The sequence below is a fragment of the Stenella coeruleoalba genome (assembly GCF_951394435.1).
Source record: "Stenella coeruleoalba genome assembly, chromosome: 3".
NCBI lineage: Eukaryota > Metazoa > Chordata > Mammalia > Artiodactyla > Delphinidae > Stenella > Stenella coeruleoalba.
This window is the reverse complement of record NC_137148.1, coordinates 115,997,125-116,141,303: the sequence shown is the minus strand read 5'-3', so window position 1 is coordinate 116,141,303 and position 144,179 is coordinate 115,997,125. Positions and strand designations below refer to the sequence as shown.

The 144,179-nt window shown below is 49.1% G+C and overlaps 2 protein-coding genes across 5 annotated transcripts; both read right to left on the bottom strand.

Annotated features, from left to right (window-relative positions):
- Positions 1–29,069: 29,069 nt before the first annotated feature.
- Positions 29,070–63,293, bottom strand: CXXC5 (CXXC finger protein 5). 3 transcript variants are annotated; one of them, XM_079918916.1, is made up of 3 exons: positions 62,792–63,293; positions 31,671–32,749; positions 29,070–30,121 (listed from the first exon to the last, which is right to left on the bottom strand). In XM_079918916.1, the coding sequence occupies exons 2-3, from the start codon at positions 32,586–32,588 to the stop codon at positions 30,077–30,079; spliced, it is 963 nt and encodes a 320-aa protein (XP_079775042.1). In that variant the 5' UTR covers positions 32,589–32,749; positions 62,792–63,293; the 3' UTR covers positions 29,070–30,076. The 3 variants fall into 3 exon arrangements, with proteins under 3 accessions (XP_079775042.1, XP_079775043.1, XP_079775044.1); XM_079918917.1 differs by having other exon boundaries at positions 63,061–63,293; XM_079918918.1 differs by lacking the exon at positions 62,792–63,293 and adding an exon at positions 62,628–62,683.
- A 19,672-nt stretch (positions 63,294–82,965) lies between these two features.
- UBE2D2 (ubiquitin conjugating enzyme E2 D2) lies at positions 82,966–142,659 on the bottom strand. 2 transcript variants are annotated; one of them, XM_079916669.1, is made up of 7 exons: positions 142,163–142,659; positions 100,217–100,280; positions 94,012–94,043; positions 93,855–93,932; positions 93,665–93,770; positions 86,299–86,392; positions 82,966–84,646 (listed from the first exon to the last, which is right to left on the bottom strand). In XM_079916669.1, exons 1-7 carry the CDS (start codon positions 142,184–142,186, stop codon positions 84,601–84,603), a joined length of 444 nt encoding a protein of 147 aa, XP_079772795.1. In that variant the 5' UTR covers positions 142,187–142,659; the 3' UTR covers positions 82,966–84,600. The 2 variants fall into 2 exon arrangements, with proteins under 2 accessions (XP_079772795.1, XP_079772794.1); XM_079916668.1 differs by lacking the exon at positions 142,163–142,659 and adding an exon at positions 99,082–99,166 and having other exon boundaries at positions 100,217–100,283.
- Positions 142,660–144,179: the final 1,520 nt, after the last annotated feature.

Here is a 144,179-nt window from a genome sequence, read left to right as displayed (position 1 = left end):
GGCACAGTGGTTAAGAATCCACCTGCCAATGCAGGGGACATGGGTTCGAGCCCTGGTCTGGGAAGATCCCACATGCCACGGAGCAACTAAGCCCGTGCGCTGCAACTACTGAGCCTGTGTTCTAGAGCCCACGAGCCACAACTACTGAAGCCTGCAGGCCTAGAGTGCATGCTCTGCAACAAGAGAAGCCACCGCAATGAGAAGCCTGCGCACCGCAACGAAGAGTAGCCCCCACTCGCCGCAACTAGAGAAAGCCCACACGCGGCAAGGAAGACCCGATGCAGCCAAAAATAAATAAATAAATTTATTTTAAAAAAAAAAGAGGCAATGATGGGACTTCCCTGGCAGTTCAGTGGTTAAGACTCAGAGCTTCCACTGCAGTGGGCACAGGTTCGATCCCTGGTTGGGGAACTAAGATCCTACACGCCCCATGGCGCAGCCAAATAAATAAGTAAATGAATAAGTTGTTTTAAAAAAAAATGGCAGTGATGATGGTAGCTGCCTCCCAGACATCTCAGAAGGATTAAATGGGATAACCGGGTAAAGAATGCACTTGAGGGCCAGTAAGTGCTCGGTAACTGTTGCCTGTCACCGTCACCATCACCACCATCATCATCATCCCCATAAATGCTATAGCTACTCGTGGGGTATGATGCCCATGTTAATCCTGGTCCTCCTCTACCACAATAACTTCCAGAACCTTCACAACAAACTAAACTGCCATCCCCACTTCCTGGATGGACAAAGTGAGGCTCAGAAAAGCTAGTACTTTTCAGACTGAAAACTCCCTGAAGGCAGAGGCCATGTCTCCAAAGTCTGGGCTCCCTATGGAATTGAGGTTGTGCCTCTCCCTTCAGACTTTGTCTCTCTCATTGGTCCCGGGGGCCAGGTCTCCTTTTTAGCCCCCCACCCTAGCCAAGCTCAGAGGAGCAGGAAGAGGAAGCCCCCCTGCCTCCTCGCAGCAAGAAGAGGTTCAGGCTGTGGACAAAGGTCAGCACGGGGCCTGCCTGGTCCTAGCTGCCCCAGCTCATGCAGGGAAACCTCGTGACTGCCCCCCTTCCCCCACACAGGCTGCAGCTTCCCGCCTGACTGGGCTGAGCGCTTCAAAGCCAGCAGCCTCTGAAATGAGGCTGCAGCATCTGAGATGGCAGCTAGTGGCGGGGGAGTCAGGCAGCGCCCCCGGTCCCCTGTGTGTATCTCCAGGCACTCCTGTCAATGGTGACTTGCCGTGCAGTGTTGGCCACGAGGGTCCTGGGAGATGGCTTTGGGTGTTCATATCATGGCCGAAGGAGCATTAAAGCTACCAACATGCCAGTGAGCCAGGGGTGTAAAAGGCCAACTCCTTCATGCAAGCAGGCACTGGACACCCAGGTGCTGATGGGAGAGAGGGAGCCATGGGGAGTGACCACCAGGACACACACATGTACACACACTCTGCACCACATAGTAGGATGATACTGTGGCCTCTAACATTCCAGACCCAGGATCAAATCCTGTTTCCCCTATTTCCTAGATGTGTGAACTTGGGTAGCACTATGGAATTATGTTCCACCCAAAATTCATATGTTGACTCCTTAACCCACAGTATCTGAGAATGCAATCTTATTTGGAGATAGGGCCTTTACAGAGATAATCAAGTTAAAATGAGGTCATTAGGGTGGGCCCTAAACCAATATGACTGGTGTCCTTACAAGAAGGGGGAATATGGATACAGACACACATAGAAGGAAGATGATGTAAAGAGACACAGAGAAGACTGTCACCTACAAGTCAAGGAGAGAGGGCTAGAACAGTTCCTTCCCTCACAGCCCTCAAAAGGAGGCTGCCGGTACCTTGATTTTAGACTTCTCGTCTCCAGAACTGTGAGACAATAAACTTCTGTTGTTTAATCCACCCAGTCTGTGGCACTTTGTTAGGGCAGCCCTAGGAAACTAATACAAGTAGTGACTGTTTCTCAGAGTCTCGGTTCTCACAGCCCTGAACAGGAGTTATAATAGTACTTGTGTCATAGGTTGCTACGAGGCTTAGATGAGATGCTACTTCTAAAGACAGCACTTAGCACCGGATTAGACACTCAGCATGTACTCAATAAATGGTGGTTGCTTTTACTATTATGGTTATTGTTCACTTATACATTCCTGTATACGCTTACACATTTACTCATCTATTCCACGTAATACTGTATTGTACACCTTCCAAATACCAGGCATGTGGGCCCTGAAGTCGAACAAATCTCTGTCCTCCGGGTACTTGGCAATGATCAAAGATAGAACTACCCTCAGGGAAAACAGAAAATCCACATACACACAAATTAGCTGATGGGAGAGCAAATGCTTAGGGGTTTGCCCATGTGTGCGTACATGAGTGTTAATGTGTACATATGTGTGTACACAGGTGTTAATGTGTGTGTGAGTGCATCAGGATACTGTGTGCACATGCATGTGCATCTGGGAGCACAAGCGTATACTAGTGTGAATTCATGCAGAAGTGTACATATGTGCTGCACGTGTGTTTTAGCATGTGTGTACACAAATGTTCATGGGTACATGAATGTACATGTGGGAGCATGAGAACATACGGGCCAGTGTGTGTCCGGGTGAGTGTGGCTGAGCAAGGGCAGATGTGTAGGCAAGTGTGTGTGAGAACAGTAGGGCCCAAAGCTGGTGCCCTCTACTGCCTACAGCCCAAGAAGGAGCTCTGAGAGGTCATCTCAGCCATCTGCCAGCCAGCCTCAAATAGACACATACCCCTTCCCCACGTCAGACTTGAATGCTCTCATGCCCAGGGACCATCCCAGAAGCCTCCCCAGTGCTTAGCCCTGGTTTTCAGGAAGTCCTTTCAGCATACTAACCACAATCCCTGAGTGACACTTCTGAAACCAGTAGTCCCAAAGCCACGGAATGAAACAGACATCATTCCAGGCACATGTTGGTCGTATGTCCTCATTCAGCTCCAACCTGCCTTACCAAAGAGGGAGGTGGGCTCCTCCATCCTCAAAGATCTCTCCAATTTGGGTATCCTAGTCCAATCCTATTTCTGCCCCCAGAATGCCCAAGGTCAATACTGCCTGTCCCACCACCATCCCCTGGCAGGGAAGAGGTGCTAAGTTACCTGGCCTCTTTCCCACTATCACAGGATCTGATGCTTGACAAAGAAGCATGGGTGGACATGGGTCTAGGGTGGGGCAAGCCCTCAAACACTAACCAGGCCAGTGCCCAATGGGCATCTGGAACTGTTGGAGCTGTGAGAGGGCGATATTTCCCAAGGTTGAAAAAGGACTAAAGCGCCAGGGCTTGTGGTGGGGAGACCCACAGATGAGGCCACCCCCAGGGGACTGACTCCCACCCCATACCCACTCTTCCCTGCCCAAGACTTGGTTAGGCCCTGAAGGACCAAACTTAGGGAGCCAACAACATTTGGGCCAGACTCTCTGCCCCCAAAACTAGTGTCTGAACCCCAGACCTGAGTTCCAGTTCTGGTTCTAATAGTGATAACAGCAATAATAAAGGTTCACATTTATCACGCACTAAGTACCTGGACCTGTGCTCACACTTTCCACACACTGTGCCATTGAGGCCACACATTGTTTCAGTGAGGTTAGAGACTATCAGCGTTACCCCATTTTACAGCTGAGGAAAGCAAGGTATAGTTTAGCTCACCCGCCCTATGCCAAGGCATGGTTTAGCTCAGCATGCAGCTGATTCGTAGCAGAGCCAAGAGAGCCCACACTCTTAACCACGAAACCCCTACCTCAGAGAGTGACCCTAGACAGCCCCTTCTCCTCTCTCCATCTCCCAGTCTGTACAGTGCGGGTGCTAACTGCCATGACCACCGAGCTCTGTGGGACTCCCAGCTCTGACTCCTGGGTGAGAGCCAGGGCGCTGACCCCTAGGGTCTTGTGAAGCATGCAGATGACAGGACCACCCTAGATCCACTGAATCAGACTCTCCGCATACCGCAACCCCTCCCTCCCCACATCTGCAAGCTCACAAGGTCGAATGATCTACAGTGAACCAAGGTTTGAGAACTCCTGGGGTGGTGGGATCCCTTGGCAGGAAGAAACGTAGGGGAAAGTGGAAAGCTCCCTTAACTCAAGCCCTGCTAGGGGAACCTCAGGGGCTGGGGACGCTCTGAGGTCTGGCTACCACTCCTTTCTCATCCAAAGCGCAACTCCTCCTCTGATGGGGAGAAGATTAGTAAATTCTAGAGGTGCTACCCATCACGGGGGTGGGGAGAAGGAAGAAGTGGATTCTGCCCCCTAATCATCTCTCCTTGCCATCCCTGAGCCAGACAGGTACAAGGGTCTGAATAGATGCCCCTGTAAAAAACTTGAGTGGGGTGGGAACAACTAGCATAGGCGAGGGAGGGGGAGCATGGGGGTGCTGGAGAGGCAGGCAGTTAAGGTGGGAACCGCACAGACAAAGGCTGACCCCAGCCAGGCCTACTGGCCAGCCAGCTCATCCCCACCCCCCTGCGGCAGGCAGCTTGGCAGAGCTGAGCACCAGCTTCTCGATCCAAACCGAGTTCCCACCAAGCGTGCTTAATGCAGCGGCGGTGACATTTCTGCCGTCAGAGGCAAAAACAGGAACTCGGCCATTTTGTTGAAGGGCGCCCAGAGTGCGGGGCGGGAGACGAAGGAGGGGGGGTTTCAACTCCTGCACCCACCGCCCTAACCACCCACTCCTGCCTCTGCCTGGTGCTCCAGCCAAAAGGTCACAAAACTAGGGTCACCAGCCAGACAAGGAAGCTGCTGCAGAACTCTCACCCTCTTGTACAGGTGGGGAAACTGAGGCCATAACGCTGACACTAGCCAGATCTGGAGATGGTAAAAGGAGGAATGGAGAGAAGCCCCGAGGAGGGTGCCTTAAGGAATGCTCAGGTGGGAGCGCCAGTCTGAGGAGCCAGAGAGCTGAACCCAGCGGGCCGCAATGACCAGTCTCAAAAGAGCCTACACACCTGGCCCCCCAACACTGGCGCGCCCTCAGGAGGGCGCTCGCGGCATCTCTAATCGTCCAAGCAGTGAGAGGGTTAAGCTTCCTCGCGGTACTTGCCGCAGTAAGTGGAAAGGAAAGAAGTGTCAACTCTGTTCTCACCACAGCGGGGCTGTCGGATGGCACCTCCCCCCCGCCCCGCGCACCCCGCCCCGCCGGCTCCCCCGCCCTCCCCTCGGAGCGCGCGCGCAAACACACCTCCCACCGCTTTGCCCAAATTATTTTCGATCCCGGGAGACTCCGGATGCCAGACGCGCTCCGCAGCGGCGGCGGCGGCGGCCGCGCCTGATTCATTGCGCCAAAGCTGCAGATGCGACCTCCCGCCTGCGCCCTGTGCCCCGGCCCGCGCCGGGCTGCGTGCGCGCCTGGAGAGATGGGGGGGAGCGGCAATTTGTAGGCGCTCCCCCCTCAAGAGGCGGGCCCCGGTCCCCCGGGGCCGGGTCCCCAGTCCCCAGCTCCCCGGGCTGCGCTAATTAGCTTCTTCCGGGGGCGCCACGCGGCGTGAGGGGCGGCAATTTCCCGGCTGGGCTGCGGGGGAAGCACTCCCACCGCCTGGGAAGGTGAAATGGGAAACTCGATTCAAAGAGAGCTTTCCTCCCCCCCCACCCCCCGCTCCCGCCTAGCGCGGTAGAAAACGGGTTTGAAATTCCTCCTCTCTCTTTTTTTTTTTTTATTTATAGTGCACCGTCTCCATGGAAACCGCGGAGGAGGTCACGGTAGCTGGGCCCCCGCGCGTCACCCCGCGCCTCGCCGGCTGCAGGCGCCAGGATTGCTGCCTCCCAGGCGCCGCGGCCCGCGTGGACTCTACTCCGAGTTCCCCGCCCCCGCTCCACTCCGCCCGCGGCTCAAGCCATATGACTCTGCCGGGTCCCAACCGGGAAGGGTGAACCTGGACACCAGTGCGCTAGGCTATACCTCTGTCCCCGGGCTCTGGCACGCGGGAATGCTCCAAGACACACGTGCCCAGCTCCAAGACGGGAACACGTGCGGCGAGACGCCGCCAAAGGGCTTCCTGCACTAGTGAATGCCCCGCAGGATCGACCTATATAGGCGCACAACTCCAGAGCTCTCTGCTAAAGCAAGACCACCTATAGTTAAGAACCCTGAAGTCCGCCTGGGTTATCTTACTAGCTATGTGACTTCGGGCAAGTCACAACCTCTCTGCGTCTCGGCTTGCTCATCAGCAAAATGTAATTGTCGTGTGGCTTGAGACAAAGTACGTGAAACGTTTAACACTGTTTGGCACGTGGTTCTGAAAAATGGTAGCTGTCATTGAGGTTATTTTTTTACGGACTGGGAAAGCCAAGGCCCAAAAGGCATTGCTCAAGGGCGCGGTCAGCCTGAAGGCTGAGAGTTGCACCTTGAGAGCTTCCCAGCACCTCAGCCTAGACTCTGGCAGGAGGTTGAGGGGACACGTGCCGGCTTTGCTGGGCCTGGGCCTGCCTGGGGCGCGACGGGCGGGACCTCCTGAGCTAGCCACATCCGCACCCGGAACCCTGGAAACGGGACTCCCCGCGGTGTGCGCCCCACCCCCCTCCTGCCCCAGCACCATTAGCAACGGGCCTGCCTGCCCTCCCTCCCAGGGCTGAGGCCGCACCTGCCCCACCGGATGGCCGCCCCGGGGCCAGGCCGTGCCCCCCACCGCGCACACTTCCTCCCGGACCTCCAGCGCCCCGTCGAGCGCGCAGGGGGAGGGGAGCCGGCCGCCCCGGCCCCGCCAGCTTCCCACAGCCTGAGCAGCCCGGAGCCGGGGAGGCAGGAAGTCTCAGAGCCGGGGCGTGGAGGCGGAGTAGGGGCAGGAAGTTGGGGGTGACTCTCCCAGAGACCCCAGACAGGGCCCCGGCGTGGGAGCGGGGTGGGCGGGCGCGTAGGGATTAAGGGCTCCCCACACACACACCCCTTTTAGCCTTAGGCCACGTGACCCGGCCGGAGCACCCTGCTGGGTGAGGGCGAAGGCCGCTACCTCTGCCGACCCCCAGCAGCGCGCACTAGGAGGGAGGGGCAGCCTTTGTCTACTTTGCCGCAGAGGCAGCCCCCCACAACCCCTCCCCCACGCGCCCCGCCGGGCCCTGCACAGCCCGGGTTTTCCATCCGGCCCGGCTCGGCTCGGCAGCTGTCAGGGGACCGAGCTGACCTTCGCGAGCAGGGAGTTTCAATTAGCCGCAGATCAGATAAGCGGGCGGGCCAGCCTCTCCGGGCACCGCGGGGGCGCAGCCCCGCCCCCGCCACGCCGCGCCAAACGCGCTCCAGATGGGAACAAAGATGAGGACGCAGCTCCACCTGCCTCCCCGGGGAGGGGGGAACTGGAGGCCCCACCGGGAGGAGCTTGCCACCGGAGGAAGGGGTTGCGCACCCTCCCCTGCCCGTCTAGGATCTCATTCCGGGGCAGTGGTCTAGTCAAAACGATCTTTGCAACTCGCCTTGCCTCCTGCACAGCGGAGAGGTGCCTGCCACGCTGACCTCATCTCCAGGCGGGCATCGTGCCCTCCCTCCCCTGGAGGGAGTCTTTTGCCATCGCTGATCTCATCCAGAGCACTCCCTGGGAGGCTGAGAGAAGGAGACAGAGCCCAACAGAGAAAGGAAACTGAGGTAGAGACGGACTGGACTGCTTGATTCAGGTCACACCAACCACAACATTCTTTCAGATGTTTATCGAGTGCCTACTAAGTACCAGGCGCTGTTTAGACTATGGGGACATCAGCCTCCTAGAGCTTACATTCTAATTCAGGGAGACAGACCATAATCAAGTAAACAAATAGGTGAACAAGATCGTTTCAGAGAGTCTGAAGAGCCATGAAGATATTAAAATAGGTCATGTGAGCCCGATTTCAGAGAGGGGACCATGTTAGCTATGGTAGTCAGGGAGGGCCTCTCTGAGGAGGTAACATCTGAACTGAAACCTGAAAGACCAGGAGGAACCAGTCAAGCAAAGGAGAGGGTGTGGAGCATGCCACTGTGGACATGACCTTAGGCCCAAAGAGGAAGCAGATAGAACAGGGCTTTGCAGACCAGGTGAGGGGTCAGGGTTTATGAAAAGTACAACGGGAGCCTTTGGTAGGTTCTAAACCGGGAGTGACATGGTCTGACTTAAATTTTTAAAGATCCCTCTGGCTATTGTATAGATCAGAGGAAGGCAAAGGTACAAGACAAAGACCAGGGAGGAGGGGAGAGGATGGGGGTGGAGGGGGGGCTTTCTGCAGTAGTCATATATTTGGGCTGATGAAGTGGATGTGGAGGTGAGGTGAAGCAACAGAAGCTTGGTGAGAGAGGCAGGACTTGAACCTAGGTCAGCCTTTGGGAGCATGGAGGGGCTGCTTAGAGGTGAAGGGTAAAGTTGTGGAGCAGGAATGCCAGGGTTCAAATGCTGGTACAGATATTTTCCAGCTGAGTGACCTTGGACAGGCATCTGTATCAATATTGTCGAGCATTGTAAAAGGAAAAGGAGATTGCCATTGTAAGGTTTGAATATGACATCTGAAAAGTGTTAATCACAGAGCCTGGTAACGAGTAGGTGCTCAATAAATTTGGGCTATTATTATGGGCACTGTGGTTACTACCCCGTCCCCTCGCCCCCACCCCCATCACCACCACCTGCCTCTTTGTGTCAGGACTATCCCCTGGCCTTCCTAACCCACCTCTGGCCTTGTTTTCATTTGCTGAGGGTAGAAACTCTTCCTCCTCTCCCCCCTGCCCCACACCTTTGTCTGGAGGGGAGTTGGGTGGGGATCATAGGGAAGGGACTAACCCAGTCCTTGTTCACTAAACTGACTGCTGGGATCACTCCTCATCCAGGACCCCAACTCACCATCCTGGGGTAACCCTCTGAGCCCCTCAGTGGTCTCCATAGGGGCCTGCCCTCCCTGCCCGCCAGAGGAGTTGAGAGCATTCAGTTATCATTCATTCAATCGATTGAGTGACCCTCCAGGCTAGGCTGAGATGGGGCAGAGAAAAGCACACCCAGGCCCTGCCCTCAGGCAGATACTTGGAAGAGTCCATTGTGGTTAGTTAGGGAACGTTGTGCTGTAGGAGCTTAGAGCAGGGCCAGAGAGGGTGGAGGGGCCCCTTTGGGGCAGCAGTTACTACAGTCACAACTCCCACCTATGGAGCCTCTACCCAGGGCCAGTCACCATGCCCTGGTACATACATGTCATTGAGTCCTTACAACCACTCAGTGAGGTCCGTACTATTACAATCCTTAATTTATGAGCAAATAAACAGAAACTTCCAGAGGTGAAGTGCCTTGCCCAAGATCACATGGCAATTAAGTGGTGGAACTGAGAATAAAACCCAGGTCTGGCTGAGGCCAGAACAGGAGAATTTAAACATTCTACTGCCTGGTCTCATGTTCTATTAAATGCAAGGATGTCTCTGAAAGGCCTTCAGCCGAATCCCTGTGGTGATGGATCTTGCCCTTACTTCACTCAACTTCCCTATGCCTGAGTCTATCTAAACTCTCAGGAGCCCAGCCTGATGCCAGGTATACAATAGATACTCAAGCACTGCTTGAATGTAGCTTCCTCTTGGCAAAGTCGTGTTGATGCCTACCCTCATCTCCACACCTCCCCTTGGGTTCTCGGGCCCCTATATCCCATTTCAGAGCCTGTCAGTGCTGATGACTAGAAAAAGAAAAGTTCTAGTTTGCATAATATTTGCATCTGCTTTGCATGCTGTTCACATAACATCAAAATACACAAAGGTCTGGTCCTGGTACCCTATTCCTCCTCTTGGCATTCCTCCCCAACCCCCTGCAACCTGCTGACCCAGAACAGGGGGTGAGGGTTTTGGGTAGTACTCATTTAGGGTCCACCTAACCTTATCTATTTCCAACATTATAGGAACAGAGATGGGAAGATTCCTGTCTACCCTCACCCCCCACCCTCCCCTCCATCCCTTCCTAGGGGAATTCTGGGTCAGGGCAGGGGCTGGGCTTCAAAGGTTGGGTAGAGAAAATGATAAGACATGTGACTGAAGGCACTGTGGGCAGGGACCACTTCAGGGTGTCAGGTACAGCAAGGGGAGAGGAGAAGAGGGAGGCAGACGAGGGCTGAATAATGTCAGGCCTAAAATGCCAGGCTGGGTAGCCAGCACCTTGACAGGCAGGAGAGGACATGAAAGGTGGAAGCACACTGGAGGAGGAGGTTGCCACCCTGGCTTATAGCTCACATCTTAGCCCTGCCCTGGGGTATGCAAAGTGCCAGGCCTGTGTGAAGGCCCCCAGTGCAGCATCAATTCCATGCACCCACCTCCCTGCACAGTATGTTAGGTTCTGCCTCTGTGATAGACTGAATGTTTGTGTCCCCCCAAAAATTCATATGTTGAAATCCTAACCCCCAATATGATAGTATAAGGAGGTGGGGGCTTTGGGAGGTGATTAAGTCCTGAGGGTGAAGCCTTCATCAATGGGATTTGGGCCTTTATGAAAGGGAGCCTAGAGAGATCCCTTGCCCTGTCCACCATGTGATGACACAGTGAGAAGATGGTGTCTATGAACTAGGAAGCAGGTCTTCACTGGACACTGAATTTGCCAGTGCCTCGATCTCGGACTTCCCAGTCTCCAGAACTATGAGAAATAGATGTTTGTTGTTTAAGCCACCCAGTCTATGGGATTTTTGTTACAGCAGCCCAAATGGAGTCAGCCCCCATACCCAGGAGAGGCTCCATAGGGTGCTCACAGCTGAGCTCCCAGAGGAAGCTTCCACCTGGTGTGGCCTCTCCCAACCCCTGGCCTCTTCCTGTGTGTGCCCCTGTCACTGGCCTATGCTCTGCTGAGACCTTCACGTTCATCCCCACATCCCTTACACTTCTGATGTCACACAGTCCTGGGCGTAATTCCAGCTACCGTAACTTACAGTCACACAATCTCCTTGAGCCTCAGTTTCCTCATCTCAAATGGAGATAATACCAACTGTCAAAGCTTCTTGTAAGAATTAAGTTGGGTGAAGTCCCTAACAGAATACCTGAATTTCATTTATTTAATCATTCTCTATTTGAGTGCCTTCCATGTGCCAGGCATTGTTTTAGATACTGGGGTTTCAGCAGTCAATCACAGAGATGAGGTCCCCAGTTCTCAGGGGTTTCCATTCTAGAGAGGGAGAATGAATATAAACCACAAATATATATTTCACATTGTGACAAATGCTGTGAAAGTATAAATAGGATAATGTAATAGGGTGACATAACAGCACGGCTGGAGGCAGCAGTGGGTGGGTGGTTTTCGATAAGGTGGTCAAGGACTTTATCTCTGAGGTATCATTTGAGCTGAGACCTGAATAACGAGGAGTCAGTCATGCTAAAAGGCAGAGGAAGGGTGTTCCAAGGAGCAGAAACAGCAAGTGCAAAGGCCCTGAGGCAGGAAGAGCTTGCCCTGTGGGGAGGCTGGTGTGGTGAGAGCAACGGGAGCAGGTAGGGCAGAGGTGTGGGTACTGGGGGCCCTCGAGGACCTTGGAAGGAGTCTGGCTTGAATTCCAAGGGCCTTAGAAAATCACTGGAGGTTTTCAGCAGGCATGTGCTAGGAAGTGATTTACACAGTAATTGCTCAATAAAGGCTGGCTGTTGCCATTATGAATAATAATAATAATATAAAGCCCAGAGAGGAATAGCAATATGCCCAAGGTCACAGAGTCCCCATCCCACAGCCCCTTCCTCCTTTGATTGGCCTTCCCCCTCCCCTAAGGAGCCCTGTGGATCAGCCCCAAGCCTGGTGGGAAGGAGGTGAGGGCAGCCTCCCTCCCCTCATTCCCGCTCCTTCCCTCCGGCCATTTCCCGTGCTCCCGGCGCCTGCGCCCCAATTAGCCAGCGAGGCTGACGGCCTCGGCTCCGAATGACAGACACCTCCTGTCACCCCCTGACGGGCGAGGAGATTAACTCTGAGCGGCACCGGCTCTAAGGGACGACGACGACAGGGAGGGGAGAGGAAGGGGGAGGGGATGACCAAGCCTCCCCCCACCAAGAGTCCCCAGTGCCTTGGAAGGAAGGGGGGCTAGAGGGGGCCCCTGATCGCAGAGAAGAGCGCTAGGAGGCTGGGGAGGACCACCCCACTCTGCTGATTGGCTGCTCCAGCTGGGGCCACTGCCCCAACCGCCAGCCTCAGCTGCTCTGAGGGCAGGGACCTTACCATGCCTGTGGGGCTTCACAACTGAACCCTCAGTTCTGGGCACAGAGTGGGTGCCCAGTAAACATTTATGGACTGACTGTACATTTTTTTCATGCAGACTCATTCAATCCTCACAACATCCCCATTTTAAAGAACAGGAAACTAAGGCTCAGAGGTGGAGGGACTGGATCACACAGATGGCCTAAAATTTGAACTGAGGCTGCCTGATGCCAAAGCTAGTGTCTAACCGCTGGAGAATATCACTCCTCTCCCTAGGAGAAGACAGCTCTTGCCATTTAGGAATTTACAATCCACTATGGGGCAATGAGACACAAGCCCTGAAAAAGGGAATTAACACAGCAGTTCTGGGCATAGATGCTGAGTGCCAGGCTGGGGGTCAGAAGTTCCAGGTAACATTCCCAGGGGAGTAGAGCCAGGAGACATGGGTACAGAATGGAAGTGAATTTCCTAGAGGAGAAAAGGTGAGCTGGACCTCTTAACACAGGTATGACTAGTCAGAAAAGGACAAGAGGACGGTATTCCAGGCAGAGCATTGCACAGGCAAAGGCCTGAAGGCAGAACTGGGCAAGGCATGCATTAACTGGTCAGGACTTCAGGTTGCAAGTGACAGAAACCCAACACACACTGGCTTAAGCAAAATTAGAACCTATTGGTTCATTCTGAGGCTCTTGATCCTTCAAGAGCAAGGATCAGTTTCCCTTTCTGAGCTTCATTCATGGATAGCTGTCCCCAAGTGGTAGCAGCCTCAAATTCCCACAACATATTAGACAACTGCCACCCCATAATTCCAACCAAAGCCCTGGGGTTCAACCTGATTGGCCAGGCTCATCCCTGAACTAATCACTGTGGTCAGGGAAGAGGAGTCTGCTGATTGGCCAGGTCCTCCAGCACCAGGGGTGGGTGGAGTCCCTCTAGAGCCCTAAGGGTGGTGGGGGGAGGATAAAGGTGGTCCCTGGAGTGGGGAGGCACCTGGGGCCAGTCAGCACCAGGGCTCCCCATTTCCAGGGCTAGATTCTGGGTCCTGGATGACTCCTCCATGGGCAGCCTGAGGACCTCCACTCTCCCCAGTTCTGAGAGTTCCTACCTGTATAGACGACATCTACCAGCCCAGCTCTGGCCAGGTGAGAGGGGGCTCCAGGAAGCCTCTTGATGTAGGACTGGAGGAGCCTGAGGGTTCCCCCTGCCCAAGCTTGCTCCGATGGCTTGGATGTCTCCATGGGCCTGCCTGATCTCTCCACTCATCCTTCACCCTTAGTCCAGCTGTTTCCCCTAGAGTTTGTTTCATTATCAGGGTCTTCAGTTGCCTTTTACAAAGTCACCAGCTCTGACTGCCAAGAAGAGCAGCCTTGCAACAGGAAAGGCTATGGCCAAGTTCCAGGAAGGACTTCTAGGGAGAGAGTGTTCCACCCTGTAGCAAGGGATGGGCATGACTGTCAGAGTTAGGAAGGAAGAGAACAGGCAACAGCTGGGCCAGCCCCCCAGGTTAGAGTGATAGCTGTAATAGCTCATCCTAGAGCTAATGACTCTGGAGGTAATGAGCTCCTTTCACCAGGAGGAGTGGGGGAGGCACTGTACTTTTGGCAGTCATGCTCAGTGTTTGGAGCATGGACTTGGAAGTCATTTTGACAGAGATTTGAATTCTGGGTCAGCTGAGTGACTTTGGGCTGGCGCTCTCCAGTCTTGGTTTTCTCATCTGTAAAATGGGGATAATGCAAGGCCTACCCTCAAGAGGTAGCTAAGTTCAAATGAGATATTGCATCCAGGTGCTGCCACCACTCCTCGCACAGAGACTCTTCCATAAAGGGGCAGCTGTTACTACTAATATTCTAGCTCTGTCCAAGACTGGCCCTTAGCCTAGAGCCACCGGCAACTCTTTCTGGACCTCAGTTTCTCCATTTGTACTTCCAGCCCTCTCACTCCTCGGGTGGGTGACTTGGATGATCTCACTGAGGAGAGGACCCCTCCCACATCAGTCAATCCCTGTGTGTTAGGGTGGGGGGGTGGAGGAGGGAAGGCGGCAGGCAATGCCCAACCAACGATTTCACCAGGCTGGGCAGGCAGCGCCAGGCAGGCGGGAGCTGGTCAGGTTTTTAATTGAACGCGATGCAAATGAAATGTAAATACCATGCAAATAAGCTCTTGCCAGGAGGCGCTGGGCTGGGAGCAGAGGGAGCAGGGAGGGGACTGCTGAGCAGGGGCCCTCCCCTGTCCCCCTTTCTCTCTCTCTCTGTGGATACCCACGCCCCTGCCCACCCTCTGGTGCCGCCCACCCAACCAGGCCATTACATTCTGGGAACAGTGGGCACTGCATTCCCCCCAGAGCCCCCTTCCAGATCTACTTCCCTAACCCTGTGGCTCCTGGTGGTGGTGAAAGGGTGCTCAAGGAGGAGCCAGGGAACCTGTGGATGGGGCTAGGCTGACACAGACACTCACAGTCACACAGAAAGATCCATGAAGACATAGATGGGACACACAGATATAGACATGCAGGAACCCACCTTTCCCTCCCAAGCTCCCCGCAACACTGAGACCCACACAAACAGCCAATCACACATAAATATACAAAATTGCACATTCAGTCACAAATACAGTGACACAAACAGCCCCGGTCATAGGGGCACACGCGCGTGCACACACACACACACACACACACACACACACAGAGTAGTCTGCCTTGCCATGAATACTGCAGACTGAAGTCCCTGTGCTGGCCTGAGGTCAGGGCTGGGAGTGGGGGGACAGGCACCCTGTGTGGTCAGAGCCTGGTGGTCTGAATGAGACCAGATGGGCTGTACGGAGTGAGGGAATCCTTCCCGGTGGCCTGGGCCCTTTGCCCACCCCCTATCCCAAAACACATCACCATACCCCAGGACTCATAACCACTAGACAACCCCAGGTGTTGGTCTATCCCCAAGTCCTGAGGACCTGAGCCCCATCCTGGGATTTGGAATCCTCCTGTGATTCCATAGCCCCCCTCCCCTTGAGGCAGCCAGCCATTTGGGGGAGGTTGGCCCAGGTGACAGGGCTTGATCTGCTAGGGCAGAAATCCATCCCCACCTTGCCAAGGGGTAGGGGATGAAGCACAGAGGACTGGGGGAAAGGCTGAGCCGTCTGTACAAACCTCCATTCCACCCAGGATCCACATCTGGAGGTGGTTCCAGCTCCCCCCCTGAAGTGACTCACGCCCCACATTTAACTCTCATTAGCGCCTCTGAGCCCAGCTGGGAGGGACAACCGCCAGCTTCCCCCAGCAGACAGGGAGCTCCGGGTGGGCCGCCCTCGCAGCCTCAGTTTCCCCCCAGGGGTCTGGCCCAGCGACAGGGGCTGCGTGGGAGAGCAGTGGTTCATAGTCCCCTTAGTCTGAGCTGGGCCTGTCCTCCACCCCACGGAATGGGGGACTGGGTGTGGCCTCTTCCAGGAACCCCAGCCCCAGTCCCCTGCCCAAGCCCCACCCCAACCAGGGCCCGAGGGTCCGGAAGGAGCAGGAAGGAGGGGAGGGGGCAGATGGCTCTGGATCTGAGGCCACAGAAGTTGCGATGATCCTGCCGCCAGTCCGGCCCAGGCGCTCCAAAAAACAAAAACAAAAACAAAAAACAAAGCTCCTCCTCCGTCAGTTCCTTACACAGGGCGGGGGTGGATGAATGGGGCCAGAGAAGCAGAGGGACGCGGCCAAGGACCCATGGCCCTTTAGGGCCTCCTTCCTTCCTTCCTCCGCTTCACAGGCTGGACCTTGCTCTTTAACACTGCTGCGTTACTCCGTCAAGGTGCACTGGGCGCCGTGGGCGCGGGCCTCCGGGAAGCCATGCCTAAGACCCCCACCCCGCCCCGGGAGGGGCCGTTCCGCGTGCCTCCACCACACTCCCTCCCTCTCTTCCCCTCTCCGTGGGAAGGAGGCAGCTGGGGCGGGGGTGGCCGCTGGAGCGTCTTGCCCGTGTGATCGTGCCGAGCCGGGAATTCGGGGCCATGTGGGAAAGACATTAGTGCCGGCCGCCCTGCCAGCCAGGAATGCGCCCCCCGCTCCGCAGCCGCCGCCTGCCTGGCCCAGAAATGGTGACTCACCCGCTCCGTGTTCGTGTTCCCACCCCCTCATCGCGCACCCTCCACAGCCCTCCACAGCCCACCGCAGGCCTGGCCGCGGGCTTTCCAGCCTCCCTGCCTTTGCTCCAACTGGTCCTGCTACCTGCCTAGCGTGTGGCTCCAGTCTCTACCAATCTCATAATACTGAACCAGATCGCACCTCCTGGGGAAACCTAAGACCCCCTCCCCAGGCCTGTCTATTCTCTAGAGTCTTGCTCTGGTTAAACACTTTTTTGAGACTTAGCCCCTCAGGCTGTCTCCCTCGCTCCAGAATGACTCACCTCTGGGCCCCCACACCCATCACAGAGCCTGAAGCACACAGCAGGTGCAGAAAAAAGAAGGGAGTCAATGTAACCTGTTAAGTTTGGGAAGCAGAGCACTGAGAGGGGAGTGGTGTTCGTCCAGCTTCCCCTCTGTGACCTTGGAATAGTAAACAGTGCCACCTACCTCATAGGATATGTGACCCTGGATCCCTTATTCCCCTTGTCTGAGCCTTGCTTTCCTCCATCTAATACAATAAGGATAATAATACCCATCCTGCTTGCTAGCAGGGGTGGCCTGTGCAGAAGCTTTTGTCTGTAATGTCCTCAGCTCAGGGTCTGCTGCTGGGAGGGACCCAATCACGATGGTGGTAGTGACATTACTAGTAATCACAGTTATTTAATGAACACCTACTATGTGCCAGCCCTAGGCTAGGTACTTTCTAGAAATTATCTCACATCACCCCTGCCTCAGTCATGTGAGGGTAGGTCCTGTTATTCTTCTTTTACAAATAAGGAAACGTTGAGGTTTGGTGAGGGGAAGGCACTGACTCAGGAATCCCACACCCAGGGCTCTGGTTCCAGCACCCTCAGAGCTCTTGAGAGCCCATGCAGGAGCAACCCCTCGGTCCGACTCTTCCGAACACCAAACTGGGCTCCAGTAGGTAATCCCTTGCAGCTCCCACCCCCGTTGGAACCTGATAACCAGCCTCCCACCTCCCCCAGATCCACCTCTCATAACTTTTTTTTTTTTTTTGCGGTACGCGGGCCTCTCACTGTTGTGGCCTCTCCCATTGCGGAGCACAGGCTCCGGACGCGCAGGCTCAGCGGCCATGGCTCACGGGCCCAGCCGCTCCGCGGCATGTGGGATCTTCCCGGACCGGGGTGCGAACCCGTGTCCCCTGCCTCAGCAGGCAGACTCTCAACCACTGCGCCACCAGAGAAGCCCTCTCATAATTTTTAATAAGAAGTAATAGCACCAAGCAGCAGGCATCAGCTTCATTTCTTTTTAATTAATTAATTTTTTTTAAAGTTTTTTTTTGGCTGCGTTGGGTCTTCGTTGCTGCACACGGGCTTTCTCTAGTTGCAGCAAGCAGTCACTTCTCTTGTTGCAGAGCACAGGCTCTAGGTGCACTGGCTTCAGTAGTTGTGGTGCATGGGCTCAGTAGTTGTGGCACACGGGCTCTAGAGCATAGGCTTAGTAGTTGTGGCTCTTGGCCTTAGTTGCTCCACAGCATGTGGGATCTTCCCGGACCAGGGCTCAAACCTGTGTCCCCTGCATTGGCAGGCGGATTCTTAACCACGGCGCCACCAGGGAAGTCCCATCAGCTTCATTTTTAATTATCTAATTTACATTTAATTTTCCCCACCAACGTGATGCAGTTTATGATGTTTTACCTAAGAGCATCTATTTATGGGCTAAAAAATATGTTCACAAAACTAATGGGCAACGCTTCCCTTTTGGAGGCCCCTAGTTCAGAGTCAGGGACCCCAGCTAGGGCCTTAGGTCCTATGACCCAGCAACCAACATTGTTCTTGACACTGGAATAATTAATAAACGGATGTCCCAGAAGCCTTTCAGAGCGTGCCCCTTCCCTTCCAGCCTCCAGAAAAAATGATTATTGAGTGCTTACTCTGCCAGGCACTTTATGGGAATCTTGCACCAACCCTTGCAGACTGGTGCCATTAAACACCTGTTCTACAGATGGACAAACCCAGGAAGATGAAGTATCCTACCCCAGGTCACACAGGAAGAGCCAGCATTGCAAACTTACGGTCTATGACTTGAAGCCTACTCTCTGCACTGCAGGATTGGGTGGCCCACTCAGAAAATCCATGCCCTGGTCCTATAGACACCAGCTCCAACATTTGAGACCTTAGGTCCATGGTGAAGTGTGCCCTATGGTTCTCAGGCTGTCAATGGAATTGGGTGACAGGATGAGTGGGGAGGAGTGGGACTCAATGACATAGGTCTCACAGCAGTGGACCCCCAGGGATCCCTGAGATCTGGGGATGGTTTTCCAGGCCTCTCGGTGCCCAATGGCTGTGACTTCCACGGAGGGTCCTGGAAATAGCAGGGGCGCCCATCTTTCTTTTCCCCTTTGCTCTATATGAAACTGGGCCTCCTCTAAAGCATAGTGGATGAGCAAAAATTTTGGTTTCCAGGAGAGAAGAGAGAGTATGAAACCCAAAATGAAGGCCGAGTCCAAGGCTGGTGGAAAAAAGACATAGGCCCAGGGCAAAAGGGCAGGGTGGATACTCACTTTTTTAAAATTAATTTATTTTATTTTATTTATTTATTTATTTAGGCTGTGTTGGGTCTTCGTTGCCGCGCAGGCTTTCTCTAGTTGCGGCAAGTGGGGGCTACCCTTAATTGTGGTGCTCGGGCTTCTCATTGTGGTGGCTTCTCTTGTTGCGGAGCGGACTTCAGTAGTTGTGGCTTGAGGGCTCTAGAGCACATGCTCAGTAGTTGTGGCACACAGGCTTAGTTGCTCCGCAGCATATGGGATCTTCCCAGACCAGGGCTCAAGCCCATGATCCCTTGCATTGGCAGGCAGATTCTTAACCACTGCACCACAAGGGAAGTCCCATGGATACTCACTTTGACTTCATCTCGTTGTGGGCAGTGTGGACCCTCGACTTGGCTCAGCCAGGACTGCAGACAGGCAGCATGGACGCTCACTCCATCCTTGGACTGGCCTAAGTGGGTGAGCAGGGGGGACAGTGAGCCCATGTCTTGGCCAGGCCTTGGGCAAACGGGTAGCATGGACCCTCACCTGAACTTCAGCCACACCTTGGGTGGGGAGTAAGGACCTTCACCTCAAGCCTTAGCCAGACCCTGGGTGGAGAGCAGTGTGGACTCCTCCTCAGTCCCAGTCATGCTCACAGGACCAGGAATTCCTCTGAGATTTGAGGGAGCTAACCGCTCCCCTACTATTACAGGTGCAGACCTATTTTTCAACAAATGCCTGAGCCAGAAGCTCCACTTACCACTGCAGGACAAGAGGGGGCCGCCCTGGAACCCAAAGCCCTGATTAGCACCCTTGAGCCACACTTACCTTCCAGCCTCAGTGTGCTTATCCAGAAAATGGACCCAGTGTAAGATCACACAGCAAGTTGGGAAGTGGAACCCAGATTTGAGTCTCACACAGGGGTGGGACTTTAGGAACCTCCAAGGATCATAGTGAGTTAAGCTGCACCTTGGTGCCTGGTCCAGGCTGGGTGTGTGTGTGTGTGTGTGTGTGTTGCTGGTGGGGGAGTGCGGCGGACAGGGTGTCAGGGGAGCTGCCGCTGCCGCCTCCCTGGTATTTTTAGCCTCGAGAATGAGCTGAGCTCAGGGCTCTGAGCAACCATCGGCAGTGAGGGAAACGGGAAGGTCCTGGCCACCCCTCCCTACCACCGCCAGAGTGGAGCTGGGTTTGGGTAGGGGGGCCAGCCTGGGAAAGGGCACAGACTCCAGGGACTGGGAGCAGTCAGGTCCTGAAACCCTGCACCCCAGACCACCCCCATCTGGGTCATTTTTCCAATGCCCCCTTCCTGTGGGGTGCATCAGCACTCAGCCAAGCTGGCAGAGATAGGCACCCCCATCTCACCCCCTGCTACCCTCGGCTTCCCCTGCTAGGAGCTCTGGGCAAGCTCTTGCCTGTGCGGCCAGGTCAGAACTGTGAGGTTCCCATGACAACGGATGACAGCAGCAGAGGCTGCTGGCCACAGGGTCAGGGGTGAGGGGGCTGTGGGTGTCGGAGCAGGAGAAGGGAGGAAGCCCAGCACAGAGGTGGGGGAGGGGGCTGGAGTGAAGGACCCCCAACTTACAGCTCCTTCTTGAGGTCTGAACCCCTAGGGAAGGCCTAGAACTTTGGCTGACTGGTGCTGGAAGGGACTCCTTTGCAGTCTAGATTGGGAAGGCTTGACAGGAAGGGCTGGCTATACCTTTGGTCATGTGATCACAAAGCCAGCTACCAGGTTACAGCTTGGATGGAAATCCTAGTCTCTTGCCTCTTAGCCCAGGACTCTGCTGCCTCTAGGCTAAGGTCTTAGGGGATAAGAGGTGGGACCCAGATGTCCCCTTATCCCCATCTCCAGGAGGTGAACAGGTCCTGAAGCTCTCCAGCCTGGCCATTCTGTAACTTGGGTTCCCCATCCTGTAATGAGTGGTCAAGGCCCCAGAACTGATAGGTCACTTCTGGCCAAGGCTAGCCACCTCCTTCCTAATAAAGGGTATGTTTTGTTTCCCTTGGAAGGGGACATTGAAGGGAGCATGATCATGGTCTCCTGCTGACTCCCCAGCTCAGCCCCAGGGGCCCAGAGTGGAGTTAGGAATTTGCCCCACAAACCCCAGTTGACTGAACGCTTCACTCCAGACTTAAGTCCCTCCAAAGGCTGCCCAGGTTCCAGAACCATCATTGGCTCCCACTGTGCCCAAGACAAAATACATTCACTCATCCTGGAGCTTGAGGTTGACACCACAGTCTCCTGGGCTCCCTCCAGGATGGTGTCCTCACTGCTCCAATCTCTAAGTCTCCTAGGTAAGCAGCACGGTCCTTCGAGGCTCAGCTCTACTCACACCTCCTCCAAGAAGGCTTCTTGGCTCTTCCCATCCACATAGATCTCTTGTTCACCAAGGGGTACGAGGTTTGAGAGTTGACAAGGACCTTGCACACAGGACTTCTCATTCCACCCTCATAGTACCTCTGAGAAGCAAAGCCCAGAGAGGAAAGCTTCTAGTAGAAGGTCATGCAGCCTGTGAGTGTCAACCTGGCACCCAGCTGCAAGTCCCCTTTTCTCTTGGGGCCCCTTCTTGGCAGTCACCAGCCTGTGACCCTGCAGTTGGGATCCTCGAGCTCAGATCCAAGTTTCTTTCTCCAGCTCCTTATATACAGAGGGCCACCCCATGCCCTCCACCTCCAATGCATCCATTTATCCAACATTACTGAGTACCTAACATGTGCCAGTAGACAACCCCCTCCCCCTTGGAGCTCACTTTCTAGCTGGGGAGGCCAGCAAGTGAATGGAGAGTTCACCCCGTCTGATGCCAGCAGGGCTGTGATGGGTGCACCGGGGGCAGTGGGTGCACAACAGAGTCAAGGTAGACTCCAACCACAGCTCAGCCTCCCTTAGGTCCTGCCTGCCTAGGGAACTTTACTCCCATATCTAACCTCAGTCCCACTAGCTGCAACCCCTAAAGAACAACTGGCTGAGAAAGGCCAAAACCCAGGTCCCTGACCCCAGTGCTTGATCAATCAGCAATCCAACTCTGTTTCTGCCTGGGATCCTCTCCCTCCGCTGTCTCCACAGACCCACCGAGATGGTTAGAGGGGCTGGCTGGACAGCAGGAGCATCCGGCCTCGAGCCCATAAATCCACTGCACCCCTCTTCCAGCCCCCACCGCCCCAGCTCTGCTTTGGGGGACTAGCAGGCCAGTGGGGTCTGTGGGGCTGGCAGGTGGTAGGTAGACAGGCAAGGGTCAGAGCCTATCCCTCCCTGGGTGGCTGAGCCACACTGGGAACAGGGGAGGGAAAGAGGCCCCAGGATTGCTGCTTGGTCCTCAGGGTCCCCGAAGGCCACCCGGAAGGGAAGAGAAAATGAGAAAGGAACTCAGCCTTGGCTTCCAAAATCCTCCCACTCATTGGAGCCAAGGGGGCTGCAGGAGGCAGGGCAGGCTCCTGACACAGGACCCAATGCCCCTCCTGGGGGTGGGGGTTAGAGCACCCTCGTGATGAGGCCGGCTGCAGGGCGATTAATCTTGTGAGGCCTGTGCGTCAGCCCCCCGCTCCTCAGCCGCCCATGGTCAACCCCGCCCGCGCTGCCCCGGGAGTTAATCTCCGCCGCTCGGGGGACTTCTCAGCCGCTGTCACGGCTGCATTAATTCTGAAGCAGAGGGAGGCAGGCAAGGACTGGGGGGCAGTGCGTAGACTCCTTGGGAAGGTTTTGTGGTCAGCAGCTGGTGAGGAGGGGCTCCAAATGATGGGGCCTGGGTCCCCTTCAAGGCCCAGCCCTAGTTGAGAGGTGGGGGGCGTCTATATTATCCCCCCTCAGACCATCAGAGCCCTTGCACCCCCCAGCCTCTAGCCCTCAGCCGCCAGCTGCACCCCAAATGCAGTTTGCAGTTTTGACAGCAGATGTCTCTCCTATTATGATTTATCAAAATGCTTAAGGTAAATAATGCACACATATTTATAGGGAAGGAGGGGCGCGGTGGAAGGTGGGAGGGACTGAAGGGGTCAGGGGGGTTTGAAGCACCCTTGCCCCTGTCCCCAGCCCTCCCCACTCAGGCCCAAGGCTTGACCCCAGCCAGGCCCTGGGGAAAGTGGGCTGGGGTGACATCAAGCCTACCCAGCCGCCCACCCAAGCCTGGCCCCCAGGTCAGGGAGTGGGTGGACCTGCCTCGCTGGGCCCCCGCCAGGCCTGGGAGGCGGCCACCTGGGGGAAGTGGCTGAGCCAGCCTCACACCTCGGACTTGTTTCCATGGCTTCGCTGCTGTCTGGACTCCTGAGGGCTCCGTCGCCTTATCAACGGCGGCGGGCACTGCCCTGGCCCTCACCCTCGCAGTCACTCCCCCCGGACCCCAGCAGCTGCCTGTGGATCCCTCTGGGGCAGAGCCAACTCAGCCACAGGCGGTGCCCCTTCCTGGGCTGGCCTCAGAGCTGGGTGAGCAGCTGGGAGGGTGGTGGGAAGATGCCAGTGAGGTGCCGGTGAGGTGGAGGGGTGGAGGCCTTTGTAGATTCAGGCTGCTCCCACTTTGGACCCCCCAAATCCTGTCATTTTAGGGGAGGGGGCAGTGATCCTGGGCTACCTTCTCATCCCCCACCCTCACTCCACACTATGCTCTTTGTTTCGAAACCTTCTTGGGCTTAAGAACATTTGGTTAAAGAACTTTCCTGGGTTTTCTGATTTGAAAAGCAATATGTATTTACTGCAAAAATAAAAGTAAAGAAAAACAATAGTCAAAAACTGCAGAAAAGTTTAAGTAAGTAATGCTTGACCCTAATCCTGCATTCGGGCAGGATCACAGGCAGCATGTAGGGTGGGGGGTTTGGTTTCTTCCAGCCAAAGCCTGAAGCATGACCAGGTGTTTAAGGGCCAGCTTCTGAAACCAGAGGAACTTGGTTTTGTGACCTTATGTACGTTTCTCTACCTCTACCTCTCTGAACCTCAACTTTCTGATCTAGAAAATGGGATAACTGATCATCGCCCTCCTCACGGGGTTGTGGTGAGGATTAAGTGAGCTAGTGAGCGCAATGGACTAGCCCAATGCCTGGCATACAGGTAACAAGCTCTACCTCTTGTGAGGCGGTGATATCATCAACGCCTCTAACCAAGGGCAGAGATGCAGAAAATGCAGCTTCCAGGGGGCTGGGGAAAGGGGGCTCTTTCTAGTAAGTTTACCCTTACCTGTGGACAGCACTCCAGTTAGAGTTGGAAACACACGAGAGGAAAAAAATTGCCCAGAAGGAGATAATGTGTTTATTCAGCCCACAGAGGTTTTCTGGTGCCAGTGCTGTCCTCACTGAGCTGCAGACCGCAGCCCTGAAGTCAGGCGATGTCAGCCAGGGTGATCAGCAGTGATGGGGGTGGCACGGGGACACTAGACCTGTCCTGCAGGGGTTAAGAAAGCTCCTGAGGAGGTAGCACCTGAAAGGGGAGGAAGGCATCAGTCAGGAGGGAGAAGGCTGCAGGAAACAGACCTGCATCTGGACGGCGGCTGGGGTAGCTGGCCACCAGAGCCCCCAGCCCAAGCTCCACCCCCAGCCCAGGCCTGAAGGCCTGGAGGACCTGGCTCTCCTCCCCTGGGCCCACCCCATCTTCACGCCCTGCTGCCTGGAATCTGAGGCAGCCCTTGTTCTCTGGCAGGAGGGGAATTTAATGCCGCTGAGGGATGGCAGGTCGACAGGCGAAGAGAGATGAAAGTGTCCACTCTGGCAGCCGGGTCGGTGGCCTCGGGGGACCCTCCCATACCCCCTCTATCTTCCCCAGCCATTCTCCACTCAGTGTGGCAGGAACAGCCCTCAAGGGGCCCTCAGGAGAGATGTGGACCTCTCGGGACAGGACTCCCTGCGGGGCTGTGTGAGCTTGGGGGGCAGCTGGGCCTCTCTGTGCTAATTACCTGCCTGCAGGGCGCCTAGGCCAAGGTCTGTATTGTTAACATGCTGGTGGCTGCCTGTCCTTCCCCCACCTTGGCTGTCGTCAGCAGTGCCTGTCAGCACAGGGTCACGGGTGGGCAGTGGGGAGCCAGGGCTGGGTGCACAATGACCTCCATCCATCCATCTCCAGTACCTGGGAGGGCGTGGGAGCTGGCGCTGCAATCAGGTCAGGCCTAAGCGGCCTTGAATGCAGCAGAGCCATGTGGCCATCACCACCTCCTTCTTTGTGACAGCACAGAGCTGGGCTGAGTCTGGGAATAGAGGCTGGGGCCCCAAGCCAGAATCTGCCCCCTGGGCCAGCAGCCCCATGTCCTTATTGGAGGTGCCGTGGGTTTTGGCACTGTGAGGTGACTTTGTTGCTCTGCAAAGCACCATGCCAAGTGCCCCACCCTACGGTCCCTGGTTATGTTGCCCTTTTTTCCTGGGAACAGAGGCAAGGGCATTTGGCCAAGGTCATCCACAAGGGCGCACACACACACACACACACACACACAAACACACATGCAGAACGTGGCTTTGACACATGGTGACCAAGAAGAGGGGAGGACTAATGTGTCTAGACTCAGACTCCCAGGCTCTGCCCTCTTTCCTGTCCATGGAGGCAACTGGTCCTCCCAAAGCAGCCTGGTGCAGGGGGGTCTGACAGCCAGGAGCCCGAGTTCTAATCAGTTCCCCTTACCATCTTGCTCTGTGACTTGGGCATGTCCCCTACTCTCTCTGGGCTTCAGTTTCTCATCTGTAAAATAGATAATAATCCCTAAACTGATGACTTCCTGGAATCAAAGAAGCAAATTTATTTAACAAATTGAAACCATGCCAGGCTGAAGACAGCCTCCAACTAGCCTTGGGCCAAGGAGAAGTACCCATACAGAGAGCCTAGTTCCTGGCCCACAATCACCCAGTACACTACAGGAGCTGTCCTTCTTCCTTCTTCCTGCACAACACGATGACAGTAAGCTCATAGCATAGGGCCAGAGGCCCAGTCTGGTGTGCTGAGTCAGGTTCAGGGCATGAAACAGGGGCCCCAGTTTGAGTGGGGGATAAGGGCAGCAAGGGACTAGGTCAGGCCAAACCCTGCTGCTTTGGGGGGGAGGGGGCGCCTGGCAGGCGCTGGGCAGGCCGGGGTGGGGAGAGGCCTTTGGCGGCCACAGAGAACAAAGAAGCTGGGGTTGCCAGGATATTCTGCGGAGCTGAAGCCGGCGGTGGTGGGGCTGAGAGAGGGGCCGTGGTGGCCGTGGGAACCGTGCCTGCTGCCCCCATGCCAGCTCCCCCACCCAGACTGGGCCTCAGGGCCAGGCTGGGGGTAAGAGGGGCTGCCAGGGCCCTCATTCTGTCCCCAGAGTTGCATGGCTGTCAGGGCAGAGACCCAGGAAATGCTGTAGACAAAGACCACGGTGCATAATGTCAGCATCACTGAGGGGATCACAGGTGCACATTGACACACAATGTCATAAGCACACACCCAGGCAGTGTCAGAAGGTCACAGCATGATCACAAGCCAGCATCACACACTCACATAGAACCCCTGATATCAGTCCCAGGGCCACACCCATGATGGTCACACAGGCACAACATCATGAACCACAGAGGACCACCAGTGTCTTGTCACGGGGTCATGCACGCCATACAGCATCAGTGTTACACATCCAGGGTCACACATTCAGCTGTACAACCTGGTATCATACTGGGTCTGTTACAGGATTGAACAATGTCACAGGATTATACATGCAATGTCACAGAACACCCCAAAGCGTGGGGCTGCTGACATCACATACTAACCCATGGCCACACGAGGTCTCACATCAGTCTACCCCACACTGTCACCGACCCATTTTCAAAATGTCAGTCAGTGTCACACATAGACATGCTGCCGCACAAGGCCTCACGTGGTTGTCAGGGCCACGAAGCCCCCCACACAGAGGCACACAAAGCTACATGGAGGCTGGGTTTGTCTCCAGCTCCACAGCCCCAGGTGCACTCACTCCCAGCCTCTCCAGCCACCCACTGCCACCCAAGCCGGGTTATGGGGTGCTTGAGGTGAAGACACCCAGGTCACCAGGAGGTCAGGCTCCCAACTGTAGCATAGGGGAGCTGTGCTACAGCTTCCCAGGGAGGGGAATTGGACATTCAGCTCCACAGGGGAGCCTGCCTCTAAGTACTTCTCTGTCAGACGGGAGAGCAGCAGGGGTGAGCCCGACACAGAAAGACACAGAGGTGAGAGATACAGGGAGATAGTGAGGTAGAGACACAAGAGACACACAGAGACTGAGATGCATGGAAAGGTGACGAAACACAGAAGAGAGAGTCGTCGAGGACCAGCAGGGACGGTCAAGACAGAGCACCAGATAGAAACAGGCAGAGACAGGGAATTCCCTGGCGCTCCAGTGGTTAGGACTCGGCGCTTTCACTGCTGAGGCCTGGGATTGATCCCTGGTCGGGGAACTAAGATCCCCACAAGCTGCGCAGTGCAGCCAAAAATAAATTAATTAATTAAAAAGAAGAAGAAGAAGAAGAAGAAAGAAACAATAAGAGACAGACATGCCAGAGCAGGGCCCGGCCCAGGGCTAGGGCAGCAGCTAGGCCACTCTGTGGCGAGATGGGGTGGCTGGGGCTTCAGGGAGGATGCACACCCTGGGCGGAAGGTGGGAGACATCTTGGTGAGACTTTGGTGAATAATAGTTTTAAAATAGCAGTGCCAGCTGCCATTGACTGAGTGCTTCCAGTGAACCAGGCCCTTCCCTAGAGTGATCTCATTTCATCATCAGGCAACTTTATAGGGGAGAGAATATCACTGTCCCCATTTCCCAGATGAGGTAACTGAGGTCTCATCATGTGTTCAACCTCAGTTATCACCACCCCTACCTGGGCCTTCTCCAGACAGAGGGGCTGGCCTACCCTTTGCACAAAGCACAGCACAAGAGGCCAAAGCTGGAAGAGATGAGGGGCCTCAAGCTCAGGGCTTCTCTGTGTTGGGGGGGTGAGCCCAGGAGCCATGGCCGGGCTGTGGGTTGGCACACTAAAGGGTACAGGCTGACTTGAGTCACAGCATCCCCCCCTCGGGGCTGGCACCGGAGCCGTCCACCCCACACCTGTAGGCATGCCAATGAGGGCTGGCCCAGGCCATCTGCGGCCTGTGTGCTGCCAGCAGCCAGGTGGGGGCAGGCAGGGGCCTCCTGCCCAGGTGCCCCCTGCTGGCCAGGCTTCCCACCCCCAACTCCTCCAAGGAGGACCCTCCCTGCCCCTAAGAGGTTCTGGAGTTTGCCTTGTGCTGGCGGGGGCGAGGGTGCCCCAGGCTGCAACACCTCCCCCTACTCCCCGCTGGACCGCCCCCCCCCCACCTTTGGCAGAGCTGCCCAGAGAGATCACAGGCAGCCACATGAAAGGGAATTTTTCCCAGGCAGAGATGAAGTTGAAAGCTGCCTCCCACCACCCCCGCCTGCCCCTGCTGTGCCAGGCCAGGCTGCTGAGCTCCTGGTGCTCAAAGGAAGCTTGTGACACCTGGGAAGGGGTTGGGGGTCAGAACCCTCACCCAACATGGCTGCTTTCTTTCCTCCCAGGAACAATGGCAGAGACATTTCCCCCACCTGACCGCCCACTCAGCTTTAGAAGTTGCCCCTTCGTCATCCCGAAAGCCCTCACCCACCTGAAACCAGGCCCCAACATGGTCAGGAAGTCCTTCCTCAAGTCTAGCTTCATCTCAGCCAGGCTCAGAGCAGCTGGGTGGGGAGAACGCCTCCTGCTCAAGTGGATGAGAGGCCGCATCCTGCATACATCCAGCCTCTGTGATGTCCAGGGCTGGGGCGTGCAGCTACCACCCCTTCCTGCTCAGGTTGCCCTGGCCTAGACCACGCGGCTGTGTGGTGACTTCCCCAGACATGTTGTCTTGGAGGTCCCAGACGACCTTGTGCCAACAATCTTTCGGCGGAGGTGGGGTGTGTGTGTGGATGCCAAGAGCCAAAGCCAGGGACACGTCCAGGCCTGAAGGGGGGTACGTGGGGATGACTGTGTGTGTGCGTGTGCCAGGCGTAGCCAAGTCCCCAAGAACTTGGGCTAAAACTGATCCCTGGGGATTCACCTTACTAGATCCCTGCAAGGAAGAACAAATAACCTGAACAGGCAGCTCAGTGCCCACCCCCAGCCAGTCCTGCTGGCTACTTTGTACTGATCGGACCTGATGCATTGAGGTGAACAGAGAAGGTGGTCCCAGGTAAGTGAAGGTCCCTGGAGGTCCAGATCCCGAGGTAGGGTGTACAATCAGGCAGGTGAGGTGCTCCAGTACCGGCCACTTCCAGATGAAGAGCATTTCCATCCCGTCAGCCAGGGCTGCCCCCCTTCTGGATCCAGACGGCCTCACTTCCCAAGAGATCCCCCCTCTAAATGTCCCTGGGCCATCCGTCCTCCTTCCTAAGGTAGTCCCAGACAACCCCTGCCCAGCAACAGCCCCCAAGCCAGGCCCCAAAACCGGACAGCAAGAAGCCAGTGGTGCTTCGTGACACAAACATGCATTCGTTTTATTCACAAAACAGCCTGGTTTCCTAAAACAATACAAACAGCATGTTCATCAGCAGGAAGCTGGCCATGGGCAAGGGGGCCCAGGCCACCGGGGGCCCCTGGGCACCCACCCCCACCGGCAGGGCCCACGCAAAGAAGCCCTTTCTTCTGTTGCCATCAGTGAGGCCAGAAAAAAAGGGCTCATTTTCTCTAAGGGAAGTAGCCAGGATCAGAAATATCGAGACATGAGCTTCCCAGATCTCAATGGATAAACGAACAGAACTTTTGTTTTTGCAAAATCATCACTGTTAGGGTTGGGGGGGGTCCCATTCTGGGGACCGTGGGTACAGCGAGGCTGGCCTGGGCCCGGGGGGTGGGTGGGCTGCTCCCTCCCGCTCTGTGAGCTCCTCGCGGCAGCTCCGCACGCGTGGATGGATACAGAGGGGCTTCGACACGGCGCCATCAACATTCTCTTTATAAACGTGAGTGGATTCTCCAGGCAAACTATGCACTATTTCATGGTCGGAAAGAATCAAAGGAAGTTTAAATGAGGGTGGAGTTAAACTGTGCTAAATTACAGTAGTGCTTATTAGTAACTAGATTTCAAAAGGTTACAGAAAATTTACATTCTCTACACAAAAACTGCATCTCCTGCACAGACAACATCGACATCGACACAGGAAGGAAACTGATTGTCCATTCTTTGCCCAGGAAGTCTCGGTACTTTACAGATTCGTCTTTACCTCTTTTTGTTGTTGTTGTTGTTGTTCTTCCGAAAAAGCAGTTAATTTTTTTTCTTTTCTTTTTCTTTTTATACTAGGGACGTGGAGATGTTAAAACGACAACAAAAAATATATATATAAAAACAGGAATGAAATCTGTGAGAGAATATTTTTGGTTCTAAAGACGGGTGCATCCGTTTGTCTTCGCCCGAATCCCTTGCCGGAGACCACACGAGCAGTGACATTGCACGGAGAGGGCAGCTTTGGGTTCCCGCCGCCGTCACTGAAACCACCGGAAGGCGGCTCCCGTCGGAAGCATCACCTTCTGGCGGGGGCGGGAGACAAAAACAAGGAGAGAGTTCAGTCAGGGTCCGGCGGGGCCTGGTGCAAAGACGTTCCCCTGTCTTTCCTCATGGCGGAGGAATGGGCATGGAGTAAAAGCAGCCACCCCTTGGAGTTCCTGCCATCCTGGCCAGGCCAGAGAAGCCTGACCCGCTGGACCACCGGAGAACCTGGAGCACCGTGAGGCCTCCTGAGCCGCTGTGCCCAGGAACCCTCCTTCCAGACAGCAAGCCCCCTTTCCCTGGTCCAAAGGCTACAAGCGGCAGGCGGCCATGATGCATCTGGGAGCTGTGTTCACGTTTCTGTCGAATGAGTGTGTATGCGTGTGCACTGGATGCATACAAGGATGTGTGCCTTGAGCTATGCTACAGTGTGTAGTGTGTTTGGAGCTGTGCTGAGAAGGATGGATGCTTGCTGTGTTTATTAAAAGGCTGCATCTATAATAAGACTGTGTACAGGGCAGGGTGTGTGTGTGTGTGTGTGTGTGTGTGTGTATCTGTCTGTCTCTACATGAGAGGAGAGCGGGTGCTTTTGTGTGCATACAGGTGTGTTTTCTGGGCAGGAGAACAGATATGAGGTTTGGGGCTAGGGTGAGTTGGGGGGGATAGCCATGGCTGGGATGCCATTATTGTTTTCCAACCATTCTGGACATTTGCGTCAAGCCCACTCGTGGAGGGGCGGGGACAGGGCAGGGACAGCAGGCTGAAAAGATGCTTTTGTACCCAGGCCTGGCACCACAGCTAGGCTCTCATGGCTGGGGGCATGGGGACAGGCCCTGCCATGAGGGTGGAGAGAAAGCAGCATGGGAACCCTTCTGCTTTCTCAAAGCCAATCCCATAGTGGACAGGCTTTACCCACATCCCAGGCTCAAGCCACCCTGTAACCCCAAGCCCATAGGAACCCTGGCCATCAACTATGCAGCCAGACTGAACTTGGGGCCGCCGGGCACCCCAAATAGGTCAGCTAGGTACCTAGCGCTAGGGTCTTCCAGGCCTCAGAGCACAGCAGTCAGCACTGGAGCTGCTGTATCCTTGGGTGGCCTTGGGGGAAAGGCTGGGCTCTGAAGGGGCAAATGAAGGACTTATCCCTCAAAGCCAGAGGGTCTACAGGACAGAACCCCTCACATGGAGCAGGGGAGAGTCCCAGAATCTTAGGTCACAGACTGGAAGCTTTACGACATGTCTGAAAGTCAGAGACTTAAGACCTGTGTGGGAATCTCAATACCTGACCCAGAACTCCAGGAGGGGTTCAGAATCCCGGGGCCTGGAGGGATTCTGCTAGGTCCCTGACTGGAATTACATGCTTGCCTGGGTTGCAGACTACAACCTAAGGGCATCTCGGGATGTGGCTCTGACTCTTGGGGCAGTGAACTGCCGTCTCGGAGCCTGGCCTAGGACCCCAGAGCCCATGGACAGGCCGGGCATCCCCCAGACACTTGCCCAGGCAGGAAAGGTGGGGATGGGGGGCGGGGGTGGGTTTGGACTGCCAGACAGACCCAAGAGCCCACACACCTCCCTCTAAGGCGCCGTTACCTCCAGAGCAGCGGAAGGCTTCTTTTTGAGTTCCTCACATTTTCTGAATTTGCAAATCTGATGGCCAGTCTTTCGGTTCCTACAACTGCTGCACTGCTCGCAGTTGATGCGCCGCCGGCAGGGCGCACACATGCCGCAGCGTTTCCGCTTCTTCTTGCCCGAGCTGATGGCGGAGGCCAGCTCTCCCTGCATGGGGTACTCGGCCAGGCCGGCCATGTGCAGCGCGCTCTCAGCCAGGAACACGCCCGCCGGGGTCATGATGAAGAGGCCCGGGTTGATGGGAAAGGCGCCCAGGTAGGGGAAGTCGGACTGGCCATTGAGGGCTTCGGCGCCCGCCACGGCCTCCATGTCGGGCAGGCCAGCGCCCGCCTCGCTCATCAGCGGTAGGTGCTCCTGCACCACGCGCTTCAGCATCTCCGTGGACTGCGCGAACTGCTGCAGCGTCAGCTGTCCCTCGGCTGCCAGCTCCGTGGCCCGCTCTGCCTTGCTCAGCAGGCTGGCCACAGCACCACTTTTGTGCTTTGAGGTAGGGTTGCTTTTGTCCACAGCCATGGCCGCCGCCAGGTCGTGCCCATTGGCCAACAGGGAGGCAGCAGCTGCGGCCGCGGCAGCCTTTTCGGCAGACTCCCCGCCCATCATGCTGCCACCACCACTGCCACCGCTGCCCCCAAAGGAAGAGTAGTGGGAGAGAGGGCGGGAGCGGCGCAGGCTCTTGTTGAGGGGTTCACTGATGATGCCGCTCTTGTTCCGGCGCTCAGGGGGTGGTGCGTCATCCGCCACCGAGGCTGGCGCAGCAGCCGCCGCCGCTGCACTCTTGTCTGCCACTCCCGCCTTTGGGCCGCTGCCACTGCTGCCATTGGCGTTGCTGCTGCTGCTGCTACCGCCGGTGTCCTGGGGGCCGCTGCCGAGGCTCGACATGGTGGGGCCGAGGCCCAGACCCCACTGGTGGGGGAACCTGCCAACTGCGGGGAGTCCACAGATGAGCACCGGAGTCCTGCTGCCCACGACAGAGATGCCTGGTGGGCTCTGCTGCTCAGCGCAGGCACATGGTCAGGCGTCCACGTGCAAGTGTCTTCACTCTGTCGGCACAAGAGGATACAGGGTCAGGGCCTCCTCCACCACCAGCTGTATCGCCACTGTAACCACCACAGCCGGGCTAGGCATTCATTAAGTGCCAGCCACAGTTAGGAATTTCTAATTTGTACTACCTCAGTTAAGACTCACGAGAAACCCACAAGTAGTGGCTAGTAATACCATGTTTCACAGGTGAGGAAGACGAGGTTTGGGAGAAGAACTGACTAGCCCATGGATAGATACACAGCCACCAAGTGGCACGGTGGAGGCTCAGCTGGGTACCCTCTGCCCTGCCAGGGTCTGGGAAGACACGATGGAGGCAGGCAGTCCTTCCTGTGCTGGGGGTAGGAGGGAGTGGGAGAACTTTATTAACCTCAGAGGTTACCCTCTGCTTCCTCATCTTTCACTGACCCAACTATGGAGAAGAGGGGTGGGCACAATCTCTGAACAGCTTGGAGACGCAGACCAAAAGGTATGGGAAGCCGCCCATGGACGCTCATTAGAGATTCCTAATACACATTAATTATCTCAAGGCCCTGGCAAGTTCTGCAGGTAAAGAAAACTGACTTTGTTTAACAGAGTTTGCCAAAGAGAGCGCAGAACCCTTATTTCAAGGAGCATGTACCCTCCTGCTAGAGGGCAGGCAGCAGTGTACCAGAGGACAAGCCTTCTCCCGCAAGAGCAGGGGGGTGGGGGGTGGGGGGCTTGTGCACACATCAACACACACTTCCCCCTCTTTCTCTAACCTTGGGACCCTTGTCTCTACTCAGGCCTCACTGCTATGTGCCAGCCTGGCTCCCAGATGGGTCTGGATGGAGGTCCCAGTGAGAGCAGAGAGGACTGTGGGCCCGAGGGACCTCTGGCTGCTGCCAAGCTGGGACAGAGAGTAGGTGTGACCCTCTAGGGAATGGAGCCTGTTCTTCAGCCACGTCCACGTGTCTGAGGTGCCCCTTCCCAGGACAGAGCCTGTTCTGCTCAGGCCCCAAGACTAAGGCATGTGAGCAGCCAGGCTCCTTGGCCAGGAGCTCTAGAAGGAACTGTTCCAGATGGAGCCGAGTGGTAGTTTCCTCATCAGCCCTGGCTCTCTAGCGTCTGCCTGCCACGGCCCAGCAACCCCCAGGAGAGGGGTGGGAGGACGGGGCCCAGCCCCGAGCAGCTGGCTACTCAAGGGGGAGGCGCACATCTGGCTGGGCCTGTCCGGCCCTGGGCTTAGGGGCGGCACACACTGCATCTTTGTCCCCAGGCAACCCCACCATCCCCCAGTCACAGGACTCAGCCTGGCCCGGGAGGTCATCTAGTCCAACACTGTACACTTACAGAAGGGGAAATCGAGGCCCCGAGCAGGCAGGGCCCCTGGCCCAGGACTGCTAAGGAGTGGCCACGAGGAGGAGTGAGTGCAGGCGAGGGAAAAGCTCTGTCTCCAGGGTGAGGTGAACGGCAGGCATCAGCAGCCAGCCAGCCACTCCCTGCCTCTCCCCAGCAGGCACGGGCCCACCTAAGCTCCTTCCTAGTGAAGGCGGATGGGTGGTGAGGAAGAGCTGGGCCAGCTGGCAGATTCCACCAGGACAAACCCAGGAGGGTCAGGCAGGGTGTCCAGGCTGGGCTGGGGGTGTCACAGAGGTCAGATCGTAGTAAGAAGAAGGGGGTCACACATGCCCTAGGATTGCTGTGCTCCCTTCTACCTCCTAAGGCCCAAGCCCAGGTTGGCTGTTGGGCCCCTGTCCTCAGAGATCAGTACTCCTCCAGGCATCAGTGACCCTGGCTAGGTGTTGGGGACAAGGGCCAGTGAGATCAGGGCCAGAGACTGTCATGCCAAGTCACCTAGCCCTTGCCCATCGAGCTCAGCTGCTCTGCCCTGGACCATAGCCCCAGGAGCCCCAGACACAGGCTGAGGGGAGAAGACAGAAGAAGGCAGACGCCCGCGGGCTGGAGATGTGGGGAGGGAAGCAGTCTGCGCCCTAGCCCCTCTGTGTGTCCCCCGCCTCTGCGGCCTGCTGGCTGGTGGCAGAAATCGATAGCTGCATTAACGTTGCTCTTGCTCTACTCCCTCCCTCCTCCCAGCTCCAGGATCTGGCTTTGCGTGTGGGGCGGGCAGGTCAATTAGAAGTCAGCTCCCTCTGACACAGACTGCTTTCAGGGCTGGCACTCTGGCTAAGTCTCTCTGCTTCTGTCTCCATCCCGAGTCTCTCTTGGTGGGGACCTAATCTCATGTTCTGTTCATCTCTGGCCTCCTCTTTGAATCTCTCTGATCTTTCATTTTTCTGTCCTTCCTCAGGGACAATTCCCCCAAGCCCCCCCCCACTCCCCCACCCCCACCCAGGTCCTGGGACATGCTGACTTCGGGCCCAGAGGATGTGATATGTCATTGAACAGGTGCTGCAGGCAGAACACTGGTTTGTCAGCCTCAGAAAGTGAAGGTGGGGGGTACACGAGGGGGCTGGCACACAGGGCAACTCAAACCCCAGAGTGGACATATACCAACGTCTAGTCCCCAAAGCCTGGTCCCCAACCAAGCCTGTTCCAGATCTGTCCCTGTACCCGGCTCATCTCCTTCAGACCCTGGGAAAAGCTGATGCCCTGGTCCCAGTGGACCACTGACCACAGGGCTCACGTGCCCTACTCATGGAAGGGGAGGACATAAGAGAAGACCTTCTCCCAGGCCCCGGCCTCTACTGCAGGGCACACAGCAACCCCCTCCCAGGCCAGGAAGGGCCTGGCAGTGCCCAGGCGGCAGGGGAGGAGCTGGGGCTGCGTTGAAGCGGAGCGGGAATGAGCGGGAGGGAAAGCTGGCGGGCAGGCGGGCGGCGGCGGGCGCATCCATCATCGGCCCTGCCAGGAACGCATCCAGCCCCCAAAAAGAAATACTGCGCCTGAGGAGGGACAACAAAGGGCTCCGTTTCATCAGTAATGCGGAGCCAGCGCCCCGCCGCCCCGCCAGCCGCGGTCAGCCCACAAAGGACCCCTTTGTCCATGCAGGAGCCGGGCCGGCCGGGAGCTGGGACCAGGGGCTGACGGGCGGGGACAGAGCCCAGGGGGCGGGGGTGAGGGGGGGAACCCAGGCATAGAGCGCTGGGGGGCAGAGGGGGACATGGGGCCAGAAGAATAGAGACAGGTGGTGGGGACAGAGGATCACGAGACAAGAGAACTCGAGGGGTGGGTCAGACAAAGGGACTGAGAGAGGACAGGGCAAAGGGTCAAGGTTAAAGGACAGAGCATCATAGGGAACACAGACTGAGTTAACTGGGCTCAGAGACGCAGGGTGCCTGGCCCAGCTCAGAGACTAGAGGATCTAAGAGACATGGGAACAGAGCCCTGAGGAGACAGTCCCAGATGCAAGGACCTGGGGACCAAGAGAAGGCAGGTGGACATGCCTACAGGAGAGGCAGGCAGAGGCAGAGGTCAGGGGAGGCCAGATGAGACCCAGCTTGTCTCGAGCCCCAGCCCACTCTGGCCCAAAACCTGGGAGGAGAAAGGAAGGAGGGCTGGGGGTCAGTGGGTTCCTGGTCTCAGGGCCAGGCTGTGGGCCCCACCTCCTATGGGCTGGAGCTCACCTGGCTGAGCTGGGAAGTGAGGGACAGTCAAAGCTGGGCCCCCTCTCCTGACAGTGGAGCCACCTCTGCTTCTACCCCCAGGCCCTGGCCAGCCCCAAAAGACACGGGACACCGTCCCTCCCTAACCAGCTCTCAACCAAGCGACTCTCAGGCTCCCTTAACTAACCGACCCTATCCGTTAGCATTTATTGAGCACCTACTGTGTCCCAGGCCCCACACTCTCATGCTTTACATGTCTTCTCTCCCTCCTTGACTCCTCCCCAGTACTCAGGGAAAAAGGAACTATTAACCAATTTCAGAGATGAGGAAACTGAGGCTCAGGGAGGTTCAAGCTGTCAGGCCAAGGTCAAACAGCCGGTGCCCAGTAGGGCTAGAACTTGAACCCAGAGCCCAAGTGTTAGTCACCCTGCTCTGTGACTGCCTTTGTTCTGCCAGGGAAAGGTGACCCAGCTACCCCGAGGCTGCCCCCACCCCCCCAGAGTTGTTACCATGCCTGTCACCTTTACATGGTCGGGTGGATAAGCTGTTACAGACCCCAGGGGAGTGTTCCCACCTGGGGGGCTTGGAGATACTCAAGCAGGAACCCGGAATGCTGGGCCAGTGACATCATAATGCAAGCTGGCAATGAGGTCACCAGAGGTGGTGGCAGAGCTCTCACTCCACCCTCAGTGCCAGGGGAGCCAGGATTCATCCCCAGCAGGGCTCTGTCCTGAGCCCTTCAGGCCACACAGCAATGGGGGAGGGGGGCAGGACAGGCGGGCACTATGGGGTGGGATGGTGCTGTCTGCACGGAGACATGTACACAGGTGGCCACAGTGAGATGTTCTAGATGTTCAGTTGCACACAGCCTGCACTACCTACCCGATAGCGGCCCCATGCCCTGTGGTCCTGGGGAGACAGTGCAGGATACAGACCGGCACTGCTCTGGAGGGGTACACAGGAGCTGGGCTGATGGTCACATGAACTGATGTGAAAAGAGAGAGCAGGAAGGGGACTGAGTGGGGCAAGGGGACCTTTCTGGAGGAAAGGGCTGCTTAGCCTGTGAGTTAAGGATAAGGAGAGGTTACCAAAGTAGACACGAACCTGAAAGTGTTCCTAAGAAATGGGGAAGTGGGTGCGAGGTGTGGCTATGAGGTTGGCAGGGTCCCAACGGGGTGGGGCTTGAGGTCAAGGACAGGATTTTTTTTTTTTTTCTTTTGCGGTAAGCGGGCCTCTCACTGTTGTGGCCTCTCCCGTTGCGGAGCACAGGCTCCGGATGTGCAGGCTCAGCGGCCATGGCTCACGGGCCCAGCTGCTCCGCGGCATGCGGGATCTTCCAGGACCGGGGCACGAACCCGTGTCCCCTGCATCGGCAGGCGGACTCTCAACCACTGTGCCATCAGGGAAGCCCAAGGGCAGGATTTTTTTTAACAGATTTGCTGAGGTACAGTTTTTACTTACTATAAAATGCACCCATTTCTAAGTGTACAATTCAATGTTTTTTAGTAAATTTACACAGTTGTGCAACTATCACCAATACCAAGGGCAGAGTTTGCACAAGGCACCATCCCTCCCCTACTCCTCTGCTGGCTGGAATAGCCTCCCAGCCGTCCTGCCTGCTGAAGGAAGGCTTCCTGGAAGAGGTGGCATTTCATCAGGGCCTTCAGGACCCCAGGCACTGGCCCAGCAGAGCCTGCCGTCATCTAGGTAGGCCCAGGTTGCAGACTCACACACCCTGGCTCATCGCACCCTTCCCCACACTTCCATGCCCACTCCTGACATCCCTGCTACACCCCTTCACGCCCCCTCCAGCCACCTTGATGGGCTGGTGTCCTTGGTCTCCAATGGAGGCAAGATGGACAGACTGACTGATGGTGGGCAGGCCAGTGGTGGCAGGGAGGGCAGACCACAGGCTACGGTGGTTGAACTGAGCTGAGCAATTGGGTGTGTGTGTGTGGGGTTTCCATCTCTGATTTCCATGATTCAGCCTGGGGAGTTTCCAGAGGGAAAAAAAAGCCCTACTCAGGCCCAGGGAGACACACATGGGGACACTGGTCTTGGAGGCCAGGAGAAATGCAGGCCCCGCTGGAGAGCACAGGGCACGTATCCAGCTATGGATGGACACACACATACAAGGACACATTGACCACTGTTAGCACCCAGCAGATGGCCTGGGGTGGGACACGCCCTCAATACCACTAGGCCCTCCCTAAGACTAACACCCCAAGACCAACTGCCAAGGACAGAATGGGGGTGAGGGCTGCAATCCTATTTCCCTGACTCCATACCCCCTGGCCTTTTATGCCCCTATTCTCAAGGCAGGCTCAACCCCCTTGCCTGAGAACTGAAACATGCTGCTGAGAAAACCCAGGAGTATAGGGGGCTCTGTTCGCCCTTACAGAGCTCCCAAAAGGAGCTGGATGAGGGGATCAACCCATTTCATGGACAAAAAACACTGAGGTCCCGGGCAGGAGGTATTCCCTGACGTGGGGCTCTGGGGAACGAGACAAGGGTCCTGGGACACCACTGATAAAGACAAGGCCTGCCTCAACAGGTACCTCCTTTGGGCCAGGTTCCTTCTCTGGAAGAGTCAAAGGACCTGGAGGGCCCTCCTTGCTGTGTGACCGTGGCATATGGCCTCTGAGCCAGTTTCCCCATCTGTAACATGGCATCATGAGGATAAGAGCTTTGTGTATGGAGACCTTCCTATGTGCCAGACAATGGACATGGCTTGTCTCATCGACTCCTCATACCCACCTGCTGAAGGAAGTACTATGATTGCCCCATTTAGAACAGGCAGTTTGATAAGCAATTATGATCTGGAGAAAATGATGGCCTCCCTGTTTGGGAGCTCCTGGATCTTAGACTAAGGTTTCCTAAAGTGGAGATGTCTGAGCTGACACTAGCCTGGGATCAGAGCCCACACACTTACTTAGGACCTCCCTCCCAGTGGGCCTCACCACAGGACAAGCCAGGGAAAGCCAGCTCAGAGACATGTGGGCCAAGGAATTGGTGGGGACAGGGCACATATCCACAGGACTGGCCAGGGGACTGAGTCTGCAGGCCCAGGTTTGTGGCTCCATCCTGTCCCTTCCTGTTGACTTTGACACGCTGCCCCACACTGAGCCTCAGTTTCCATCTGTAAAATGGAGAAGAATGGTTCTTGCTCCTCACCCCAAACTGCAGGAGCCATGAGCCCAGAAGGGCCCATGTGGAAGGAGGTGGAGAGATACAGAAAAAAGTCTCCGGAGAGTGAACACCCCCCTGCCCCCATCCCAGAGGCCAGAACTGGCTCTTGATGTGATTTTCAGATGGGGAAACTGAGGCCTGGAGAGAAGGGTTTTGAGCAGGCCAGAGGGTTGGGACCAAGCCGCAGATGATGTGAGGGTTACTGGGGTGAGCATTCAGACCCCTCCCTCTCCTATCTTCCCAGAGGACACGATAACAGCAGACCCTAATAATGAGCACTCACTCTCTGCCAGGTATTGTGCTAAGCATTTCACGTGCATTTTCTCACTGAATTCTCTCTGAAACTTGCTAACTAGTATTAGCCCCATTTACAGATGAGGCTCACCTGCCTAAGGTCACAACAAGGTCAATAAACGGCAGAGCCAGGATTTGAAACCAAGACTCCAGGCCTGGCTCTCCAACACCGGCCAAAGGCTCTGAGGCACGTTTTGGCTGGAGGGTGAGGTCCAGTTCAGCTCTCAGCCTAGGGGAACCCTCTAGGTTTCTCAAGGGTCCTGGCGGGGTGGTTCTCAGGCTCCGGGCAAAACACGTTGGGATGCTGTTGCAGAGAAGTCTGCAGCTGTACCCTAGGGCCCAGGAAGACAGGGGAAGGGGCTGCGGGTGGGCCGGACGGGCCAGGCTGGGCCAGAGCTCCGGGCATTCCGGCGGCCTCCGCAGGAAGCAGAATGGGACGGAAACCGGCTCCTGCTCCTCCCCCAGAATCCTGCGGGCAGCCCAGCCGGCCTGCACAGAGGCCCTCTTTGTGCCGGCCCCAACCCGCCACCCGCGGCTGGCCCAGGGTTTTGAGTTTCCTGGGGGGTGGGGGCCCCCACCACTGCTAAACCTCCAGCTACCTCCCCCTCTCAGGGGCGGTCACAGCAGTCTGCAGCTGGAGGAGGAAGTGAGTGACGGCCAGGGCTACCCCAGAGACCCCGGGGGGCCTTTAGTCTGTCCACATCTCATTCCCCCAACACTTACACACCCTAATTGGGGGCTGGAGATGGGCAGAGGGACCCAGAGACAGAGCCTGAGAGACTCCCCTGAGCCCGCTCTCCCAGCCAGTGCCACCAAGCCCATCCTGACCCACCCAGAACCCTCCCATTCCACTCCATCTCAGTGCTCTTGTGCCCAAGATGGTGGACCTCCATGGAGGCCGGCCAGGTGGGTAGGGTGGCCCTTCTGTCAACCACCATTTCCTACTTTCCAGGGGCTCCCTGGACACAAAGGGTGCGTCAGAGGGGAAGCCTCAAGCTCACTTCAGCATCTCAGGGGACAAAAGCTCCTTGGGTGTTGTAACTGCTCAAGGAACACTGGGCCCCAAGGAGCACACTTGGATTGGAGTGTGTATGGTGAAAGCAGCCCTAGGGACAAGTATATCTGTGTGTGTCCACCTGGGAGGTGTGTCAGAAACCTGTGCACGCTACATGCACAAGAGTGTGTGCGTGTGTGTGCAGTCTCAGCTGTCACTCTGTGGGTTTCAGCGCTGATGTACACATCAGTGTATATCAGTGCTGATGTACACATCGGGCTTAGATACCAGTGGAGGTGGAGGTCTTTGTGTGACTCCCCTGTGTGTACGAGTGGAATGTGGCTATCTGCATCTGTGGACGTACGCGTATGACCGAGGGTGCTTGTGTCCAAGTAGAGTGGTTTACGTGGTGGCTGGACGTTTGTGGGTTCTTCTGGCCTGTGAGCGTGTTCGCGCGCGTGCAGGCGTGCATGCGCTCATTGTGAGTTGTCTCAGGGCCTCTGAAGGGTTCTGGGATGTGAGTCTGGGGCCCACCTGGCGTGGGGATGGTGCAGACAGGAACTGACGCCAGGTGCTGGGGCCCCTGTGGAAACAGGAAGTTGCCCACAGGTACGCCTGGGCTGTGGTGGAGGCTGGGCTCTGCCCAGGTTCAGTTTGTCCCCCTGAAAAACCAACCCAGGGTTCCACTGGCCAAGAACCTGTCCCAGCCCCGAGGGAGGCACCTGCCTTGTCTGCCGTTCAAGACCCGACAGCTCTGCCCAGCATCTGCCTGGCCTGAGCGTGGAAAAAACTGGAAAACAAAAGCCCCCAGACCGCAGGCCCTCCCTGCAGAGGCATGGGGGAGGCAGGCAAGAGGCGGGAGGATGAGGAGGAGGGAGGGAGGTGGCGCTGCAGCCCCGGAACACAAAAATAATGAGGCGAGAGGGGCCATGGGGCCGAGCCGGCTGGTTCCGGAGTCGCTATCTGACCTTGACAGATGCCACAGCTGAGCGCCTGGAGAGGAGCCGCCGCCACAGTGCTGCCTGCCGAACAGCCTCCCCAACCCGCCACCTCCCCCAGGCTGGGCCAACGGAGGTTCAGGCAGGCCCCAGCCACAGGCAGCCGCCCCACCAGGTGGGAGCAGGGAGACCTCAGGGTGCAACCCAGTCAGGCAGGGGGGTGGGGTGGGGGTATGGAGGCAAGAGAGTGGGGGCAGGGCCGCTGCAGGGCACGGGAGGCGGCAACTGGGGTCTCCTGGGGGCACCCTGGCCCTCAGGTGCAGCTATGTGTGTGAGAGACACACAGAGCATGCTACTGTGCTTGTATAGCTATGAGGCTGAGGGTGTGTGTGCAAGAGAAGCCAAGTGTGAGTGTGGGTGTGACGGGGACGAAGCTCGTACTTGGGTGCACGTGTTCTTGGGGACACTGATCACTCCCCTGTGCCCTTCCAGAGCCACAGCTGTGCTGGTGGGAGCGAGCCACGCTGGGGCCGGGGGTGGCAGGGTGTGAAGAAAGCCACAGGCGCCCCGCACCAGCAAGTTCTGTCACTTGCAGATGGAGGAGAGGTGGCCCTGTGGCCTGCCCGGGCCTCCCCTTTCTCACACCATGGTGGTGCTCCCGGGCACAGTGATGGGCTCGGGCTTGGACACCACCACTCTGGGGACACCAGTGAGGGGCTTTGGGTATGAGCTGCTAGAGGGGATGCTGGGCTGGAGGCGGATTAGCAATTCTGAGCACTGGCTGCATAATTAAAAAATCATTACGGCAGGCGGGCGGGCAGAGCCGAGTGTGAGCTCGTGCTCAGAGAGGGTGGGGACACTGCCATGGCGCTCCCCCTCCCACCGCTTCCCTGAGGAAAAATCCCACCTGCTAATATAATTATGGAAAAACACAAGCACAGAAATTCAGTTTCAGCAAACGACGTGCGTTGAGTGCCCAGGGCCTGCCTGGCCCTCAGCACAGTGAGTAGGTTGGTCGCCAGTGCCCAAGGCTCCTGGCAGGCCCTTCCGGGTCCATACTCCAGACCCCCACCTCCACCCCGTCAGCAGCCCCCAAGAGGGCGGGCGGGGGACATGTAAAGCCCAGCTCCTCAAATTACAAATTCAAGAGAAAACTGGCCTGTCCTGATAGTGGACAGATGGGGAAACTGAGGCTAAGGAATCTGTATAAGCTTATTGTATTTGTGGCAACGCTGAGAGGAAGAGTCGGGTCCCGCTTCACCAATGCAACAGCTCAGGAACTCAACCCCATCCCCATCCCCATCCCTTCCCCAGTATCCCTCCAGCTTCCCTATCTCATCAGTCATCCCCCAGCCCCTTCCACTCCCGCTGGGACGCACAGATCTCTCCGGAGACTGAACGGGACTGTTCAAGCCAGGTGACCCAGCACCTCCCAGCGCCTACCCATGCCGGGACCCCCAGCCTCCTAGTTCAGGGACAGGGAGGGGGACGACGGGGAGCCCCAGCCTCCTAGTTCAGGGACAGGGTGCCCTGGGCTCGTCTGGGTTAAGCTAGGCCAGCAGGGCTGGCTCCCGCCACAGGAAAGGCAGCCAGGTCTGGGGCACAGGCCCCAGGATGGCAGGAACAGCAGCCATAACCTCCGGCCTGGAGCGGGCGGCGGGCGGCGTTGGGAGGGGAGCCGGCCCTAATTAGTCGGCCAGGGACCCGGGCGGGCGCCGGGGCGGCAGACGCAGAAGCAGAAGCCGGAGCCGCGCAGGCACGTCCGCGGCCGGGAGGCGGCGGGGAGCCGGGAGGCCGCGGCGCCCTGGGACGCAGTGGGACAGGCGGCCTGGGAAGGCCCGGGCGGAGGAGATTCCGCACCGAACAGGCCTGGCTTCCCTCATTCCTCGGTGCCACCAGGCGCAGCAATTAGAGGCTTTCAAAGTTTGTTCTTAATTGGTTTCATTTTTGCCTCATAAATGATTCATGGCCCTGGAGGTCTGGGAGGCAGAGAGAGTGGCAGGGGAAATTTGGGGAGGCTTCCTCTGGGAGCCAGGCCCCCTACCTGAGGCTGGAGAGGGGGCTGCAGCCTTAGCCCAGTTGATGATAGGGCCTGGGGAAGCCTTGGGCAGGTGGGATCCTCCAGCAAAAATAAAAACCCAGGCCCTCTCCTTGGGGCACTGACTAATTAGGAACTGCAACTTCTCTGTAGATCAGAGCTCTGCATCCAGGCCCAGAGCCACCGCAGCTGCTGGGGCCCTGGGAGGGTGAATAATAATGTAATGATAACAAAATAACAGTGTCAATAGTCATAATAAAGATGGTGAACACTTAAGAAGGAGTTCTCACAATGTTTTGGACACGAAGCTAAGAACGTCTTTTTTAACCACCCATCCTACACCCCCCAAGCACTACCAGGAAGAGGTACCAGGAGCCCCATTTTACAGATAAAGAAACTGAGGCTTGGAGAGATTAAGGTCTCAGGAGCCTGGGGCTCAAGGCTGGACACTGGGAACACTGCCTGCCAGGTGAGTTAGGAGCTGCAGGTCTCCAGGAAGCCTGCAGAAGATCCCACACCCATCTGGGCCAGGTTAGCTCTGCCCCTCACAAGGCTGAGCAATGTCCTCACAGGGCGTCAATTGGCCCAGCTGTCAAATAGGAAAGCAGGAGCCCTATGACCCCCACCCAGTGCTAACTCTGTGCTGGGCATGTGATCAGAGAGATGTCATGGATCCCACCCTCAGGAAGCTCCCAGTCTATGGACACACACAGAGAAGGGTTTAATAAGAGCCTGTGCAGAGAACTCCGAGTGCTTAGCCAGTCACCTGCTGGGAGCTTCTTGGAGGTAAGGTGGGCAGAGGAAGTTTCTCCCCTTTAAGCCCATACCCAGCCCACTCAGGATGCTCAGGGAATGGGTGTGGTCCATTTAAACCCTAGGCTAGAAGTCAGACCTTGAAGAAACCCAGAACTACAGACTACATCAGAGGGCTATGGGATGCAAAATGCCCAGCTCAGCCTGCCCACGACAGTCACTTTTATTCTGAACAACTATGAGAGGTGAGGCCTACACAATTAACTGCAGGGCCCACTTGGTCCCTGGGGACATCCTGGAGGTAAGGAAATGCACTAAACAAATGCAAGAGTAGATGCTGTATGGACTCCCCCTAGAGGCCCCTGGGCTCTGGGCCGCTAGCTGCTGGCTCTTGGGTGCTTCACAAATATCACCTCCTCGTGTGTCCTCCAGCTCCAGTCCCAGCCACATGCACCAGATTCCCCTCCAAAATCTTGGCCTTCTCAGGCTCTGGCACCTGCACAGTTCCATTGGCTCCCTGCTCTCCCACCCATCCGGCCTCACCAGGCAGTGAAATAGTCTGGTGCCAAAGTCAGATGCTTCAAGTGGTTATACCTCCCCGTGCCTCACCACAGCCCTCTGCGTGGCATATATGATCACACCTGTTTCCCAGATGAAGAAAATGAGGCTCTGAGCAGCTAAGGCACTTACTCAAGGCCACACAGCTTAGGGGAACCCAGACCCAAACGTCTTGAAAGCCCATGTGCCTCACCTTGCTGGCCTCCTACAGGTCATATCCCTGACCTGTCCCAGGCCTGGCCACCTCCTGCCCCAGCCCCAGCCTATCCTCAGTAGACAAAGACTGTAACAGAGTCCACATTCCTCCGGACACTAGAACCTGGTCAGGCTGTTGTGGTCCAGGGCCCTGCAGGGGGTCCAGGAGGCAGTAGGGTTCCCTACATAACCCAGGGAACCCCAGGGTATGGGGCCTCCTGCCTCAGCCCAGCTGGGTCATCCTAAGGATTGGGTGGGGTGGTGGGAGAAGTCCCCATATGCACATACAGGGTACCACAAATGTCTGAGGAAGGGGAAGGAGGCAGCACAATGATGCCAGGGAGGAAGGGGTTGGCCATGTTCTCTGGCCCTCTCTTTGGGGTACAGTCAACTTTAAGGCTCCTATCACACACATTTGGGAGGGGGCTGCCTGTGGAAGTGTTCATCCCTTGGGAAGAAGCCCAACTTTTATACACCCACTACATCCTGCTGGAGAATATAGCTGAATGCCTTGTCACACCCTCTGAGCCTCAGTTGCTTCATCTGTACAATGGGCCCAATAATGTCCCTTGAGCTCTATGGAAAAGACTTTGGGAATAGGTTTAGAGGTTTCCCTTGAGAAAAGGGATTCGGAAGAACTGGACAAAACACTCAGTAGTCTATGTTGGCTGGGGGCACTTGAGACACTGTGGCCAGTGTATAGTAGAAGCTTGACAATGGCCTGGTGAACACACAAACAAGTGGCTGAGTTCAGAGTTCAGAGTTCAGCTTATCAGGTCCAGGTGACACACCCTTCCCAGGTGTCCCCTCTGGGCCAGGACACTGGTCTGCCCAGCCAGGTCACCGGGATCTCCCTCCCCAGCCTGCCCGGGAAGCTGCACGTCCCAGGCGGGTCAGCACTGACGTCAGTAGGACCAGCTGGGCGTGGAGCCTGCCACCTCTGGAACCACCAATTAATTAACTTTTTCAAATTAATTTCCCAAGGAAAATTCCATAATTACATCTGTCTCCATCAGCCTGAGCTGGGCAGGCGAGAAGACCCCGCAATGAGATAGAACATGACCATACTAGGGGGTGACCATACTAGCCCCAGGAAGAGGTCAGAGAGGCACTGGGGGTTGGGTTTCATCCTGGCAGGGTGAGTGCCTGGCCTCCTTATGGATGCTGAATGAGGGGAGGGGGCCGAGAAGCCAGAGCCCCCCAGCCAGGAGGTGGAAGGCTCAGGGACACCCATGCCTGCCCAGCTCATCCTGCTGCCCCCACCCCCCACCCTGTGCCCCCAAACCACAGTGGGTCTTGGCAGGGCCCAGTAGCAGCACCGGCACCGCAAGGCTGAGGAGGCCGCGACTGCGGCGTTCTAATTTCCCAAAGGGGTTGAGATTAATTAGCTCACACACAGGCGCAGAGAGGAGAGGAGAGTGGGAACAGGGGCGGGTAGCGTCAGGCGAGGAGCTGGCTGGCGCTGCCCCCACCCGCCCAACAGGCAGTCAGGTGGCCTTGACAGCCTGGGTGCTCTGAAGGTCAGTGGCCAAGCCGGCTGAGCCAGCAGACTGGCACTGTCTCCTTCCCAGAAGCCCTGAGACCAAGGTGGGGCGGTGGTGGTGCAGCAACCAAGAGGACAGCTGGTGGGTGTGGTAGGTCACCATGGATCGAGTCTGTGCCAGGTGCTCTGTCCACACCATCTTGTTTTATTCTCCCAGCAGCCCAAAGAGGTAGGCACCATGGCCTTCCCATTTCACAGATAAGAACACTGAGGCTCAGAGCTGAGTTCAAGTAAAGTCACCCAAGTTGTTGATGGTGAGACTAAAATCCAAGTTGGCCCATCTCTAGAGCCCACCTTGCTCCCCCTGGATCCCGTGCTGACATGAGGTCTGCAGGAGCCCTGAGCCTAGGGGACCTGGTGACCAGTTGCAGGTGCAGGGCCTGTGAGTGCGTCTGTCTGACTGTGACTTACCTCCACCTCAGAGAATGTGCAGGGCAGACTCTCAAGTCATTTTACAGATGCAGAAACTGAGACCAGAAAGGGGAAGTAACTTGCCAAACAGCACAGGGCCCCAAACCCAGACTTTCTGCCCCTGTTTAAGGCCAGCAACAACTTCCAGAAATATAAACCCGACTCAGTGACCTTTAGTGAGCCCTGACCCAGGGCCACGCTGTGCCTGGTGCTCTCTTTAGCTAACCAGCACACTGATTGGGGCGGTGGGGGGCGTCACTGTGGCCCCTGTGTACCGAAGAGGAAGATAGCTCCAGCTCAAGGGCACTTTCTTAACTACTCCCTGCAGGGCTCCCCAGAGAGAGGAAAAGAGTCCCCAGGAAGGTGGGGGGCGGGGATGGGAGAGGTGTGTGACGCTGACCAGGCCCCTAAGCAGCTCTCACAAGACTAGCAACTGACCTTCCCAGAACTTGTCTGCAAGGAGATCCCTGCAACCCTAAGGAGCATCAATCTGCCCCCTGGGGAATGCCCTGACTCCTACCCCACTCCCAGTGAATCATGTCTGTAGAAGACAAGGGCAACAGGGCTCACCCTCCCCAGGCTTAAGGGGTCAGCAGTCCCAAGGTTCTTGGGTCCAAGCTAACAGAGGGCCCTAGGAGAGTCATGGGGCTGGGCATAGGTGGGGAAGGGGATGGCCCAACTAGGAACATTACTCATCATGTGGATTATGGGAGATGGGTAGGAGTCCCCCAGAGGCACAGGTTCAGGCCATGAAAGGGTCCAAGTGGGGGGTTTGGAGTCAGGGTTCCTCTCCCACTCTGCAGCCTCCAGCTAGGTGACCTCAGACCTTGATCTTGCTGAGCCCATTCCCTGATCTGTGAAATGCCCACCATGACAGCCCCACCCCCACCAGGGTCCTAGAGAGGCTATATGTGAGGTTCTCAGTGCGGGGCCAGCATGCACAGGCGCTCAATAAGTGAGAGCTGTGTTGTTATTTTTACTGTCAGCATCAGCCAACACGAGAATGAGTGTCAAGGACAGCTCAAGCCAGGAGTGCTGGGTAATCCAGGTTGCAGCCCCAGTTCTGCCACTGTTTGCCTTTGAGCCAATCCCTCATGCCTCAGTTTCCCCGGCCTGAAACAGAACATTCCCTGCCCTGTCCTCGTACCTGCAGGAACACGGGGAGGTGAGCACACGGTAGGGTTCTGAAGGCTACAACGAGGGCAGCACTCAGCTGTCCTTTTCTGGCCACAGGAATAACCCACCACTACTTCCTGTCAACCTTTCCTCCTACCTCCCTGGCCCCCCAGACCTGCCTGCTCTATATCAGCACTTCTTCAAACTCCCACAGTCCCAATAGCCCTTCCACAGGTGTATACTAAGCCCCTCACCACCCTGCAAAGGCCACGTTTGCCACCTGGAAGTCCCTGCTTGAGTCTAACTTGTGGCCTTGCTACCTGTTGGGGGTTAGGGGATAGAAGAAGTCTTGGAACCATGGCTGGCTCTCTGTTTCCACCCATACTGTGAAGCCCCCAGAAATGTCCACCCAAGGACCCCGGGTTCCTCTGCCCCGGGTCCAATCTATTCCCAACCCTCCCCCTCTCTGTGGCCCCAAGCCCAGCCTCTCCACTCCCACACCCCAGCACTGTCATCTAAGAACAGTCCTAGAGAAGGATAAATCCAAGACATTCTAATCAAGGAGTCCTCATTGTGGGGTACTACTCCCAGAAAAATGCCAGCTTTGGTGGAGCAGACAGGTGGAGGGGAGGGCTGGACTCACCTGGAGATCCAACTGTTACATGGTGAGAACCACAGCCCACCACCTACTTCAGCTCTTGCAGTTTTAAGACACAGAGATAAGGGTCATACCCATTTTACAGGTGGCAAAAGTGAGGTCAGAGAGGTTGACACACTGGGCCATGATTTACACAGCAGGCAGTAATCAAGCTCCAAGTAACCAAGCCAGGTGTGGAGCCCAGGCCTGTCCAACTCCAGAGTCAATGGCTCAGGAGACATCCAGTCCTCCTGACTGGCCACTGCTGTTTGTTTTCTTCAGGATGCCTAGGCCCCTCTCTTCTCCCCGATCACTGTCCAGGCCTTTATGGTGGAGACCTATGTGGCCAGGAGATGGGAGCCAACATGGGCCCGAGTTCACCTGCCCCTTGACCTCTGCTAGGCTGTCTCAATCCTGTGGGCCCAGAATGATCTGCAGTTTGAGTGTTAGGTGACTGTGTCCAAAGCCCTCAATGACCATGAAGCCACCCCCATCAGACTCAATTCTCTCATCTGAAAAATGATGTACTTTTCAGTGTATGAAAAATGGGTATACCCCCAGTTCTGCTCACTCCAGGGAAGGCAGGCACCGGCCCCAACAGGCAGCAGAAACATAGAGGCTCCCTGAGGGCATCCCTCTAATGCAGCAGCCCAGCCCTTCCTTGTACTCAGGCCAACTCTGTATCCATTTTGCAGGCCAGGGACTAAGAACCAGGGGCTAACTCCGAATTCTAAGTCTCAGGGTGCTGGCTGCAGGGCAGGAGGGGATGACGAGGGGCTTGGGAACCAAGAGGACAGAGGAAAACGGGTGCCAGGGTGAGCAGGGAGTGTGAGCTGACAGACTCCTGAGGCACAGCCCCCTAGATCAAGGGAGTCTCGTTCCTCCCCAGTCTCTGGCACCCCCAATCTCCCAAGGACCCAGCTCCCTGAGTGGGGGGAGCAGCTGGCCACTTGGCGCTCCCAGGAAAATCAATTCTCCATGGCTTTCCTTCTCCAGCCTTTCCTCTTCCTAGCTCCTCTGCATCCCTCCCCCATCGACCCCCAACAGGCTCTGCCTGGACCAGAGATCCCCATACTGGAGGGCAAGTGGGTTTAACACTTCCACACCTGAGACTTGGGCCTCCTCCCCCAGAGAGCCAGCCTGAGGGGTGGGAAAATGCCTCCCTTCCCGTGCCCACCTTGTAGAATTCAGCTGACTCTACATGGCCGAGGGCTGGGCCTCTTTTGTGTGTACAGGGGCCTTTGAGTGAATGGAGCCTCAACTACGCTGAGAGCGCACATGTGCGTGCCAGGCTTGGTGCCGTCAGCGCCCCTGGCCCAACTCTCCGCACCATCTGGGTGAGCTGTGGCCGGAGGACGATGGCCTGAGGCCGTGACAGGATGGAGCAGACACACAACTGCCTTATTGGAGCCGTGTCCCAGGGGCCCAGCACGCCCACGTGTGACTCTGTTTACCCATTCACCTCTGCGTGTACCAGTGTGCGTGTGCGCCAGAGGCTGGGGCCATGAGTGTGACAGAGAGCGTGCTTCTGGAGTGTGCACAGTGAATGTGACTGGGCCGTGCCCGTGGGGGTCAGCCGTGTGTGCTGGGTCGTGTGGAACGACGTGTGCTGAGTGACCGTCTGTCCCAAGCGTGTGCCCCCGGGGGTGCCGTGTGGGGCGTGCGTGAGTACGCGCTGCCTGCCAGGCCGCAGGGCCTCGTGGGGCTGCTGGGGACCGGGTGACTCACGTCTCCTGAGCTCATCCTGCCGCCAGCCCGCCTAGCTCACCCTGCTCTGCTGGGCTCATGGCCGCCAGCGCAAAGGAGGGGGTGGGGGGAGGCTCGGGCAGACGCGGCAGGGAGGCCAGCTTGATAAATAACCTGCTGCTTCCCCAGGCCTCTGAGAAGGGGAGGCTGCATCATGGGGAGAAGGGGAGAAGCGGGGGGGAGGCAGCCCTGGCCCCCACAGCCCAGGCTACGGCTCCGGTTCCTGTTTCATCGAAACCTGAGCTGGGAAAAGCCTATCGGGTCATCTTGCTGTCCTGCCGGCCGCCAGGCCCAGGCAAGCTGCCCCTCAGGGGACAAGCCCGCAGCCTGGCCGCCCAGCCGGTGGGTGGGTGGGTGGGGGGAGGATATTTCTGTCCAGACTAAATGCAGCTCTAGGCCTCTGTCTGCCCCCCCCACCAACAGCTGCTCCCAGGGGCCCCCTGGCTCTGCAGGACTGACTAAATATAGCCCCCCACCCTAGCAACCCCCAATGTTCACCTCTTCCCATTGACCCCACCCTCATGAGGGTAGGGAGAAAGCCAGGGAGCCCACTGTGTGACCCTGGGCCAGTGTATGCCCCTCTCTGGGCTCTCAGCTAGGAAACATCAAGTATTACTCAGCTCTAGGCCCTGACCTGCCTGAAAGGAACTATCGGAGAGAAGACAAAGGTGACTAAATTGGGGTCTTTGTCCAGGGAGGTAGGGGCTGAGGTCCCCTCCTTCAAAATGACTCCAGCCTGCTTCGGCAAAAGAATGCCTGGGGGAGCCCTCCCCAGCACCCCAAGTACCTTTAGGCTTATAAACATGGCCCCCTTCACCCTGCCTATTCCTTGCCCAGGCTGGGCAATACCAGGCTCCTCCGACCTGCCTCAGCCGGACCCTGGCCAGGAAACAAGTCGTGCCAGGCTTGGGGTGGGGGGAGATGCAGGAGCGTGACAGCTGCTATTTCCTGCAGGCCACAGTTGGGCACAACCCGGATTCCTGCCTGGCTCCACACTCCACCAGACAGCCTCTCCCAGGCTCCGGCCCTCAACAGGGCACCCCTTCCCCAGTGTCAGCACTATCATCAGCCAGGGTCCCGGTCCCACTCCTCCCACTCTACTGATACAGGCAGGAAGAAGGTGCCGGATGCACCTTCTGGCCTGGGCTGGGGAGAATGGTGGTCTCTCCAGGGTTCAACAGGCGGGGGAAGCAGCCCCAGCTTCCCTCCTCCTGCCTGCCTGCCCACCCGGCTGCTTCCCCCAGCCCCACACGCACCAAATTCCCCACATGCCTGTCTGTCTCTGACAGCTCGCGCAAATACTTGGCTGCGCGGGCACCCGCTGTTCTGAGCCCGCTGCGCCTCCTCCCCTGCCTTCCCCCGGGGGCTCTGCAGACGCAGCCAGGGATGGGAGGGGGGCCAGAGCCAAGAAGCTTGGTGGGCAGTAGGGGGAGTGAAGGCGGGAGGAACCAGTCTCAATTCCGAAGCACCAGCCCCGGCCCCCAGGCCTGGGGGAACTGAGGGACTTGGGAGGCCACCATGAGCCAGCCCTGGTTGGGCGGCAGCTGCTGACGCCCCCGCTGCCCCCCGGAACCTCCCAGGAGGACCTTCCGGAGGCCTCCCACTCGCCTCAGCCGATGAAACAGCATCTGCCGCTCCTGCGGTGGCAGCTCAGGACAGGGCGGAGGGCACCGTGAGGCCCCTGGGGAAGGCTTTGAAATCTGGACTATGGCCCGGCCCCTCCTGGCAGCCCGGCCCGCCACCACAGGCCCAGCCCCAGAGCGTGGGGGGCTGTGTTCCAGCCCTCCTGCAGTGTGAGGGGCACACCTGCCCAGCTGCCAGGCCTGGGACGTCTCCATCCGACTGGCTGGGGGCCTTGTTTGCCCCAACTATCCTCCTTCCTGCTTGCCTCACCTCCCTCCCAGGGGACCAGTGGAGGAAACACTTCCTGAGAACAGCTGGGATTTTCCGCTGGACATTGCGCCTCGCTGGCCAGCCCCTTATCTCCCCCCACTGGCACCACCCTCATTCCTTCTCCCAGAGTCACCCCTTTAGCTAAATTATACTCCCACCCCGCAACCAAGGACACCCCTCCTCTCCCCACTACTTGCCTCAGGATCCCTAGTACCCAGCACATATCCAGGCACAGAGCAGACAATGAATGAATGACCTCATGGAATGACACGCTCCATTTTGCAGATGGGTATATCGAGGCCAGGAGAGAGCCCAGTGAGCTAGGTCTCCCATCCAGGGTTCTTCCTGAAGGAGACTCTGTCTGCAGGGCCCTTCTCTATCATTTCCCACCCACCACACTTTCTGCCCCAGGAGCCCATTCAGCCTCCCAGGCTACTGGAGGCATCAGAGCGACTCCAAGCAGAACTTCTCAGTGCTCTGGGTCCAAACGCCCAGCTGGCTATTCAGTACTACTCGCCCAACTCTCCCACAGCGTAAGGGTGGTCTTAAAAAGAATCCCAACTGTATTGTCCTTGTGACGCTAGACTGTGGGGTAAAGCCTCCTCTCCCCATTGCACAGATGGGGCTGCTGAGGCCCCCAGGGGAGGGGGAGCCGCAGGCGGCCGTGAATCAGAGGGGGAGCTGGGAAGCCGCCCGGCCCTGCCGGCTGTCGCTGGAAGCAACAGCCTGCATTTCCTCCTCACACTGGTGCCTCGGGGAAGCGTGGGCAGCGGGCAGGCAGGCACTGCCGTGAGGACCCCTCCTGTGCCTGCAGGCCAGCCGCATCCCCTTGCTGCCTGACTGGGCCCACACAGCCCACTCCCCAAGCCGGCTTCATCTACAAAGAGGGGTAGACCAGAGGCAGGACTGGGTTTCTGTCTAAGGTATGAACTCATGTCACTTGAGGGCACCACAGGGAAGCCCCTCCCCTCAGATCCTCAATGTTCCTAGCATCAAACAAGATTGAAACATGACCATTCACGCATCCTTCCAGCAGTAAAGCCCATGGCTCTGTGATTCTAGAATCCCAACACGACAAGAATCCTGACAAGAATCCCTCAGCTCCAAGCATTCTATGATTCTAGACTCCTGTGCCTTAAAATTCTAGGCCACCAAGAATGGACGCTGCCTGGAAGAAAGGGGGCCAAGCCCACTCCTACCTGCTGCTATGTGCCCAGCTAACCAATTTCCTATCTAGCTTTGGGGGAGGCGAGTCTGGCAGGAGAGGGGCTGGGCTCTTCTATCAGGGTCAACAGGACCCGGACGTGAGGCTGCGGGGCGGGCGTGGGGGGTTATAAGCCTGGGGATACAGCTGGTCTAGTCCTGGAGGACAGGCCACCGCCTCGTGGCACACACAGCCACTGACGCTGCAGCTGTCAGGAAGCCCAGCCCGCGCCAGAGCAAAAGTGGGTGGGTAGGAGTTTGTGAGCCTGCACCCTTACCCTGTAGCTCAGAGGGAGGACGGGCGTCAGGTCAGGGCTGGTCTCCCTGCTTCTCAGGTTCCAAGCCAAGCTCCACGCTTCATCTTCCTGTCTTCACCACCCACTGCTTCCTCCTTCCCACCACAGTCCCCTCACCTCTCAGGCTCCCAGACCAGCTGGCAGCCAGCCAGGGCAAGGTTCCCAAGCCCATTTGATTGATGGAATAACTGAGGTCCAGGGAGAAGACATGACCTGCCCCAAGGGCTCAGCCTCAGCAGCCTACTGGTCTCTGGCTGCATCTCTCAGCCCTGCCCCCCAAGCTCACTTTCCAGAATCCTCTACAGGGCCAGTGGGTCTCCACAGCCAATCTGTGGATCTCTCTGATCACCAGCATAAGCACATCCCCCATTCTGGTGTCCCTTGAGAACACTCAATTCCACAGCCAATCACCTGGTCATTCATTAATTCATTCTTTCATTCACCCAACTAGCCAATCAGCCCATCTTCCCACCAGATGCCAGGCCCCTTGCCAGGAGTCTGGGGGCCTCGAGAAGGAAAGAGAGCACGGCCTGTATTCAGCAGGCATTTACAGAGTGCCTGCTGTGACCAGGCAGTGTGGACCACCACACTGGACCATAGAGACCAACCCTGGCTGTCCTCTTGGTGTTTATAGCCAGTCAAGGGCTCAGCCAGGACCCAATCCCACTCGTCAGTGGCAAGTTCTGAGGCAAGTCACAAACTGTCCAGCCTCAGTTTCCTCATTTGTATATGGGAATGCTAACAGCACCCAAATCACTGGCCTACTGTGAGCATTAAAGGAAGTGAAGGCTAGAAAGCTGCTCACACAGTGCCTGCCCACAGGAAGGGCTTAGGATGGGTTAGCCATTGTCATCACCATTGTTATGACCTATTATGATCATTACAGTAATAACTGGGGGACAGCAGTTGATTAGAGCAGCAGCTAAAGCTCTTCAAACACTTAGCTGGTGCCAGGCACTGGGGGTACAGGAAGCAATCACTGCCACATCCCATTGCAAGGCTGGCAAGGAGCGGGCTCAGTAAATCCCATAAGCATCTGATGAATGAGGGACTCAATGACAAGAGGCATGGCCCTGCCTCCAAGGAAGGTACACTCCATCATGTGTTCATGTGTGCTGCACATGTATGTGCAAGAACTTAATCATGCATGTGAACGCGTCTATGTGGGAAACCTGGGAGGTCCGGCAGGTTATGTGGGAAGCGGGGTAGCAGTGAACAGAACGCAGTTGCTGACGCCGGCTCAGGCCCCCCACCCTACCCTACCCAACCCCTGCCAGTGATCATAGCAGAGCCGAGGGGATCATGGCAAAAGCAAGGACCAGGCCCGGTAGGGAGAGGCCCGGAAAGATGCTTTGCATAGTTCTGACCACCAGATTACAGGCCTAGGCTAGGCCCCTAGGTGGAGGTGTGGAGGCTGCCAGGTGCTGTCCCACACGAATCAGGCCCCAGCGCCCGCACTTCATGCCTGTCCTGGCAGGGCACATGAGGGTTCCTGCTGGCAGACGGGGCAAGTCCGAGGAGGTCAAGGGAGGTCATGGGGAAGAGAGGGAACAGCGGGCCCAAGGGCCATGTGGGGTCTGCTGGACAGGGGAGGGTGGGTACAGGGCTCCCCCGGGGCCACCGGGCAGGCCTGGCTCTGCCCTGCTGGGGCCAGCAGCTGGAGGGAAGTAAATATAGCGCGGGGCGTCCCGGCCACATTCCTGGGAGGCCAGTACGGCCCGCCTGCCCGCTGCTCTAGGCAGAGCGCAGCAGCCAGGGCCCAGAACTGCCACTGCCCTCTTCCCAAACAAACAGAAAAATAAATAAAACCAGCTCTCATGGCCAGCACAGCTGGGGGGAGGGGGCAGGAAGGGGTGGACCCAGGAGGGGGGGCAGACAGGCGCACCAGTTGCTGCGGTTTCTGTTCTGCTGGGAAGGAGAAGGCCAACAAAAGAGGAAAATGGAGGGAAAGGGCAGGGAGATAGTCAGAGACGGGAGAGGAGGGGAGAGAATGCGCAGGAGAGATGGAGGGTGTGACAGGCAGAGGTGCCAGCGAGGCAGGTCAGGAGGGACAGGGATGATGTCAGGGCTGGTTGGGGGAAGGCAGAGGCAGCCTTGGGGTCAGTAATTCAGCAATCCAGCGACACGGATGCCCCTGGGTGGGGGGCAGCAGGCAGACAAAGGGGGCCTGTGCGCTGGGGCAGGGGGCCGGCTCCAAAGGCCATGAAATATTAAAGACCCTAGGCCAATGAGTGACAGAGGTCATAGAAATAAGGAGACTAGCAGGGAGATACAGGGACCCTGAAGCAGACCCCCTCCCAAACCCGTGTCTGTCGCCCTCCATCACCTCCTGAGCAGAGCAAGTCTCCCCCAGCTCTCCTCCTGCTGTGGCTGCTTTCTGTCTTTCCATCCAGACGGAGGACAGGCAGAGGGTGGGAGGGGCCGTAGGGATTAGTGATGGCAGGGGACCTTTGCGGTTCCCTCTTCCCTCTGGCTGATCTGCACGCAGCCGGCCTTCCAGAGCTGCCAGCCACCCTAGTAAGAGGGCCAGGAGGCCTGTCAGCACAGCCGCTGCCACAGGCGCCTCCTGGGGAAGAAGGGGGTAGACATCCAGCTTCCCCTTTACAGAAAAAAAATCAGCCAAGCCACCACTTTCCACAGAGACAAGCAGGAGGGAAGGCCATGCCTCACAGCTCAGCTGAGCCAGCGAGTAAACGGGCAAGCAAGCCAGCAGGTAGCCTTCCTACCCACCCAGGTCCCATTATCAGCCTCATGACCTTGGCCAGTCCCCTTGTCCCTGAGCCTGTGTCTTCACCAGCCCCACCCCACCCAGGCTTGGTGTGAGGAAAGAAATAAGAGAACAAGTAATACTTTGAAAACCTGCAGGGGCAGCTGGGGCCAAGCAACTGCATGCAGATAATCCTGTGAGGTCAGACCCATTATCGGTCCCATTTTACAGATGGGGAAGAGAAATCCGGAGAGGCAAAGTGATGTACCCAAGGTCATACACCTGGTAATTAGCAGAATGGAGACAGAAATGCTAACCATGAGCCACGTGTTCTGTCTTCCTTTTCACTGGGGGATATGAAGTCCTCATCACCATAAAAGCCAACTTTTATTGAATGCTGACTGTGGGTTAGCCACTGGTGCTGGGCACTGCACAGCCATCCCTGTGTTAATCTGAAAAAAGCCTTGTGAGGCAGGCACTCTTATTATCCCGTTTCAGGGATAAGGAAACTGAGGATCATAGAAAGAACACATACGGACCAAAGGTCATATATCCAGCGAGGCAGTGACATGGCCAGGATTTGGAGTCAGGTCTGACTCCTGAGTCAGTGGTCAAATACACTTGCCCAGGCAAGGTCAAGGCAGGAGGTTAGGAGGACCCAGTAGAGGGGAGCCCAGTGATCCTATTGGTGCCTGGAACAGCCAACAGGAAAAGGTTAAAAACAAGGTCACAACTGCTATGCCAGGGGTCGTCAGCAACTGCTCTGGGAACAGGAGATGGGCAGAGCCTGTGGGGACCCACAGTGAGGGCACTGCCTAGGGGCCTGGCCAAAGTGATCTGCCTGGTCTGGGTCTGCCTACCCAGAGCTCATGTACCAGATTACACAAGCCCCTTCCCCTAGCATGGGGATACTGAGGCTGGTCCAAAAAGCCCTGTCCTGTTGGTCCCCAGGGCTGCAACAAGCACCCCAGGGCCAGTGTGTCAGGAACTAATCACCCCCACCTCCAGAGCCCTCAGTGCTGGCAGAAGAGGGGGCAAGATCCCCTCCCTCCCTCCCAGGCCCTGTGAGCCCAGAGGGAGGCCAGCATCAGAGGCAGGAAATGAAGAAGAATTTGCGATCTAATTGAGCTGGCGGGGGATTAGGCGGCAGAATGCAATTACAGGGGCTGGAGCAGGGCCAGGGGCACTGACACCCCGAGATGTGGCCTGGCCCAGGTGACTGGGCCTAGCCAGTCTCTGGCCAGAGACACCCTATGGGGGGTGGGTGGGCAGGGAGGGGGAGACAGGTGGGCAAAGATTGGGGCCAGACCGCTCTTCAGCACACACAGGACTACAGGGTTCCAGCTCCATGAAACACCCAGAAACAAGAAGTTTTCCTGAGAATTCTCCCCCAGGGAACAGTCCTGTGGACTCTCCCATGGGGAGCAGAAAGATAGGAACACGCGCTCTCACAGACTCCACTCATGCATGTACACACACGTGTTCATGCTCCCAGGAAAGCCCTGCAGATCCATGTTCACTTGCAGGGGGACAGACTCCCAACCTGCAGACACACAGCAATGGTCCTTTGCTGCCAATGGCTCCACCAAAGGGGGGAAAAACACAAAACAAAACAGAAAAATAAACCCATGACCTTAAAATCCTTTTATTCCCATAATCACAGGCTGCCATCGCCGTGGATACGTGCTGTCACCCCGGCCCCAGCCTGTCTCCCTCCATGGCTTCCAAAACTCCCAGCAGGCAGGCAGATGGGGAGGCTGCCCAGTTACTGCCAGGGAGGGCAGGGGAGGGGAAAGACTGGGTGGGAGAGGTTCAACATTACATACACTCACACACTCAGGGCCTCAATCAGGGAGAGAGAGACAGAAAGAGAAAGGAACATAGACACCAGCCACCAAAGACAGACATAGACCATTGTCAGCACAGCTCAGATATGCCACTCCCAGAGTCACACACACTTTCTCAATTCAGATACACCACTCAGGGAGCGAGACACTCCGCTATTCACAAGCATATATAAAACACACAGATATACACAAATTATGAACACACCCTCTCCAAAATTCTAAGCACACAGAACTCAGAATATACACATTCCTAGATTTACAGGGACAAATCCAACTTTCAGATACAGGCTCTCAGGTTCACAAACACACAGGTATATGCGATGCATACACAAACAACTACTAGATCCATAGACACATGTCCTGATTCACAAATATACACATGCTCAGACTCCTACATCCCAAGACAGACAGACACGCATTCAACACCCAGAGTCACAGATAAACACGTCTTGAGTCATTAGCACACACACCACCCAGATTCCCACATCTCATACCAACAGACTAGACCCACACAGCCTCATCCAGCAGCTGACACTGCCTTTGACTTTAGGGGGCAGGTGGAATGGTTGGAGATTCCTGGGTCTTTGAGGGGGCAGTCCTTTCTTATTGCCCGCAGCCTGGGAGGTGGGCTCAGAGTTGGGGGGAATAAAGGGGGAAGTAAGAGAAAGCAAAAAAAACTTGAGTGGGATATTCTTGTTGGGCAGTAGTGCGTGAGTAACTGGGGAGGCTTTTTGTGGTCTGGTGAGTTCCAGCTATGAGCGAGAGTTTAACTATTAATACACTTAATCAAGGGCACTTCACACACACGCACACCCATACAACCACACACACAGGCTACGATGGGACCAGGTGGTGGGGGGTAAGAGAGGTAGAGCCCCAGGAAAAAAATGGGAAAGCCCCATTCAGGGCCCCAGGGGGTAGGGAAAGAGGGTGGAGTTTCTACCCTGGGCCTGCCTCCAGAGCAGGGGCAGAGTCAGTGATTCATTTCTGCACTCCCAGAAGGGTGGGGCTTGACACACAGTAGGTGCTCAAAAAATACACACTGGACCAATGAATGAATAAGTAAATTATATATAAAGAGTGGGCAATAATAATAACAACAGTAATAATAAGTGAGCCCCACCCCATCCTTGGTCAATTAAGGCATGCTTCAGAACACCGTGCTTGGGGAGCTAGTTCTGACTTCATGGTCACCCGACCAGAGGCTCTAAGAAAGTAGGCCTGGGTCTGGCTCATCAGTATCCCACCATTCTTCCACCCTATCAGGCATCCTGGAAAGTCAGCTGACTTCAGCCCAGCCTACACCCCTCCCTCCCAGAGAGACCCCCATCTCCATTCCACTCTCCCATGAATAACTAGATGAGGTCCTAAAGAAGGTGGGGTATTTAATTCCCAGAGACTTGATCCTTTATCCAGATGCAACCCTGCCCCCCACACTCCCATAAGCCTGAGCTTCACATCTGCCAAATGGGTAGAAGGTAGGCAAGAAGCTGGAAAGAGGCAGCAAGAGTTGGGGGCCGCAGTAGGAACCCATAGAACACAGGTTTGAGCTGGCCTGGGCCCTGGATGCAGAATCCTCCCCTCCCCTTCCCTTCCCCCACCCAGCCCAGCCCTGCCGGGTGGACATTCCAGGCCTCACGTGATAAAGACGAGGCCGCTGGCCCACGGGTAAGTCAACAGGCTCTGTCGGGGGAGAGATAGGAGGCCCTGGCCAGGGTCACCTGCTGAGCCGGGAAAACAGCCGGGCCCAAATACACACATAAATAAGGCGCCAACGGACAGCCAGTCAGCCAAGGGTCTGTCTTCTGCAGAGGAACCTCTGCCCCCACCTTGGAAAGGGAGGTGGCATGGGAGAGGGAGGTGCAAAGCTAGCTCTTGCTTCCCTGGGAGAGCCCCCAGGTCCTGCCAGGATTGGAGGTGGGCATGTGGGAGCGGTGGGCTTCTACCGAGACCCCCAGGGCTGACTGAAAACTCAGAGGCCAACCTCCCTCAGCTGTTCCCACCCCTTCCCAGGGCAAAAATCACCCCCTCTCCCTCCTCCCCAAGGAGAGAGGACAATTTCCGTTCTGGGAAGGGGGTGACAGCTGCAGAGCGGGCCACTACCCGCTCACCCCGCCCCAAGCTCTTGCTTGAGTCTCATCCAGAGAAACTGCTAAATCAACACTACGCAGTAGTAGGTAGCGCTGGCCTCAGTCTCCCCGCATCGCTCTCAAAAAGGGGTTTGGGAGGAGGCTTCGGGTTCCTGGGTTTCCTAAGACGGTTGGCACCTAGGGTACGAGGGTCTTTCGGGAGGGGGATCAGGGCAAGCTTAGGCCAGCACGCCCCCTAAAAACATCTAATTTAAATGCTCTCAGTTACACGGACAGCCATCCCCCGGCCCCCCCGCCTCCCGCCCCCGCGGGCCGGGGCAGCTGAGGTGGCGCCGGGCGTTCAAATAGCGCTCCAAACAAGTCCGCAGCGACCGCGCACGCAGCCCCCGCCAGGCGGCCCCAGCGGAAAACTTGAAAGGGACTCTGTTTGCCGGCCGCCCTGGGGCGGCTCCGGCGGGGGCGAGGGCCGAACCAACGTACACGCCCCCTCCTCAGCGCTTCCTGCGCAAACGCGGAGAGGCGGGGGGGCCGGGCCCACCACAAAACCTAGGACTCCGAACAGCGCCCGCGGCGCAGGCTAAGGCGGAGGTCAAGAGGCTGGCTCGCCAGAACCCCCCCCTCAGCCCCTTCTATCCGAAGACGCGACTCTCAGACCACCCAGGGCCCAGTAGGGCGCGGCTGCCAACCCTTCAGACCCCCGTCGCAGGATACAAGAGGAGGGAGCAAGTCTTCCCGGATGAGTGCCTACAGAACCCCCCAAATCTGCAAGGTTCCTCCTTGCAGCCCGTGTCACCAGCCCAACTCCGCGCACCCCTTCCGATTCCTGAAGGGGGGGGAGACCAAAAAGCGATCTTGCTCCCTCATTGGGTGCTTCAGCTCTTCTGACAGGTCCCGGAGGCGGCCCCCCATTTAAAAACTGGGGTCACTCACTTTCTGTTGATCCTACAAATAAACAAAGCCAGGCGCACCCCGCGCTCCCCGCCGGAAAGCAGCCCATTACGGGCGAGGACAACTTCCCCCAGCAAGAAAATTAACACATTCTTCTCGCGGCGGTTCGGCCCCCCGCTCTGGGGAAGAAGAGAGGAGGGGGCTCGGGGCCAAACTTCACGGGTAAATTTGGGGCCAGAGCAACGAAGCAGGCGCCTGGGACACCCGCCTCCCACAGCTCCGCAGCTAGAGGAACACCCCCATTCTCCCTCCCTGGCTTTGCATGCTGCTTGGCCACGCGGGGCTCAGGAGACAGCCTGAAAGACTCCTTAAGGCTAGGGAGGAAGGGAGAAAGAGGCCGCGGAGAGCAGTGGTGGTCGGGGGTGATACTTTGACGGAAAAAAAAAAAAAGGTCAAACTTGGTCAGCCCGCCAGGCACCCCGCGGGCAGCGGGGGCGAGGAGCCTCAGGGGAAATGTAGAAGTGGCCACCGCCCCCTCCAAGTGGAGGGGGAGACTCAGCCACGCGTCGTCCTGGGCGTTAGAGCAGTAATGCCCCCAAAACACAGGGCTGCGAATGGGGTCTGTTGGGGGGAGTGCGCGCCGGAGATCTCCAATCAGCCGCCCCCGCAGGCGGAGCGCCCGCCCAACACCGAGAGGTGAGGACACGGGCTCCCGCCGCCCCTGTGCCCTCAAGCGCGAGTACTTGGGGAGGGGACCGTACCCCTCAGGGAGAGCCCCGACCCCAATCCATGGCGCCCAAGCCGCCGTCCCCGACCCTAAAACCCCTCTTTTTGTCTGAACTCAGTGATCTGCGACCGAGCTGACTGCGGCTTGGGGAGGCTTGAGTATAGAAGAGGCCATCGAGCAATCACCGGAGCTAGGGATCCCAGCCTCCGGGGCTCCGAGGCTCAGACTACGGGCGCCCCCCGCCACACCCAAACACGGACCCCTCTTTTCCCGTCCCTGGCTCTCCGCACCTGAACTTCGGGGGAGCCCGCGCCGCCAAACTTTCCGCAGACTTGCAGCGAACTCCGGCCCCGGCCGCGCACCGGGCCCCGGGGGAGGAGAGGGAGGTAGGCGGGGAAGGGGAGGGGGCCGGCCTCCGGGGGGGGTCGGGGGAGGGCCGTGGCCCGACACCTACCGGCTCTCAGAGTCGTCCAAGCCGCCACTGCCGCCGCCGCCGCCGCGAGGCCGAGGGGGAGGGGAGGGGCGGGGAGCTGCGCTCCGCTCTGGGCACCGCCGCCGCGGTGCGCTCCGCTCCAGCCGCGCCGCCCGCCGTGCCCGGGTCCGGAGCCGGAGTCACGCCGCCGCGGCTGGTCGGAGGCGGGGAGGGGGGGGAGCCTGCAGCACCTGCCCCTCCTCCCCCTCCCCGCGGCCCAAATTAAAAAACAACAAAAAGCAACTAATCACCCCCAAGCGTAGCGCTGAGCGGCTGGCGGAGGGCGCAGCGTGAGGCGCCCGGACTCAGCAGGCAACGCGCATGGCTGGGCGCTGGGCTGGGCAGGGCAGGGACGCGGGGCCCGGCTTCGGGGAACAAGGTTCGGCCGCTCTTCTCTCTCGGCTCGGGCGCCTGCTCTCGCCGCCGCCACCGCCTCTGCTGCCGCCTCTACATCCCCGCTCAGGCTCCGCCGCCTCTGCCACCGCCGCCGCCGCCGCGCGCCCGCCCGGGCAGGAGCTCTGAACGCTGCCCGGGGGCTGCCGGCAAAACCCGGACCGGACTCAACGCTCCCTCCTCCTTCCTCCCCCCCCCCCCCCCCCCCCCGCCAACCTCGGCTCCCCTCCCTCCTCCCTCCGCCTCCCTCCCGACGCAGCTCTGGCCACTTGGACGCCGCAGGCTCTGAGGCCGGAGCCGCAGCCACTGCGCCTCAAGCTCCCCGCGCTCTGACGAGGTCGGCCCAGGCTGAGCTCCCCAGCGCGCCCCGTCTTCACCTCTTTTTCTGCAACTTTACAAAAAATAAGAGGACCTCTCCCGTTCTGTGAGGAGTGCATGGGCTTGGAGACGCACCTTATGGGGAAATCCGCCATCTCTCTGATCCCTCTCTCCAGCCGGCCGCGAAGCTACAAGGACCAGTAGGAAGGGTTTGGCCGCGCCCCTCAGCTCAGGTGCGCGTAGGGCCGAGAACTCATAGCCGAGCACTCTTGGAGCTAGACGCGTGTTCAAAGATTGCACCCTTCCCAGAGTGCATTCCCGTACTCGGTGGGCTCTAGTTACCCGGGAGAAAGGGGGTGGAGGTTCCTGTCCCCATTACACAGATGAGGAAACTGATCCAAGAAAGGACATTTTGTTACCTACGCTGGCCCCAACGGAAACCCTGAGTCCTGGAGCTAAAGCGACTACATTGTGGTGCCCTGAGACCGTGGCCTGTGAACTCTGAGCCCGAAACAGTGCCTAGCACAGAGAAACGCTCAATAGACACTGGTTGAAAGAGAGAACAAAAGCCCAGCGGGTACAGATTTGGGCCCGCATAGCCTCGCCGTCATTCAGTGCCCCCTCCATCTGCCCAGCTTGGGCTAATCCTAAAGCTGCAGATGTCGTCTTCTCACCACTTCAGGGACCCACAGAGCGAGCCCCAGGCTCACTCGTATAATCCCAAAGTGGAAAGTTTCTTCAATTCTGTGGAATTCATGGGGGTGGATTTGTGCTGCCTCCGCGAGACAGAGAAAACACAGCCCCCAGACCAGAGACCCTAACAGGAAAGGGGCAGGACGGTTTGCGAAGTCTGCCTAGGGTTAAACATTACAGCCTGAGAACGATTGGGACCCAGATAACAGGGAGTTAACTGCGGCGACCTGGTGCCTCCAGCCACTGGAGCAGTCTCAGTGGAAGAAGCAAAACTAGCTCCCACCTCGCTGTTTCCTCCTCTGTGCCGTCTGCCTCGGTGTTGGAGGGCCTGGGGCCTAGGTCTCATGGGAGCAGCCGCTGGTGCCCACCCTCCAAGCCTTCTAAATTTGGCTTTGGGACTTTGACCCTGCCAGGGGATAGGGGTGTGAGGGAGGTGTCAGAGGGCAGAGTTCATCTGGAATGTGTTGTCTCTCTACCTGTCCTGACCTCCCAGGCCACAGGGAATGACCCTCTCTTGAACACCCCCTCCCTTCCACAAAAGCTGAGAAGTGTCCTCCTTTAACTGTGTGTCAACGAATGGCTCCCTAGCCTGTCCAGCAAGCTTCCTCAAAGCCACACCAAACGTACCATGTGAGTAAAGCAAGGTACTTGCTCTGAGAACACAGTTTTAAGACAAACGAACACCTCCAGATTATCCCCCCTAAACTGCTTAAATTAAAGATAGACATTCTGGGCCCCACCCTGACTGTCAGGTACAGTATGGTGTTAGGCACTGACCATACAAGGCGAAAAGAAGCAGGGTCCCAGGCCTAGATGCTCAAGGATCTGCAAACACTTAGCCCACCACTGTCTACCTTTTCTGGGGAAGCTGAGGCCCAAACTGTGAGGTGGGACCTGTTGCCCAGGAGTCAGCAGCAGGCCTCAGAGGATTAGGACCCAAGAAATGAAACTCAGTCCTCAGGGCTTCTGAAGCCTAGGGTGAGTGCAGAATCAGGCCCTGCATACCTGAAAAAAGCTTCATGCTGAAATCCATGGGGGGTGGGGGTGATAGTAGCTCCACCTTAGGGAATTACTATTAATTACCCACTTTTTTCCCCAAGACCTCTGTCCCCTCCCCATCTCAGGAGGGCAAAGCCCAGGGAGCTGCAGGCTGCAATGGAGATGAGTCAGGTGATACCAATGGTGACTTTCTCAGGGAACGGGTGTTGGTATATGCCTGGCCTAGTTTAGAGAGTGGATCTTGGAGTCTTCCCCTTTTCCTGGAAATTAAGAAGTGGAGGGAGACCCAGATCCTCACTTATCCACCCCAGGTAGGAACCAGAGAGGAGAGTGGCAGAACTGTCCACATGGAAAATGCAACATGAACAGGAAATGCCACGTGCAAACCATCCACATAGAACTCTCTACCATAACAAGTAAGACAAGGGGGAGACACCCAGGAAGGATTGGGCGGGAGGTCTCTGGCCTTGGGAGAGACTATCCCCACCCCAGGCCCCTTCCACAAGAAGAAGTAAAGGGATCCTGGTTCACAGTCCCTCCAAAAAGGAGTATTGGAGTTTCATATTGCTATTCAATCAATCAGCTTAGAGTCAGGAAGCAAATTCCATAAGTCTCCAGTACCTGTCGGGGAGAGAAGGGCCCTGCACCCACCTACCCTGTCTTCCGGGTAGGAATGTGTCAGTCCAGTACCCTGGATCCTGCTCTCCTGGTCCTGGTTATAATATCCATAGCTGGCATTTACAAAGCCCTTACCCTGAGCAGGGCATTAAGCTAAATAGTTAAGGTAACTTATCTCATTTAATCTTTACATCAGCCCCAGTAGTAGTATTGTCCCCATTTTTCAGATGAGGAAACTGACATGAGACTGGCACCAAAGTTGTTTTCCTAACTTCAGAGATTTGCTGTCCTAGTGAGGCTTCTCACACACAGATCTGCCTGGGGTTCACCTGTTCCTCATCCTGTAGTGACTAATCAGAGCCCATAGGGCTCAGCTCAAGCCCCTTCCCCAACTTGGCCTGGCTTCCCTAACTGGTCTGTTCTTCCCTGCAATCCCTAAGCCCTGCTGACCAACACCACTCAACACTGGTGGTTCCCTCAGACACCCCAAAACTTCCCTTCAAGTATCTGTGGCTTTGCATGCACTGTTCCCTCTGCCCAGAAGGGCCTTAATCAAGCTCACCTCCTGAAGTCCTCACTGAAGCCCAAGAGCATGTATCACTCCACTGGGAACCTTCTTTGACTTCTACTCCCCACCTCAGTTTGGCTTATATCTACAGAGCCAGCACTAGCCTTTGTGCAAATTAGAAAAAGCTACCACTTTTTGGCAGATATAGGTACCCCCATGTGGCAGCAGGTCATACACTGTCTTCCAGTCTTCCTAGACCCCTTGGCCAGGTGTCTTTTTTGCAGTGCATGCACTGAACAATTGTACTCTGCGGCCTGGCTTTGGGGGCCCTCATCTGTCCCCTCCTATGGCCACAGTGACCACACTGCACAGAAATAGCTTTTATTTGCTCATTGTCTCCCTGTCCCCTCACTACTACCACGCACGAAAATTTGTTGAGGGTAAGGGAGAGTCTCCTACCTGCCCTGGGCCTGAAGCCTGGCACTAAGTACGTACCAGTAGTAAGGATTGTAGCCAACAGTTTTCTGAGCACTTACTATGTGTCTGGCACCACACTAATTGCTTTCTGTGAATATGCTTATTTAATCCTGGTATTCAAGACAACTGCTTAATGTTACAAAGTAGCAAAACCAAGATTTAAACCCATGCCTTGTGTGGGGGATCTACCTTTTCCATGACTACCATCTATCAGCTAATGTCAGTCATTGATTAAACATCCAGTGACTGGGAACGGCTGCATGGAGAGGAGTGTGGGAGTTAGTCTCCAATAAAGATGGCCAACCCAGAGCTTGGCCTATGCCTCTCCTGAGGCCCCAGTTCCCGCATCTGTATCACAGAAAATGAGAGCCAGGGCATTTGGAGCCCTGCCTCAGGGCAGGGTGCAGGATAATGCTCAGTGGGGTCACACTGGACTGTGACCTTGGCCAAAATTCCAGAGCAGGGCTGGGGGTGCAAACATGGGCAGGGGAAGAGGGAAGCTTGACTGCCTAGACATGGGCCCATGCCTCTGGGGTCTAAGCCCTCACATACCACTGGCCCTTCGGCCCCACCCCTGCCCCCATGACCTCCGAAGGGACAAGAGAACCGTGAAACTAGAAGGAAATTTCAGAAAAGCTAGATCTGTTTCTTAGGAGGCCAAGGTCCAGCCATCCCTAAGAAGTCAGTTTGGTGGCCCAGCCTGGCCCTGAGCTGTGTAAACAGTGGGGAAGGGAGGCGGGCAGAAGGGGGACTCCAGTCCCAGAATAAAATGACTCTGGGGTGAGGCTGGGAGGGAGCAGAGACCAGGCCAACACATACACTCACACTTTGTATTTCCGCTTGCACCCCAGCACACAGCTACACATGTGCTAGACCACCAGAAGTAGCCCCATGCTCTGCCAGGCCCAGGGAACTCAGCCCTTATGTGGTAAGGGAAGGGGAGTGGGGACAGTTGGGGGCGTCATGCCCCTGACAGTAACTCTTTTTTTCTTAAGATCTTCCTTCTTTCCTCCCTCTCTCCCTCCCTCCCTGGCTGTGTTGGGTCTTCATTGCTGCACTCAGGCTTTGGGCTTTCTGTTGCAGGGAGCGGGGGCTACTCTTCGTTGCGGCGCGCGGGCTTCTCATTGCAGTGGCTTCTCTTGTTGCAGAGCACGGGCTCTAGGCACGCAGGCTCAGTAGTTGTGATGCACGTACTTAGTCGCTCCGTGGCACGTGGGATCTTCCAGGACCAGGTATCAAACCCATGTCCCCTGCGTTGGCAGGCGGATTCTTAACCACTGCGCCACCAGGAAGTCCCCTGACAGTAACTCTTGACTTCACTAGGCACAGTCATGGTTCAACTGTCTCTCCAACAGGAAGTGGGACTGTGTGCTCCCAGAGGCCAAAGCTGTGGCTCCATGGCCTCAGGGTCAAGAAGAGGGAGGGGCCGCAAGGTAACAGAAAGGGGCCTTGGGGGAGGGGAGGACACAGCGTCCCAAACCTGGAGGCCACAGACCAGGCCCAAAGAGGGGGGGCCGGTGGTGGTGTGCCCTGGGCATCCAGAAGCCTGGCCAGAAAGTGCTCTACCCAAGACATGCAGGCTAGGGTGGGGTGATATGGAGAAAAGTTGCTGGAGGTGGAGAGGTGGGGCTAGGCCTCCCCTCACAGATGTGACTCCAGAAGGCAAAGCAGGGTCTTAAATGTCCCTCACACTGAGACTTTGGAAAACAGGACCCAGCCTCCCTCCTCAGACCACACCCTACCTACCAACCCCTACTTTGCCTTCCTCTTCCAGAGAATGGGGTACTCAGGCAGTTGCCTGGGGGTAGGCCCAGGATGAACTGCTCTTTGAACTGGCGGGACTGGTTCTGTGTCTAGCCACCTGGGCAGTCACGAGTTGCTTGCCTTGCTGGGCCTGTGAGGAGGGAGGCCTCAGGAAGGGGCCCCTCGTAAATCGTTAACTCCCAGAGCAGCCTCTGCTGCCGGGTCCCCTCAGCCCCACCCCCAGTTTCGACTCTGACACTTAGAGAGCCCACCAGCCCCCCCCCGGAGGCCAGAGTCAGAGGTCAGAGCCAGAGGTCGCAGCACCTGGACAAATCCCTCCCCCGACTATCTGGAGGGAGGTGTGGGGGGGAGATGGGGACGGTGTCTTTGGGGAAGGCCCTTCTCTCTTAAGTTCAGAGCTTCTCACCCTAGTTTGCCCTCCAGCCTTCCTACTGTAGCCCTGACCTTTGCCTCTTAGGAGAGAGTCAGGAGCTCTTGGTGGGCCTCCTGGGGCAGCCCCTGGGCAAGTCCCAACCCCACCAGACCCTTATCCTCAGAGAGATAACTATGCCAGTCCCACCCACTTCACCCTCAAGGGGTATCACCAGGACTAGATAATGAATGGGTTGAGGAAAAGAATTAGATACTGTTCAGAATTGGGATAGGACCCTCAGCATTGTTCCAACCCTGCTTCCTGGTGCTGGGGTCCCCCAAGGGAAATAATAAAGGCTGCCTTTCTGAAGATATTGTGCTAAACGCTTTACCTCCTTGGTAATCTGTTTAGCAATCACATTCTCATTTTGCAAATAAGGAAACTGAGGCTCTGAGAGAAGTGACTTACCTAGGCTGTGGCAGCTGTACAGGAGCAGGGCCAGGATTTGAACCCGTTGTGTGCTCTCAAGCTGAACCCTTGAAGGGTTCTCTGTCTCCTTCTTAAATTCCTAAACTACAGGTGAGGAGACACCCTAAAGCCAGAATGGGCGGAACAATCCCCCCAGTGTAACACTGGTTGTAGCGGGGCTGATATGAGGCAGGTAGGGGAGGGTATGTGGGCAGGAGACTGCCAATGCCCCCAACCTCTCTGTAAGCCCCTCCTCCAGGGCAGCTCCCCCTCAGGTCACGCAGCCCCAGGTGCTACCACAGAGGAGGCTTGGCTGCTGCTCCCCCCACACCTCAGGAAGAACTCCCCTGACCCAGACAGGCTAAGGAGGGAGGACTGATGGTGCTACCACCCTTTTCGCTAGGGAGGCATCTCAAGAAGCCGAGGAGACAGAGATCAAAAAAAAAAAAAAATCAACTTTTAATCGAGATTGCAGATTCAGAAAAGATTCATAAATGAAATGATTCCCCGAGGAAATATAAAAAGTTACTTACGGCACAGCTAAATTGAGCATGCTTCAATCAGGGGCTGTTGAGAAATCATTAAGATATACAAGACGCTTTCTTAGATATATGTGGGCTCCGTCAGGAGAGATGGCCATTGCTCCAGTTAGAGAGAGATCTGGCCTTGAGCTGGCTTGGCCTGCTGGGTCACCTCCTTGGACTCATGGCTGGGGAAGGAGGGCAAAGTGGGGAGAAACCCTACCTGCCAGGCCTCAAGGGCCACTGCCCAGAGGTTGTTACTGCCCCTAGGGGCCCAGAGACTCTCTGGCAAGGGAGAGTGGAGCAGAAGGGATTATGGTTAGAACTTTTTATTGATTGAAGTAGCTTTTTCCCACTTTCTATCAGCAAAATGGGACGTGGCAGAGCTAGAGCTACTTCCCTCAAAAAACTAAAGAGGGGACCCCCCCACCCCCATATCCCCTCGCCCCTTGCCCTATTGCTTGGGTCAGCCTGAGGAAGTGATCACTACTTGGACAGAGAAAGACCAGAATGTGCTCTCAGATCTATGTCTGAGGGCTTTGCCTTGGGGGAGGGGCAGGCCAGGGAACACTGGGGTAGTGGACTACCCTGGGGAATTTTCAAGGATGATCACTAGCTTTTGAGAAGACATTCTCCCCTCTCCACTGTAGCCATAATCCATTTCTTCACTGGAAGGCTTATTTGAGGTCTAACCCTCCTCTCTTGCAGCCTGTGGGGGTCTTTCTGCCTCTTCCTTTCCCAATGCCTAGGACTTTCAGGATTGAGGCTAGGACATCAGTGGAGGGTCTCTGCTGAATACTTATCACCTTCCCCCTTCTGTGCACTCCTGGGGACCAAAACTCCTGGGCTTTAGACAAGGTCAAGGCCTTACTCATCTCCATGCTCTGTCAAGTACCTGGTCCTCAGTTGGTGTCAAATATTTACTGAAGAGGAGGGAGGGCATCAGGATGCAGCTGGGGCAATCTGTCCCGTGGGGGTGGGTGTGGAGGAGAAAGGAGACAGGCAAGAGCCTGCTCAGGGGACTGTAAGTGGCAGTGCCTGGACCCCCTTTCTTAGGCCCATCTGCCTGGGTAGCCCCCTCCTCCATTAAATCATCAAGGGTGGCAAGAAACCCGAGCTGGATGGTCGTGGCCACACTGCCTTGTGGGTGACCCGAACCCGATCCTGGCCAGGCCGAGGCGCTATTTTAAACTCCAGCTCCAAGCTGCTGCCTCATACCGCTTGGCCCATCTCTGGTTACAAAGCCACTGCCCACCTCCCCGCCACTTCCTCCTCCCCACCCTAGGACCCCCTAGGCTGGTGCTGGGTTCAATGTGTCTTGGGGAAACCCTGATCTCTGTAGGCCCTGGTCTGTCAACTGGCACCAGTGCTCTTCTCCATCCCCTAGCTGAGCCCAGTTAGGCACCCTCATCCCTCTACCCACACAAGGACCTGACCTTTATTTTGACTGAAAATTCCCCCATGGGGTTCTCTTCCCCAGGAATAAGGGCACACCCTGGCCAGAGAACCACACAGCCCAGGAGAGGGCAGATGCTACAGGAAGAAAGGAAGTAGGTTAGACTTAAGTAGGGACTTCCCAGCAGTGACACTATGCTCTAGAAAACTTTCCCTTACCTCAATGCCTGCCTGCCTGCTTGAGCAGGAAGAGGGAGATGACTCCAGAGGGAGCTCCCTCCCCCAGTCCTCAGGCTCAAGGGCTTCTGGGTGGGGGGGGACTCAGGTAGCACTTAGCCACCCACAGTGTCTTCTTTCCTCCCCTTCCTCAAGGGGAGAGCTCGGCATTCAGGTGGCCCAGCTGTCAGCTGGCTGGGCCCGCTGGACTTGTGTCCACAATCCTGCTCCAGGCAGTAGCCCCCACCGGCTCTCAGTCCTGCCAGACCTACTCCCAACCCAACACTGGCCTAGAGGGAGGCAGCAGAGACATTGCCAGGGCACCAAGGGAAGGCAGGAGGCTGATCATCCATGTTGGCTCCCCTCATCTCAAGCTGGCTGGACAGAAGGTCGCACAGGCAGCCTGAGTACCCCCATGAACGCCCCCGCTCCCCCGCCCCCATGCTATGTAGTCTCAGCAGTAAGGTGTTGGCACCAAGCCTGGTGCAGCTGAGCAGTGACGCCAAATGCTCTGCCATCTCAGGCAAGCATGGTTCCCTCCAACCTAGCAGGGGCCATGGGGAGGGGGGAGAGTGTCTCCCACCCTCCTGGGCCTGAGACAGCTGGGGACAGAGCCTTTTTGGAAACCTCCCTTTCCACTACTGAAGAGGATATATGGCATCCCCATGGGGTCCTAGCCACCCCTTCCAACCCAGGGGGCTGGTCCTGAGGTTAGACCAGTGATTCTCAACTACAGCTGATTTTGCCTCCCAGGGGGCATTCGGCAATATCTGGAGACGTTTTTGGTTGTCACAACTGCTGCTAAGCATCTTACAATGCACAGGACAAAGAATTAAATAGCCCAAAATGTCAATAGTGCTGAGGTTGAGAAACCCTTGGAAGAAGTCCTTGACTAATCTGGGAGCCTGGTAGGAGATAGGAGGTATTCTCCACACAACACTCACGGGGGCCGAGGCTCATCATTTCCCACCCCCAACAGGCAGAGAAGGTCCTCCTGCCATTCTGGCTTCAAAGGCCCCTTATAGCCTGAGGAATGTGGTAAGCCGCCTGCCTGCCCACCCACCCACCAGCCTCTGGGCTTGTTAGAAAAAGTGCCCATGGGGGGATGGGGACGGCAACACTTCACCTGCCCATGATGGGAATTCAGACATATCCTACCTACCAAGCGAGCCCTACAGAGCCCTCCCCTCAAGAGGATCTGTGGAAAAGTATAGGGGTTGCCCTGCCCCACCAGACCCATCCCCAGAGGGTTGGCCCAGCATGGGGCTGGCTGGAAGCTCTGGCCTCCTCCTCATCTCTCTGCCTCCTCCCATTTCTATTTAGGAGGCAGCCATGGTGGCTCGGCTCTTGTCTCTGGTTTCCTAGGGAGCTCTGCTGAAGCAGCCCAGCCTCCATGGGTCCATCTGTCAGGGAGGCTGTTCCGCCCCATCGATTGCTGTTCCCAGGGGGCTGTGCTGCTCGAGGGACCCAATGTGGCGGCCAGATAGGAGGGAACTACACCGATAAGAGGGGGGTGGGGGCAGCTTGGCAGCAGGCAGAGCTGAGGGGAGCTGACACTTTAGGGAGAAGAAACAAAGCTAGACAGGCATGAGAAATGCAGAGGGCCGGGGCACCAAGGCAGGAGGCTGGCTGGAATGACCTCTGAAGCCAGCTGGCACTCTCAGGACTCAGTTTTGCTCCTGGACACACCAAATTCCCACTTGCAAAGACAATAATAATAATTGCTAATACATGTTGAGCAGGAACAGTATGTCCAGCACTGGACTGGGGGCTTTGCACACCTCTGCTTTCATCTGAGGCTCACACTCATCCAAAGCAGGTGCTGTTATATTCCTCCACAAGGGAGGAAGAGAACCAGAGAGGTTACAGCACTTGTCAGCAGGCACACAGAGGAGCTGGGACTAGAATTGGAGGCGGGTCAGCCTGGGCAGCAGCTATGCCCCAGTCCCAGACAATGCCAGGCCTAGGGGGAGGAGGCGCGTCTCGCCAGGCAAGAGGCCCTGCCCGCCCTCCCCATGGAGCCGCCTCCTCCCCTGGGCTCTGTGACATCTGCCCCGCTTCCCGGCCCCAGACAGCTGCCCGAAGCCACGTCAGCACTTCCACCGGGGAGCCTGGAAACTGGCTCTGGCCCCTGGGCAAAGGGGGACCAGGAAGGCTGAGTCCCCGACATGGTGGCCTTGAGAGGCTGTGATCCACTCAGCCCAGCAGGTGGTGGGTCAGCATGACCTTGGGTTGGGCTTTTCTGAGCCTCAGTTTCCCCGGTTCAGATGGGGGGGTTGCTTTGGGAAGGGTTCAGAGGAGAATGCAGCTGCGTCTTGGGTGGACAGGAGCAAACATTCCCTTGCAGCCAGAGTTCTGGGGGCACCCCAGGGAGCCTGCGACCCCCACTGTCCACTCGGGGCCAGGTGGTCATTTGGCGAGGCTCATATGGGTGAGGAGGAGGGTGGGGAGGTGTCTATGCCCGGCTCAAGCCCGAGCACTGGCTGGCTGGGGCCAGAGATAACCGGCGCCTCCCGGAAAATCATTAGCATCTGTTTGGGCCACGGCAAAGCTGGCCCGCAGGCGCCTCCGCCCCGCCGGAAACAGCCCCCCACGCCCCCACCCGAGCGCACAGGCGCACCGACCATGCCCCCACCCTCCCCCGGGCCAGCTCAAACTAGTGGAGCGACAAGCATCCACCCACCCAGGGAGGAAGGTCTGGGTGCAGGGCCGCAGGCCGGGCAGGCGGGGATCTGGCCTCTCCGTCGGGCGTCCTGGCGTGGGCGGTCCGGTCCGCGCTCTGGGCGATCCAGGCCGGCTCTTAGTGGCGCCCGCGCTGGCGGCAGCCCAGGGAGTGTGTGGAAATGACACCGCCAGGGCGGCGGAGATCCCCCCTCCTGACATTGGCTGGAAAGTGGAGCAGCTCGTCAGGGACAATCAATGGCGATCGATCGCTGCACGGCGCGGGCGGGCGGCGCGGGGGAGGGGCAGTGGTGCTGGCATACGCGGCTGAGGTCAGACAACACACAGACCCGAAAAGGGGCACAGCGGCACATGGGGTGACACGGACACACAGTCTGTACAGGGATGGGCCACTGCCCCCACCATGGAAGCACACTCACCTCACGGAGTTACAGCATACTACAACAGTCTCTGACACAAGTTAGGACAGGAGGGTCAAGGGGTCAAACAAATGGTTCCCCCGACACACACAATAGGGTCACAGACACATAACAATGCAGCCAGTCACGCTGTCACACAACCAGTTCACACCACCACAACCGATGACCCTACACTAGACACCCACATCACCAAAATACAAAATAAGTCATACATTCTACTAGCTGGTCTCAACTACAGGACAGAAGGGAGTTACATACTCTGGCTGCACAACAAAGCAAAAAAGTCACACAGCCAAATTATACACCATCACCTCAAAAAACATTGTCAAATTGGGTCTTAAACTATGGAACAACACAGTGGAGCCCCATATTGGCAACACAAAACAGGACAGAGAGTCCAAGTATACAACAGGACCCCACACTGCCACAAGTTGCACTTCAGCAAGTAAGACAGAGGTGCAGCTGTATCACATCTGCCAACGAGAATATAACATGGCACAATAAACATTGTGGCACAGGCAAACCAGCATTAACTCTCAGGGTTCTGACGGAACCAAATGAGTTACTGCAGGTTAGGCACTTAGCACAGGGCCAAGCACATGGTAAGCACTCAAAACACAGAGGGTAGTGGGATCATTTTTAATGTCTGTATACTAGTTAAGTCATATCAATATGATTGTAACTACTTAATAGCATCACTCTCTCCAGATAGGTCCATTCCTGTCCAGGAACCTGATTCATCCCAACAACAAAATTAGTTCAGCCATTACACACACCTGGGAAACACAATTCAAGTGTCACAAACCACTCACACTGCTGCACTCACTCACACAGTGGCCATACATATCAATTCCCCTAGTGCACTGCCACACTGGCCACACACACTTTGGGACTTCCGTGGGGAAACCACCCCCAATCTCTCATCAGGTGCAACTCAACTAGTACATAGCTACTGGCCCCATTTCCTGCCACTCTCACAAGGCTGTAGAACACAAAGCACCGCCCACCCAGCAGTGATCTGCTCTCTGTTAAAACAAGGTCCAGAACCTCCCACGCAAGCTCCTTAAGGACCATCCCTAATCAGTCTCTCTCTCCATTCCGCCATTTTTTGTACAGAAACCGAGGCATCAGTTCCAGAGCGCTCCCTTTTCCAAATCTAAAGCAGGAAAGAGGGCTGGCCCCTGATCTCAGAAATCTACCCCACCCCTCAGCACCACCATTTCCCAGTGGTACATGTGTGTAGGAACAAGGCCAAGATCCCTCATTCCTTCAACACACCCTTACAGGCCACTCCTGTGCTTCCAGTTGTAGGGCCAGCTGGGCTGTAGCCCTTATTTCCTCCAGTTAAGGCCTGGGACCTCCCAGGGGCTTCCAGGAATCCCTTGCAGCCAGGGAGCTCCCCCTAAATGTGCCACCCGGAAAGACTTCAAACATTCCCTAGTTTTGCCTGGCTGTTTAACACTGCCTAATTCCCCAGCCTCTCTGTGCCTGGATCCCAAATCCTGCCTGTTGATCCAAGATTCCAACGGCTGCCCCCCTTCGAGACCTCATGCACGCACACACAGGCACTCTTTAAGAGAGCATAGAACCACTAGGTGGCCTGTGCTCTAGAATGGGGGAAAGCAATGATTCTGGGCTGTGGGCAGTGCTACAATCACCCACGTCTCATCCCTTACTCTCACCCTTCAGGTAGGGCGGGGAAACAGCTGGGGGAGGTCTGGCCTCCTTCCACAACATCCCCACTCCCAGATGGCTGGAGGCAGCTCTTCCCAGCATCCCCTTCCAGGCTTTTATTCACCAGAAAGGGTATCTGAGCTCCCCTTTTGTCCCCCAAGAGAAACAGAGGGACACAAACCCTATGCAGGGGCACACAGGCTGGCCAGGCATGTCCACCATCTAAATGCCTACCCATTCTGTTTTTAGGCACATTCTTTTTTTTTTTTTTTTTTTTTTGCGGTACGCGGGCCTCTCACTGTTGTGGCCTCTCCCATTGCGGAGCACCGGCTCCGGAGGCCCAGGTTCAGCGGCCATGGCTCACGGGCCCAGCCGCGGAGATCTTCCCGGACTGGGGCACGAACCCGCGTCCCCTGCATCGGCAGGCAGACTCTCAACCACTGTGCCACCAGGGAAGCCCTAGGCACATTCTTGCAGGCCTTGCCAAGTGGGTATGAAAGGCATAGGCCCCAAAGGGGCCCAGACAGCCTGCCCCAAGTCCCTGGGTGTCCCAGGAGCTGGTCCTGCTCAAAATCATCTGGCTTGTATAAGAGTCCAGCAAAAATGTCCAACTACCCACGCCTACTACCCTGAATCCATAAGCACCCACAGCCGCAACCCTTTAATTTGATAAGGCCATTTTCCACCAAGCATTGCCTATGGGCCAGGCTGGGCCAAGTGCCCATTTTCCAGATGAGAAAACCAAGCAAAGGAGAGAGAAATTAGTTGCTCAAGAATATACAACTGAAAAGTCATGGGCCTGTGATTCAAATACAGATTCGACTTCTGTTCCTCAAAGGCTACACAGTTTAGGCTCACACCCATATGCATAAACACTAAGGAATGTCCATGCTCACAATTCTCTCACACGTTCCTACACACATGGGCAGCCCCCTCCCGCACATACTCACACATACAAGCAGGCCTACACTCTCCCACGCCTGGGGCCTGTCAGCCACATTCTCCATGGCTCCCTCCCTCCAACAGGGACAGGGACAGGCAGGGAGTCCACATTCCCAGGTTTCCGCCCTGACCCTGCCCCCCCACCCTTCCCACTCAAAGCACACATTCCTCCTGCTACAGCCAGATAACCAGCCCCAGGGGGAGGCCTGGGAGAAAGCAAGGCATTCTGGGGGCCAGACTGCTGGGCCTACTCTGGGCTGCCTAAGCCAGCTCTACTGCCTGGATCTGGCAAGGTAGGAAGCCAGAAGCTTTCCCTGCAGATAGCCCCCACCCTTCTAGCCACGCTAGACCCGAGGCTTCCCTCCATATTCCAGGAACTTTCTTATGCTCAGAGATTCACACTCCAGGAAGGGCCCCCAAGGGTCTCCCAACTCACCCTTTGGATGCAAAATCCCTTATACAGTTAGTAACTAGAGCAGGACCTAGGGAGGTCCCAGGACTCCTCTCTCTCCCACTCTTAAAGCGTCTCTCAGCAGGTGAAAGCGCAGGTTCCATGCACCAACAGCCCCCAGGCAGTTTTCCCCATCTGGGGGTAGTGGCAGTTAATTCTCACAGCTCTGCCTGGGGTGCAGCCACTTGGAGGGCTCAGCAAATCTGGAGATATTTGCATACCCAGATGGCCGAGCCTGGAATTTCAAAGAATTCCCCAAGAAGAGGCAGCTGGCTTCCGGGTAGTGGCCCTGGAGGCTCACAGCTGTTGGGCTGGAAGACTGGGGAGTCTAGGGCCCCAACACACAAGATAAGATTGAAAAGGACAAGGGAAGAACATCTCCCAGGCCCTATCACCAGCCCCCAGCTCTGTTCCTCCTGTCCCCAGCCCTCCACCCCTCAGGTATGAAAAGTCATGTCCTGGTTGCCCAGAGTAGGTAGGCAGGCAAAGGAGACAGGGCTAGTTGGCTAGAGTCAGAGAGACTGCCTGCCTTTGGGGAAAGGTAACAGTGGGCACCAGACAGAGAAGTGCCAGAAATATGAAATCCCCTTGTTCACATGAAGCAACAGACAGGCCTTTGTCCCCATGCAACCTGCAGTTAGGTGGGCAAAGCCCTGGCCTGGTCCCTACGAACCTGTCCACACACAGGCATATGGCTACTATACCAATGGTGAGGGGAATGGGGAGCTGGTGGCTTGACACTTCTGGCAGGCCTTGGGCTAGAATACTAATCTGTTCCCTCATTGTGATTAAGGCTATGATGGAGCATAATGAGCTCGACACTGGGCCATCCAGTTCTGGATAAACAGTAAACAAAGCCAAACCCAAACAGGCCTCCCCACCCCAACCAAAGCTCCTCCCAGGTTCTGTCCAAGCCGATTTACTGACCACCTACCTCATGGTTGTTACAGCTATAGGTCACCACTGCCCTCTGCTGGCAACTCAGGCACTAGCATCCACTCAGATACCAGCTCGCTCCCTACCCAAGCAAATGCACTTCAGTCACCTCCTCCATCTGTGGGCATAGAAACTTAAGCCTACCCAACTGTCACTTAAGTCAGAAGGTGGCAGGGGGCAGGATTAGCAGGGAGGAACCCAGGGACACAGTGTGTCAGAGGAGAAATCACAAAGGAATTCTGCCCCTCTTCCCAAAATTTACGTCCAAAACTTCAAGTGTCCTTTCTCTCCAGCTTAGAGGTTAAAACCCCACACTCATGGGAACAGTGCCTGCCCCATAACCTGTTGCAATGCAGCAGAACCTCCCCTTTACCCCTTGTCTTATGCCTTCTCTTTGTCCCCTCCAAAGGAGGGCCAGGCTTAGATGATCTGGAACCATCCTTTGAAAAAGCTCAACTTCTCTGGCATGTCTGAGAAAGCCTTTGTTCCCCTGGTTCCTTCTGTTACACTGCAGCAGGTGACTGGAAGTCCTGGGTGCCTCTGAAACAAGGCCAGCTCCCCTCAACTTTTACTGCAACACCCTGCAAGCAGCCACACCTTTCAAAGATGGCAGAGATGTGGAATGGAGGTGGGGGGAGACTGCCCAGAAGGACCTAACCAGTATTGCCCCTTAATTAGCTGGGGGAAGCTCCAGAAGCCCGTCAGGTAGGTAGCCTAGATTTGCCAACTACCTCAAGCATGGAACATCTCTCACCCCTGAGCTGGCTCTGGAGCCCAAATGTCAGGTTGTACTTGTGTACTGTTTCTAGAAACCTCCAGGTCAGAAGGCCTAAGTAGCAGTTTTAGAGCTTTCAAAGCTACTCACTTCCTATGGAAAACTTCAAAGGTGAGAAAGCTGGCCAAACCCTTCCTACTCACTCTCGTCCTCTATAGAGGCCCTACAATTTAGGGTAGGGGAGTACCCTTTAAGAGTCAAGATTTTTAAGTACTTAGGAAGAAATTCAAACAGGAGAACAAGTGGCTCAGGGCAAGGAGCGAGGTTCCTGGGAAAATGGCTGCTGTCGCCCCTCGTAGCCTTAGAAGTCTGAAAAGGAACATGGCACCCTGACTGAGGCTGGTGCTGCTCTTCTCTGGACATCAGTCACCAGAGGCCTGGGCACTCAGTAACTTCTTGGCCTTTCCAAAGGTGATCAACCATTTGCTTTCAGTGTATATACACTGTAGGGTTATCAGGAACCCCAGCCCTGGAAAAGGCCATTCTATTAATAACAACTCACACAGGAGATTAAAAGCAAACAAAACCCCCACTCAATTGAAAACTATTAAGTGCTATCCTGGTGCTAAGACATTCATATAGTTCTTCATCCGATAAGAGGCAGGCTACAGTTTGCCTCCAGTTAAGGTGCAGCTCCACAAAAAATTCAAAGATGAAAAGTAATCAATTGTCACAAAAACGTCTGACTCTGCCTCTTCTTCAATCAGCCCAGGAGCAGGCACTGAGAAAGAGCAAAGCTGGCTGGTGACTGTGTCACACATTGAGCCACTGAGACCAAAGGCCTTAAAGGCTTTACAGTCAGTCCCAAGCTTTGAGCTTTGCCACTTATATTGACTAGGGTAAAATATGGCAACAATGGGGGAATGTATGTGTTTCGGGATCACCCTGAGAAGGTGATCCCATGGCCGGTTTTCATTATTTCTAAGCCCATCCCAGGAATTGTATTCAGGCACCTCTGAATATCCCTGGAAATATTCAGAGGTGCCTGAATACCAACCACTTATACCAGCTGGGGCTAAGGTTAGGAAAAGGCTTTTAAGGAAGCCTTTTGTTTGGTACAGAGAACTCAGAGCCACTTTTCATCTAAGCACATGCACAACAAAGGAATGATGAAACAGGAAACAGGCTCCAGGAGTGTCCCAAAGGAAGTCTATTTTCTCTTCCTGGATGGATATGAATGTATATTCTGATAGTTTGCTACCTTCATAGTTATTCTCATATTAAAAGTCTGTTTTCTCCACCCTCTCCAAGCTGCTGGCCCCAGCCAGGATCCTGAATGGCTTTTTAGCACGCTCTAAGTTCTACATTTGGGAGCTACCAGATGACAAACCTGACTGGCTGAAAGCCGGACTGGCCTTGGGTACCTCCATCTTCTTGTGGATCTATCTCATCAAACATAATGAAGATGTTTTAGAATATAAAAGAAGAAATGGGTTGGAATAAACTTTTGATATACTAATACAGTATGTCCCATATAGTGATTATAACTGTTCCTCTGGATTTACCAATCTGTTGAGTTATAAACGTAAGAGAAAAAGTTTTACGTGATATTACGTTGAGTCAGCATTTGTGCTTTGCTTAAATGGGAAAAAAAAAATCTGCTTTCTCTACCATCACGATCACCAGAATAACCCATCACGTGAAATAAAGACTGTTTCACAAAGGGAATGAAATGGAGATGGCTTCCTAACATGAATGACAATTTTCTGCAGGGGTAATAAAGATGCTATTCCTGAGTAGGAAGGAAGGAAAGATGTGTTCATAATTCAGAAGATCTAGGAACTGAAGAAAGTTCTTCTATTAAAACCTAGCCACTGGTTGTTAATGGGTATGGTACAGCAGACTAAGACAAAAGCCACAGTTTCACTCTAATTGCAGACAAGGGGCGGTTTACAGGCATTCCAACTGTAGTTTAGAAATAATTCATTTCTCCTGACAACCTACCTAGGGCTCCAAATTACTTGTTGAGGCAAAGAGGAATGACTAGAAAAGTGGAATACTGTAGCTGTTGGAAGTAGAAAAGGAATGCCTCAATTTCTAGGTCAGTGCAGAGAACATGGGCCCCCCTCTCTGACCACCACATCCTTCTCTCTAAAGACCTCCCTGCTGCTCCCACCCCAAGAGTCCTCTTTCCAAATCTTTATATTACAAACTAGCAGGACAACACCACCTTTGACCACTGGCCAGTAACAGAGCATGCAAGTATCCAAAATCATGTAGCTTTACCAAAAGAGACTGTTCCAACTATAACTTGATCAAGCACTCCATGTTGTTAAGAAGCAAAGCAGGGGCTTCCCTGGTGGCGCAGTGGTTAAGAATCTGCCTGCCAATGCAGGGGACACAGGTTCGAGCCCTGGTCTGGGAAGATCCCACATGCCGTGGAGCATCTAAGCCCGTGCGCCACAACTACTGAGCCTGCACTCTAGAGCCCGCAAGCCACAACTACTGAAGCCCGCGTGCGCCTAGAGCCCGTGCTCCGCAACGAGAGAAGCTACTGTAATGAGAAGCCTGCGCACCTCAACGAAGAGTAGCCCCTGCTCACCACAACTAGAGAAAGCCCGTGCGCAGCAACGAAGACCCAACACAGCCAAAAATAAATAAATAAAATTAATACATTAAGAAAAAAAAGAAGCAAAGCAATTAACATATACACACTACTATATATAAAATAGATAACCAACAAGGACCTACTGTATAGCACGGGGAACTATACTCAATATTTTGTAATAACCTATAAGGGAAAAGAATCTATCTATCTATCTATCTATACACACACACACACATATATACATATATATACATATGAAACTGAATCACTTTGCTGTACACCTGAAACTAATACAACACTGTAAACCAATTATACTTCAATTAAAAACAAAAAAGAAGCAATGGGAACCCATACACTGACATTCCTTTGTAACCACTGCCCACCAAGATAATCAAATCTACTGCAAACAAGCTTTCACATGTGATAAAACTACAGACACTTCTGTAAAAAGCAATGTGATCCCAGATGAGACCCATCCTGAGTTACGCACTTTTTTTGTGAGTGGGGAAGGTGGTCTCCTCACTGAGCCTTCATTCTGGCCAAGGCATATGTAAGCAGACTGCACCAAATATGTTCCAAACTCAAATGAGCAAGACCAAACTGCATTCAAAAGCCAAATGTTTCATGAACACCAGGATGACTTTTACTTAAAAGTACTCTTGTGAAAATATCTACATTATGACCTAATAAATGGTAATAAGCTGGCTGCTGTTTAAGATGACAAAGAATGGGGCTTTCAGGATCTGTGCAACTAACCCATGGTCAACAGTCAAAAACTGAATTCCCACTTACCCATGATACTGAGAATGAGGGTAATTTTAGGTTAGAGCTCAATTCTAACTCCTTTACCCACAACTATTAATAGTCAAACTTCTTTGCAAGGTCAAGGATGCTAGAAATGCTAATAATAAGTAGCCAGCAGCTAAAATGAAGCACTTTAAAGGTTTCAGGTATCACACCTTAGTTCTGAGATGGAATAGTGACACTGAGAGATAAGACAAGTTAAACAAGTTTAAAACCAAAAGCAGTGGACATTTATTCCTCAATTTTTGTGCAAGAGTGTAAAGATGCATTTGAAAGAACCTGACGGCTAGAGAGCATCAGCCATTGCTTTCAGGCTGGCCTGGTTTACAATTAGATTAGGAGAAGTAGGGGGGAAAAAAAGTAACTTGCCTAGTTCACAGGAACGATGTTTCTGGCAAACACAGCTGTTTACAAGTTTCAAACTACATTTTACTAGCGTCAAGGGAAGACCAAAAAGCCACATACAGTACAATTTAAAATTGGATGAACATCCTGCAATGTTAGTGCAAAGTAATTATGTAGACTCTCCAATACAAGATTGTGCTCATGTTTCCCAGGTTTGGTCAATGTTGTTTTTACAATCACAATCACAGAAGCTGAACTTACCAAATAGCAATGCCTTTGTTTTATGTCCTATGTACCAAAGGAATGTCACAAGGTTTCAGTGAAATGCAGCTTAGTTTCAATAATAAAGCAAATTTCTTATTTAGTTTAACAGTCATGTTCCTGGAATACTGCACATATAAATTTCATGAAAATTCTTTTAAGCTTATGCGTTTATCTTGTTCAGTAAAATTACTTTCAAGATATCCTTTTTACTATGTAAACTGAATTGTTTCATGATTTTGAAATGCAACCAGTATAAATGAAAACATTTTAGGGGTGGGAAAAAATCCACCACTAATCTCAGCTAGACAAAATTCTTAAAATCAAAAAGCCTATTCACACAAAATTATATGTAATGACTGTAGTAATCAGTTTATTACACAGATTAATCATTCTTGAACGTACAGGCTCCAGAGGAGCAATTGGGTCTTTAAATATACACAAGTATTTCCATCGAATGAATTTTCACCCTTACATCCAGATAGACCTAAGCAGTTAAAAACATAAGAAAAATAAGAGCTATTAGCTATGTATTAACTGAGAAACCACATACAAACCAAAGAATATGGAAGAGAGAAAGAGGGGCTGAAGGACGAAGGTTGAAGGGTGGGGAGATGTAAAAGAGTTGGAAACAAAGCCCATCACACTTTACTTACTAATAGCTCCAATCCATTTAAATGTTGACCAGTTAAACTTAGACCTTAAAATACAGGATGTAGGTAGAGTTTAATCTGATTGGTCATAACTTTCACCTAAGACGTTAAGTCCTTCGGAATAAAACGAATACAGAAACAGCTTCATGTTCTTGGCCTTGCTTTTCATAACTGTTTTGAGTTTAATGGGATTTCACTTAAAAAACAATCTCCTACAGGTCAGTGGAGCTTTTCTTCCCCATCCAAGCACACAACATACCCACCACCCCTCACTCTGCCGTTATCCAAATTTAAGTCAATAAGGAAAGCTTTTAGTCTCACACCTAGGTTATGCCTGGAGAACTGGCTTGTCACACACACACTTCTCTGCTAGGAGGCAATGTTGGTACAGAAGTACAGTATTTCTAGTTTGTTGTTCCAAGTATGTACAACACGCAGCACTGCTGTATCAGGTAAACATGTGCACAGGGGAAGATGAGGCGTGGGCTCATAGAAAGCAGTCAAATGGAAATCAAAAGGACTTTCTCTTTCAGAGTTCCCCTATCTTTATTTGTAGAGGTTATCCAATAATTTCTTTAATTACATCGCATACTTCTGAGTCCATTCCCGAGCTATTCTGTTGTACCTGTACACACAAAGAGAAGCTTAGCTTAACACAGGTGAGGAGTCAGTTAGAAAGCAAGAGTTCATTCATTATCGAATGCAGTAACTTGAAGGGAATAACTTATAGTATATTCAAGCTAAGCCATCTTCCTACTCCAAATTTTTAATAAGCATTTATTCAATGACAGTGGGAAATATCCTATAAATGCTACTAATACAGGATTCTAATTAAATTTTAGCACTTGCTGGCATATCCTCAGTCTATACTTGATCGACGTATTTCTAACAGACAATCTTCAACCCTTGTTTGACTTATTTGGAGTTCTTGGAACAATATAATTCTATATTATATGGTGCTTGAAATCATATAATAATGATTAAATTGACATAATACTTGCCCCTGCATCAATAAAACAACCAGTTCTGGCAGACTTATTTTAACAATTTGGTTGCTAAAATGAATGGGTTTATTGCTCCAGAAGAACATTCTAGTAGTAAAATAAGCAGGGCAAAAGGATCTTTAATTCTTTGATCAAAAAAGTTCTGCTGACCATTACCGCCACAATGACTTGGGAAAAATGCCCATAATTCTAAATATGGGACAAAATGGTTCTCTAATCAAAAAATGTATTTATGGGCTTCCCTGGTGGCGCAGTGGTTGAGAGTCTGCCTGCCGATGCAGGGGACGCGGGTTCGTGCCCTGGTCCGGGAAGATCCCACATGCCACGGAGCGGCTGAGCCCGTGAGCCATGGCCACTGAGCCTGCGCGTCTGGAGCCTGTGCTCCGCAACGGCAGAGGCCACAACAGTGAGAGGCCCGCGTACCGGAAAAAAAAAAAAAAAAGTATTTCTAAGTAAATTCACAAATAGAAAAAAGCATGATCTAATTTTATTCTGAATGCAGCCAAGAATACATAGTTATAGATACTATTCAGACCTAAATACAGAAAAAAACTAAACTAAGAACCAATTGCTGTTAGAATTCCCCATTCTCAATGCAGCTCCATTTTAAAATATCCTATTTATATGCCTCTCTAACCAATAATTCAATTAATTGTTTAATCTTTGATATTTTAACTTTAGAAAATTATCCACTACCTCCCAACTATTTCCTTCACACTCTAATTGAATAATACACAAAACAAACAAACAAAAATTTCAACACTTTCAGTTATTATCTCTTGTGATATCCTGACCACTCTTCAATAATTCACAATACAATTCTAAAATATGTAAATTCTACAAGTTTTGTTTTAAAGGAAACTTGGGGCTAATAACATTTATTAATAATCAATGTCTTGTAACATTTATTCACTTTCTTTTTTACACTATTCCAAATGGTAGAAAATCAATTCTCTTTCCCATTAATTTATAAATACCTACCTAAGACAAATGGGCTCTTGATGCAAAATCTTTACACGTCAAAAGCCAAGCAGAAGACCTAAAGCTGTTGGAAAATATACTATAGAAAAAGTTTTTCTAGGCAGTAGGAGTCATGAAACAATCAGATATAAAATCATTTACTTATGATGATACTCGATGCAAATACTCCTCTTTCCTGTCCCCAGGTGAGTGTATTAGGACTTCATTTTAAGTATCTGACAGATACTCAGCCCTTAGACAAAAACATCTCCACCCTACCACACATACTCTGCTGTCTGGAGACCATACTTACTTTTCTCTATCTGTTTTGTAGATCCGAGCAATCTCAGGCACTAAAGGATCATCTGGATTGGGATCACACAACAGAGAACAGATGGACAAAAGTACTAGAATGAAAAAAACATACAAATTAGTAGAGGAACAAAAGCAAAAAGGTTGAAAGAAACATGAGATGCCAACACAAGAGAAAATTCTAAGACCCTATTTATATTGTAGTGCCTAACAGCTTTGTAAGCTCTACCTAAGTTTACAGTAACAGTAATCAACAAAGATTCTAAGATTTCTCTATGCTTGAACCCCTGAGGAAGCTGGCCCAGGCTGGTGAAGTGTCTTGCCTCATGTCCCTGGTTAGTGAGTAAAATTAGAGTGGAATTAGAATCCAGGTCTTCCAAATCCTAGACCAATAACACTCTTCCCAGCTTATGAAGTTCAATTTTTAGAAGCCCATGTTCAGGGATAAATGGCTTTCAAAATTCCAAAGACAACCACACTACTGAATGCTCTTAGTAAGAAATGACAACTATGAAATCCAACAATCACTGCTTTCTCCATGGCAGGTACTATATATTCAGATGCAATGGATTTGTTTCATTTTTAGTTGAAAACGATTTAGTCTAAGAATATAAAGGCCAGTACTTGCTCCCAAATGGGGCTGGCCACACTTATTATAGAGGATACAACATATCTCAAACTAAAGTCTCAAATTATTTTCAGTAATGATTTAGAATCTCATCTAAGCCATTTCCTCAGTGACAACCTGGAATGTAGCAGACAGATCTCAACAGTACAATTTCCTCTGTTCAAATTCATTAACTTATGTATTCCTTATTGAAAGCAAAGAGGAGGCTAAGGCCACTAATTACATTAAATCCAGTGGTCTCTGACATACTGAAATAAATTCCAATCCTTCTATTCTGATGTTACCAGAACTCAGCTACCTTATTTCTCTCTAATGTTCTGTAGCAAGAGACAATGATTCAGAGCCCACGTTACTCCCCAAACATCAAATTCATCAGGAAAAGGAATATTCCTTTTCCTATCAAATCTGTTCTACGGAGATGAGGGGCTTCGGAGAGATGAGAAAGTTTACACGCCCTTTATCATTCAGTTGTTAACAAAAAAAGCTATTTCCTTGCCTTAAGAGTATATGGAAAACAAAAAACATCAGGCAAGATGTTTTCTGACTCTTCATTCCTGTTGCCCACAAATGGCAGATGGCATTCCCAAAATATCTTCTCTTCCCATTGTCAGGTGTATCACCTGATGCCCTCTTCAAGCACAGAACATTCTAACAGCAATTAGGAAAGATTTCATGTATTTCCTGGAAATGACAACAAGGAGTTATAGATCTTTGAATGTTCATGAAATTACTGACTATAGAAGAAGAAACTTATCTGGCCTATCAAGCTGGCAAGAATACAACTGATTCTTCACCTAAAATTAGACATACGACCATTAGTATTTGTTAAGTTCCCTTTATTTACTCTTCCAACTATTTCAATAAGGCAACTTTAAAAAGACAATTTTTTTTTTTTTTTTTTTTTTTTTTTGCGGTACGGGGGCCTCTCACCGTTGTGGCCTCTCCCGTCGCGGAGCACAGGCTCCGGACGCGCAGGCTCAGTGGCCATGGCTCACGGGCCCAGCCGCTCCGCGGCATGTGGGATTTTCCCAGACCGGGGCATGAACCCGCGTCCCCTGCATCGGCAGGCAGACTCTCAACCACTGCGCCACCAGGGAAGCCCAAGACAAATTTTTTTAAAAAATTGAAGTATAGTTGATTTACAATGTTGTGTTAGTTTCAGGTATACAGCAAAGTGATTCAGTTATACATATACATATACATATATACTCTCTTTCAGATTCTTGTTGTGCATTATAGGTTATTACAAGATACTGAATATAGTTTCCTGTGCTATACAGTAGGTCCTTGTTTATCTATTTTATATATAGTAGTGTGTAACTATTAGTTCCAAACTCCTAATTTATCCCTCCCCGCTCCATTTCCCCTTTGTCAACCATAAATTTGTCTTCTATGTCTGTGGGTCTGTTGCTGTTTTGTAAATAAGTTCATTTGTATCATTTTAAAAAGATAAGTTTTAAGTAAATAACTTTTCTCTCTTTCTTTCCAGGAAAGGAAGGTAGGATGTGGGTAATCTGGACCTGGTAAAACAGTTCTTAGTACACTACTTAGATCCTTGAATTTGTAGAAAATTGATTTGGCTTTATAATATACTATACCTTCTTTCTCTATAAAGAGAATAACTTCTATTTCTACAGCTTGTAGAGACTCTTCACTGAAGTAACTAAATTTTCACCAACATATATATATTCCTCATCAGTACATACCCATTTTCATTAGTGTCATAACCCACAGTCACTTCCAATTCTAAAAACATATAATCAAGTGGCTTTATGATGCACTTAATCTGCTTCCTTTAAGTTTTCTGTATATTTAGGTCCCTTACCTATATACTCAAAGTGGAGGGCATTTTGGGTCAAGATTACTGCCTTCAAAAACAGACTATGGGGCTTCCCTGGTGGCGCAGTGGTTGCGAGTCCGCCTGCTGATGCAGGGGACACGGGTTCGTGCCCCTGTCTGGGAAGATCCCACATGCCGCAGAGCGGCCCGTGAGCCATGGCCGCTGAGCCTGCGCGTCCGGAGCCTGTGCTCCGCAACGGGAGAGGCCACAGCAGTGAGAGGCCCACGTACCGCAAAAAAAAAAAAAAAGAAGAAGAAAAAAAAAAAAACAGACTATGGGGACTTCCCTGGTGGTACAGTGGTTAAGAATCTGCCTGCCAATGCAGGGGACAAGGGTTTGAGCCCTGGTCTGGGAAGATCCCACATGCCGCGGAGCAACTAAGCCCGTGTGCCACAACTACTGAGCCCGCGTGCCACAACTACTGAAGCCCACGTGCCTAGAGCTCATGCTCAGAAACAAGAGAAGCCACCTCAATGAGAAGCCCGCACACTGCAATGAAGAGTAGCCCCCACTCGCCGCAACTAGAGAAATGCCCGTGTGCAGCACCGAAGACCCAATGCAGCCAAAAATTAATTAACTAATTAAAAAAAAGAAAAAACGGACTATGTTAAAGGGATAATTATATCACATACAGGATTCAGGCCTTCTTTAAAACACTAAACCTAGGTATGTTGATATAACCAAATTCAACAAAATGGCACTGCAGGTATTTTAAAAGATAGCTATCTAGACAGAACATATCAAGTCAAATAAACTAACAGCCCTTATGATTTAGAACAACTGAAAAAATCAACACCAGGCACAGAAGGGAAAGGGAAAAAAAAAAGCTATGGTAACAATTTCAGGTATCTAGACCCCCTCGCCCCGCCAGACACACAGACACACACACAGACACACACACAGACACACACAGACACACACACACACACACACACAGAGTCCCACCTCTCTTGGCCCCATTTATATCTAGATTTCTATCTCTACAGCTACTTGGTAAAAGAAGAGCAACCAGGCCAGGAAATCCAAGAACAATAGGCATATGAACACTTTCACAAGCAGCCCTTGAATTACAAGGAGGTCTTCAAAAAGAAAAGGGGCCACTTATCTGGAAAACTATTTTAGTCACAATTTTGAAAAATGTGGTCCTCTGATTTTTTGTTTGTATTTTTGCCTGGGACCCCAGAAATCTTAATTTAATGCCCCAGAGTTTTTGTTTCCTTCAAAAAATAACTTTTAAGAATATGCAAGTCTTACCGTAATTACAACATGACAAATATCCAATAATTTTTTAAATTATTTATTTATTTTTGGCTGCACTAGGTCTTTGCTGCTGCGTGTGAGCTTTCTCTAGTTGCAGCAAGCGGGGGCCATGCTTCGTTGCAGTGTGTGGGCTTCTCACTGCGGTGGCTTCTCTTGTTGTGGAGCACGAGCTCTAGGCTGCGGGCTCAGTAGTTGTGGCACACAGGCTTAGCTGCTCCGCAGTATGTGGGATCTTCCCAGACCAGGGCTCGAACCGATGTCCCCTGCATTGGCAGGCAGTTTCTTAACCACCGCGCCACCAGGGGAAGTTCCTATCCAGTACTTTTTTTTTTTTTTCTTTTTTTGGGCTGCGTTGGGTCTTCATTGCTGCATGTAGGCCTTCTCTAGTTGCGGCGAGTGGGGGGCTACTCTTTTTTTTTGGGGGGGGGGCTACTCTTCATTGTGGTGTGCAGGCTTCTCACTGAAGTGGCTTCTCTTGTGGTGGAGCACAGGTTCTAGGCGCATGGGCTTCAGTAGTTGCGGTGCGTGGGCTCTAGAGTGCAGACTCAATAGTTGTGGCGCACGGGCTTAGTTGCTCTGCGGCAAGTGGGATCTTCCCGGACCAGGTTGCGAAACCGTGTCCCCTACACTGGCAGGCAGATTCTTAACCACTGCACCACCAGGGAAGTCCCCTCCAAAACTTTTTACAATAGTACCTTTATCCCAGTTATTTAGGTGCTTACAAGGTATGAGTCAACTATGGATTTTTTGTTTTTTTAAAAAATTATTTATTTATTTAGGCTGCGTTGGGTCTTCATTGCAGTGTGTGGGCTTTCTCTAGTTGCAGTGAGCGGGGGCTACTCTTCATTGTAGTGTGCGGGCTTTTCATTGAGGTGGCTTCTCCTGTTGTGTAGCACAGGTTCTATGCACTTGGGCTTCAGTAGTTGTGGCACGCGGGCTCAGTAGTTGTGGCACACGGGCTTAGTTGCTCCGCGGCATGTGGGATCTTCCCGGACCAGGGATCAAACCTGTGTCCCCTGCATTGGCAGGCAGATTCTTAACCACTGTGCCACCAGGGAAGTCCCCTCCAATACTTTTTACAATAGTGCCTTTATCCCAGTTATTTGGGTGCTTACAAGGAACCAGTTAACTATGCACTTTTTGCTTTTTTAATCTTCATAATAACAGTGAAATAGTTTTTATCATCCCTATGCTACCGATGAAAACTCTGTGGAATGCAGAAGCCAATCTGTCTCAAGTCTCATCCAATAAGAGGTGGAGCTGAGATCCTAATACAGGCAGTTACATCCAGAATCTATGTTCTTTAACATGAAACTATGTTGCCTCTTGTCTAAATGTATGCATTAAAGAAATGATAAAATTTAAGTAGACAGAAAAGAAAAATATTTTTATGTACCAAATTTCATCCCCAAATACCCAAACTATTTCTTTCTAGCTATTTAATATACTTTCTATACAACGCAAGTTACAACGTGTAACACTTTATCTCTTTTCTGCTTTTTTCAAACATTGTATTTTCCTATTTCCCACAATATTTTTAAGGATCAATACTCTTTTGAATGCATTTTCCAGAACCAATATATTTTCTCCTCTACCGTTGAGTCTATATGTAATTTCTATTTTTCAGAAATAACACTGTTGCAAATGTACTTGCACAGAGAACTTTTTTTAACTGTTGGTCTTATTTTTTTAGTACAAATGAATGAACCTAGAATTACTGGGTCAAAGGGTATTAATGATTAAATCTCTTATTTCTTAATACATACTGGCAGACTGGACTATACAAATCTATACTTCTATCTGTAGCATGTATAAGCACTCATTTCAATGCAGTTCACCAACATTTATTTTTCTTTTGTAAAGATCTTTGTTAATTAAAAAGGTGAAAAATGGGAACTTATTTTAATTTTTATTTCCTCTGTTCCTTTCTGTCCATTGGGATCTAGGTTTTTCCTTACTGATTTATATATGTTCTTCATATCTGTTAAACATATTGGCCCATTATCATACTTGCAGCCTATTTCTAGTATCTGTACTTTGACAACATTTAATCCACTTGTGATTTCATTTGGGTATGATGTTGAGGGGTTGAACAATCTCACATCAACAAATAAGATAATTTTCAGTTCAGGAATATAAAAAAATCCCCAACCTCCTCATATAACTAGGTCTTATTTTAAAGAACTATTGGAGGGGGACTTACCTGATGGCGCAGTGGTTAAGACTGCACACCCAACGCAGGGGGCCCGGGTTCGCTCCCTGGTCTAGGAACTAGATCCCACATGCATGCCACCACTAAGAGTTCGAATACCACAACTAAGGACCCTGTGACTTCCCTGGTGGTGCAGTGGTTAAGAATCCGCCTGCCAATGCAGGGGACACGGGTTCGATCTCTGGTCCGGGAAGATCCCACGTGCTGTGGAGCAACTAAGCTCGTGCGCCACAACTACTGAGTCTGCACTCTACAGCACGCAAGCCACAACTACTGAGCCTGTGTGCCACAACTACTGAAGCCCGCGCACCTAAAGCCTGTGATCCACAACAAGAGAAGCCACCACAATGAGAGGCCCGTGCACCGCAACGAAGAGTAGCCCCTGCTCGCCACAACTAGAGAAAGCCCACATGCAGGAACAAAGACCCAACGCAGCCAAATAAGTAAGTACTTAAGTAAGTAAAGAAAGAAAGAAACAACTACTGGATCTTCCATCACTAAGTTGGTAACTAACTTTCTCTACACATTTTCACCCTCCCCCACACACAATATACCAAAGATTAAGATGCTCAAATAAAAATTTATATTAAATTGATTATCTTAGAGGGTGATTCTGTTCCTGACAGAAACCTAAAGATAAGAGCTGGTAAAACCTTAAAGAATGTGAATATGAATTCACCTATACTTTGCTCTTCAAGAAACTACTGTCTATGCTTATAGTATACAAGCATTCCTCTACAATGGCTGTTTTTTTTATTATTCTGGAACAATATCTATCCTTTCCATTCATGGATCTCAAGGTTGGAAGAGACATTGTTTGTCTTCTGCTTTTACTATGCTCTAAAAAAACATTCATACCAAGTAGTCATATTCCAACCTATGCTTGAATAGCAAGAGCAATGGACAGAGAGCAGTCACGACACCAAGGAATACCTATGCTTGAAAATCCAGCTCTCTCCAGTGGGTCTAAAGGTCTTTTTAAGAATAAGGGGCGGGGGGGGGGTGCTTCCCTGGTGGCGCAGTGGTTGGGAGTCTGCCTGCCAATGCATGGGATGCGGGTTCACGCCCTGGTCTGGGAAGATCCCACATGCTGCGGAGCAACTGGGCCCGCTCGCCACAACTACTGAGCCCGCACGTCTGAAGCCTGTGCTCCACACAAGAGAGGCCGTGATAGTGAGAGGCCTGCGCACCGCGATGAAGAGTGGCCCCCGCTCACCACAACTAGAGAAAGCCCTCGCACAGAAACAAAGACGCAACACAGCCATAAATAAATAAACAAATAACTTAAAAAGAAAAAAAAGAATAAGGGGGATTGCTACCTCCTCTTAAAAAAGGAATACGAGCAATCTTTCCAAGAATAAGTAATCTTAAAAAGACAAAAAACACAGTAGGATTTTTATACTGATATCAAATACTCATTCTATTACCTTTTGAAATAGTTAGTGCTGGAGACCACTGTGACCGTAGAATATCAAGACAAATGCTGCCATTACTGTTAATATTTGGATGATAAATTCTTGTTGTAAATGCAACCTATCAAAAAAGGAAAATTTTTTGTAAACTGTTTCAATAGTATTGTCGAAAGTAGATACAAAACAATTGTCATATCCCAATTACCTTAGGTGGTTTGAAGGGGTAATCTGTTGGGAAATGAATTGTCAAGAAAAATACTCCACCCTGATAGGGACTGTCATTCTGTTGATAACAAGAAAAGTTGGATTAAAATGAGTGAATTACATAAACTATTTATTCTGAAATTAATCTGAATACTTACTGGCCCCATTATTGTAGCTTGCCAATGGAACACTGAAAAAGAACAACAAAAAATCACCATGAAGCAATATCCACAGTATACCTACACCATAATAACATATCATTCCCCATGTAATCTCAGTTCATTTATTAGCAATATGATGAGTCCTGAGCAGGATGAGGAATCTAAATTAAGTTGGAGTCTGAACAGAGAAAACAAAAATGACTAGCATGGTATAGAACACTGATAAGGTGCTCAACAAAGAAGTATTTGGGCTAAAACATCTTGAAAATTCATGTCAGGGAAACAAAATTCTTGACAAGGTCCAAAATTTCACTTTTAAACAGGCATTTCCTTACCTCAAAGGGTAAAAAAGAACCACAAGATTCAATTCTTTCATGTGTTATATCATTTCCCCAACACAAATATATATAATATACTCCTTTTATAATACTGGCATAGAGCAGAACAGTAAACTTAAAGTAGACAATACTCAAATTAGGAAATGCTGGCTTTTTTCCAGTGAGAAAAAAATTTCCAAGAGTTCTCACCTGTAGGTGTTTAGAATTGCTGGTACCTCAGTAAATAAAGAAAACATCAGCTGAAAGCCCCAAGCTTGATTACAAACTCGGGATAATCCCAATAAATTATATACTTGTTTAATAAGGAAATTTTCTCTTCAAACTGCAAAAAATGGTGCTTGTTCCATTTCCAAGGTAATGTCACTAAGGACAACACAAAGATCAAAAAGCCAGTTTTCACTTTCTAAGCAAGCTACTTAGCATTTAACATTCACACTAGGATTTAAGCAAACTAAGGGAAGCTATCACTGGGATTATACATGAGCAACCCAAACCACCTAAACCTCGACACAAAGAGGAAATGTGAAGACTAAAAAACCGCACGAAAATCCACTGGGATATCAGGCCAAATCCTTAAATTCCTTCTGACCACCTGCATGAGAACTGACCCTATGGTTGGCCTGCCCCTCACTGGTGCCTGAATCTACAAAGAGCAGCCTGTTTATTAGGAATTAAAAATAAAGGATAGGTACTGCTGAGGCTCTCCTTTTTACGTTACCCATCATTAGTACTGAGAAAAATTCCTCATAACTTCTGCCAACCAATTTTTTATGGATTAAGCAGCTAAGGAGAAAGTCACTTTGAGTCACTAAGATTAGTCCCAGTATCTTTAACAAAGGTCCTATTAAAAGAGCCCTAAGGTCCTATTTAAAGAAACAAGTCTCATTCTGTTTTTAATCATAAATATATTTACAATTCGAGTAAACAAAACACACTGATAATTAGAGTAAACAATCCCAATGACAAAGCTGAAAACACTATTAAAAATGACCAAGCTACAGGTCAAGGGAATTGTTTTAAAGCAATCTTATTCTTCCATTTAATCCTTCTATATTTTTAAAATTTGTGGCTGTAAATGGGAAGATATATTTATACCTGCACTCTTGTTAAAGGTTGTAAGAATCAGATAAGGAATAAAAAGAGAGAACTAAAGCACTTAGATGATAAAATATACAAATATCGAGACATGCTAAAAAATTTAGTTAAAAATTTTTAAAACTATCTAAGTCCTAACTTTTTCTTCTGAATCTTTTCAAGATCAATCTTTCTCTTGCTAAAAATACTGCCAGACTTAAGAAGTTATTGGAAAAATTTAAACCTGAACAAATTCTTGGCTGAAGGTAAAATATTTATTTTTGGTGATTTCCTATTCTTCCTCTACAGAAAACAAAGACCATTTTATGCTTTATGATTAAAATCGACTAAAAATTAGACAACATAGAAACCCCAAAGGCTTGGAGCAAAAATTCTGACAAGACAAGCTGGCAACTAGAACATTTACAATTACATAAAGGATACCCTTCCTAGAAGAAGATGTGAAAAGATCAATATTTTCAAGTAATAATGCAATCTCTTTCATATCTGGCACTCTGGAAAATTGAAAATATTCTAGTATATTTAAGCAAGAATCTTATATTACTGAGAACTCTTATAAGCAACATCAACAGGCTATTTCATATGTAATTCATATCCATTTAGTTAGTAAATCATGTTTAATATTCCCCAGTAGAACTAAACTTATATAAACCATTAGTTCTAAATAAAAACCCATTAACACTCAAATGCTAACCTTTATTAACTTGTTTCCGTCTTTATAAATAAAGGGTCAAATACTGTCACCAGAAAAATGAGCAAAAGCACATACACAGGGCTGTCTTTAAGAGTGAGAGGGGAGAGGAATAAGGAAATTGCTAATGTAGCAACTGAGATCAACAATATTTATGTCTCTTGTTAAAATGATCTAGAATCTACAATACCAACAAAAGGCAGAGAAGAACAAAATAAAAACACATTAATTTGGGGCTTCCCTGGTGGCGCAGTGGATGGGAGTCCGCCTGCCGATGCGGGGTACACGGGTTCCCACCCTGGTCCAGGAAGATCCCACGAGCCGCGGAGCGGCTGGGCCCGTGAGCCATGGCTGCTGGGCCTGCGTGTCCGGAGCCTGTGCTCCGCAGCGGGAGGGGCCACGGCAGTGGGAGGCCCGCGTACCGCAAAAAAACAAAACAAAAAAACAACAACAAAAAAACACATTAATTTAATTAACAAAAGCATTTCAAGACCTACCATTTAAATCTTAATTGAGTATTCTGCCACGCTGGTTAAATATAAGAATACCTACTGGAATCAATGACTTATGTCTCCCTCTGGAGCACATTTGTTTCCATGTCTTGGCTATTGTAAACAGTGCTATGAACACTGGGGTGCATATTATCTTTTCCAAGTTAGTTCTCTCCAGATAAATGCCCAGGAGTGGGATTGCTGGATCATATGGTAACTCTACTTTTAGTTTTTTAAGGAACCTCCATATTGTTCTCCATAGTGGCTGCACCAATTACATTCCCACCAACAGTGTAGGAGGGTTCCCTTTTCTCTACACCTCCAGCGTTTACTGTTTGTAGATTTTTTGACAATGGCCATTCTGACTAGTGTGAGGTGATACTTCATTGTAGTTCTGATCTGCTTTTCTCTAATAACTAGCAATATTGAGCATCTTTCCATGTGCCTATTGGCCACCTGTATGTCTTCTTTGGAGAAATGTCTATTTAAGGTCTTCTGCCCATTATTTGATTGGGTTGTTTGTTCTTTATCAAAAAGCTTTTATTAAGCTGTATGAGCTGTTTGTATATTTTGGAAATTAATTCCTTGTTGGTTGCATTGTTTGCAAATATTTTCTCCTATTCCACAGGTTCTTTTTTTGTTTACAGTTTCCTTCGCTGTGCAAAAGCTTTTAAGTTTAATTATGTCCTATTTGTTTATTTTTATTTTTATTTCCATTACTCTAGGAGACGGAGCCAAAAAAATACTGCTGCAATTTATGTCAAAAAGTATTCTCCTTGTGTTTTCCTCTAGGAGTTTTAGAGTACCTGGTCTTACACTTAGGTGTTTATTTTCAGTTTATTTTTGTATATGGTGTGAGAAAATGTTCTGATTTCATTCTTTTACATGTAGCTGTCCAGTTTTCCCAGAACCACTTACTGAAGAGACTATCTTTTTCTCCATTGAATATTCTTGATTCTTTTGTTGTAGATTAATTGACCTTAAGTGCGTAGGTTTATTTCTGGGCTTTCTATCCTGTTCTACTGATATATATGCTTGTTTTTTGTTTTCCTGTTCCATTGATCTATATGCTTGATTTTTGCTTTCCTGTTCCACTGATCTATATTCTTGTTTTCTGCACCATACCCCTTTGATTACTGTAGCTTTGTAGTACATTCTGAAGTCAGGAAGCATGATTCCTCTAGCTCCAGTCTTCTTTCTCAAGATTGTTTTGGCTATTCGAGGTCTTCTGTGTTTCCATACAAATTTAAAATTTTTTTGTTCTAGTTCTATGAAAAATGCCACTGGTAATTTGATAGGGATAGCACTGAATCTGTAGACTGCCTTGGGCAGTATGGTCATTTTAACAATATCTGTCTATGTCATCTTCAATTTCTTTCACCAGCAACTTATAGTTTTCAGAGTATAGGTCTTTTCAGCATAATGTTTTTAATGCTCATCCATGTTGTAGTATATATCATTTCATTCTTGTTAATCGTCAAATAATATTCCATTGTATGGATACACCACATTTTATTTACCTCTTCATCAGCTGGTGGGTATTTGGGTTGTTTTCACTTTTTGGCTACTATAAATAAAGCTTCTATGAACAATCATGTATGAGTTTTTGTACAGATATACGTTTCATTTCTCTTGGACACATACCTAGGAATGAACTCACTGGGTTATATCGTAACTCTATGTTTAACTTTTTGAGGAACTAACAGGCTGTCTTCCAAGCTGGCTATACCATTTTGCATTCTACCAGCAATGTATGAAGGTTCAAATTTCTCCACATCCTCATCAACATTTGTTATTATTTGACTTTTTGATTCTAGCCATCCTAGTGGGTGTAAAGTGACATCTCATTATGGTTCTGACATGCATTTCCCTGATGATTAATGATGCTGAACATCTTTCCATGTGTTTATTGGCCATTTGTATATCTTATTTGGAGAAATAGCTATTCAGATCCTCTGTTTATTTTAAAATTGGGTTATCTATCTTTATATTGCTGAGATACAGACTTTTAAAAAATATTTTGGATAAATATGCCTTATTAGATATATATGACCTACAAAATTTTTCTCCCATTCTGTGTGTCTTTTCACTTTCTTAATAGTATCATTTGTTGCACCTAATTTTTAAATTTTGATGAAGTCTAATTTATCTTTTTCTTTTATTGCTTATGCTTTGGGGGAGTTTAACTCTCCAGGGTAAGCATTTTTTCAATCTGACAAAGGAATGTAATAGTACTAACTATGGTAGAAGCAAAGGCAAATTACTTTAGCACACTACAGAACTTCAAAAATGAAATCTAATCCCCAGACTTCAAACGCTTTTAATTAAAAATCAGCCACTCTCAACTTTGAGGAATTTACCTGAAATAAAAACACTCTTTCAATTGAATGACCACACTGATGCAGATGGATTATATGATAACCGTGAAATGACAAAAGTAGAATCAGAAAACCTGAGAATGAGTCCACTTCCGGAACCTCCACAAGCCTCTCACCAGATTCTTCTCTAAAATAGTTTACAATTTCTATCCCAATGACCTAAAAGAATTGTGAGGCGTAAATGAGATAATGTGTGTTTAAGTACTTGTCCTGTCCTGTTTGGTATCAAATACTATAGTTACTCATACTGGACAGGTCTAAACATAACATAAATGGGATTTTTCATCACAAGTACTTAGTCTTATAATTTATAACATCTGTTTTATCTATAAAGCAGTCCTTGTACAAGGGCTTTGCTTTCGTTCTTAAGGATTTAGGAGACCAAAACAGCAATCTAAGAAAAACAAGGAAAAAATTAATTTACACACAAACTAATATAACCTCATTTATTTTTTGTCTTAATCTATATACTTCTCTTACACAAATGTTTCCAAGTATACTCCAAGTATATTCCATTTTTTCCCTATTTGCTAAATGTTGCATTTTCTGTGTGTGAATTAGTTTTGTGTTACAAGGCACAGCCTCTTCAAATATCCTCCATTTTAAAAAGGATAAAAGATGGTATAAGGGGAGAAAGCTGTGTTGAGACAAAGTGGAACAAAAACAAAATTATTATCCAACATGTACGATAAGTACAATAGATTATTTTAGACAGGATTAAGGAGATAAACTGGACATTAAAAATAAATTGTAGCTGTCTTCACGAGTATGAGTCAATAGAAAGACAGACACAGACCCACATACATACAAACACATATACATATACACACACATACCCCCCCCATCATCTTTAGTATTATCTTACTGAAAGAACAGTAGCTTGCTGTAAGTAAAAGCTCGAATATTTTGACTCAAGTAAATATCCAGAAGGGACAAAGGACAGATAAGAAGGAGCCAGGACAACTACACAGACAATGTCTGGCAGAAGAGGTTCAAAATGTAATAAACAGTACAGAAGATGATGGGATACACATAAAACTGCACCTTTCATGGGCAAGTAAAGGTAAATACTGCCTCTTCTCTACTGCATAATTATCTCTTCACACAAAATAACCTTAAGAGATGTATATTTGTCAGTCCCAGAGTTCCCCAGAGGCAGATTTTTATGCTGTTTTATGTTTCACTCTATCATTCCTTTCACATACTTACTATCATCTCCAACGGGACCTGCTGAACACTGTGCTGGGGGGTCCCGCGCCAGGTCGTTCAATTCCTTAAGAAGGAGAGAAAAAAGAAATGTATTCAACATAAATATAACTTTTATCCATTAATAAAATTGTCACTGTTACCAACATTCTCTGTCCCACCAGTAAAGCTCTTTTAGGAGCACTCCTTCAAAGTCAGAGAAGGGTAGATTAATGAAATCTTTGGGATTTCATTATTTGGGATTCTTGAATGCAAATATATGTTTATACAAGTAATCATTTTTGCTTTGTTCGGAGTTTAGTAGGTAGTAAATATAAGGAAGGTAAACATGTATCGTACTAAAGAACCACAAAAACTGTTTTTAAGTAAAAACTTATTAGTTTTCAAAAAAGATCAACAGCTTTTTTTTTTTAAAGATTTAATTTTATTTTTTTGGCTGCAGTGGGTCTTCGTTGCTGTGCGTGGGCTTTCTCTGGTTGCAGCGAGTGGGGGCTACTCTTCATTGCAGTGCCTGGACTTCTCACTGTGGTGGCTTCTCTTGCTGCGGAGCACGGGCTCTAGGCATGCAGGCTTCAATAGTTGTGGCACGCAGTCTCTGGAGCGCAGGCTCAGTACTTGTGGCACACGGGCTTAGTTGCTCCATGGCATGTGGGATCTTCCCGGACCAGGGATGGAACCCGTAACCCCTGCATTGGCAGGCAGAGTCTTACCCACTGAGCCACCAGAGGAAGTCCCTATAGGCTGGTTTTTGTACCTCAAAACCATTAGGTTATACTTGAGACAAACTCTTTAAGTCATCTTTAAGTCATAAATGTTCCAAATTACATGGAACCATCTGACAAGATACTGGTATTTTTTCAGCTCATATCCACTACCAAGGTTTCAAAGGTAGTAGAAAAAACTTAAAAAAGGATATATTACAGGGCTTCCCTGGTGGCGCAGTGGTTGAGAGTCCGCCTGCTGATGCAGCGGAGACGGGTTCATGCCCCGGTCCAGGAAGATCCCACATGCCGCGCAGCGACTAGGCCCGTGAGCCATGGCCACTGAGCCCGCGCGTCTGGAGCCTGTGCTCCGCAATGGGAGAGGCCACAACAGTGAGAGGCCCACATACTACAAAAAACAAACAAACAAACAAAAAGGATGTATTACAAAGGCTGGCTGAACATAACCTATCATAAAGATTTGTAATCAGAGATGGAACTACTTGTAGTAATGCTCCACAACCAGATGCCAGCTTCTTAGCTACTTTAACATAAGAATCCACAAACTTGAGACTTGTTACTGGGTGGGGATGCCTGAAAAACCACAAAGCAGGAAATCATACTATATTCCCTTTCCCCTTGACTTGGTATTTGAGATAAAAACAAGCTCTGAGGGAGGACTAGTTTTAATTATATGTTAAAACCAGAACAGTAAAAACAGTAAAATCTATTAAAAGTACAATAAAAACTATCTCAAATCTTATTAATGAGTTACATAAGTAAACTTTTTAACTTGCAACACATAGATATTTCTGTAAGTCCCTTCTTCTGAGTTAACTTATTCAACCAGCCATTTGGTTACATCAATTATCCTGTTTTATCCTATCTGTAAGCTCGGAGGACAAAGCATAAAGTATAGAAATAAAGTTCTGTTTTGTTTTTTAAAGGGCTGGGGTTGAGATAAAGATTTAACAATATTTACTTTCTTTTGTATCTCAATTTGGTGATTTTGTATTTCTCTACAACAGAGATTCCTTGCCCATCTCAAGGAGGAAAATAAACAAAAAACAACCTACTGTACAGTTCCTATTCCCAAATGTTTGTAATAAAGTTCACTATAACTAAGAATGCTTGCTTGATTTGAAACAAAAAGTTAATCTACTTCTGACTAACATTTATCTAAGTGAATATAAGATCCATCAGATGGTGATCACTTTGTAATGTACAGAAATATCAAATCACTATGTTGTGCACCAGAAACTAACATAGTGTTGTGGGTCAACTATACTTCAAAAACAAACAAACTCATAGAAAAAGAGATCAGATTTGTTCATCAGAGGTGAGGGGAGGTGGTGAGTTAGTCAAAAGGTACAAATTTCCAGTTATAAGATAAATAAGTACTAGGTATGTAAATGTACATCATGATAAATATAATTAACACTGCTGTATTTTAAAAAATATTTATTTTATTTATATTTTTGGCTGCGTCGGGTCTTAGTTGCAGCGCTCGGGCTCTTTGTTGTGGAGCGTGGGCTTCTCTCTAGTTGTGGCATGCGGGTTTTTTCTCTCTAGTTGTGGCACGTGGGTTCCAGAACACGTGGGCTCAATAGTTGCGGCACACAGGCTTAGTTGTCCCTCGGCATGTGGGATCTTAGTTCCCCAACCAGGGATCGAACCAGCATCCCCTGCATTGGAAGACAGATTCTTTACCACTGGACCACCAGGGAAGTCCCAACACTGCTGTATGTTATACATGAAAGTTGTTAAGAGAATAAATCGTAGGAGTTCTCATTACAAGGAAAAAAATTTTTTTCTTTACCTTTTATTTTGTATCTGTGAGATGATGGATATTCACTAAACTTACCATGGTAATCATTTCATGATATATGTAAGTCAAATCATTATGCTGAACATCTTAAACTTACATAGTATGTCAATAAAACTGAAAGGAAAAAAATTTGAGCCATTAAAAAAAATCCATCAGTCCACTTCATGAGCCAGTATGATATAATTAATTCAAAAAACCTTAACCCAAACTTAAGCTAATACACAATTAACATACTCATTCAACACTTCCTTGGTTCAAGGCACTCATATGGATGAATCTCAAAGGCATAATGTTAAGTGAAATCAGTCAGACATAAAAAGACTATAATCTGTATGATTCCACTGATATGCATTCTAAAAAAGGTAAATTTATAGTGACAGAAAGCAGACCAATAGTTTCAGGGGCTAGAGAGAGCTGGAGGGGATTGAACTGCAAAGGGACATGAGGAAAATTTGGGGGGTTATGGAAATATTCTGTATCATGATTTTCATAGGGACCACAAAACTGTGTATATATTTATTAAAACTCAAACTGTACACTTAAAATTGTTGAATTTTATTGCATATAATATATATGAAAGTTGTTTACTAAAAAAGCATATATCCATTCATCTTTGTATATGCATAAAATATCTCTGAAGAATACATAAGAAACTAGTTCACAGTATTTGCCTTCAGAAGGAAAGTCTGTTTTGGGGGTGAGAATAGGAACTATATGTATTCCTTTTATACCTTTTAACAAGTGTATTTACTGCCTATTTGAAAAATAAATTACCAGGGGCTTCCCTGGTGGCGCAGTGGTTAAGAATCCACCTTCCAATGCAGGGGACACGGGTTCGAGCCCTGGTCCGAGAAGATCCCACATGCTGCGGAGCAACTAAGCCTGTGTGCCACAACTACTGAAGACTGCGCGCCTGGAGTCTGTGCTCCGCCACAAGAGAAGGCACCGCAATGAGAAGCCCTCACACTGCAACAAAGAGTAGCCCCCACTCGCTGCAACCAGAGAAAGCCCGCACACAGCAACGGAAGAACCAATGTAGCCAAAAAATTAAATTAATTAAATAAATCTATATTAAAAAAAATAACTTACCAGTTCTGACTATAAATTTGGATTAAAATAAAATAGCTATTAAAAGCTGTGACCATCTCATTTCAAAATAGTGAAAAGCCAGTTAGACTGAATAGACACAGAAGCTACAAAATTTGATGTGCCTGCATTAAGATGAAAACTGAAGGGAGTTCCCTGGTGGCCTAGTGATTAGGATTCCAGGCTTTTACTGCCATGGCCCAAGGAACTGAGATCCTGCAAGCCGAGTGGCGTGGCCAAAAACAAAGATGAATCTTGAAATTAAATAAAGGCACTGATCTAGACAGATCACTTGGGCAGAAAAAAATACCCTAACGCATCAGGCTATTTTTTGTTTAACAGTTGGCTTTATCATATGCCTTTATACCTATACATTAATTTCCTTGACTTCTTATTCCAAAAGAAATAGTATTCAGATTTGTCTTGTATATCATATAGCAAATTACGCATTACTGGGATTGAGAGTAGGGCTAAGACAAAACCCAAAACCAAGGAATTTTCCTGTTTATTGAAAAACTTTTCTATAGAAAGAGCAATAGAGAAATAAAGTATATATAATTAAATTTAGAAAAAAGAGGGAGGAGGGAACTTTGACAGGATCCTCAATTTCTAAAAAGATTTTATAATCTTCCTTTGAAATCTAAAAAAAATTAAAATAAAGGTCCTGTTTTGGGAATAAACTGGATATTACTAAATAGTTCTCAATTAAAATTTTTTTCTTTGATGGTGTACACTCCCCTTGTTTATAGGTATACAGCAGAACTGTTATTTTTAAAGATTAAGGGTTATAAACAATTTTGATTCTTTGCAACTTTCCCAAGTATTTCTATCTTAGTTCAAACAGCCCCAAAACCTTACACAAATTAATTTAATTATTTTCAAGTAAGGTTTAATTCACTACAAATTTTTTTTTTTTTTTGGCTGTGCACCACGGCTTGCGGGATCTTAGTTCCCTGACCAGGGATCAAACAGAACCATGCGCCCTGCTGTGGAAGTGTGGAGTCTTAACCACTGGACCACTAGGGAAGTCCCCAAACTTTTATATTTTATTTATTATTTTTTTAACTTTTTTTTAAACATCTTTATTGGAGTATAATTGCTTTACAATAGTGTGTTAGTTTCTGCTTTATAACAAAGTGAATCAGCTATACATATACATATATCCCCATATCTCTTCCCTCTTGCATCTCCCACTCCCTCCCACCCTCCCTTTTCCACCCCTCTAGGTGGTCACAAAGCACTGAGCTGATCTCTGTGTGCTATGGGGCTGCTTCCCACTAGCTATCTATTTTACGTTTGGTAGTGTATATATGTCCATGCCACTGTCTCACTTTGTCCCAGCTTACCCTTCCCCCTCCCCGTATCCTCAAGTCCATTCTCTAGCCAAACTTTTAAATACATTTCCTAATACTACCTTTTTTGGCTCAGGAGTATGAAATCCAATGAAGAGATACACAGGAATGATTATAATGCCTTATATGACTCCTTAAGAATACCTACTTTCCAAAGGATTACCCCTTCTTTAAAAGGGACCACTATTAAAGAAAACAGAACGCTAAAGTCTCTGAGCCTCAGATATTTCTGTATCATAGCACTGTAGCAAAGAGAAAGGAAACTTCCTGGGACTTCCCTGGTGCCCCAGTGGTTAAGACTCCACGCTTCCACTGCAGGGAATGCAGGGTGCGGGTTGAGGGGAAAGAAGAAAGAAAGAAAGGAAACTTCCTAGCTCTGTGGGGAGGGGGTCCTGCAAGGGATATGTAGAGTTTCCTTTCACTGTATCCTTAAATACTCAAATAGGTCATTAGTTGGTAAAAATCAATGCTACTATTAGCTATTTTTAAAAAACCTCTTTCCCCAGTCTTAACAATTATGAAGCAAAATACAGACTGCATGGAATACAGATTTGTTTCACCATTTTGGTCTTTACCCTATGGCATATGGTGAGAGAAACAAGATGGGAAAATGAGAGGTTATAGTTACTTTCACAGAAAATTGGCTTCAAAGTCAATTTTTTTTGACTTTTTTTTTTGACTTTGGGAAGCCCCAAAGTCAATTTTTAATAGTTCTAAATTTTGCTGTACAAATCAAGAATCTTTGGTGGTGTTAATCAGGATATGAGAAGATTTAAGCAGAAATTATGATTCAACACCAGAAGAGATCATCTAGACCAATCCCCAATTTTATTTTTAAAAAAAGATACAGGGCTTCCCTGGTGGCGCAGTGTTGAGAGTCTGGCTGCCGATGCAGGGGGCACAGGTTTGTGCCCCGGTCCGGGAAGATCCCACATGCCGCGGAGCGGCTGGGCCCGTGAGCCATGGCCGCTGAGCCTGCGCATCCAGAGCCTGTGCTCCGCGATGGGAGAGGCCACAACAGTGAGAGGCCCACGAACCACAAAAAAAAAAAAAAAAAAAAAGATACAAAGTATCCAACCCAAGTAAAACATGTAATTAGTAATTAGAGTAAGGACATGGTGTTCTACTATACATGTTCTACCATATCATGTCTTTTTAGTCTGAATCTAAAAAATACTAGAAATGTACAAGTTAGAATGCCTGAGAAACTATGTTGCCCAGGAAATCAAGCTGAACCTCCTTTTAAGATGAATGAACTGCAAAGAAAGAAGAGCTAGATAAGTAGTAGTTCTCAAAAATGAGGTCCTGGCACAGCAGCACCATTATCACAAGAAAACTTATTAGAAATGCAAATTCTCAGGCTCCAACCAGACCTACTGAATCAGAAACTCTGCAGTGTAGCCTAACAATGTGCATTTTAACAAGTCCCCCAGAAAATTATGATGTACACTAAATCCTGACTGCCTTTATGTTTGACAAATTAAGCATCAGAGACAGAAGACAATGCTGGAAAACTCACTACCAGCAAAACTGAAAGTGAAGGGAAGGTGAAGGGCAACATGATAGCACAAAATGAAGAAATCAAGAAAGGGGTGAGACACGTGCCACAACTACTGAAGCTTGCGCGCCTAGAGCCCGTGCTCTGCAACAAGAGAAGCCCGTGCACCTCAACGAAGAGCAGCCCCCACACACTGCAACTAGAGAAAGCCAGCGCACAGCAACGAAGACCCAACACAGCCAAAAATTTTTAAATTAATTTAAAAAAAAAAAAAGGGTGAGACTTAGAAAGATAAGGTATGTTCCGCGTTTTCAAGACACACTGAAGGGAAGCAGTCTGTCATCACCACAGTACTGCATTCTCCCTGCTGCACTATCTTACCAGGGTTGCAACAGAAATGTTAACTTATATGTCCAGCATAATACTTGAAGCTAGTATTTAAAAATTAACTGCTAGAGTATTTAAAATTACAAATTTTTAAAACTTAGGAAATATTAGTAACTCAGTTATCCTAGATGAGTTTGAAAGAAAATTATTATAATTAACTTCTGAAAATATCAAATTATAGAATCTGGTACTCTAATATTTTCTATTTCCCTCTTAATAATGTTGCCTTCTATTTTAAAGACAGACAAACTGATGGAAACATGTATCAATACCAATCTTTCCCTGAACTCAGTATAAGCAGAAGTGGTAACCTTATTTGAGGTTAAAGTCTGTACTCTTTTTAAAAAATTCAAGTCAACTAAAAGTATAGAAAATACACAGCACAAACCTATGACCCAGCTTTGCCCAATCTAAACATTGTTGTATCAACTCTGGATCTTTAAGAAGTCCTCTTTGTTTTCCTCTCCAAAGTAATGATTACCCTGAATTTATTGTTTATCATTCTCTTGCATACTTTTATACTTTTCTATGTGTCCATAAACAACGTAGCTTTGTTATCACGTTTTTAAACTTTTATTTAAAAAGTGTTACATGGCATGTATTCTTCTATACTTTGCTTTTCCCTCAACATAGTAAGATGTTTTTCCATGAGGATCTAGTTTATAGTTTATTCCTTTTTACTGCTGTTCATTTTGCTAGTAGGTGTCTAAACCAATAATGTTTCCTTTCTTTAGGTGATGGACATTTGTTTCCTATTTTTCACTATTACAATGTTTTGGTAAATATTTATACACACATTCTTGAATTCACATGAGTTTTTCAAGCTAAACACTTCTTTGACTTAAATAACAAGTACCCCTCCCCCTTTTTAACCATGCACCGATGCCTTTTATTATGTATGGGTTTTTAAAAATTATTTCCTCAATCCATACACACAGGCAAAAATAAGTGTACTGTTCAACACACTGGAACTTGCAAACCTGATCATTGCCTAGAGAAGGGAAAATTATCCCTAGAACATGCTTAACCAGGAGGCCAATTCATCTGCCAACATCCAAGAGCACAGAAATGAACGTGATAGACACTATCTTCCATCTGAATCTTCATTCACCGCCATTTGACAACCCTTCTATACATATTGGAAACTAACCATTTCATGTGTAATTATGTTAATGAAAATAAGTTTCCATAAGGATTATAATGGTTATTCTACAACCTGTTTGTGTTCTTGCTGATATCAGCAGGGGCAACAGGCAGAATTCAGTTTTTCCAAGTCTTCCAAAGTCCCCTTTGATGGGACTTCCCTGGTGGTCCAGTGGCTAAGACTCCACACTCCCAATGCAGGGGTGGGGGGGTGGGGGGCCTGGGTTCTATTCCTGGCCAGGGAAATAGATCCCATGTGCCACATAAGAGTTCACACACCACAACTAAAGATCCCACGTGCTGCAACTAAGATCCAGTGCAGCCAAATAAATAAATATTAAACAAAACAAAACAACAACAAAACTTGTATTTGTGTTTAAAATATACATATATATATATATATATATATATATATATATATATATATATATATATATATATATATATATATATCCTTTGACGTTTTCTCATTATTCTGCTCTTAGGTAACTTTAAGCAAGTCATTCAACTTCTCCAGATCAGAACTTTCACATCTATAAAACAAGGAAGTTAAACTAAAATAGCATGGTTTGGTTATAGATTTAGGGGTCAAATAAGTTTGGGAAATGTTATAATCCACATACTTATAAGAATATTCAAGGTTCTAAAGAAGTCCTGCATAAAGAAAACACTATTGTTTGGACACAGAAGCAGGCTTTGCTTCCTTCCTTGGCCCATTCTTCCAATGCCCCGTTCCCTGCCCAAGATTTTATTCTCACAAAATGCCTAATGCCCTTGGGAAAGTCCGACATAAGTCTGAAAGAATCACGAACACTTTTTATCCCAAAGAAATATTATTGTTGTAGAATAAAAGAATTTTAAGCATGACATAGAGAAATCTACACAACATGGCTAATACTTTCCTAAAGTTATCTACACCTTGTCTCTCACATCTGGACTATAAATTACTTCAGGGTGGGTTTTTTTGTGTGTGGTAAAATACACAAACATAAAATTTACCATCTTACCCATTTTAAAGCATATAGTTCAGTGGTATTAAATACATTCATAATGTTTTGTTCAAAATGTTTTAAGAGAATGCTTATAGCAAGAAAAAGCTCATGAGTAGCTTTTCAGATATGGTTAATACAACATAAATGCCCTTTCTAAGGTGATTACATGATTCTATTAATTTCTGGAGACGGGTTTTTTCTGTTGTTTTTTTAAGTTACTTTTGCCAAGTTCCAGGAAATCCTTACAAGTGCTATTTGTGTGACAATATCCATAGCTTCGTAGTGATCAAATAGATAGCTGATGTGTCTCTGGCTTAAAACATTTTTTCTAGATAAAAAGGGGGAAAAGCACTTTTCTCACAAAGGACATATCTTTTAAAAGGGAAATGATATGCTACATAAAGATATTAGCAATATTTGTCATTTATATAATCCTATCTGTTGTACTACAAAATGTTCAAATACTGAAAGCTTATACTACTCATATCACAACCTAGAAAGGAAAGCTAAGCAAGGTAACCTTATTGTACTTATACATATAAAGTCAACAAGATCTAAAATTCTATGTAACAAAGGAGATCCTGATTACCCTAAGGTAAAACAAGGATTAAAAGAATTACAAAATTTTAAAGAAAATTCTTTCTTTAGACTCATTATTGACTTTAATTATGCAACCAGGGCTTGAATAAAGGGGCAGGGGTAGGGGAGGAGGGGAGGAAAGGAGGCAGGAGTCAGGAAGTCAGAGTATAATGAGGGCTATCACTATTCTGTAAGTGGGAAAACTCAACTATAGGAAAGAAGCTGTGAGTTCAGACTTATATGGTATTTCTTTCTTTCTTTTGGCCGGGCCCACTTGCGGGATCTTAGTTCCCCGACCAGGGATTGAACCCCAGCCTGGCAGTGAAAGCACTGCGTCCTAACCACTGTACCGCCAGCAAATTCCCTGATATTTCTATAAATTACAGCTGAGTTATAAGGGATTCATATTTGTTTTGGCATATTTAAAGTTTCACAAAGCAGAAACCAATATGAAATTCTGACAATGGATATAATTAACCCAATTATGAACCTGAAGTTAAAAATTGTCAAGGGAGGAGTCAAGATGGCAGTGTGGGAAGATGTGGAGTTAGCGTCTCCCCACAACTAGGGCATCTACTGGCCGCTGGTGGGGGACTCTGACCCCCAAGGAGATGGGAGGAACCCTGAAGTGAACCGGTAGGACTAGGGGGACCCAGCGGGGAGGAGAAGTGGAGGTCAGACAAGATCAGCGCCCCTGAGGCCAGGGAGATCAGGAGAGGCAGGAGGGAGGGACTCTCTGGGAAGAGCAGGAGAGGAGCAGAGGTCGATCACCTGGCTCACTCAGGCAGGGGAGGCTGCTGAGCTCCCAAGCTGCTTCCTTCCCTATCTAAAGCCCCACCTAGGCCGCGTGGGTTCTGGGGGCATGGGAAGGAGGCCGGGGAGATCAGGAGTGACAGGCTGGAGGGGCCATCCAGGAGGAGCGGGAGAGGAACGGAGGGCAACTGCCCCACCCACTTGGGCCAGGGGAGCCTGCTGAGCTCCCAGGCCACATGGGTCCTTGGGGGCATAGGAGGGAGGCTGGGGAGATCAGGGGAGGCAGGTGGGAGGGGCCCTCTCAGACCCCAGACTGGAGGAGCAGAAGAGGAGAGGAGGGCGTTTGCCCTGTCCTCTTGAGCCCAGGAAGCCTGCTAGTGCCCAGGTGAGGTCCCCTGCCCTCTGAGACCAGGCTGGGGGGCAGGCCTGGGCCCCTTCTGTTCCTTGAGCCTAAGCCCCATCCCCCACAGCCCCCAGCACCTTTTCCAGCCCTGTGGGTCCTGAGCATCGGCCCCGCCCACCACCCAAACCTCGCCCTTGCTTAAGACCCACTCTCCACAGCTAAGGCCACCCGCCCCCCGCCGCCATTTTTCCCTTTTCTTCCTCCTCTTTCTTACTATTGTGGTACTGATGTACCTTCCGGTTGTTGATTCATCTATATTTTTATTTTCACATTCTAACATATCTGTTAGCTTCCCAGTCTAATTTTATTTTTTACTTTGTTATTTTTCTCTCTCTCTTTTAAAGTTATTTTTGGCTACATTGGGTCTTTGTTGCTGCATGTGGCTTTCTCTAGCTACGGGAGCGGGGGCTGCTCTTCATTGTGGTGCACGGGCTTCTCATTGTCGTGGCTTCTCTTGTTGCAGAGCACGGGCTCTAGGCCCACGGGCTTCAGTAGTTGTGGCTCATGGGCTCTAGAGCGCAGGATCAGTAGATGTGGGGCACGGGCTTTGTTGCTCCACGGCATGTGGGATCCTCCCGGACCAGGGCTCAAACCCATGTTCCCCTGCATTGGCAGGCGGATTCTTAACCACTGCACCACTAGGGAAGCCTCTCTCTCTCTCTCTTTTTTTTGCCACCCCACGTGGCTTGTGGGATCTTGATTCACAAGCCTGGGTTCGGGGGGAAGCTCCTGCGGTGGGAGCTCCAAGTCCGAACCACTGGACTAACGGAGAACCTCAGACTTCAGGGAATATTCACTGGAGTGAGGTCTCACAGAGTTCCTCATCTCAGCACCAAGACCCAGCCCTACCCAATAACCTACAAACTCCAGTGCTGGAAGCCTCCGGTCAAACAACCAGTAAAACAGGAACACAATTCCACTCATTAAAAAAAAAAAAAAAAAGAGAGACGGCAAAAAAAATATGTCACAGATGAAGGAGCAAGGCAAAAACCTACAAGACCAAATAAATGAAAAGTAAATAGGAAATCTACCTGAAAAAGAATTCAGAGTAATGACAGTATAGATGATCCAGAATCTCAGAAATAGAATGGAAGCACAGGTTGAGAAAATACAAGAAATGTTTAACAAAGATCTAGAAGAACTAAAGAACAAACAAACAGAGATGAACAACACAATAACAAATAAAAAGTACACTAGAAGGAATCAATAACAGAATAACCGAGGCAGAAGAACGAATAAGTGAGCTGGAGGACAAAATGGTGGAAATAACTTCCGAGGAGCAAAATTAAAAAAAAAGAATGAGAAGAATTGAAGACAATCTCAGAGACCTCTGGGACAACACTAAACACACCAACATTCGAGTTATAGGGGTCCCAGAAGAAGAGAAAAAGAAAGGGTCTGACAAAATATTTGAAGAGATTATAGTGGAAAACTTCCCTAACATGGGAAAGGGAAGAGTCACCCAAGTCCAGGAAGCACTGAGAGTCCCATACAGGAACACCACACCAAGACACATATTAATCAAACAAAAATTAAATTCAAAGAAAAAATATTAAAAGCAGCAAGGGAAAAACAAAAAAATAACATACAAAGGAATCCCCATAAGGTTATCGGCTGATTTTTCAGTGGAAACTCTGCAGGCCAGAAGGGAGTGGCAGGATATACTTAAAGTGATGAAAGAGAAAAATCTACAACCAAGATTACTCTACCCAGCAAGGATCTCATGCAGATTTGATGGAGAAGTCAAAAGTTTTTCAGACAAACAAAAGCTAAGAGAATTCAGCACCACCAAACCAGCTTTACAACAAATGCTAAAGGAACTTCTCTAAGTGGGAAACACAAGAGAAGAAAAAGACCCACAAAAACAAACCCAAAACAATTAGAAAATGGTAATAGGAACATACATATCAATAATCACCTTGAATGTAAATGGATTAAATGCCCCAACCAAAAGACACAGACTGGCTGAAAGGATACAAAAACAAGACCCATATATATGCTGTCTACAGAGACCCACATCAGACCTAGGGACACATACAGACTGAAAGTGAAGGGATGGAAAAAGATATTCCATGCAAATGGAAATCAAAAGAAAGCTGGAGTAGCAATACTCATATCAGATAAAATAGACTTTAAAATAAAGACTGCTACAAGAGATAGGGAAGGACACTACATAATGATCAAAGGATCAATCCAAGAAGATATAACAATTATAAATGTTTATGCACCCAACATAGGAGCACCGCAATACATAAGGCAAATGCTAACAACCATGAAAGGAGAAATTGACAGTAACACAATAATAGTAGGGGACTGTAACACCCCACTTACACCAATGGACAGATCATCCAAACAGAAAATAAATAAGGAAACACAAGCTTTAAATGACACAATAAACCAGATAGATCTAATAGATATTTATAGAACATTCCACCCCAAAGTGGCAGAATACACTTTCTTCTCAAGTGCACATACAACATTTCCCAAGATAGATAACATTTTGGGTCACAAATCAAGCCTCAGAAACTTTAAGAAAATTGAAATCGTATCAAGCATCTTTTCTGACCACAACGCTAAGAGATTGTAAATCAATTACAGGAAAAAAACTGTAAAAAACACAAATACATGGAGGCTAAACAGTGTGCTAAAAAATAACCAAGAGATTACTGAAGAAATCAAAGAAAAAAATACATAAAAACAAATGACAATGAAAACATGATGACCCAAAACCTATGGGACACAGCAAAAGCAGTTTAAGAGGGAAGTTTATAGCAATTCAATCTCACCTCAAGAAACAAGAAAAATCTCAAATAAACAATCTAACCCTACACTTAAAACAACTAGAGAAAGAAGAACAAAGAAAACCCAAAGTCAGTAGAAGGAAAGAAATCAAGATAAGAGCAGAAATAAATGAAATAGAAAGGAAGAAAACAATAGCAAAGATCAATAAAACTAAAAGCTGGTTCTTTGAGAAGATAAACAAAATTGATAAACCCTTAGCCAGACTCATCAAGAAAAAAAGGGAGAGGACGCAAATCAATAAAATTAGAAATGAAAAAGGAGAAATCACAACTGACACTGCAGAAATACAAAGGATTATAAGAGACTACTACAAACAACTATATGCCAATAAAATGGACAACCATGAAGAAATGGACAAATTCTTGGAAAGGTACAATTTTCCAAGACTGAACCAGGAAGAATTAGAAAATATAAACAGACCTATCACAAGTAAAGAAATTGAAACCGTAATTAAAAATCTTCCAACAAACAAAAGTCCAGGACCAGATGGCTTCCCAGGCGAATTCTATCAAACATTTAGAGAAGAGCTTAACACCTATTCTTCTCAAACCCTTCCAAAAAACTGCAGAGGGAGAAACACTCCCAAATTCATTCTATGAAGCCACCATCACACTGATACCAAAACCAGACAAAGATAGTACAGAAAAAGAAAATTATAGACCAATATCACTGATGAATATAGATGCAAAAATCCTCAACAAAATACTAGCCAACAGAATCCAACAGCACATTAAAAGGATCACACACCATGATCAAGCAGGATTTATCCCAGGGATGCAAGGATTCTTCAATATATGCAAATCAATCAATGTGATACCCCACATTAACAAATTAAGGAATAAAAACCATATGATCATCTCAACAGATGCAGCAAAAGCTTTTGACAAAATTCAAAACCCATTTATGATAAAAACTCTCCAGAAAATGGGCATAGTGGGAACCTACCTTAACATAATAAAGGCCATATATGACAAACCCACAGCGAGCATCATACTCAGTGGCGAAAAACTGAAAGCATTTCCACTAGGATCAGAAACAAGACAAGGATGTCCACTCTTGCCACTCCTATTCAACACAGTTTTGGAAGTTCTAGCCACAGCAATCAGAGAAGAAAAAGAAATAAAAGGGATACAAATTGGAAAAGAAGAAGTAAAACTGTCACTATTTGCTGATGACATGATACTATACATAGAAAATCCTAAAGAGGTCACCAGAAAACTACTAGAACTAATCAATGAATTTGGTAAGGTTGCAGGATACAAAATTAATGCACAGAAATCTCTGGCATTCCTATACACCAACAACAAAAAATCAGAAAGAGAAATTAAGGAAACACTCCCATTTACCACTGCAACAAAAAGAATAAAATACCTAGGAATAAACCTGCCTCAAGAGTCAAAAGACTTGTACTGTGCTTCCCTGGTGGCGCAGTGGTTGAGAGTCCGCCTGCCGATGCAGGGGATGCAGGTTCGTGCCCTGGTCCGGGAGGATCCCACGCACTGCGGAGCGGCTAGGCCCATGAGCCATGGCCACTGAGCCTGTGTGTCCAGAGCCTGTGCTCCGCAACGGGAGAGGCTACAACAGTGAGAGGCCCACGTACTGAAATTTAAAAAAAAAAACAAAAAAAGAAAACAAAAAGACTTGTACTCAGAAAACTATAAAACACTGATGAAAAAAATGAAAGATGACATAACAGATGGAGAAATATACCACGTTCTTGGATTGGAAGAATCAGTATTGTGAAAATGACTATACTACCTAAAGCAATCTACGGATTCAGTGCAATCCTTAGCAAACTTCCAATGGCATTCTTCACAGAATCAGAACAACAAAATCTTACAATTCGTACGGAAACACAAAAGACCCCGAACAGCCAAAGCAATCCTGAGAAAGAAAAACAGAGTTGGAGGAATCAGGCTCCCCAACTTCAAACTATACCACAAAGCTACAGTCATCAGCTACAGTGTGGTACTGGCACAAAAACAGAAATATAGATCAATGGTGCAGGATAGAATGCCCAAAGATAAACCCACGCACATGTGGGCACCTAATTTACGACAAAGGAGGCAAGAACATACAGTGGAGAAATGACAGCCTCTTCAATAAGTGGTGTTGGGAAAACCAGACAGCTACATGTAAAAGAATGAAATTAGAACACTACCTAACACCATACACAAAAATAAACTCCAAATGGAGTAAACACTTAAATGTAAGACCAGAAACTAATAAAACCTTTAGAGGAAAACATAGGAAAAACATTCTTTGACATAAACCACAGCAAGATCTTTCTTGACTCACCTCCTGGAGTAACAGCAATAAAAACAAAAATAAACAAATGGGACTTAATTAAACTTAAAAGCTTTTGCACAGCAAAGGAAACCATAAATAAGACAAAAAGACAACCCTCAGAATGGGAGAAAATATTTGCAAATGAAACAACAGACAAAGGATTAATCTCCAAAATATACAAACAGCTCATGGAACTCAATATCAAAAAAACAAACAACCCAGTTAAAAAATGGGCATTAGACCTAAATAGACATTTCACCATAGAAGACATACAGATGGCCAAGAGGCACATGAAAAGATGCTCAACATCACTAATTGTTAGAGAAATGCAAAACAAAACTACAATGAGGTATCACCTCATGCTGGTCAGAATGGCCATTATCAAAAAAGTTAGAAACAATAAATGCTGGAAAGGGTGTGGTGAAATGGGAACCCTCCTACACTGTTGGTGGGAATATAAACTGATACAACCACTATGGGAAACAGTATGGAGGTTCCTTAAAAAACTAAAAATAGAACTAGCATATGACCCAGCAATCCCATTGCTGGGTATACACCCTGAGAAAACCATAATTCAAAAAGAGTCATGTACCACAATGTTCACTGCAGCTCTATTTACAATAGCCAGGACATGGAAGCAACCTAAGTGTCCATCGACAGATGAATGGATAAAGAAGATGTGGCACATATATACAATGGAATATTACTCGCCATAAAGAGAAATGAAATTGAGTTATTTGTAGTGAGGTGAATGGATCTAGAGTCTGTCATACACAGTGAAGTAAGCCAGAAAGAGAAAAACAAATACCGTATGCTAATGCATATATATGGAATTAAAAAAAAAAATGGTACTGATGAACCTAGTTGCAGGGCAGGAATAAAGAGGTAGGCATAGAGAATGAACTTGATGACATGGGGTGGGAGGGCAAAGCTGGGGAGAAGTGAAAGTAGCATCGACATATATACACTACCTAATATAAAATAGTTGGCTGGTGGGAAGCAGCGGTATGGCACAGGGAGATCGGCTCGGTGCTTTGAGATGACCTAGAGGGGTGGGATAGGGAGGATGGGAGGGAGGCTCAAGAGGGAGGGGATATGGGGACGTGTGTATCCATATGGCTGATTCGCTTTGTTGTGCAACAGAAAATAACACAGTATTGTGAAGCAATTATACTCCAATAAAGATCTATTAAAAAAATGTCTTAAAAAGGCTGGACCCCAGTTCACTGTTATCTATTTTCACAATAGCACAGTTATGATTTTTTTTTTTTTTTTTACGGTACGCGGGCCTCTCACTGTTGTGGCCTCTCCCGTTGTGGAGCACAGGCTCCGGACGCACAGGCTCAGCGGCCATGGCTCACGGGCCCAGCCACTCTGCGGCATGTGGGATCTTCCCGGACCGGGGCACGAACCCGTGTCCCCTGCAACGGCAGGCGGACTCTCAACCACTGCGCCACCAGGGAAGCCCCCACAGTTATGATTTTAAAACACATCAACACTAAACACTTCCAATTAAAAAGATTACCTCTAACACACCATTGTAAAGCAATTATACTCCAATAAAGATGTTAAAAAAAAAAGATTACTGTTCACACACTGCTTTTTTAGGATGAAAAATAATCGTTTTTATTCCCCAGGGACTTCCTTCTTTCTCCAAGCAGCTTATTGTTTATTAACTATACTATACAAATATAGTATCATATATGGTATGGTACAGTAATATCTTGCGATCAATATTTTATCCACAACTACCAAACTCTGTGTACCCTTGCATCTACCCCTTGAATGCTTAATTCTTTTTTTTTTCTTTCTTTTTTTTTTTTTTTGCGGTACGCGGGCCTCTCACTGTTGTGGCCTTTCCCGTTGCGGAGCACAGGCTCCGGACGCGCAGGCTCAGCGGCCATAGCTCACTGGCCCAGCCGCTCTGCGGCACGCGAGATCCTCCCGGACCGGGGCACGAACCCGCATCCCCTGCATCGGCAGGCGGACTCTCAACCACTGCACCACCAAGGAAGCCCCTTGAATGCTTAATTCTAAATCCCTTCAGTTAGAGACAAGGTATATCATATTCTTTACTGCATTTCCTAGATTGGAACACAAGAGACACTCAAATGTCTAAATGGGTGGATGAATGAATGCCTAGCATGCCTAGCACAGTACATATCAAGCAGAATTGGTGCTCAAACACTTGCAAATGAGATGATAAACAAAAGCACATAAACAACTTGCAAGGGGAAGTCCAGTTCAATTCAGCCTAATCACCTATAGTGTCAGGAAAAAGAAAGTCTATAGTGACAAACAGTATATTAAGATTTAATTACTGAACATGAATGGAATAGGTGTTTTTGAGTGAGACTGGATAACACCAGAGAACAAGGAGTTCGGTTTTTTGAGCACTTCAGCAGCAACCACTTAGGTGGAAATGTTCTGTTATAATTAAAGACAATATTCTTTGTTCATTATTGAAGATCAAGAACCTTTCCTAGACCTCATTTTACCTACATGAACTACCATTTACTCATTTCAAAACTTTTTTCTTAATCAATTAGTTTTAATTTTAATTTTTAAAAGTTAAATTTTTTCTTTTTGCGGTACGCGGGCCCCTCACCGCCGTGGCCTCCCCCGCCGCGGAGCACAGGCTCCGGACGCGCAGGCCCAGCGGCCATGGCTCACGGGCCCAGGCGCTCCGCGGCACGCGGGATCCCCCCGGACCGGGGCACGAACCTACGCCCCCCGCATCGGCAGGCGGACCCCCAACCACTGCGCCACCAGGGAAGCCCTAAAAGTTAAATTTTTAATTTAACTAGTTCAAGACTCTAGGAACAGTTTGCCTGGAATACTCTGCACGCCCCACCCCAACTCCATGCGCCTTTAGTCTTCATGTAAATGTTGTGCTTAGAGACAGGTCTCCTAGAAGCCCTTCTCCCCTATTTCCATCCCGTTTCCTGTTAAATACTACGATGGAAAAGTGCAAGTTGCCTTAGCAACTCAGGATGGTTTATAGTCTATGTGTGATTATTTAATGTCTCTCAACCCAATGACAAATAGGGACCTGACCTCCAGCACAGTCCCTGGTCCAGGGTGAGTCCCCAGTAAATATCTGTTGAAGAACAGATTGTTACAATTACACACAGTAATTTTAAGTACGTAGAGAAAGATAATACCATCTTTCATTGATTGTAAGATTTTTTTTAATATACTTGAAATCAAACTGCATACTACAATCAATGGCATGTCAGCTTAAGTGGCAATACCTTTTCTTTCTTAGTAGTACGTCTTTCAATTAATTGCGTCTTAGATTCAATGAAGTAAGGCACTTGGAAAGGCAGTAATATACTGATACTGCATCCACAGGATCATATACCTAACAAGGAACAAGTTTAAAATTTTAGCAGTCAAGGTCAAAGCAGAAGATGGTTGAGTAAATGACAGTGTTAAGATAGGAAAATCACAACTCTTCCGGAAGACTACTTCTGTAGAAAGTAAGGGGACAAAAATATTAGCGTGGTACACATGGTACCAAAAGCAAAACAAGCAAATAGCTGTTTCTTGCTTCTGGAACTGATGATCACTGGTAGCTAAGTTGTCGGGACAGGTTAGACTCCACACAGGGTCTCTGTCAGGATCTGAAATTACCTCTCCTTTTAGCTACTGAAGCAGCGGTCCGTGCTCTTCAATACTCTGTTTCCAAAACAAGTGTGGCACATAGCCAGGTAGATGGGAAGAGTCTACGTTCTAATAGATGGTGGAGCATCTATGCCAAAAGATTCCAGCACTCACTAAATTCCAAAGAAAATACTGTAATGCTAAGGAAAGAGCTCCCTTCCTGGCATTTGAATCACCAGGATCTACAGCAGTCAATTCCACCTCAGTTAACAGCTACATACCAAACTAGAAATCTAAAGAACTCTTCTATAGCATTAATCACCATGTACCATAGTCCCAAGCTTGAGAAAATGGGGATATAAACAAACGGTGATATCATTATCTTGGTGTGCTTCTAGGCTACTTAAAGTGGCAGGACAATGAAGACCTTAAAAAGAGGTAAAAAAGACATCCCTTTTCTCATTATACCCTGTAAAACTATGTGCTCCCACCCTCCCCAATAACTCACATGCACTATTTTTAGTAAGTAGCATATGGTTAAGTTCTGGTACTCTGATGTTTTGAAATATATAAAAACTATTCACCTAGAACTGTAAATCCTTGAAATTTAAAAATAACACTTCTCACGGACTTTACTCTTCACTCTTCCAAAGCACAGTCAGTTTCTGTTTCACAAGTTCTCCAACACTAACCTAAGGAGCTCAAGATGATGAATCTACCCACAGTTAAATCAGTCTTCCTATAGACTGACAATCTCTGTAAGACAGGTGACCAATCGTCAAGCAAGCTGTTAAATTTTATTATGCTAGAAGACTTGCTACATACTTGCAAAACTGTCTCATGTGATGATCAAAGCATAGAAAACACACTTCAAGTTTAAAAAAAAAACCCCACACACAGAACCAATATTTAATCCTGGGATTACATCTTAGAACAACTATTGAAACACCAACAGATTTTTGCATCTCCCTGTAACAGTCCAACCTCCAAAACAAGACACTAAACAGTATTAACAAAAGTGTCTTTTCAAAGTTAAATTTTATGTAAGCCTAGAGACAGGAGCTCTCTGTCCACACTAAAATCACTTGAGATGCCATTTAATCAAGTATCTTCTACACAGTAATAGAAACATTTACTACTGTCTTGGGGGAATATATTACAGCACCATGACAATAAGACAAATGAACAGTTTCTGTCTTACTATGATGAAGTTCACAGCCTAAAAGGATTTCCATTTTGTCTGCAGCAAAGGTTGGGGAAGGGCCAAACAGAAATTTCAAGTATGTAGTTAGGCTGGAGAAAGGTTTGGTACTGTTACCTGTTTCAAAAACATTTTATATTCCTGATATTAAGAACAAAGCATAGTTCTCGTAAGCAGTTTTTGATATGGCAGACCTGACCAATGAACCTACAGGGAATGTTTAACCCATATAATCATTACAGTGGTGCTACTTGAGGATTCTGAGAGCACTTTTGAGATTAACAAAGAAGAGATAGCAGGAAGAAGCTGCTCTTTGGTATGGTAATAGGAAAAGTATGAAAACACTATGAATCAAGTAAAAAAAAAACCTCCCCAGCCTAGTCAGTCTCATGTGTGTTAGTTATCAAGATCATGAGTTATGTGAGTGTCTTGGTAAGAACAAACAAGGCTGGTAATATAAAATTACTCCTTCCCATGACTCAATTTTATCCAACACTTTCCAGAATAGACAGGCAACCAAGAAGGCAGCCACCTCCGTGGTCTTTAGACTTTTAAAGTCTTATATTATAGGAAAAACTTAAAGAATACCAGGTAAAAACTCAAAAGAGCCTAGTGATTACATTTTAATGCTACAAGAAAGAAATAGTTTAAGCCCAGGACATATATGGCTTTTTAGAACACTTACATCCTATCTTTTTAATTCCTTTTCCTTAGTCTCCAGCACTAAGCTAAACAAAGCAACTTGTGGGTGGTGGGGAGATGGTGGAAACGGGGAGATGTTGGCCAAAGAGTACGAACTTCCAGTTATTAGATAAATAAGTTCTGGGGATCTAATGTACAACATGGTAATATAATAATACTGTATTATATACTTGAAACTTGCTAAGAGAGATCTTAAAATGTTGCCACCACAAAAAAAGAAATAATAATGGGACATAGGGACTTCCCTGGTGGTCCAGTGGTAAAGAATCCGCCTTACAATGCAGGGGATGCGGGTTCGATTCCTGGTCAAGGAACTAAGATCCCACATGCCGCGGGGCAACTAAGCTGGCTTGCCACAACTACTGAGCTCATGAGCCTCAACTAGCGAGCCTGCGTGCTGCAAATTACAGAGCACACACGCTCTGGACCCTGTGTGCCACTAGAGAGAGAAAACAACCCCACATGCCATAACTAGAGAGAAGCCCACACACCACAATGAAAGATCCTGCGTGCCTCAGTGAAGATCCCACATGCTGCAACTAAGACCTGGTGCAGCCAAAAAATAAATAAAAAATAAAATAAAATAATTATGGGACATGATGGAGGTGCTACCTAACACCATGGTGGTAATCATTCTGCAATATGTAAGTATCAAATCCACACTGTGTAACAAACTTACACAATGTTATGTGTCAATTATATCTCAATAAATTTGGGGGGAAAAAAGAAAAAAACAAAGCAGCTTATGAAGTTTATTTTGACAGGAAAAGGCAAGGACCCAAGTAAATGGTTATACTTCTCCTCAAAACAATCACATTTTTAGATTTCACATCCAACAAGCCTTTCCCTTACCCTCTACTCTTCCCTTCTTCCCTCCTCCTGTTGACTGGCCAAACGAATCTTCATAAAAAATTTCTTTGAATTAACATTTGGAAAAAATGTTAACTTAATATTACCCAACCATTTAGAACTGTTTTTAATGAATCCAAAGAGGCAAATTCTACTACAGAATTAAATTTTTAACAGGTGACCTTATCCAAGAAGTATGTTAGTACTAAGACAAAACTTACTACAACTTCCCCTGCAGTAAGTAATCTCCAAAGATGGGTGCCAACAATTTCTCCCCTCCCTGTAAGAACATACCACTCCTCTTATCAAGAAGTGGTCTACTTCCCTTCCCCTTGAATCCCAGCTGCCCTGGATCTTGCTTGACCAAAAAAAATTTAAATAAATATGACACCATGTCAGTTACAAGTCTACTGTTTAAGAGGCTTGACAGCTTTTCTTCCTGCTCTTTCATAGCTCTAAGCTACCACATAGGAGGTCCAGGCTATCTTGCTGGAAAGGCCATTTAGGGGGCAGTGGAGCACATTCCAGCCAATAGTCAGCAACAAGGCCCCAGACACGTGAGAGAGGTCTTCTTGGATCTTCTAACCCTGATGCCAGCTGAACACAGCCACAGGGATAACCCTGGCTGATAACACATGAAACAAAACCGCCAAGTCAATCCAGAATCCTGCAAAATAATAAATCACGTTGTTTTAAGTTTTGGAGTCATTTGTTATACAGCAAAGCTAAATGATAAATACCCCTATGTAGTCTCTAAAGATAATAGGCTCAATAATAGATCCTTCCAACAATTATCACCATACCAGTTTCTCAGCAAAACAATACCAAATTTCTAATTTTGCTAAATACTAAAATAAACAAACACACACACACACACAACCTCCCCCCCAACCTACCCTGCTACTGGAAGCTACTAGCCCAAGAGAAATATTTTTAATATTTTAAAATACTGTTAAGGGGTAAAGTCATGATAAAAGTAGTTTATTTCAAGTGATCCATATCCCTTCAGATTTGGCATCCCAGTATTTTGCCCAAGGTCCTTTATAAAACCAAATAATATTTAATCTTAGCAGGTATAAATATTTACCTAAAACCTCAATAATAAGGTAAATAATCAGCTACCCATCTTAGCTAAATTTAAAGAGAGCAGCCATTTTTAAACGTTACATATTGATCTAGGAGAAAATCACAAACTATTTAAAAAACATGTAGGGACTTCTCTGGTGGCGCAGTGGTTAAGAATCCGCCTGCCAATGCAGGGGACATGGGTTCAAGCCCTGGTCCAGAAAGATCTCACACGCCGTGGAGCAATGAAGCCCATGCGCCACAACTACTGAGTCTGTGCTCTAGAGCCCGCGAGCCACAACTACTGAGCTCACGTGCCACAACTACTGAAGCCCACACGCCTAGAGCCCGTGCTCCGCAACAAGAGGCCACCGCAATGAGAAGCCTACGCACCACAGCGAAGAGTAGCCCCCACTCACCACAACTAGAGGAAGCCCACGCACAGCTACAAAGACCCAACACAGCCAATAATAAATAAATAAAATAAAATTTAAAAAATAATAAAAATAAAAAATATGTAAATGTCCAATACTTTTATCAGCTACATAAAGATGGTAAGATCCACAGGGGTTTTGTATTTTATGACTTTTCAAGTGCTTGCTCTTTCAGAGTTACAGTTCCTAGAAATATAAATTTTGGTGTAATACAATAGCATGTGTTCCAGAAGAACCATTGAAAGTACCTCAGACTTCCTTATCTCAGGGTTTCTCAATCTGGGAAATGACTGACATTTGGGGCAGGATAATTCTTTGCTGTGGGGGGCTGTCCTTTGCATCGTAGGATATTCAGTAGCTCCCTGGCCTCTATCTATTAGATGCCAGTAGCAGCCAGTAGCCTCCCAGCTGTGACAATTAACAGTGTTTACAATGCCAAACATCACCTGGTGGGCAAAACCACCCCCAATGAGAACCACTGCATTATTTCTCAGTAATACATTCTGAATTATTTACAGATAAAATGATACGACATTTGGGATTGGATTTAAAATAATCCAGTAAGTGTGGAAGAGGTAATCAAGAATAAACACAAAATGATGGGTCACATGATGATATGTTATAGAATACTCAATGTTTGGATATGTTTGAAAATTTCACTGAAGTTTATTAGACATCTGTTTTGTGTACTTTTATATAGTGTATTATACTTATAACAATGAAAAATTTTTAAGAAAAAAAGTTAATTAAAAACTCGCATATCCTATAGTTGGGTGTCTAAAAACTTTGCCATACAATTTGGCATTACCTTACAAAACTAAAAAGCATCAGACTCTATAACCAAACAATTCTACTGACTATTAAGAGAAACTCTCACCTATGTGCACCAAGAAATTTATATGGGGATATTGATGCTTTGGTATCTGTAGTAGCAAAAACTTGGAAACAAATGTCTATTATAGGTGGAATAAATTTTAAAATATATTGTTGGCATATTTGTATTCATTGAAAATGCATGTTATTTAAAATGTATACATTTCCAAGACATCTATGTAAATTTTGACATCTAAAACAGTACTATATGTTGTTTATGGGTACAAATCTTAAAACTAATAAAAATAAAACTTAAAACTAAAAGTGATATCTAGATCACTTCCTTGATTCCACCAGTGAATGTCCTTCCCATCCACGCAAACCAGAGGTTTGTTCTCCAGAGAGGATACAACATAAGTTCTCAGGACTGAGGGACACTAAGCACCGTCAATGGCATGGATGATGTATGGAAATCAGGAAGGTTAAGCTAATGTTTACATACACACTGTGTTCCAAACGGTCCTGAGAACACTGGAAGCTTTGCCTATACCTTCCAGGCAGATTAAAAGATTCTTCTCGAGAAAAAGTGACCAGCACAAGATAAAGATCTATACAATTCACGGACATCAGTGGTTCATCTGGAGAAACAGCCCTGCCAGTAAACCATAAATTAAGTCCCAGAGTTGCCAAACCTCACCCCCACATGCTCAGACCCTTTAATCAGTGTTTTACTCTAAAATAAGGATCAACAACTGACAATGAAGGATACTGGCCATCTTCAACATGATTCATCTTCAACATGAAAGATAAAGACCAAAATAATGTGAAGAAAAAAAGAAGCAGGAGAAAACAAAGACCATGAAGGAAGAAGAAAAAGTCAAAACAAAAGAAAAACTATCATGGATATCCTTAAAGCTAAGAGATGCTACTACTTCCATGAAACAAGAGCAGAATCCTTAAAACAAGCAAGCAAACATTCTGAGAATGAGAAAGTCTTTCAAAAAGTGGATAAAAGATAGAAAAGAAAATATAGCAAAACTAGTCCAGACACTCCCCAAATTTATCTACAGATCCCACGAAATCTCCATCAAAATTCCAAATGCCTTTTTCTTAAAAAAAGAAACAACAAGCACAACCTAAAATTCATATGGGAATGCAAGGGATCCAAAAAACCAAAACAATCCTGGGAAAGAACAAAGTTGGAGGATTCACACTTTCTGATTTCAAAACTTAACACAAAGCGACAGTATTCAAGACAGTACGGTACTGACGTAAGAACAGGCATAGGTCAATGGAACAGAATTGAGAGTCTAGAAATAAACCCATACATCTATGGCCAATTGGTTTTTGACACAGCTGCCAAAACAATTCAATGTGGGAAAGAACAGTCTTTTCAACAAATGGTGCTAGGACAACAGGATATTCACATGAAAAAGATGAACTTAGACTCCTATCTCAAACTATATACAAAAATTAACTTAAAAATGGATTAAAGGCCACTATCTCATTCCATCAGGATGGTTACTATTAAAAAAAAACAACCAACCAACCAACCAAACAAAAACAGAAAATAGTAAATGTTGGTGAGGATGTGGAGAATTTGGAACCCTTATGCATCACGGTGGTGGGGGAGGGGGAACGTAAAATGGTGTAGCCACTGTGGAAAACAATATGGTAGTTGCTCAAAAACTAAAAATAAAACTACTGGGGACTTCCCTGGTCGTGCAGCAGTTAAGAATCCGCCTGCCAATGTAGGCGACATGAGTTCAATCCCTGGTCCAGGAAGATCCCACATGCTGCAGAGCACTAAGCCCGTGCACCACAACTACTAAGCCTCGGCTCTAGAGCCCGTGAGCCACAACCACTGAAGTCCATGCGCCACAACTACTGAGGCTGCGCTCTAGAGCCCGCGAGCCACAACCACTGAAGCCCGCGCACTCTAGGGCCCACGTACCACAGCTACTGAGCCCGCGTGCTGAAACTACTGAAGCCCACACACCTAGAGCTGGTGCTCTGCAACAAGAGAAGCCACCGCAATGAGAAGTCCGCGCACCGCAATGAAGAGTAGCCCCCACTCATTGCAACTAGAGAGAAGAAGCCCACAGGCAGCAACGAAGACTCAACGCAGCCAATAAATAAATTAATTATATATAAATAAATAAATATAATTACCATATGATCCAGCAATTCCAGTTCTAGGTATATACCCAAAATAACTGAAAGCAGGGTCTTGAAAAAATACACCCATGCTGACTACAGAATTATTCAGAATAGCTAAAATGTGTAAACAACCCATGTGTCCAACAGCAGATGAATGGATAGGCAAATATGGTATATACATACAATGGAATAGTAAATAGCCTTCAAAAAGGAAGGAAACTCTGACAACATAGATGAACCCTGAGGACACTGTGCTAAGTGAAATAAATCAGTCACAAAAAGAGAAATACTGTATGAGTCCACTTCTATGAGGAACCCAGTCAAAACCATAGAGAGATAAAGTACAATGGTGGGTGCTTAAAGGCTAGGGAGAAATCAGGAGTCACTGTTTAATGGGTACAGACTCTCAGTTTTGAAAAACAAAGAGTTCTGGAGATGGAGTAGTAACGGCTATACAACAATACAAATATACTTAATACCAATGAACTGTATATTTAAAAATGGTGAAAATGGTAAATCTTATATGTATTTTACAACAATTAAAAAATTGGGGCTTCCCTGGTGATGCAGTGGTTGAGAGTCTGCCTGCCGATGCAGGGGACATGGGTTCATGCCCCGATCCGGGAGGATCCCACATGCTGCGGAGCGGCTGGGCCTGTGGGCCATGGCCGCTGTGCCTGCGCATCCGGAGCCTGTGCTCCACAACGGGAGAGGCCACAGCAGTGAGAGGACCGTGTACCGCAAAAAAAAATAAAATAAAATAAAATTGGAAAAAACAGATCAAATACCTAAATGTAAGAGTTAAAACTATAAAATTCTTAGAAGGAAACAAAAAAATTAAAAATAAATTAACCATATGATCCAGCAATTCCACTCTGAGGTATATATCCAAGAGGAATGAAAACATACGTTAACACAAAAATTTTAAAATAAATGTTCATAGCAGTATCATTCTAATAGTTAAAAAATGAAAACAGGGCTTCCCTGGTGGAGCAGTGGTTGAGATTCCGTCTGCCGATGCAGGGGACACGGGTTCGTGCCCCGGTCTGGGAAGAGCCCACATGCCGCAGAGCGGCTGGGCCCGTGAGCCATGGCCGCTGAGCATGCGCGTCCAGAGCCTGTTGCTCCGCAACGGGAGAGGCCACAACAGTGAGAGGCCCACGTACCGGGAAAAAAAAAAAAAAAGAAAGAAAACAACCCAAATGCCCATCAACTGATGAATGGAAAAAGGAAGTGTGGTAAATTCATACAATGGAATATTATTCAGCCATAAAAAGAAATTAACTACTGATATATACAACTTGGCTAAACCTTGAAAACTCTATGCCTAAACAAAAGAAGCCAGACACAAAAGGTCACATATTGTATGATTCTATTTACATGAAAGGTCCAGAATAAGCAAATCCATATAGACAGACTCAGGGACTTCCCTGGTGGTCCAGTGGTTAAGAATCGGTCTTGCAATGCAGGGGACGCCAGTTCAATTCCTGGTCAGGGAACTAAGATCCCACATGCCGAGGGGCAACTAAGCCTGTGCACCGCAACTACTGAGCCTGTGCGTCACAACTAGAGAGCCCACGTTCCACAACTACAGAGCCGACACGCTCTGGAGCTGGCACGCCACAACTAGAGAGCCCATGTGCCACAACTACAAAGCCTGCGCCCTCTGGAGTCTGCGTGCTGCAACTAGAGAGTCCATGTGCCACAACTAATGAGCCTGCATGCCACTACTAGAGAGAAGCCCGCATGCTGCAACAAAGAGCCCGTGTGCCGCAATGAAAGATCCCACGTGCTGCAACTAAGACCCGATGCAGCCAATAAATAAATATTAAAAAAAAAAGACTCAAAAAGACCAACTGAATGTTGAGTAAAATAAGTGAAAACTGACCTACACCACCAAACATCATGAAATTTCACAACATTGGGGACAAAGAAAATCTATAAGCTTCCAGAAAGGAAGGTGGTCACATATATAGGATCAGGAATCAGAATAGTTTGGGACTTAACAGCAATACTGGAAGCCAGAAGACAATGAAAGTACAGACTACAAAAGTAAAAGGAGAGCTTCCCTGGTGGTGCAGTGGTTGAGAATCTGCCTGCCAGTGCGGGGGACATGGGTTCAAGCCCTGGTCTGAGAGGATTCCACATGCTGCGGAGCAACTAGGCCCGTGAGCCACAACTACTGAGCCTGCGCGTCTGGAGCTTATGCTCCGCAACAAGAAAGGCCGCGACAGTGAGAGGCCCGCGCACCGCGATGAAGAGTGGCCCCTGCTCGCCGCAACTAGAGAAAGCCCACACACAGAAACGAAGACCCAGCACAGCCAAAAATAAATAAGTAAAATTTAAAAAAAGTAAAAGGAGTGCCACACTGGTGGTCCTACCTCACACTCCCAGATTAGATCAAGTCATGTTCATGATCCAATGCCACTACATTGTTACCTTCAAGTTGTTCTTCAAAGTCTGAACAATCTTCTTAACCTTGTATTAATGGTTTATGTGACCTCATACAATTTAATTTTCATATCAAGTTATAGGTTCAACAATAGAGGAACTGAAATAAGACTTGGATATACTGAAAAAAAATATTGCATAAGCATGTTTTGGGATTGTCACTGTAAGTTAAACAAATTTTTATTCATTAGAGATTTGCCCTGTAGTGATAAAAATAAATGGTGTAACTATTTCTCTTTGAAAGGAATTCAAATTTCTGTTTTAAACCAATTTAATCAGTGTTTTAAACATGTGGGCAATGATTTCAAGTCAACCTTGAAATGGATATAAATATCATGGCAATTCACAATTTTAAAAAGAGCTCACAAGCATGTATGATATACTCCTGGTAAGCTCAATTACTTCAAAGTGGATTTTATTACTTCTAGTCAACAAAAGTGAAACACAATGCTTAAAGTATAAATAACCTTTCAATGGACAGGAATCTAGCCTACTACTTAACTCAGTGATGATATAGTATTGCCTTGATGCAATAGGTAAAGTAGGGGAGGTTTCACAAGTAATTCCCCATTACTTACAACAATGTACCTTTATCAAAACATGAATATTTCTAAATATATGCAAAGATCCCAAGCTCATAAATTACCAAAAGAAGGCATGGCTCCTGACTAAACTTTAACACTGAAGCTAAATTAGGTAGGTCTGAATCTTAAACTGGATAGTAAGTACCTAGGTGTTGGTCACATCAGTATCTAAAACTTTCTGTAGACATAAAAATACTTCATAATAAAAGATTAAGTTTCGGGACTTTAAATTATGGTTCCTTCCAACTATTTCTAAGAATGGAGACTAGTTTATACAGGTTACTAGTATAATTATCAAAATTGTCTCATAATAATAACACTAAACTAAAATTATGGTTTTAGTTTTTTCCAAAAATGGGCTATAGAAAATGCCATATTCCCTAAATGGGAAAAGTGCATGTGGTCACAATCACTAGATTGATTTTTCCATATGTGTTTTAAGTAACAATTAGCATTATTATTTTAAACAGTTTTTAATCTAAATATTTATGTCAAACAAGTCCTATATTGTAATTTGTTTTTTAAAATAGTGAGGCTATCCACAGGGGAATGGGCATGACCCAGTGCAGGATGTCCAAGATAGGACAGAGTTAAGAAGGGCATCCCTAGGAGAGACGGGGACAAAGAATCGTATCTATGCAGGTGGGCCACAGCAATGGGAAGTTGATTATACACAGGGGAATTGATCAAATGAGTAAATACATTAATGGAAGCCAGGTTTTTCACTGTAAGAAAAGGAATACCAATATTGAAAGGAAAAAATACGGGGTGAACCCTATGGTACTGGACTGGAATGAGAGGCACCGGTGTGAACTCATGGTTTTTGATATATATAGAGAAAAGTAAATCTATACATACACATATTCCCCTAGCTACATCCACTGATTACACTGAGAAAGCCTGGAAACAGTGAGATTCCAAAAGCAATGAGCATACCTAGCATCCAGATCTTGGTTTCTAAATACCATTCACCACTAAAAAGACCAAGGGATCCTTGGAAAAATAGATGATAACAGAGCTAGAGCAGGGAAGGTAGAAGAAAATGCAGGAAACATCTTTTTGTGCCAGAACTTAAAGAAGTGCTCAAATGATGGGGAAAAAAGCAAACTGGGGACAATTTGAGGATTAAAGTAAATAATAATAAATTATTAAAACCCACATGAATAAAATAGGAAATCATGAGTCCATACAAATATAAACTTTAAAATGAGTAAGTTAAAATTTTTGAGTAACAGCGTGGCACCCAGACTCCAGGTTGGCTCCCAACGATCCTGAACTCCTAGTATTCACACCCTTGTGCAGTCTTCCCTGCCACACTGTACCAGGGGTAATCTGTGAGGCCAACAGAACATGGCAGAAGTGATGGTACGCCTGTCGATTCTGAGATTAGGTTATAAAAGATACTACAGGCTTTCACTTGGATGCTCTCTCTCTCTTAGATCACTCTGAGGGAACCCAGCTGCTATGTCTTAAGCACACTCAGGCAGCTCTGAGTCGGAGAAACCCACGTGGGGAGGAAATGAGTCTGTAAGTCCAGCAACCCACAAGGAACTGAGATCCGCCAACAACCACGGAGTGAGCTTGGAAGGAGATCCTCTAGTCTTCAGAGTACTGCAACCCTCGGCAACAGCTTGGCTGCAACCTCAAAAAAGACCCTGAGGGCTTCTCTGGTGGCGCAGTGGTTGGGAGTCCGCCTGCCGGTGCAGGGGACGCGGGTTCGTGCCCCAGTCTGGGAGGATCCCGCATGCCGTGGAGCTGCTGGGCCCGTGGGCCATGGCCGCTGGGCCTGTGCGTCCGGAGCCTGTGCTCCGTGACAGAAGAGGCCACACAGTGAGAGGCCCGCGCGTACCGCAAAAAAAAAAAAAAAAAAAAAAAAAGACCCTGAGCCAGAACCACCCAGCTTTTAGCCATTCTTGGATTCCCAATCTTCAGAATCTATGTGATAATAAATGTTTATTGTTTTAAGCAGCTAAGTTTTAGGGTATTTCCTTATGCAGCAATAGATAAAGAGTAAAAACAGAAGAAGTACATATATTCAAAGCAACTCCATACAAATTATTTACTCATTACAAAAGGAAAAAGAGTAACTTTACAGTATGAAACCTGGTAGATATCACCTTAATCAAGTGATGGAAGTGAAAATTCTCAGTAATGGGTCAAACTGAAACTGTATACCACCGGACAGGATGGAATGAAAAGAATCCAACCAAAATCATGTACCACTTGATAGGATGTAGAGACAGACATAGCATTGCTTCTGTGACATTCCTGCCAAAGATGCATGACCTAAATCTAATCACAAGGAAATATCAGAAAAACACAAACTGAGAGACATTCTGCAAAATAACTGGACTCTAATCTTTAAAAGTGTCAAGGTCATAAAGCAACTACACTTTAATTTAAAAAAAGTGTTGAGGTCATGAAGCAAAGGAAAGACTAAGGAATTAAAGAAAACTAGAGATAGATAACTAAATGCAACAAGTAACTACAGACTGGATTCTTTCCTATAAAGGACATTATTGGAACAACTGGCAAAACTTAAATGGAGTCTGACGATTAGATAGCAGTAGTATCTCAATGGAAATTTCCTAATTTTGATGGTTATACTGCGATTATGTAGCAGAATGTCCATTTTGTAAGAAATACACATTAAAGTATTTGGGGTTGATGAGTCATCATGTTGGCACCTTACTCTGAAATGGTTAAAGAAAAAGATGTTCTAGGTATTGTATTTGCAACTTCCCTGGTAGGTTTGAGATTGTTTCAAAATTTTAGAAAGATAAAAACAAAATCAGAAAAGCCCAACTGTAATTACAGCAGTCACTTTATTAGAATTTGGGGATTAGATGGTATACAGCATTGAATGGTCCCTAAAACGGTATGTGGCACATCTTAATTACTTGGACCTATAAGTGTTACCTTATTTGGAAAAAGGGTCTTTGTAAACATAATTAAATTAAGGATCTTGAGATAAGATCATCTTGGATTACATGGGTGGGCCCTAAGTGTAAGATCAAGTGTCCTTATAAGAGATAAAAGAGAAGACCACACACAGAGAAGGTAGTGTGAAGATGAAGGCAGAGACTGAAGTGATGCGGCCACAAACCAAGGAATGCTTACAGTCACCAGAAGCTGGAAGAGGCAAGGAAGGATCCTCCCACAGAGCTTCCAGAGGGAGTGTGGCCCTGAAGGTATGCTCATTTTGGACATTTGGCCTCCAAAACTGTGAGAGAATAGATTTCTGTTGTTTTAAGCCACTCAGTTTTTTGTAATTTATTACAGCAGCCCTATGAAACTAATACAGATGGTATAAATGAGGACATTTAATCTAAAGAAAATCACTCACTCCCATTAGCATACTATTATTTTAAGAAACCTATTTCTAAACTGTTATCACTGCAGCTTCTGTAAAATTCAGCTTTGATTTCAAATGTTTTATCTGCTATACGCCCTTAAGAAGTTGGCAAAGGAGTGCTATCACTTATATAGGCACTGATGTTCTACAAGTGGTGCGGGGACATGCTCAAAGGACAGCAGCAGATACTTCTATTACAAGATTATGTTAAGAGAACTGTTTTCACGTCTAGGCTTACAAAAGTATCACATTTATTGAAAACATATTAAGATAACAACAGTTAGAACTTTGTTGAAGAAAAAATTTGGAAGTCAGTCCCTTTTTTCATTTAGAAATATTAGAAAACATCACCTTACAACATCAGGGTATATTTTTTTCCCTTTTCTTTCTTGGTTGGGGTACCAATGAAGGTGAAATGCTAAACAGACACTTAACACTGACACCTAAGATTTCAAGATTCTACCAATTTCATGGGTCATCATTACTGGGCAGTTAAGCCAGTGGTAATTAATATTAAAAACTATCTTTTGGGTTTCCCTGGTGGCACAGTGGTTAAGAATCCGCTTGCCAATGCAGGGGACACAGGTTCGAGCCCTGGTCCAGGAAGATCCCACATGCCGCAGAGCAATTAAGCCCGAGTGCCACAACTACTGAGCCTGCGCTCTAGAGCCCGCGAGCCACAACTACTGAGCCTGCGTGCCACAACTACTGAAGCCCATGCGCCTAGAGCCCGTGCTCTGCAACGAGAAGCCACCGCAATGGGAAGCCCGCGCACCACAATGAAGAGTAGTCTCTGCTCACTGCAACTAGAGAAAGCCCGCGTGCAGCAATGAAGACCCAACGCAGCCAAAAATAAATAAATTAAATAAATAAGTTTAAAAAAAAAACAAAAAACAAAAAACTATCTTTTACATGGTCCATATTTTCTTTCTACTCATCCCCCACAGGCTTGCAGGGTATGTGACACTATCCTCATTCTATAGGCAAGGAAGCTGAGGCCAAAAAAAAATCAGTGAAGTAACTTGCCTAAGGCCACAGGGTTAGAACATGACTCAGTAGGCATGTTGCTCCAAAATCCTACTATTTTTTTCCACTATACCACTTGCTGTTGACTTTCATTAAATGTTGCTGGCAAAAACTGAATGCCTACTATACATCAGGTACTGGGAATATAATAAGTAAGACAGGGACTTTGCCCAGAAGAGCTCAGTCTAGAGGGGGTAATAATCAATCATGTCTACATACTAAGAAACAGTTCTACAGCAGAATCCTACTGCCTGCATTACTGGGGCATGTTTCACAGAGAAGCAGTCTGTTGGATCTCCAAGGATGAAGAAAGAATTCAGGAGGAGAGAGTGGGTTGAGAAGGCATAAGGAAAAGCACAAAGACTAAAGGAAAATAATTCTGAGAAAGATCAATTAGAACTGTTTCAATTACACTAATATTTCTCATGAGACACTAACATGTATTATAGGAATAAAAATGGCAATCTTTTTGTCCTAAATTTTATCTACTTTTAATATGTCTTTAAGAAATACTACATATTTCCACGAATTTAAAGCAATAATTTGCCTCAAGAAACTTGCACACCACAAAGCAAATTATATGTGTTCCGATGCATAAACAGCATTTAACCATGGGTATTACCTGACTTCAGTGAACTATCCTGTTTATTATCATAATTCAATATATATTTGAGAAGTTATTTAATCAAAGCTTACTGAATACTAAATATTTCTACATTCCCCATGGACTTATAGCTAGAATATGGAAGGGTTTTGTTTGTTTGTTTTGTTTTGTTTTGCGGTACGCGGGCCTCTCACTGTTGTGGCCTCTCCCGTTGCAGAGCACAGGCTCCAGACGCGCAGGCTCAGTGGCCATGGCTCACAGGCCCAGCTGCTCCGTGGCATGTGGGATCCTCCCGGACTGGGGCACGAACCCGTGTCCCCTGCATCGGCAGGCGGACTCTCAACCACCGCGCCACCAGGGAAGTCCCATGGAAGTTTTAAATGAAAAGCAGAGTCCTTTGATTCTTAAGCCCGAAAAACCAGATTATTTTAAAATAAACATGAGCAAAGCATATACTTTTTATTTTTTAATTAGGTGATCTGTCTGCCCATGAGACAATTAATAATGTTGGTAGTGGCCTAATTGCATGAATATTGCAAAACATGCAGTTTTAATTCTTTCTTTTGTTGTAGTGCACCTGCCTGAAAAAATTTTCACATTATACTATAATGAAAACAATACAGAGTAACACATCGTCTTTTTCTTTTGGCCATGCCACACGGCTTGTGGGATCTTAGTTCCCTAACCAGGGATCAAACCCAGGCCCTCAGCAGTAAAGCGTGGAGTCCTAACCACTGGACCGCCAGGGAATTCCCAAGAGTAACACATTTAGTGCAGCACCTGATGAGGATCCCTTTCATTTTCTTAAAATACTATTCTTTAGGTGTTTGTTACTTTATAGCAAAATGACAATGAATAATGTTTCACCTTAATATATTTTGTTTTTAAGTTAATTTACCTATTTTTGTGCTTGTATATTATATATTATGTTAATTAGCTTACCTAATTGACAGCCATTTGTGCTGTCAATTTTAATCCAAGTGTGCATTATTTCATGAACTTTTGTTTGTATCCATAAATAATATTAGTTTGAAAAGTGTTCTAATAACGTTAGGAAATACTAACGTTATTAGAACACTAGATATGAGAAAGGAGGAGAAAGTTTATCAAAAGTTAAGGGAAATGAGTAATAATGTGAGTATAATCACACTAAGTGTTACAAAACTGAGGTATCCATTGAATTTGGCAATTAAGTAATCATCAGTGACCTTACTGAACAGTCCCAGAACAGTGAACAGACACTATTCTGTCAAGAATTTTGGCACTGAAATGCCAGAGATGGAAGGGATAAAGAGGAGGAAGGAAAGGAATCAGCTCTAGGGGAGAGGAGAGTTTAAAAGTTTTTTTTTTTAGGATGAGGAAAGTCTTAGACAAGTTTGGATGCTTAGGAGAGTCAGAGAAGGGATTAGAACTAGGAGAGTAGGGACAATTACTAGAGAGCAAGGACCTGGCAAAAAGAATAGGATGAAAAAAAAGTTAGCTTGCAATGGGTAAAGTATAGATTCTTCAGAGACAAAAGGGAAGAAGGGCAATGACTAAGGTATATACTTGGAGCAATGGCTGGCTCCATAGTCAAGACCGAATGCATTTGAATCCTGGCTTTTCCTATCATAGCCATATAATCACAGGCAAGTTTGTTTACTTCTCCAAATCTCCATTTTCTCTTCTAACCTGGGGAGAACAGAATTTTCATAGGGTTGTTCAGAAGATTCAGTCATTCTGATACAGAGTGAGTACTCTAAAGATGGTAGCTGTGGTGTTTGGTTTTTCTTTTTCTTTTTAAAGGCCTCAAAGGAAATTTGAAAGAATTCACACAAATTTCTATTTCCTCTACAGAATAGGTAATTGGGTCACCTACTGAGATTAAAACAGAATGTTTAAGGAGACGGGACAGTGATTCTTAGTCTTTTGGAGAGATTAAAAAACCCATTTGAAAAAAAAAAAAAAACCATTTGACTATGATGAAAGATATATGGAGGACAGAACATCAAAAATTTGCATAGTTTCTTATTTTTCTGCTTTTTGGAATTAAAACATTGAAACCCGCCCCCCCCCAAAATCTACATAGTTTTAAGGGAATTCATAGACACCTCTCCAACAATAACAAGAGATGTTGAGGAAAAAATATTCTGGTTCCAGGGCATAGTTTAAATATCCAATTGTTCAAACAAAAGAAAAAGATTGCATCCTCTGGATTTACATACCTAACGACTATCTACGAGTATAGGGCCTGCCAGAAAAGACACTGGGCACAGTCAAAAAACCCAGGTTCTTTATCCAGCCCTACTAAGTCACATGGCCTTTTCAGACAGTAGCTCTGAGAGGTGATGCAGTGCTAAAATTTTCTGATTCTATTACTTGAAATTTCACTTGACTGTGCAGACAAAAGAACAAATGGTACTTTATTTCCTATGTCATAGTTTAACATGATTTTGAAGGTTAGTCTGGGAACCTAACCACCAAAATTTTATTTCTACAGAAAAAACAAGTGTGCTCCTTCATTTCTGGGATGAGGCTGCAGAGGTTGCTGGCAGCATCAGGCATGAGTCAGGTATTCCTATCCTGGGAACTGCCTAGGATATTTTAGCAGCCCTCTCTCTCTGGACTAAAATATCCAGAATTGGGCTTTGTCAAAACTTCCTCCTTGTCAGTCAGCAGTACAGTAATACACACTGGGAGACTTAAAAAAAAACCCTAGATTTATTAAGTTAATGACGGCTGTTTAAATTACATTTAAATAGCAACCCAGAAGAGCCAAATAAAGTTTCTCAATTCAATGAACCTTTGCGAAACAAAAAATCCTTTTCTAAAGGAAAAAATAAAAATCTTCCCTGAGATTTCAAGAAGCTTATCTTTTGGAGTAAGAAGGTATGTCTGGGGCTTCCCTGGTGGCGCAGTGGTTGAGAATCCGCCTGCCAATGCAGGGGACACGGGTTCGAGCCCTGGTCCGGGAAGATCCCACATGCCGTGGAGCAACTAAGCTCGTGCACCACAACTACTGAGCCTGTGCTCTAGAGCTCGCAAGCCACAACTGCTGAGCCCGTGTACCACAACTATTGAAGCCCGCACGTCTAGAGCCCGTGCTCTGCAACGAGAGAAGCTACCACAATGAGAAGCCCACGCACCACAACGAAGAGTAGCCCCCACTCGCCGCAACTAGAGAAAAGCCTGTGCGCAGCAACGAAGACCCAACACAGCCAAATAAATAAATAAATAAATAAAAATGGATGTCTGCTTTCCAAGATAAAACTAATTCAAACAGTCATCTTCTGTCAACCATTTATTATACTGAAGTTCCAAATACTCAAGACTATTTGCTAATTTGTTTCATCATTTTGACTGGAATTCACTGGATCCTTACCTCTGATAAGATTAATGCAATGTATGATATCACACTTCTAGTACAGTATTTTAAAATAATCTTAAAATTAGTACTGTTACAATGTTACAACTCCTTTCCCATATCCTTAAAAATCACCCTTTGGTAACTGGCAATCTTAGACATTTTGAAAGTATGTAGTCTACAGAAAGATGATTCATAACATGAAACAGGATCACAATGAAGTTAAGAGTTAAGATGTAAACTCCTACCATGGGATCAATGCATCTACTAAATTGGCTTTTCCTATGACTATAACCATATAAAACTTCACCAAAGAAGTTAATTAGAAGTTTACAAAAAACTACTGATACTTAATTGTACCCATTTACATAAAACAATACTTTGACACTTTTAAAAAGACAAAGTATGGTTTAAATGATTTAATCCTTACACTCCTGGTTACTTGCTGAACCTCAATCTTCGGTTATTTTTAATTCATATACTAAACTGGTGCCTACCAATCTACAAAAAAGTGTGGTGGTGTCTTTTGGTTTTGTTGTTTTTAATTTGAATTGGCTGCCAAAAATCTGGATTTGTGGCTTCCCTTAAAAAAAAAAAATCTGGCAACTTTGGGCACAGATCCTGGCAATAGCAACATTTGGAGGGAGCTGAATAGCAGCTGCCCTCTTCTAATAGCACATGCAATTTCTAGCTCCCTCCAATTCTCTTTGCTCACTTTGGTCACCTGCCTAGCCATCAGAGTTTGAAATCTTTATTTTACTGGAAAATTGACTGACTGGGCTTTTCAGGGGCCTTAAGACCTTTAATCATAGAAATACAGTAAATCAAGTGATAGCCCTGGCATTAAAGCTATGTATTCCAAATGTTAACTATAACTAGCACGACACCATTAAAATGTACAAGGCACTATCATTGTTAAGAGCTTTTTAGTATCTTAACTTTGGTCTGTCTTCAATTCTTCAAAGAATCATGATATTCAGCCTTTTACCCTTCCTCAAAATAAAGAAATTAACCTTGTATTTCAATATTATGGCACGCTAAGAGCAACAAAAAGCTTCCTGCATCTGTATAACAAAGGTAAAGAAGAAAAACAGGAAGCAAGTAAAAAAAGGTCTCTGATCAGTCAGACCACACAGTTCACAGAACACATGAAGCCCTCTTCACTCAGAGCCTACTGGATCTTATTTTAGACATAATTTTAATAAGCTCAGTGATCTGGTTTCCCAGCCCACAACAGATGAGAGGCAGCCAACTGGAAAAGGGCTGGGGGTGGTGCTGCTAGAGGCAGACACTCAAAGCATCAAAATCAAAGCTGAAGACTGATAATGTCAGCAGAAAACCTCAAAACGTAGCAGGCTGGGGCCATTTGGTGTAGATACGAACAATCCCAAAGGGTCCCAATCCCTGCACAGAACTACAATGGATGTTCAAAATGAAACCTCTTTGGTAAACTCTGTTAAAGCATAGGTCAGTTGACCTTAAAGTATATATCAAAATAAAGTCCACCAAAAGCTTTTTCCAAAAAAGTCATGGCATTTAAAGGACTGTCAGATTCACAGAACACTATTTCCCTCTGTCAATGAAACACAAGATACTGAATTCCTAAAGATGCCACATGTCAAAAGTATTTGTTCTTAATAAAATTTTATTAGAACCCAGATGCAGTAGTTCATGATATCTGAAGTTGAGAGGTATTTAAGCAGAACTATTTTCTTAGAGAATAGCAACTGGGAAGGTTCAAGACCAAGATCAGTTATGTAAGCCAAGTATGTCTTTGGGGGATTCCATCGCAGATACATTACTAGGGCTGAGGGTGAGATAGGACTGGTCTTATCCAAGTCTGCATTCAATTTAAAATTGGTGTCATACAAAAAGTTAGGGGAAAAAAATCTCCATTTTGTTTTCACAATCTTATTGACTATGACTAGTATGTACATCAAAAATAAATTTTATTTTTCTAATCCCTGGCAGTCTCAGAAGTTGAGCCATACTTTGAGGATGGCTCTAGGTTATAAACCAGGTGAAAAAAGGTTAATACTGAGTTTTAAAAGTTCAAATTATCATTGTGTACACTTGATTTTCCTTATTAAAATTTTAATAAGGGCATCTTTTAGAGAAAATCTAGAGAACATGTAGTATTCAAAAGAAATCATATTATTGGAGGCAAGGATATTAGAAGATTAAAATGCATGTTTTGAGTGCTAGTTCCTTTTCTGAAAAAACCTCCATAACATACATATCAGAGTAGAGATTAAAGGCTACATTTCTTGATTTGTAAGTGATCGCACATTATACTCACTCTTCTTCAGGTTTTAAAAATAAGGCCACAATCTTCCACAAGTATAATCTTGAATTGATAACTTCTCAATTAGTCTTTAAAATCTCATAACTCCTTAAAGCCTTAAAAATGCATATGTATTATTTACTTGGAAGACCTGTCCTCTAAGAGATCTTTGCTTAAAGTTCAAGCTTCTTTTAACAAATAACCGGCTTCATTTTAGTAGATTTACTCTGTCTAAAGTCTGCCCTTTTTCATCTGATAGAAATCAAAGTCAAAAGAAGTTGGTGAGGATCTAACCTAATTTACAGTAACCATTGGGATTAATTCCACATTAAAGGTCTTTGATCAAGAATGAAACGAAGACAAGCTGCTGAGCTGAGGTGTTTAAACTGACCAAACCTGCATTTTCACTGAGTTTAAGGCAAGGTGAAAATTGGTTCTCTTCCCCTTGCATCTCTATCCCATCCTTTAGGATGGATAATCCCAGGATCTACTTCTTACTGGCTAGAGGTTTAATACAGCCTCTCCAAGTAGCCAAGTGAAACACCAAACAAAAATCACCAGTGCCGCTTCCCCACTTCTGAGAAGAAGAAGGAAAAAAAGATAGTGAGAGGTAATAGGAGGTTACAATATTACAGGGAAGGGAAAAAACCCTAAACTTTAAGCTAAACCCATACTCCAGAGCAATATTAGAAAAACCTCTGTAGAGGCAACTACAAATAAATAACCCTTCATCCTAAAGGGCAAAGAAATCCTTCCTAATGGAAAAAGGTAGCAAAATACCTCCTACATTAAAAGGATCTCCCTGAACATATCACCTAATTTAAGCGTTAAAATCCGTTTTGCGAAGAGAATGTAAAAAGAAACTTTATGAAATTCTCTCCAGTGGTTTTCAATTTTCAGGTTTCTACCTCTACCCTTGACAATTTAACAGGTTTTCTATTAAATCCATTCCTGCAAACTGAAGTGTCAGTTTCTGACTACATTTGGCAACCTCAAGGAATAAAACGCTTCTCCCTCTACTTCCCACCTGCCTCATAAAAGTCATGTTTATTTCCTCCTGAACTTCCTACTCTTAACAGTTTCTGGAAGAGTTAAGTGGACCGAAGCGTGCGGCCACTAAGAGGCAAGTGAACTCCAGAAATATTTGTGGATCGGACAAAAAGGCTTCCTCAGTCTGCCTGAGATACGGGCCCCAAGCTCAAGCGGTTCTGTGCAGGAAGCCTAGGCAAGTGGGGGTAGGGGTTTTATGGGCAGAGATGGGGCATAGAGCCCTTTCGACCTCCGTCGATGGGGCCGCCCAACGCCCCAGTCCCAGCACCCCCTCCCGGCACGGCCGGACAATGGCCCTCTGGCACAGCAGTCCCAGGCCGTGGAGAGGCCCTGGGACTCCATACCACGCGGGGCCTAGAGAGGAGGCTGGGAAGGAACGCTGAGCCGGCGAACATACCTCCGGCCTAAGCGCGGGCAGCGCGCCCGGGCCTCCGTGGGCGCCATCACTGGGAGTGGGGTGTGAAGGCAGCCCGGCCGGGGCATCGCCGGCAGCCGGGTCCAAAGAAGCTGCGAGCCCGGCGGAGGCGACGGCGGGAAATGCAGGCCGCAGCCTGCTCAGCCGACCCACCCGGCAGCCCGACCCGCCAAAGCCGACCTTTGGCAGCTTACCTTGTGGATTCTCTTCAGAGCCATCGTGGGAGGCAGGTGGAGGCGGCCCCCGGGGCGGGAACAGGGGCAGGGGAGGGACGGGGAAGGGACGAGGGGGCGCGAGGCCGCCTCGGTGATCGCGGGTCGGCCGGAGAAGATGGGGAGTTCCGGAGCGCGGGTCCGGCGGGACGGACTTGGGGCCGTGGCCCACTCGGCTCCTGAGCCTGCCGCAGGGGTCACCGCATCACCCGGCGGCGGCCCCTTTATGCGCTGCCGCCCGAGCCGCCGCCGCCGCCACCGCGGTAGCTGCCTCTTCCTTCTAGGCTCAGCGCCGCCTCCTCAGCCGCCGCGGATCCCTCCGCCAGGGAGCAAGAGCCCAGGCCTCGGGCTCGGCCGGCGCCTCTGGGTCGGACGGTCGGAAGGACTGCTTGCTGCAGGTGGACCGAGGGACGCGCGGGCGGGCGGCGCCGCCGGGGTGGGGCAGGCGGAGCGCGGGGTGGGCCCAGGCCGAGGGGCAGGTCGGGAGAGCGGGGATTGGCGGGCCGGGGAGGGAGGGCTGGGCCGCGCCGGCGGCGGAGGGATACGGGCCGCCCCTGTGAGTACCTTACGCGCTGTCGCCGTCGCTGCCACGGCCGCCGAGACGATGACGCCGAGAAGCGCAAGGAGGAGATCTCGCGAGACCTGTGGTGCGGGTCGCAGAAGCTCTTTCGCTCGCTACGACCGATGAGTCCCTTGTTTGTGGTTCCTCATTCGCGTGACATCTGAGATCAATAAACGTTAAAAGCGAATGTTTTTCAGATCACCCGACCATCCCCAGAGCGTAGACGGACCCGGGAAGAGCGCTTAGGTCCATTGCAATGTTCCTGAAGGAGGAAGGGACTTGTCCAAGGTCACACAGCTCCACAGTGGCAAAGCTGGGACTTCCCTGAAGTCGAGAGTTTCGTCAGATCCCTCCGTGGAAGCCGCGTGGCAACAGCCTGGGCACCTGCGGGAATGTGGTTGTACAAGCACGCCGCAGGCAGCCCTGAGATGGTGTTTCCGACAAAGGCCCCAGCTGAGAGACAGTTTGAATGTCTCAGCCACTGATATGTCAGGAGAAGTGCTCTGCTTGGTAAATTGTTACAAATAGGCACTGTAGCTGTTACCTCAGGGAGAAAAAAAAAACAAAAAACTTGCAAAACGTGTGCTCCAGTAATTAAAACCAACCTTGCGTTCAAATCACCATCAAATGCAAGGTTAGAAAACCTATTTTGGGGTTGTTTTTAGAAGATGAAGGCAAAAGGCTAGTTCACTGAGCAACTACTCTGTGTCGAACCCTGCACCAGGACTAGTGAAATATAAGGCTCACTGGTTTTATAAGGCCTGGGCTGGGAGGTGCTTTTTACCTGTCTGGAGACACTGGGAACACGGAAGAATAGTAAAGAATATTTTCCTGGGAGGTGATGCCCACATTCTCAAGTCTCCACCAAGGTTTTCTGATTCTAAATCTGTTCTTTCCTCTGTCTGGAAGGGACCTTGAAGATCATTGATTAAGAGAGGAGAAACTGGAGTCCCTAAGGAAAAGAATCTTGCCAAAAGTCACATAATACATCAGCAGCAAAACTTGTACTGCTTCATCTACTGAGTAGAGGCTGGACCCATAGGGCAGGGCCACCATGGACCCAGTGAGTCAAAGGAGGGAAAAGCTGTGTCCAGTCGCCCAAGATGCATAGGTTTTAGGTTGAAGGTGAAGAGGAAGAGTCCAAAGTCCTAAATCTTTTCTTCCTGAGAACTGTGATGGGAGAGGTACAAAAATGCCCATTGGTCAGATTTTTAAAAATTTTTCTTCAGCAATAACGTTTTTATATTAAAAAGTAATATATATTTGTTGCAAGAAATACAGATAAGTAAAAGGAAGGAAATAAAAGTCAACCATATCATCATATGGTTGGATAATCATCATCCAATGATTAACCATTTTTGGCATTTGGCTTATGTCCTTTCAGTGTTTTTCCATTATATATATATACATATTTTTCTTTGAAAATGTAGGGTCATG

Excerpts from the sequence above, each read along its gene's own strand:
- CXXC5 (XM_079918916.1), bottom strand. The coding sequence starts at position 32,588 with ATGTCGAGCCTCGGCAGCGGCCCCCAGGACACCGGCGGTAGCAGCAGC. Across the intron at positions 30,122-31,670 it reads AGCCTTCCGCTGCTCTGGAG|AAGGTGATGCTTCCGACGGG; the intron begins GTAACGGCGCCT and ends CGCCCCCGCCAG.
- UBE2D2 (XM_079916668.1), bottom strand. Across the intron at positions 94,044-99,081 it reads GGAAGTGGACTCATTCTCAG|TGTTCCATTGGCAAGCTACA; the intron begins GTTTTCTGATTC and ends GTTCTTTTTCAG. Across the intron at positions 86,393-93,664 it reads AGCACTAACTATTTCAAAAG|TACTTTTGTCCATCTGTTCT; the intron begins GTAATAGAATGA and ends TTTTCATTCTAG.